The 120,387-nt window shown below is 39.6% G+C and overlaps 4 protein-coding genes and 1 long non-coding RNA gene across 10 annotated transcripts; 3 read left to right on the forward strand and 2 right to left on the reverse strand.

Moving 5' to 3' along the window:
* Positions 1-9,992: 9,992 nt before the first annotated feature.
* LOC122662064 lies at positions 9,993-10,660 on the reverse strand. Its single transcript, XR_006332965.1, has 2 exons — positions 10,315-10,660; positions 9,993-10,040 (listed from the first exon to the last, which is right to left on the reverse strand). It is a non-coding gene; the product is annotated as an uncharacterized LOC122662064 (long non-coding RNA).
* A 3,006-nt stretch (positions 10,661-13,666) lies between these two features.
* LOC122662063 lies at positions 13,667-68,107 on the reverse strand. Of its 4 annotated transcripts, none has more exons than XM_043857621.1 (16): positions 67,974-68,107; positions 67,677-67,891; positions 66,757-67,159; positions 66,476-66,653; positions 66,236-66,375; positions 55,443-56,325; positions 54,919-55,019; positions 54,679-54,823; positions 54,530-54,598; positions 54,357-54,402; positions 34,479-34,972; positions 32,299-32,378; positions 30,977-31,112; positions 27,468-27,660; positions 14,351-14,433; positions 13,667-14,234 (listed from the first exon to the last, which is right to left on the reverse strand). In XM_043857621.1, the coding sequence occupies exons 2-16, from the start codon at positions 67,774-67,776 to the stop codon at positions 14,112-14,114; spliced, it is 3,174 nt and encodes a 1,057-aa protein (XP_043713556.1). In that variant the 5' UTR covers positions 67,777-67,891; positions 67,974-68,107; the 3' UTR covers positions 13,667-14,111. The 4 variants fall into 4 exon arrangements, with proteins under 4 accessions (XP_043713556.1, XP_043713557.1, XP_043713558.1 ...); XM_043857622.1 differs by having other exon boundaries at positions 67,677-67,846; positions 67,972-68,102; XM_043857623.1 differs by having other exon boundaries at positions 67,677-67,888; positions 67,974-68,090.
* Positions 68,108-74,317: 6,210 nt separating this feature from the next.
* Positions 74,318-76,939, forward strand: LOC122662344 (pollen-specific leucine-rich repeat extensin-like protein 3). 3 transcript variants are annotated; one of them, XM_043857952.1, is made up of 2 exons: positions 74,318-76,540; positions 76,718-76,939. In XM_043857952.1, the coding sequence occupies exons 1-2, from the start codon at positions 74,369-74,371 to the stop codon at positions 76,832-76,834; spliced, it is 2,289 nt and encodes a 762-aa protein (XP_043713887.1). In that variant the 5' UTR covers positions 74,318-74,368; the 3' UTR covers positions 76,835-76,939. The 3 variants fall into 3 exon arrangements, with proteins under 3 accessions (XP_043713887.1, XP_043713888.1, XP_043713889.1); XM_043857953.1 differs by having other exon boundaries at positions 74,318-75,692; positions 75,867-76,939; XM_043857954.1 differs by having other exon boundaries at positions 74,318-75,621; positions 75,823-76,939.
* A 19,780-nt stretch (positions 76,940-96,719) lies between these two features.
* On the forward strand, positions 96,720-99,130 carry LOC122662772 (pollen-specific leucine-rich repeat extensin-like protein 3). Its single transcript, XM_043858489.1, has one exon. It carries the CDS (start codon positions 96,720-96,722, stop codon positions 99,033-99,035), a length of 2,316 nt encoding a protein of 771 aa, XP_043714424.1. The 3' UTR covers positions 99,036-99,130.
* Positions 99,131-114,077: 14,947 nt separating this feature from the next.
* LOC122662773 (pollen-specific leucine-rich repeat extensin-like protein 3) lies at positions 114,078-116,433 on the forward strand. Its single transcript, XM_043858490.1, has one exon. The coding sequence runs from the start codon at positions 114,078-114,080 to the stop codon at positions 116,340-116,342; it is 2,265 nt and encodes a 754-aa protein (XP_043714425.1). The 3' UTR covers positions 116,343-116,433.
* Positions 116,434-120,387: the final 3,954 nt, after the last annotated feature.

Genomic DNA, 120,387 nt, shown 5'->3' on the forward strand with positions numbered 1-120,387 from the left:
GGAAGAGTGGCCAATGCCAACACTTTCATGTGTCTCTCTCTCTTCCTTAAAACAAGGAGGCAGATGTGTCTTTTCACATGAAGAGGAGAGAGAGACTCATGGGAGTGCTAGCAGAAGCCACACTCCCGGACATAGAACTTTTTCCCTTTATATTTTTACGATTTATCAATTTCAATCCTGAATTTCTGACCTATTTTAAGAGAAAAAAGTAAGTCTTGATTTATACATAGAAGATATCCTTTTTTATTGACGTCCATTAACGTATTAAATAATTTATAATTTTACTCTACCAATCCAAATGAGGGGTGGATGATCGAGTTGTAGAAGATGTTTAACAAGGAGAGAGAGAGTGTGTGTTTGGGGTCCATGGGTGGGATGTGACAGGGTGTGCGTAGGAATCTCCATACTAGGATCGTGGGCTTTTTTTTGTTAATTTTATTTGCATTGGGGGCGTAGGGTGCACCCAGACACTTGGGAATTGGCAAAATGACCATCCTACCCCCTGAATGACCCAAACCTTGCCCATGTCCCATCCCATGTGTTGGGGCGCAGCCTACGGCCAGTTGTTCTTCAAGATAGAGAATGTGTGCCCATAATATTCCGTTGTGCTTACCTTGGTGCAATGGTAATGTTACTTCATTGTGATCAAATGGTCATGAGTTCGGGTTAGGAAACAACTTATCTGTGAATCGGGGTTAAAGTTACGTATATTATGACCTTCCCCAGACCCTACAATGGCGGGAACCTCGTGCGTTGGGTACATCTTTTTAGACTTAAAAAACTCTTGAAAATAAGATAGCATAATCAAAATAAAATAACATGTTTTAAATACACCTATGGAGGTTTTTTTTTTCTAGGAGAAACCATGCAAGCAAAAAGTTTTCAGGCAATTTATTCTATGATATATTTTTTTATCTGACAATTTTCTTGTATTTTAAGTTTTTTAATTAGAAACAAATGGAATTTATAAAAAATAAATTATAAATTAAAAAAATCATCATTATTTAATAGAGCATCAATTGAAATTAATCTTGATCCATTTTAAGTGTGGAACAAGTTTGATTGCACGATTAGTTAAATAAGAATAGGGAGTACACGTTTTTAGTGTGTACTTCGCTCACACATTCTCTCTTCTTATTAATTATACGGACAATGATCAATTCCTTGCAATTCCAAAATTAAAGATTTATTATTATTTTTTTTTATAAAAAAAAATGCGAACAACTTTCTCTCTCCTTATTAAATATTAGTCAAATGTTCTCTGTGCCGGGGGCTTAGGCCACCTTACCCCTTGAATGACAGGCCTTGTCTGGGTGCATGCTGTATTGCGGCACAGAGAACATTAATATTTAAATATTATTTCACTATACACTATTGACTTGACGTATAAGATATTTATATAAAAAATATATATATAAATCCTTCTCCTTTATTTAAAACTTGATTTCTATTTTCCTTAGTTATCTTGACATTTTTCTTTATTATCATTCATCCTTATCCTCTTTTTAATTCATAAAATATAGTTTAAAATAATGGAATAGAAACAAAATTTAAATGAGACACAGAATCTTATCCTGATTTGGAAATTCAACTCATCTCTGTTTCTTGGCTGAAAATTTTCAACTCTGAAGCTTCAAAACCCACAAAACGTTGGTCTTATTGAATTCTGTAAAGTTGCTGTTCTTTGTTTTCTACTTTTAATTGCCCAATTGGTATCTGTCAGTTTTTTTGTTTTTGTTTTTATCACTCCAGAAAACAAGAAATATCTCTTTCTTTTTAGCTTCTGTTTCTTTGGATTCATACCTCGTAACACAAACCAGAGTCTTCTAGGGATAATGGGTCATCTTAATTTTGATTTTATTTTGTTAAATACTACTGCCATTGCTGCAAAGTAGTAAAATAATCTTGTTATATATATGTGATTACAGTATAAAAAAGTAATATTTTTCATCTAAATCTTTTGTCATTTTATAAGAGCCCAAACTTGTCTTTGTCTGGATCTCGTGATGCATGGAAGTTTTCTTTTCTTGTCATTTATATTTTTAATTTTTAATTTGATATATAATTCATTCATTGGGTGAGTTGAGTTTGATTGAACACGTGACCTCAACATTAGATTCATTTTTCTTATTTTTTATGTGTTTAATCTTTTGATAGAGTTTACCTTCACCTGTACTGAAGAGAGAATCTCTTCATTTATCATTATTATTGTTTTTTTGGTAAAGAGAACATTACTTGAGCGTGTCCCAGGGAAATTCTGCCTTTTCATAGGGATATGGCGGTCATTTCGCGTGCTTTTGTGTCCGGACACAAAGCAGTGCACCAAACGTGCCCAGGTAGCATTCTTTCTCCCTTATTTTTTGAGATTGAATGGGATTTCTGATGAATTTAAGGAGTTGGCTACTGCAGACCATCATGGTCCCCCTCTATCATCCCCCACTCCTCACTTCTCCAAGGAGTGGAAATGCCCTCCCCTTGGCTTCTTCAAGCTCAACTCTGACTGTGTTGGCAATGGCCCTAAAGGGGGACTGGGTACTATCATCAAGAACGACAGAGGTGCCCCTTTGGTAGCTGTCTCTGCCCCTGCAGTTATCTCCTCTACTCTGCAAGGTGAGGCGAAGGCCTTAAAGATGGGGTTACTCTAGGGGATTTCGGAAGGGATTGACAACCTTGAAGCTGAAATTGACTCCCAACAGCTAATCCACCTCATAAAGGATACCAGAAAAGGGCCCCTCCCCATCGAAGTTCCAACTCTTGTACAGGACATCGGGGACTTAGCATCCTACTTTAGAAGTTGCACCTTCACCTTTTCATCGAGGGATACCAACAGCACTGCTGACTCCCTCTCTAGGAAGGCCTTGTCTTGTGTGGCCGAGACAAACTGGCCACTTTCCACTCCCTGGCTGTCTGACCTTTGTAATTTAGATGCCTTGTGCGAGGCCCATTTCAATAAATAGGTCTTTTTCCTACCAAAAAAAAAAAAAGAATGGGATTTCTGAAATAATGCCAAGAGTATTTTAGCTTTCTATATAATTAAAAAAAAGTTTTTTTTTTTTTTTTTTGAGGGGGGGGGGGTGGGTGGGTGTCAGGTGATGTCTATTTATTAATGCATCAATGCTTAGTATTTGAGTTACATAAATCAGACAATTGAGAAGTGGAAATGAGTCATCTTGTCCTACATGTCAAAGACAAAGCCCTCCAAGTTAGGGAGTTAATCACATTATTATAAAAAAGATGTACCCACTGCACAAGACTCCCACCACTACAAGGTCTGCGATGTACATAGCCTTACCCTTGCTTTCGCAGAGAGACTTTTTCTAGACTCGAACCCGTGGCCACTTGGTCATATTGGAACAACCTTTACTGTTGCACCAAGGCCCGCCCTCTTGATCACATTATTAATCTCTCCGAAAATGTGGTGGATAGAGCAAGACCTAAAGTAAGTGACTAAATGCTTGATATCTTGAGCAATGTTAAGCACCTCAAGTTGGAAAGGAAGCTGCTTGAGAAAAAGAAATGATATTAGCTCTTTAGTGTCCAATTCAATCACTAAATTGTCATTTCCCTCTGATAAACTCTGCAACAATGTAGTTTCACAAGAAGGACAATAATGTAATTGCAGATAGTTGCATAATATTAAAACCTAAAGAGAGAGGATTCTCTAAGCAGGAGGCTTGGAAAGGAATCTTCTGAAATCTAAATAGCTGCCACATGACAGTTTAGGTGGAGTTCAAAATTTGTAGACACAGAGACTCTAAGGTCCCCTATTCACATGTAAAGTTTCAACACAATCGGAATCACAACTAACCAAATATAGGTTTTGAAAAACCCAAATATGAGGGATGTGTTGGAGTAACAATAGGCTTCCATGAAAAAATATGAGATATATGCTAATACATGGGAGAGCATTTGAGTGAATTAGGTTCTAAAATTTGAAACTACATCAATCAATGTCATGCTCATTACATCCAATGGGCAACATTATCATTTCACATGCCAATTTGAAAAATGTGCCAAACAATAACAACTCTTGATAGTGACATATCGATAAAAATTCCTTTTTAACTTTGATTTAAAAACTATTAGAAATAAGACAAGACAAAATTAAAAAAAAAAAAAGTTACAACTTTTAAGTTCACCACTTTGATAACAACAAAAAACACCCTATTTTGAAACAAGGAAAAGATTGGGCACAACGTTGTCATACCGCATATCTGCAAGTTAGCACTCGTTGTGTCTATCTCTATTTTCTCCTTTGAAATGACTCCCTGCTCCTCTTGTATGATGCCCTATCTCTCAACCCCATTGATGCCACTCATGACTTGATGCACGCTAACAATGTGCCTATCCCTCTCCCTTTAAAACATTAAAGTTATTTACCACATTTTACTTTTTGTTGTTTTTTAGTTCCCATTACATGAATATATAATAAAGAAAGAAAAATGCAACCTGTAAAAAAGTTATATATATATATATATTTATTTTAATGCCTAAGGACAAGAATTAGTGGGCCTAATTACATATTCTTAAATCCCTTATTTTTATTGGGAAAAAAAAAATCAATAATCAAAGTTTTATTTTATTTTTCACTTCGGCCCATTTTAATTCAAAACTAAGATTAACATATTTTTAAGGAAAGGCATCGGTGTTGATTACAAATTGCACCACTTGCAATAAAGGCTCAAAATAGTTGATGATACAATTAAAACATCTGAAAATACATTTTTAAGGAATATGTTGAGTGCAACTTTAATTATTAAGCCATAAATATTAGAAAGAAACTGTTACAAGAGGTTTACCAAAAAAAAAAAAAAAAAAAGTGTTATAAGAGGGATTCAAATGGAATATACCCTTTTTTCATATCCCTGTCACTATTCCTAGTGAAGTACAATGCTTCGCCATTTGCTACATGAGAGTATATGGTGTTGATCCCAGGTTGACACTGAGAGGGGGGGTGAATCAGTGTTCTTAAAAAATAATCCCTAAATTCCAACCCTGTGTTGACGTTGATGCAGAAGACTTCAAGCAAACCTGATTGGTCGGGGCAATCCCGTAATTATCAATTCCACAACACACATGCACGTCCACCTCGTAACCACTATGTGGCCAGGTCTACCAAACAGTGCACCCCACTCTGCAAATCAAACACACTCCAATATATGCAATGGAAAGTAAAGTAGACAAGACACCAAATTTACGTGGTTCGACCAAACTGCCTACGTCCACGGAGCAATACCCTACCCAGGGTTTCGTATATTGCTCACTACGTTACTCAAATTTTTGACTGCAACAGCAACCCAGGAACTACAATCCCTGCCTCGGTTTGTGCAACAACACAAACGAGGGCAACTACCCCAATCTCTGTATAAGCCCCCACTTGACAAAGTTACAATAATTAATTGCAAATAACATAATCAAATCTCCCAATACAATGGCCAATATTGGCTTATAATCAAACTAGGTTTTTTTTAACTAAACATGCAACCTAGAAACTCACAATGGGGATTTACAATTGGAGATTACCTCTTGTAGAGTAATCCAACAATCATGAAGCCTCTGACATATAGAAATCGTGTCTATGTCACTCCACTGCTCAAACCATCTTCAATACGGAGTCATCGAGCATAAAATAGTAATATCATCAACTTTTTGTGCTCAAACGATGCTGCAACTCCTTTCAATAGATTCCTCTCGAAAAAATACCCAATTTCAAAAAAAAATTCATCCCATTTGGACATCGGATGGCCAAGATACGGCCTTTCAAAGTTGAATGCTCCAAAAATTGGTAACCAGTGGTAAATCTGTAAATAAAGAGATTCTTCATGACAAACTGTGCACAAAAGGAAAAATGCATCAGAGATTTTCACACTCTCTTCCTTCATAAGAAATGGGGGTGATGTCATGCCAACATCACACTTCACTACACATTAGTTATTTCCTTTATTTCTTCATTTATTTCTTTTTCTTTCTTTTTCTTTTATTGAATCAAATCTGATGCAAAATATCGATCCGACGCTCGAGGAGATTCTGGAGTTTTAACAAAACAATGGAGAACGTCTGTCTACAGTATAACACTTAAAGATAAGCCAAAAGTTTTGGCTAAGTATATAAACTTTTGCCTATTTTAGATTTGCTTTGTTTTCGCGCATTGACACAAAAATAACTGTAACTTTCTCTTTCAATACTCAAATGATGCGAGACTAGTTGCGTTGGAACCGTGACTCGACAAAATTCATTTCTTGTGAAGATCACTTCAACCAAAATTGCCATTAAACCTTCCAAAAATGACCTTAAAGTCACTGTCATTGCATGAACCTGTGAAATCACAACTTTAACAGTATGAAACCTTCACCTGCTGCTTCGTCCCTTTGCCAAACATTATATAAGGACTTAATATGCTGTTAAATGGTGTTCTTCAAGTGCGGGTACCCTTGTAACCCTGCCAAATGATCAAAATACCCTTATAGCTATGTAGGTGACTGTTTGACCATTTCAGCTCTTCCAAACCACCAATAGCTACTGTCACGACACCACTATGACCAAATACGTTGCCAACAATGATAACAACATTCCACACACTCCAATGGATTAACACATGGGTTAGTCCATGTGCTAGAGGACTAGGCAAGGATCTTATTGGTACAATTTTAACTTAAAATTAATAGAGAAAGTAGCTCAAATTACAAAAGATGTTATTTTGTATTTTATATTCATGTCCATTTGATGGTATTTCAGTAATTTTATTAAAACCTTGAATTAGAGTTTGAACAACTATCTTTGCTTACTTTGGACTAAAATTTGGCCGTTAAGATGTATGTATGGTCCTCTATCACATGGACTAACCCATGTACTACATGCCAAATGACAAATAGTGAAGCGTTATACTTCACTAGGCATAAGGACCCTATTTTATATTTAAGTTTAGGGGAAAAAGTCTTTGAGCTCGCAACATAAGCTACACCAACAATCACTCTCTGTTTATATGTTTTCTCTCCTTCTCGTCCTATCGACGAATGCGATCAACACCCCTTGAAAATTGATGCACTCCCCTATGGATTTGGATCCTTTGTGACCTAGGGTTGTGTGGCCATCATGCTGCGTGCAACTCCCAGGTCCCCACCTCAGCACAGATGCCCATCCAATGGTTGAGCATCAAGCTCCTCAAAAATACTGCTCAAAATTCAAATTTGAATTGGACTCGACGCTCAACCATTGGATGGGCATCTATGCTGAGGTGGCGACCTAGACTTGCACGCAATATGATGGCTGCACAACCCTAGGCCCCAAAAGATCCAAATCCCTCCCCTGCCCCATCAGATTAGAGAACATGAGCCCTTTAATTTATTCAATTGTGTAAAGCCTAACTTTTTTTCTTGCCTCCTTCCTTTCTTGTTTTCTTTATGGAGTTTTTCTATTGGAAGTTATAGGTCTACACATTTGTTGTGGAATATTTGCAAACACCCCCACTAAGTATAGGGTTGCATTATTTTTCCTACCAGCCAGATTTGGAAAATAAAAAGATAGGAAGGACGAGGAGTAGTTATTGATTGAGAGAGATTAGATTTAGGGTTGGATTGTTGCGTAATGTAGTTGACATAATCCTGACCCACCAGCTCTCCTGTTTTCGTCACCTTTATGAGTCTTTATGTAGAAATTGAAATATATCTACCTTGTAAGAAATGACACGCAAGCGATATACATGGTTAGTAATGTTAGAAACAAAAGCAGAGCGATACAGAGATTTATTGTGGTTCACACACCAGTATGGTCATATGGTGTGCTACATTCATAGACGAAGGCGAAGATGTTTCACTATGTAAATCGAAGAAAGTTATAATGAAGATCTCTCAAGAACACCTAAAACGGTGTTGCTTCACTCTCCTAGAAACCCTAAATTGAAAACTCCAAAATCTCACTCACTTTACAACAAAGCGGGTAAAGAATATAAATACCACTCCATTAGATCATATCATCGGAACATGTAACTCATTATTTTGATGAATCATTTCTTCAAACAGAAGAAGATAATGAAAACACTTAACTCAAAATCTCACTTATCAAATTCCATTGTGGAAGATACCATTTTTTTACTGAGAAATTAGTCATGAAATATCTGATCCATGCATAATATCATTAAAAATAGATAAAACAAAGAGATACAACAAAATCCTCCATTCGAAAGTGAAGAATAGCAACCCATTATGAGTTTGAATGCTGTCTAAAGATCCAGCTTTGGTTGCTTTTCTTTCTAAAAGTTTTTTCTTCTGTTGGGTGTCAATTCCAGTTCTCTGTCTTGACTTCAAAAGCTTTTTAATGTCTGTGAGAGGTGAGTGGGACAGCAAGAGTCCCAGACCACTCTTTTTTAAAGTCTGCATTCCTCACTTACACCACAACTAGGCACACGAGATAGGGCATGGCTTCATGGGCGGGTTTATTTTCTTCAATCTCTTTTTTTTTTTTGTTTGGACAAAGGGTAGTGATCCTGATGTTGTTAGGGCTAAGGAGTAGTTCCATCTTCAATGATGAGTAACTTAGAACCTTTATGGTAATGGCTATCTAGTATGGTATCCTAGTATGAATTGAATTGAGCAGACTTTAGTCTTTAGTGACAGGAAGAAAGAAAGAGGAGTTTGTTGTTTTTTTGCATGGAAGAGTGTAGTCTAGAAAATGAGAATAGGGTTATAGCCGCTCCTTTTCACACCTTCTTCAGATCAATTATAGAGAAAGAATTCTTGCAACAAATATATAGTGAAACACTATATAGGTAATTTACCGAAATACCTATATAGCCTAAAAAAAAAAACTTTTTTGGGGGCTGGCGGCCCAAACCCTCAGCATGGATCCACTAGTTTGTCAGAACCTCAGTAATGAAGATTAACACACAAGGTGAATGGCCCTTTGGATTTAGCATATAGATTAGCTCTATTTCACTACAAATGGTATCTCCTCCACAAGCTATCCCCTAAAAGGCTTTAGTTTGGATAGTGCATACCACAACACATTCATTTGGAGATTGGAGACTACCCACCAAGTTTCTAGGCATCGATATCGTATCGGTTGGTATCAGTATCATGGAGACTGATACCAATATAGATACCTATATTGATCGGTTGTATTGGCCAAAACATGGGTTTTTTTTTTTTTTTTAAATTGATATTGATATCGGCAATGACTGATACGGTACCCGATAACGTATTTTATAACCTTGCTACCACACAATGGATCATCTCTGTTCCATAATCTCGAATCCCATTGAGATTGATCTGTCGTTAGATTGGTAACAGTTCTCCCGTTTGGACTAATTTAAAATAAAGCCCATTATTTGTATGGTTAAGGTTTGCAATGGGCCTATCCCAGTTGTATAAGGCCCAATCCTTGACCATCATAGTTGGTAGTTTATGGTTCAAACCCGGACAAATAAGTGGACATTCTACCAAAAAATGATAGGGTTGAGTAATCGAGTTTCCCTTCACCCACGGTGGAGAGAGAATCTCTTAATCCATGGGATTTGACCTCAAATTAGACTGAAAAAATATTTCAAAATGATGACATTCACAATTCTAAGAGTTCAATCATAACGTGAAATCACCTTAGACGAAGAGAACCCTTTTTCACCTTGGGTGGCAACAAACTTTTTAAAAATGATTCCAAGTGGAGCCGATTTGTAAGCCATTACTATATGGGAGTGGGGGCTATTGGCCAATTTTTGGTTCTTACGCTTACCATCTTTCCCATATCCATCCACAAAAGAGTCCAAGGCGTTTCACACGTACCCAACAGCTTCTTGTGTTCTTCGTCATAAATTTGGACATCGCAACAGCGACCATGTATGCACAATGGGGCCCGCTATGCATACATGGCCATTGCTGCACTGCACGATGCGCATAGCAGCGCTCCAGTTACAACAGCAGATAAAAATTCCATAAATTTCTGGCTTTAACCCTTCTCCAACCCAAGTTTCCTTATCGTCCAACGGTCTCGATTTGCCCTTTTTGTATGCATGGAGTTCTGAGTAGCTAATAGGAGCTACATTCTGTAATCTAATACCAGAAAGCAACTCAATATAACAACTGCAACAGTAGTAACTCAGAACAAATGCAATCCATACCAAATATTTCAGTATTAAGCAAAGAGAACCCACAAATTTTAGTAGGAAGCAAAGAGTGCCCACAAACAAACTTACATTAACTTCAACAAACAGAGTATCAGAATTATGGAAAGGTCATATGCAGAGAGAGAGAGAGAGAGAGAGAGAGAGAGAGAGAGAGGAAGGAGGAAACCGACATTTACAGAAACAGAGGAAGAAAAGAGTACCTGGAAGAACGTCTTTGGGGTTCAGAAGGGAGCAGTAGAGAAGGGTGAGGCATTTTTCTTTCGGGAGTGTTTCTGGAAGTGCGCTTGGGAGAGGGAACGCCGAACTTGAGTTTGAGAGAGAGGTCGTGGATCCCAAGCTTCTGCATTCTCTTTAATCCTTTTATCTCTAAACTGCTCGTACCCTGAACTCTCTTGTTCTTGGGTACCACTGGCTTGGGTTTTGTCATTCTGGGCTTCTTTCGAATTTGCATATGCTTCCGGGGTTCGAGTTCTCTTCTTCAGTATCACCATTGCTTCTCTATTCGTCTGAAATCTATTGCTGCGTCTGTCTTCTCCAATGGTAACGTAAGAACCCAACAACCACGAGACACGAGGGAAAAATAAAATAAACTACTTTGCCCGAGCGCCTTGCCCGTAAGGCGGACATTGCACATTTCACCATGTCTTGGCAGCACGGTACTATCGACCAGTTCGTCAATAGAGGATCCAAATTGAAAATCATACTGTCATCGATTCACCGCCCACTAATCCTCCTCGGTGCACAAGCCATGGAAATGCCATTTTAACAGTAGAGAACAAGAAGGCAAGAAGACGGCGGTACTCGATAGTGCCTTTTTTTTTTTTCTTTTAATATAAATAGGTGTGAGCGGGAATCACCACGGACTCACATTTATTCATGTCATGTATGATGATGTCGCAATTTCTACCATTTGATGCTTCCACGTATGCTCATCCTATTTTTGTCAGAGTGTGTGTGAGAGAGAGAGACACAGAGAAAGAGAGTGAGTGTATCCTCTAATGCATTTTAACAGTAGAGAACAAAAAGGCAAGAAGACGGCGATACATAGCGCCTTTTTTTTTTTTTTTTTTCTTTTAATATAAATAGGTGTGAGCGGGAATCACCACGGACTCACGTTTATTCATGTCATGTATGATGATGTGGCAATTTCTACCATTTGATGCTTCCACGTATGCTCCTCCTATTTTTGTCAGTGTGTGTGTGTGAGAGAGAGACATAGAGAAAGAGAGTGAGTGTATCCTCTAGTGCTTGGTCAGAGAACTTTTTTCCTTACGGGCAAGAGATCGACACCTGGTCACGTAAACCTTGCACCAGTGTAGGGGCCAATGAGAACGCACGCAAGGGCATACATGGATTGGATTTTATTTCCACAAGAGACGAAGTGATAATTTCACACGTTCATGTATCTGGTCGTAAGGACTATTCAACCAGGTAGCATTCTTTTTCCCTTCCTTTAATTATATTCTGTTTCATTTATATTTGTATGCACTCTCTCAGTGGTCCAAACATTGGTATGCATTCTTTTGTTGGTCATGAATTTTTAGCACTTAATGTTAGTAGGAACCCCAAGGTCTATTCCATAACAATTTAATATCAATAAAAACTCCTACTTTATAGTGGGCATTGTTTCCTTCAATCCTCAACAGACATCATAGGTTTGAATTGGCCAAATCAAATGGATCCCCCATTTATGCAAAAGCTAGAACTTGTAATGTTTTTTTAAAGCTTTATCTTGCCAAATAGGTAATGCATTCGAACTAAAAATTTACGAAATGGATAGCCAGGCTAGGTGGTGAGGGAGACAACTGACAACATCCCCACATGGTTTGATTTTTTGCTAAATTAAGAGAAACTTGGGCCTGTCCAAATCTGAACCCTAATAGGCCCAGTCCACTATTTAGATGGGTTGGGTTGGGTTGGAAAAACCCAAATAAGGTTAAGCAGGGCTAAAGTTTAGGCCTTGGGGATTGACGAATTGATTCAGAAAACACAAATTAACAGAAGAAGGAATAATCAAACAACCATACCGCAAGGATAGATATACGTCGTTTGAGAATGTGCCTATGTCCATAGATAAAAATGACTTCACTAGCAATATAGAATAGGGTTACAAGCTCTCTTCTTCTTTCCTCTCTATTTATAAAGAGTTCCCTTTGAATCCTAATGATCCCTTCTCAATCCCACAATCCTTAAGTATATATATATTCTGGCATGATTATATGGATACCATTCACTGCGGGGCGGGTATTTTAGAAATATACTAAAACCTTATAGAGTTTGTTATCCTTACGATGGTGGTGAACCATCTTCTATGGTGGAGAAAAACTCTCTCCTCTATCATATGAACAATTTAGCCAATGAGCTTTATGCATCCACGTCCTCCTGAAATAAAACTCAGGCTTAGACGGCCCAAACCCACACTGATTTTGATAAAATCTGTTCCTTTGGCTTAGGCTAGCACTCTCTATTCTCTAAGACGGATGAACTAGGATTGTATTAAGATTTCTCATCCCAAAGTTGACCTGAGCTTAGATAGGATTCAAAATATGGGAATAGGTCTTCCAGGCGTCTCTCTCTTTTCGTGTCATCTTGTTCTACGGAGGGCCTATAGGCCAAATAATTGTTGGGAAGGGGGGAGGGGATGTAGGAACGACCGCAACACAAAGATATGTTGTTCAGCAGGATTGCCTACATCTATGGTAAGATGAGAACTGCATAATTAGCAATGGAGAATAGGATTACAACCTCACATTGGCACACCGCACACCTCCTCTCGCTGAAAATATAGCTTCGAATATCCAGGATTTTAATGCACAACAGTGGTCGAAGTAACCATAAGCAGGTTTTGAATACATCAGGATGCATGCCAATACACAAGGGTGGAGCTATTTGATTACATTAAGTTCTCAAATTTGACATGTAACCATTCCACACTAATTCCTCATATATCTGATGGTCAAAATTGTCATTCTTTTTCACAGGGAAAAAAAAAAAGGCACAGGTAAAAAAATTCCTTTATATATATCCAGCAGAGTTTGCCTTCTGGCATTTCTCAATAAATACGAGTCTGCTGGTAACTAGATACTTACAAGGTGGTACAAATAGCCTTGACGCCGTGCCCTTTATATTCTTAGTTTTGGTAGTAGAACACAACGCCTCAACAAGTGATGCTAAAGACCTGTAAAGGTTTGAACCATCCAAACAGAGATCTGACTCAGAATGGTAAGAATTATAAAGCCACCAGACTGATGTGGCTCTTTTCTATATGTTTCCCTTTGCCTTCTGGGTTCCATTTAGCCCCTGCCCTGCTACACCTTCTACTAGTGAAGCAACAGAGTAACAATTAACAAGCAACTAGTTCTTTACATACATGAATGCATATACTTGTAAAACCATTCAATTAAAAAATCTTCTCAACATATTTCACAAACAGATAATAATATAATGTCCACAAATATTAAGTTAGTATCTAAAAATCACAAATCATGGGATCAAAATTAGAGAGAACCAGAGTCTACCATTGGTTAGTAAAAGAAATTTGCTGACAGGGACATGAAAATTAGCTAAAATCTTATACAAGAATTACAGATGGAAAACCCAAGAAATTGAGCACTTCCCAAGATACAAATCTTTACTGATTAATGTCACTGATGTTTGTGGGAAAGCCCTCACCATTGGTTTTCTATACACTCGAAATGTACAATCTGTACAGCTAGGATGGGATAGAGATATATGGCTCTCCGACACCCCAAAAAGAATTTCACATGTCAAATAAGAAAACTGTGTTCCTCTCTGTGTCCTTTCCTGGTTATTTAAAAGGCAATTACAAGAATCTTATAGACAAATTGGCCAAACATGATAGCACCTTGCAAACAAAGAATGGGATAGAGGCAAACTAGAACAGACATTGTCACTCTGAAGCCTTCCAACCATTAGGTAGAGAGGAAATATCTATTCTCTGAAGGGGAGTGGGGTTGGAAATGGATGACCAAGATTCCTATGCTGGTTGAACTTGCATTTTCTCGTGTACATCCACAATAAGATCATGCAACTCAGGGAAGACTGTTACTAGTATCAGTTCCAACATTCCATACGTAAGTTGCTTGATACAGATAGTTGACTGCAGCTTGCAAACATCCACATTGTGAAAATAGGAGCAGACGAATGAACAGAAATAAGTGAAAGAAGGAACTTAATTTGGGACGGTGCAAGGTGCAAAAAGAAAATGAAACTTACCTGAAGGAAATAATAAATGTCTCTTGCACAACGGTTGTACTGTTTATGCCCAATCAAGCTAACTAAGGCAGTAGGAGCTCCCCCTGAAAGAAACATATTCCTTATTAATTGCATCTGTCTAGTAAGTACAACCATCCTGTCCCCCTTGTTAGGCAAGAAAGTGGTGAGAAACCTACCTTTTGAACCAAGGTCTGTGGAATTAACATCCAGACTTTATTTTTTTAAAGAAAAGAAATAAAAAAGTTTAAGAAGAAGAATGATCAAACAGGAAGAGATATCCAACCTTCAACACAACAGAGCTGCAAGAGGGAAAAAGTAAAAAGGGTGGAAAAGAAAACTAGGTTCACATATTTGTCAGTTTTTGATCCATGCTCTCTGTACACAATGTAAAATTGAACTTAATGCCCCTCTTCATTGACCTATAAACATTTCTTTTCAACCAGACATTTTTTGTTTTACATGCAATATTAGATAACATTTGTAACAATATATTCAACCTTTGCATGGTTTGCCAAGCAGAGAGAGAAACTAGCGAACTAGAAGCGATCCGTTCTTAGAAAGTTAAGGTAAAAAATCATTACATAATTGGATTTCCTTATTGACACCACTCATGGTGTAAAATAATTTGTAACCTACTTTTTTGCCCTTTTAGTATAATATACAAAATTTTTCAACGACGGTAAATATTGTCATTTCATATCTATACTCGAAAAATGTGCATGACAATGACACCTTTTGATAATGACATAATGACACGTCACTTTCAAATTATTTTTGAAAACCTTTTTATACCCTTACAGAACTTTTGGAAATAAGACAAGTGGCAATTAAAAGAAGGTGTCAAGTTCTAAATTCACCTATAGAGGTGTCATTCCGACAATCCCTTACATAATTACATTTCGGATAGTTATGCAAACCATGTATGGAACGTTAAAGCCAATAACATCTTCCAAGCTTCTATCCATCACTAGAGAAGGTAAAAAATTCTCTCCTGTTGGCTGGGGGTGTCTCCTCCACATTTAGCCATGAACCTTATGTTTGGATCCAGGATATCGAAGGGTTCAGTTTTATATTTTTGCATTAATCATTTTACTATGCCAACTCTGTATTGGATATTTTGTAAGGGCCCCACCCCATAAGGTGTACTTTTTTATTTGGTGTGTCAATAAAATCTGCAGTAGTAACATCCACTTCCACCTCCCAGTGTCCCAACACCCCCCCCCCCACCCCAACCCAACCCAACCCAAAAAAAAGAGGAAGCAATTATAGACCAAGTAATCAAGCAATGAAACTCGCTGTGCTATTTAAAATGAAGGCCTCATTGAATCCACAACTAGATGCGCTTGAATTCAGAGAGCCGTACAGCCAGCCAGTCAGACAGATGATTGACAATAGCCCCATTTCCTGAAGAACTTGAAAACAAAGGAGGGATGCTGAAAATTTTGATGTTTCTGGGATTTTACAGGCAGATATTAATGAGCCATCATCTTAACCACTGTGGGGTGTCTTGGAAGATGCATAATTTCTTCTAGACCTCGTTCTCCTGGATGCTTCCTAATGACATCTAGAATCTAAGCCTAGGATGAAGCACTTTACCTTCTAGTAGTACCAACTGCTTTCCCAACTCTTGGAGGATTTGGGAGTTGTTAGATGCTTTTTCTTCTTTTCTTTTTCTCTGTTAAGAAAACAATGGAAACTGATTGGCTCTCTTTGATGGACAGTGATGAGGGTCCAGTAGGTTTCAGCTTCTAAGAACTTAAAACATGATAATTGGGTATCTAGAAGGACAGGTGTAGTGGAAAGATCCACTGAAGAAAGGAAGCATGCAAAAAATTTAAGCCAGATTAAAGAATCTATAATGCAGGGGGGGGGGGGGGGAGGACCTTAAAAGGACTAGGCCTTATAACACTGATAGATATTAACTTATTAACCAACTACTGTACACACCTGCATTATCCATATACTTCAAGAAATAATGCCCAAAATAAATTCCGGTACATAGTCAAACTTTAATCTCATCACCATTTCAGTTAAAAAATAAAAATCTGCACAAAATATCGACTGCCTAGCTGAAACCAGTTCTATAATTACTAAAAACTATACGATCAAAACCCTAACCTTTGAGAGGGGGAAAGAGGAAAAATAAGGATATATGACCTAGAAGAAGCATTTTAAACCCTAGAACTCGATTCAACTAAAACGTATATTGGGTGGACTTGATGATCCATGAGTTGATTCAACAAGTCATTAAAAAATAACACAAATTATTAAAATATAAATATTATATGTACAGAAGATTGTTTTAACTGTGTTATATCACCAGTCATCCACATAACATAAGAAGCTACTTCATCCACAAGGCTCTTCCATTTCTTTAGGGAAACAGCTCAGGTCTGGAATCCCAAAGATCATTCTATGGGTCTGGGATCCTTATAACTTGCCACACATGGCACAATAAGAAGGTTGTCACCATTGTTGTGTGGGTCCTATCTATTTTTCGAGAAGAATAATAACATTGTAATACCAAACCCAACCCCCCCCCCCCCCCCCAAAAAAAAAAGGGCAACCTTTGCGAAGATGCTATACAATCAACTGAGTTCTTAGTAAGAGACCCCCTTTCAATTGCAATCAACCTATCACTCCTGCACAAGCAGCTTCCCAATTAGCCCCTAACTAGTGTTCTGTCCCTAAATTCCACGAAAATAGACAACAGAAAAGAAACTAAAGCTTGGTCTTTTCTTACCCACTCTATATTCTTGCCCTCAAAATTTCTAGCACTCCAACAACAAACAAAACAGCAAAAGGAATCAGCAGCTGAATCAGAACCCAGCTGCTTTTGCCCTTGCCTCCACTGCGCCCCCCCTCCCCCCCCCCAAAAAAAAAAAATCCCATTCTTCCATCACAGACAGAAATGAGAATGGAAAAACCAATGTAACACAGCCGCTGATAGAAACTTTCCACACCCACAGTGCGGACCATGTTTTTTTCTCTCTATCTAAGATGCTAATTGTAAAAAAAAAGGGGGGGGGGGGGAAAGAGATTCAAATGGGTGATTCCCAACCGTGTTTACATTTCATCTATTTTAACCATCAAGAGGGACCTACCAAAATAAGATGTTAGATTGGATGGTTAACAGTCATCATAGCGTCTTATTCAACGATGTGTAGAACCTTTACCGTGGGACTATGATGTATAGGTCCTTATCCTTTGAACATGTGAGACATAGGAATGTTATTGGGGCCAGACTTGTTTATGGGTCCTGTAGACCCTGACCTGGGATGTTCCCTTGCTCAATGGTTTACAGCACAGGATATAAACTGAATGAGTCAAGTTGGACCAAGTCGGAGATTACAACCTACCCAAAACTAGCAACCTGAGTAATTTCACCAAATTCGCTTGAAATCAGATTAGGTTGAGGCAACTCATTGAGTTTTAGAATGGTGCCTAAGAAGTGCATTAATTTTGGAGCAAGCTGGTGCAGGGCACCATTGGTTCCAATTGACCCTTGGCATTTATAGGGCAAGGAGACCATGTTCAGTGCCATCAGAAGAGTGCGCATTGGATTTATATTTTTCCAGAGAGTCAAAATCTCCTTTTCCTAGGCTTCAAGGTGGTTCTGTGAAATCCCCCCCCCCCCCTTCTTTTTTTTTTGGGGGGGGGGGGGGGGAGTGTGTTGGATCTTTGTTTGGTTAGTTCTATTTGTAATGATTGGACTTTTTGGCAACTTTACCACTCTGAAACTTTCTTTGTTTAAAATTTAGAATGCTAAGTAATGAGGTTGGCAAACCCTACCAACATGTGTTAGGCTGCAACTCAATAGACAGGATCACAATAGCTGCTCAAAACCACGGGTCTGATTCCCTCAAGTTCTGGTCAAAGGAAAGCCTAATGGGGTGAAATGAATCCCAAAAAATGATAACAATCTGATGGTTAGATTAGGCTATGAAAAATAGGTTTCAGAAATAGCAAGTCGATCACCAGAAAATTAGGAACTTTAAAAACTCTTAATCCAGTGGTTAGATCAGAACCAAACTTAGACTGGTGGTTCCCAATAGAAGTGAGCGACAAACCCTCCAAATATCAGTCCAATCCAAGGGCAAAATGCCCCTAGGTGAGGATTCCTATTTGCAGCAGGAATACCCCCAAAACAGGGGTGCATAGTTATCAAGGCGTCGCCTAGGCGTCCAGGCTCCTTGTTTGCCTTGGGCGCCTATGTGAGCACCTTGCCGCCTTGATTTTAGACCCTCTCCAACGCCATGGTCGCCTTGCCACCTTGATAACTATGTAGGGGTGCCACCAGTTTTAGGAACAGCAACCAATTGACTTCCAGAAGAAAAAAGAGAGAGAGAGAGAGAGAATCTCTCAATACTCAAGATAATGATTCCCTTAATAACCCACAGAAATCGACAACAGATTATTAACTTAAGGAGCTAATGATGGAAGAGTTCCAGGTCAATGGGACTCTAATAAAAAAATCTCAGACTCAAGATTTAAAACCATAGGATGGTTTGCACTAACCTACGGTTGATGGATCTTAAAGCAGAATTGAAAACTCAGGTGTAACCATTAAAGAACTGAAGAGTTTTAATAAATTGAAAGACTAACTAGAATAAGACTGTATTTACTTGGTTATTGATAGAGAAGAAAGAATGAAGAAGAAGAAGGTCTGACTAAGCATCTCACCTACCCTCAACTGGAATCCCCACAGCCATTACTGGTATAGTGGTATCCCACCACATAGCACTGTATCTCACAGCCATCTGAGTCTAACAGATTGAAAAGTAGCAAAGCCACCTATGGAATTCCGCAAATACTGGCTTGATCAAAGTGATCACAGCCCAGCTTTATTTATAATACTGAAATCATATGAAGAGAATACATCTAAGCAATGTGGGACCCAAAACCCATATTACAACACTCCCCCTCAAGTTGGTGTATACATATCAAACATGCCCAACTTGCTAATTATAGGAAAAAATAACTTAGGACAGATTCCTTTCGTGAGGATATCAGCCAACTGATCACTAGACTGAATAAATGGGATACATATTATCCCTTGTTCCAACTTTTCTTTGATAAAATGCCGGTCAATCTCAACATGTTTGGGATGATCATGTTGAACCGGATTGTGTGCAATGCTGATTGCGGACTTGCTATCACAGTAGAGTCGCATAGGAAGATCAGTAACCATCCCCAAATCTTGAAGCAACCCCTTGAGCCAAAGAAGTTCACAAATACCCTGGGCCATAGCTCGGAACTCAGCTTCAGCACTAGATCGAGCCACAACAACTTGTTTTTTGCTTCTCCAAGTAGTTAGGTTTCCTCCAACAAATCCAGATGTGGATTTCCTATCATCAGGACTACCAGCCCAATCTGCATCAGTGTATGCTTCTATCCGGAGGTGGCTATGAGGAGAGAACAAGATTCCTTTTCCAAGAGATGACTTAAGGTAACGGAGAATTCTATAGGCTGCTTCCAAGTGAGAAGAGTGAGGATCATGCATGTATTGACTGATAAGGCTTACAGCAAATGTGATATCCGGCCGAGTATGTGAGAGGTAGATCAATTGGCCAACTAACCTCTGATAACTGCCCTTGTCCACCGGGTCGCCGTCCTTACTCTTCAAATGTGTGTTGGGCTCAAGGGGGATATCTGCTGGTTTACACCCAAGCATCCCTGTCTCTTGTAACAAATCTAAGGTATATTTCCTTTGAGAGAGAGATATGCCCTTAGCTGAATAGGCAACCTCAATCCTACCCAATTCCTGGACTTCAAACTCGGTGCCCAAATAAGCCTTCAACTTCTGTATTTCTTGTGCATCACTGCCTGTGATCACTATATCATCAACATAGACAATCAACATTGTCACTTGCTGTCCTACCTTCTTCACAAACAACGTATGATCAGCATTGCTCTGCTTGTATCCATAAGCAATCATAGCCTTATGGAACCGGCCAAACCAAGCCCTAGATGATTGTTTCAGACCATATATGGCCTTCTTCAGTTTACATACCTTTCCCTGAGTTTTTGAAGAAGTAAAAACAGGAGCTATCTCCATGTAGACATCTTCTTCCAGATCTCTATGTAAGAAGGCATTCTTCACATCAAGTTGCTGGAGTTCCCATCCGCGATTCACAGCACAAGAGATAATAACCCGTACAGTATTCATCTTAGCTACAGGAGCAAAGGTCTCTTGGTAGTCAATACCTTTGGTTTGAGTAAACCCTTTGGCAACAAGCCTCGCCGTGTATCTCTCCACTGAGCCATCAGCCTTGTGCTTCACTACAAAGACCCATTTGCAACCAACAGGTCTTTTTCCAAGTGGAGGACTCACCAAATCCCAGGTCTGATTTTTTTCAAGGGCATGCATCTCTTCATTCATCGCATCCTTCCATTTCTATTCGGTTATAGCCTCCTGCCAGTTGTTAGGGACGGAAACAGAGGATAAAGAAGCTATGAATGCATGGAAAGCAGGAGTTAGTGAGTTATATGACACAAAGTTGGAAATAGGGTGCAATGTACAACTTCGCTTTGATTTCAGAACAGCAATGGGTAAATCAAGACTGGGATCAATAGAGGGCTTACCAGAAATCTGACTAGGAGCAAGACTTGGAGCAGGAGCAGATGCCGATTGAGTAGGATCAGTGGTGGTGGTCTCTTTGTATAGAGGGCCATCCAGAGGAAAATCAGTTCCCCAAGTGTACACAATTTTTTCTTGTTGTAGTCGTCCCACTTCCTGTTCTTGACTAGTAACCCCTTCTTCGAATTCAACAGAGGTATCCTCTATAATAGGTATTTCAATGTCTAGAGGAGCAATCAACGGGACCTCTTCACCACTTATAATCTCCCCATGCAAAGGTTTCGGCTGTTTAAAGTAAGCTTCAGACTCCCGGAACACTACATCCATAGTGACAAATACTTTCCTGGTAGGAGGATGATAGCATTTATATCCTTTTTGGGTAGCAGAATAACCAAGAAATATGCATCGCAATCCCTTGAGATCAAATTTACCGTGTACATGATGATTCCTGGCAAACACGACACAGCCAAAGACTTTGGGAGACACAACAAAGGTTGATTTTCCACAGAGCACATTCAAGGGGCAGCGACCATCCAAAACACGGGAGGGAAGCCGATTGATAAGATATGTAGCTGTAAGAACAGCATCACCCCAAAAGCGAGGAGGAACAGCCATAGTGAACATAAGAGAACGAACAATCTTTAGAAGATGGCGGTTCTTGCGTTCAGCTACCCCATTTTGAGCGGGAGTGTCAACACAAGAGGTTTGGTGAATGATCCTATGGCTGTCCAAATAAGACCGAAAGGCACCGTCCATGTATTCCTTTCCATTATCGGACCTAAGAATCTTGACCTTGGCATCGAACTGTGTCTCGACCATCTTATGAAATAAAGTGAAACAGGTAAAGACGTCACTCTTACTATGCATCAAATATACCCAAGTCGTCCGACTAAAACAGTCAATGAAATTGACAAACCTCCGAATCCAGAGCTAGACACACAACGGGCAGGGCCCCATACATCAGAATGTATCAAACCAAAAGGATGCAAGCTTCTATTGTCAGAAATGGGAAAAATGCTTCGAGTTTGCTTTGCCAAAGTGCAAGCATCACAAGAAAAATTATGTTTATTACATCTCTTCACCAAACTAGGAAATAAAGTGGACAAAACACCAAACGGTGGATGGCCCAAACGACGATGCCAGTTATTCAATTCAAAGAATGCAGAATCAAAATCAGAAGATGCAGGCTGAGATGTCAAAGCTGCCCGGGAACCGTCAAGCACGTACAGTCGTACAGACCACCAACCACCTTACCACATGCAATCGTACTGTCCGTTTCCAAGTCCTGAAATAAACAATGGGTTGGAAAAAATGTTACTTTGCAGTTTAAATCCTTAGTTATACTACTAATGGAAAGCAAATTAATAGTAAACCTCGGAACATGTAACACAGAGGAAAGGGTAAGAGATGAAGAACACTGTACGGATCCCTTTCCCAAGATAGGAGAAAGAGACCCATCAGCAACTCGAACCTTACTATGACCAGATAAAGGAAAATAAGTGGAATAAAAAGAGGAAGAACCGGTCATATGGTCGGTTGCCCCTGAGTCAATTACCCAAGAATTGGGCATGACCGAGGTGCAATTCCCACCAAATGAAATACCTATGGAAGAAGGTGTATTGGGATTAGTAGGCAGAGATAGAGCCGAGGCAGCCATGGAAGGAGATACAGATGTCGAAGAAGATGAGTCCAAACGAGTCACCATATCACGCAAATTTTGCAAATCCTCCATAACCTGTGACAGAGAATGATCAGGCTGATCCTCAGTAGTTGCCTGATGAGCACGGGAATTATTGGACCGATTGGAACCACCCCTACCACGGCCGCGAGTGTCTGCAGGGCGACCATGAAGTTTCCAATAGCGGTCCTTCGTATGCCATTCCTTCCCACAGTAATCGCATTTAATGGGAGGTCGATCACCAGAGGACCGATCAGTGCTAGCAAAACGGGAAGAGCCCCCATGGGTAGAATGTGACCCAGAAATAAGAGCCGATCTCTCCTGAGTAACTGGGTGAACCATGGCTGTTCGTCGACTGTCTTCAGCCGAAAGGATCGCATAGGCCTGTTCAAGAGTGGGGAGAGGTTCCCGATTCAAAATATTTGACCGGATATGATCAAACTCAATATTCATTCCTACCAAGAAATCAAAGACGCGTAAACCATCTTCCCACTTGCGATAGGCCGTGGCATCAACATCAGTGGTGGCAGTGAAGGTGCCCAGAAAATCCAACTGTTGCCACATCGTACACATGGTATTGTAATACTGAGAAAGTGTCAACTCCATCTGTTTGGTAGAATGAATTTCTTGACGGAGTTCATAGCATTGGGCAACGTTCCCAACCTGAGAATAAGTATCTTTGGCTGTCTTCCATATTTTCGCAGCCGAGTCAAGAAGAAGGTACCGCCCAGCAATGTCTTAGTCCATGGAATTAACCAAATATGACATGACCAAGAAATTAAAATTCATCCAGCGATCCTGTGCAGAACCAGCCTCTGTAGGTCTGACCGTGGCGCCCGTGATGTAGCCAGACAAGCCATGGGAACCAATCGCAAATAAACAGGAGCGAGACCACATAAGATAATTGCTTCCGTTCAACTTGATGGTGTTCACAGGAAACGGAATAAAATCACGTTGCGGCGAACCATCAGATCCAGAAGAAGCAGAGGTGATCTCCAAAGCGTCAGGCATAGTGGCTGAAAAAAATTGCAGAAAACAAGGCCTCCAAAAATAATTAAATCATACAGAGGGAAAAAAAGGACCCTTGGCGGGAGTCAACTCACCACCAAGGGTGGAAAAAAAAATAATGGCAAGGTGAGGGAGACCCTCTCGCGAAAAAGAAAGGAAGGCGAGAGGTGGGGGGCTGGCGGTGGAGGCGGAAGAACGGGGGGCCTGGGAGGGCTGGCAGTGGTGGCGGAAGGGGTGGGAGGGCCTGGCGGAAAAAAGAAGGGCCGGCGGAGGGAGGCTGCCGGTGGTGGCGGAGGAGGCTGGTGGTGGTGGTTGGCCTTAGGGCAGAAACACAAAGGAGAAGAGAGAAAAAAAAAGAAAAAAATTTTAATTCTCATATTCCCGGAATATTGTTGGCTCTGATACCATGTGGAATTCCGTGAATACTGGCTTGATCAAAGTGATCACAGGCCAGCTTTATTTATAATACTGAAATCATATGAAGAGAATACATCTAAGCAATGCGGGACTAAAAACCCATATTACAACACCACCTTTATTCATAAAACCGTTGGGAGCTTTATGGCTCAAACAACAACTAAAAAGAGTTGAGTTAATAAGATTCGTACTCTAAGAAGGAAAGTAAAACATAATAGGAAACTGTAATAGAGTTGTAGAACTCTACTAACTCCTCCTATCGTGGACTACTTAAGGTGTTTTAAATAACAAACAATATATTAGTATGAGCCTGATCTTAATGGGCCTAGCCCACTGATTACAATAACACATAGAAGACTAACGGCCATCAAGGACTGAGTTAACTCAGTTACAGCACTGAGTCAAGAGTACTTCTTCCTCTGGTACTTTAAAGAGTACCTATCCTACTACTGATCTGCATCGAATCTCCCCGGCTTGAAAACATTTGTCTCTGAAGAATGTATAAGGGACATGTAGTGCTCATATAGGTCTGGGTTGAAACACTTGAGGTCATCTGCATGTATCTAGGTGCAGTCAGTTCTTGACTTCTTGGACGGCCTTTCCACTTGATAAAAAATGAAGGGCAACCACCTCCCTTCCGAGTGGCAGTAATATATCGTCCACAATATCTTCTATCTAATCCTCAACGAGTGGAGTAAACTGGGGTAACCATAAAGTACACTCTATATCCCTTGTCCGAGTGGTGACCCAAATAGATCATAAGATCAGCCACACTGAAGATGTTGCTATGGCCATATTAGCAGGCAATTCCAGCACATAACCATTTGGTCCTACCTGTTTAAGACCTTATAGGGACCCATTTTCCGTAGGTGGAGTTTTATGCTGGTGCCAGGAGGAAACCCTTCAGGAGCAATACGAATCATCACCTTGTCTCCTGAATAAAACTCCACAAATTGTCGATGACAATGAGTGGACGCATTATAAGAATCATTGCTAATGACAATACAACGAGAAATGTCGGCATGGACCTCAGTGATTGTAAGAGTTTATGTAATAGGGGTACTTTAGGAACTAGTTTGTTGACTAGTGGCCTTATATTGTAATTTCTCTTTTTTACTTTTTACCTCCCTAGGGAGGTGTATGTAATTCCTTTAGGTGTTGGAGACAATACTCCAATACACAACATTGACCATTTTCTCTTCTTCACTTCTTCTTCGCCAACCTCCTACTTCCGTATTTTCCCTTGTTCCCTTGCACTCTTTAACTTCCAACTGTAATATGACATATAAACTCACCCACTTCAATACTAATGCACGTGTGAGGCAGAAGAGGAACAAGATCGACAGGGAACCTTGGTTGAACTCCGAGATCTGTCTCAAATGGAGTACGATCCGTAGTCCTATTCACCAAATTATTATACATAAATTCAGCAACATCAAGGATGGACTGCCAAGTCTTTTCATAGTCACAAACTAGGCAACAAAGCAAGTTACCCAAACTTCAGTTAACAACTTCCATTTGACTGTCTGTGGATGAAAGGCTGTAGAAAATTGAAACTTTGTGTTGGTCTTCATCCATAGTGTCTTCCAAAAGTAGCTCATAAACTTGACATCTCTATAAAATACAATCGACTCTGGCAACCCATGTAGCAGTACAACTTCCTTGAAGAAGATGGTAGCTATGTGACTAACATCAAAAGTCTAACAGCATGGAATGAAATGTGCCGTCTTGGAGAATCGATCAACTAGCGCAAGTATGGAATCGTATTGTTTCCCGTGTGAGGGACAAGCCTAGCATAAAGTCCATGCTAATATGTAACCATGGTGCATTTGGAACTGGTAGTGGGGAATACCAACTCATATTCTGCTTAATTTCCATGGCTAATTGACAATTTCAGCATCGTTTAATAACATGTTCTACATCCTTCTGCAAGTGTGGCTAATAATATTTGTCGGCAACCTGTAGAAGAGTCTTGCCACAACCGAAGTGTCCAGTTGTCCACTAAGTCCTATGCTGTCCAATTCCCGTATAAGGTGCTGCCATAGTGACGAGGCGATGATGCATAGTCGTGTGCCCAAGATGAGGTACCCATCGTGGAGTGAGTATTTAGGATCCCTCCCACCTTGTTTTAGTATCTAGTAGATGGTCGAGAAATCCTTATCTGATGCATACCTCTTGGATATGGGCAATACTCATAGCATGGGCTGAGAAAGTGTGTATTGTCTACACTAATCTACTCAAGGCATTAACAACAATGTTATCTTTCTCAGCCTTATACTTGAGTGCAAACACGAACTCCTATAGAAATGCAAACCATTTAGCATGTCGATTGCTATTTGACTTTTGTGAATGGAGATGCTTCAAAGTTTCGTGATCTGTGAATAAGATGATCTCTTTATTGACGAGATAGTGTCTCAAACACTTCAATACTTGAACGACGGCATAGAGTTCCTATTCATAGGTAGAATAACACTGCTTAGCATCATTGAGTTTCTCAATGTAGAAGAAAATGGAGCGACCTCCTTGCATAAGTACACCAATACGAATATGCGATGCGTCATTTACTACCTCGAACACCCGATCAAATCTGGTAGCCGTAAAAAGGGAGCTTCGGTCATCTTTCGTTTAAAAAGCTTGAAGGCTTAGATAGCTTCAGCCATCTGAGTCCAATAGATTGAAAAGTAGCAAAGCCACCTTTATTCATAAAACTGTTGGGAGCTTTATGGCTCAAAAAACAACTAAATAGAGTTGAGTTAATAAGACTCGTACTCTAAGACGGAAAGTAAAACATAATAGGAAACTGAAATAGAGTTGTAGAACTACACTAAATCCTCCTATCGTGGGCTACTTAAGGTGCTTTAAATAACAAATAATATATTAGTACAGGAGCTACTTTTAATTTGTTATGAGCCCATATATTAGTATGGGTCTAGTCCACTACTTACAATAAAACAGAAATGAAAGACTCACTAAAGCCCATCAAGGACTAAGTTATCTCAGTTACAGCACTGAGTCAAGAGCGCTTCTTCTTCCTCTGGTACTTTAGAAAGTACCTATCCTGCTACTAATCTGATCAGTAAAACAGATTCATAATTTTTATCTTAGTCTTATTCTTCTTCAATCAGTCCAAATCCGTTACACTCATTGGTCATTAGTCTCTTCTACATCACATTACCTGAAAATTATGTTACTGCTACAACTATTGTAGTTACAAGACTTCCACCATAAAGCAGGCATCAATTTTTATTCTGGGTAGAAAAAGAAACTATTCCAATGAATAACGGGCCAAGCAACCAGCCATCAAATAGCTTAATCAAGAAAACAGATTCATTCTAGGTCTTCTTAAAAAGAGGGGAGGGGGGGGGGGGGGAGGTGGCAAGTGGCAACAATAACCTAAACTGCATCAATAATTATAAGAAGACATAAATTCTCACCAAGGATCATTTTTTTGACATCACTGGCTCTACGAGCTGCTTCTAGCTGTGACTCGAAGGACCCTGGTCTAGAGATCCTATTGCCAGTTAAGCTGTTTTCAGTTTGTGCTGGTTTCTGGCTGAAATGAGAGTCACCTACATCACCTTGAATATCACCCAATTTCAAAAAGAATGTACCATTAGGCCAGAGAACCTGTGAAAAGAGAGACTCAAAATTTAGAACTAAAATTGATCTCAGCTTTAGGTTCAATTTTTATCAACCAGGTGGGTTCTATGTTAACTATGATATTATACAAAACTTCCTCCATAGCAACCCATAATTTCTGAAATCTGACAAACCTCTCATTTCCAATCAGCATTTTAACTTTAAAATCAAATATTCTAAATTTCTAATTCTCAAAATACTTAAATCACAAGCTCAAGTAAGACGGGATTTATTGCAAATAAGATAATGAAAGGAAACTCAGACATATGAAGTTGAATAAAGAATTCACCACTTAATGAATCTCAAAACTTTTTCCAGGATTATCTATTTCTGGATTTTCAGACAGCTTCAAGTGTAGCTTTAATTGAAATATCTGTTCTACTAAAAGGTGTGAATGATCTTGATTACACAAGGGAAATCATTAACTTCTTCTGAACCGCGACACAGTCCCCAAAAATTCCTTGTGATGAATAAACAAACTTTGATTGCAAGAAAACGCAAGCATCTGGAATGAGTTCTTCAACTAGAAAGGTCCCACTCTGACTAGTTATTCACTCCAGAAGGGTGTAGTTTCAGAAATAAGAAAAGGCTGGCACCAAATGTCAGTTTCTAGTAGGGTGGAGAGGAGGTCATTACACGGTGCGAATAAACAAGCTTGTCTCCATGGTCAGACTCTGTTTTGAAAAGTGGCATTGGCAATTCTGACCATTGGACAGAGATGGGATGGTATTGACAAGATCACGAGTGAAATTTCAAACTCACATTCAACCATATACCCTCCACCATGTATGTCCATGCCCCCTTAGTATCCCATGTGATGCAGGTCTGAAGACTTATGTTCGAAAGAAGAAGAAGAAGAAGTCAAAGCTGTCCAAGTAGTGTTTAGTAGTTATTTTACTTAGTTTTTATTTTGATGTACCAAGTAATGTGACTATTTAAAGGTCACATGACCCTTTTTATTTGAATTAGTTTTTAGAAGTCATGAGACTTTTAAGTCGTCATGTGACAACTTATTTGTCACCCTTAGAGAATAGGCTAGGCTAGTTTTAAGTTTGGTTAGTACTCATGAGACCACTTTAATTAGTCACATGACCTTTTGTTCTGTTGGCTTTGTAATAGGAATCATCTAGAGGGCTTTTTAGTGTCCTAGGCTGAATAGGAGTATGGCCTTTGGCCTTACAAATAAAAGCTAATTTCGTAGGGCTCTTCACCTCACAAATTTGAAAAAACTCTCTGAAGCTGCTGTTCTGCAACTTCTCTTCATTGCTGAAGATTTGTCTTGTGTTTGATCAACGCTGATGGAATCAGTGTTTGATCCGACTGACACCTTGCGGTAGGAAGCCCGGGTGGTTCGAATTTAGTTACTTCATCTTCTCCATTGCTGATATATTCAAGATTTGGTTCAAGTTCTAATTTCAAGCATTATTCGACATCAACAAAAGTTCTGTTCAAGTTGTTCTTCATCACACAAGTCTGATCCAATCCCAAACCCTAACCATTCTCTTCTCCTCCTCTAGACCACCCATAACCTACCCAGCATAACTGAACCATCAGATCACCTCTAAACTGTGACCGAGTGCTCTTCTAATCCATTGGAAGACTCAATCCACACCTTTCCCTATTCTTCCCTATTAAAACCCTAGAGTCCCCACTCATCTCTCTTTCAAAAACCTAACCCTAACCCAACCAACCTTGCTGCCGATTCTGTTTAGTTGCCCTACACTGACTATTTGTTAACGAGACCTTCACTAGAAGACACCCCTACATCAACTTACCTTAACCCTACCATCAAACCCTAGTCCTCACTAACCCCCAACCCTAACCGAATCTCCCTTTGAAGAACAGACCCTGGTTTTGGCTTCTAGCTGAATTATAATCAATCTTGGACTACATTACCATGTACCCCTCTGCATAGTCCTGAATTTTTCAATGCTTCATTTTTCCACTAGGCAAATTCTGTTTGGGCCAAAACTTGACATGTGAGCAGGGGATTTAGGGTCTCCAGCCCACAAAATTGGGGCTCCACCCGATAATCCCACGTGGCAGAAAATGGGTGGGCCATGTAGAGAAGGCTCTCTCCACAGCGACCAAGGAAACTTATGCCCTTAGAAAATTTTATGGTCTATTGTGAAATATATCCTGCATTTTGAAAGAGAAATTGAGAGGGAAGGCCAGGTAAAGATGGGAATTTGAAGCGTTTTCTCTTCTTTTTTTTTTTTTTTGTAGAAGAGAGTCATTGCAATGGGGACCGCAATTTGTTTCAAGATGGAAAAGAATCGTGGGAGGTGTCTTCTCTAGTTTGTAGCACAAATCTTTTTAACAGGTGGCCACATGCTGATTTCAACACCAGCACCAAAATTTTCAGTCTTTTTGACCAAAACAAAATTGTTTTAGTGCATAAGAGGTCACATGCTCCAAGTAAAACACACTTGTCTAGAAAAAAAGCATTTCAAATGCAATGACTCAGAGTAAGACTTGCAACTAGAAATATGTCTCAGTTTAGAATGGCCTCTGTAGCAATCATATCTTTAAAATACTATTGAACCAAAGATGTGGAGCAAAACACACTTGTCCAGAGGAAAAGCATTTCAAATGCAATGACTCAGAGCAAGACTTGCCACTAGAAAAGTCTCAGTTTAGAATTGCCTCAGTAGTCATCATACCTTCAAAATTACTACTAGACCAAAGATCTTCACATTCTTGGCCCTAGATTTCCCCCCCCCCCCCCCCACCAAAAAAAAAAAAAGTTGTGCAGAAAAGGAGTCACAGTCAGAATGGACTTCACTGTTCATCATTTCTCCAAACTTGTACTCTACCAAAGATGGCCATACTCTTGGCCTAGATGAAAATACAAAAGCTGACTCAGCATCGTTAATAAAGGTCCTACTGTTTCTTTCGATCCAAATACTTCCAAGTGATGGCAGCTGAACTAAACTTCAAATTACTGGCTTAAATGCCACATGAAGTTACATGTAGACCATCATCATCCAGAACACTTACTCCCATAAGCTATTGGAACTTAGACAGGACAGAATTCAAGAACTGCCGAAGACTGTATCTTGATATGACCAGACAAACATCCTGAAAAATGATATTTAATGAACTTACTACATATAATTTGTACAGGAAATATACTACCCATACATTTCACTGCTGATTCATAGAGAAAATTCTTTTACTGGTTTCCATTATTTTTTTTTTATGAAGTGTTCATATCTGTTGTATACTGTATTTCAAGTTTCAGATGCCAATATGGAGTCCAGAAATTTAAGATGGGATAGTGGTGATAGAAGCTTCGGCTTACATCTTGAACCCAACGGATCCCTTGAGCAATAATGTCATCTCTCCGAAGCCACTGGATTTGCATCAAGAGCCAGTCATCAATAGCATCTTCCATTACCAGCTGTAAAATTTGCTTCGAAATCCAGAAAACTTGCCTTCTGCAAAAGGAAAAAAAAAAGGACATAGATCTCAGGTTGATCACTAGTGGCATGTGAAAAAATTATAGCATTTTCAATAGCAAACATTTTCAACAAAGTTCAGGGCAACAGGTTAACAGAATGGCAATCTTAATTTAGATGACTCTGGAATACTGCAGATATTGCTTATATGAAGGGAAGGTACTTCTTTACCCCCCCCCCCCCAAAAAAAAAAAAGAAAGAAAAGTAGTTAGTGTCCAGTAAACATTTAAAGACAAACTTGATATCAAGTTTTAAGGTGTGAAAGGTAAAAGATTAGAGTTTAGGATGGATGGATGGTTAAAAAAACCAAGGCTGCCAAGTCAACCTTAAAATTGCCTCTCAAGGTGATGCCAGCATAAGCCAATGTGTTGATTTGGACATTAGAGATTGTTCATGCCTGCTTTTAGGAAGATGTTGCTTGATCAGGAGTGTGAGAATTCCTCTACCTCCTTTTCAGGCAAAACGAAACTAATATTCATCCCATGACTGATGACTCAAGGAAACGGAGTTAAGCACAACTGAAACTCTCTTGGCAACAAATTCTTCACAAGAGCTCAATTAAAGAGATAGCTGTTTCCATGACATTCAAATGGTGACTAGATGAAGTGTAAAGGCGCAGACGAAGATGTGTTTACTGTTTCTTTGCCCTGGCCAGAGACTATGACATTGAAAATAGGTGGAATAGTAGTAGAGAATAAGTTGAGAAGGATCCAACCTCGTTTTCTCCCCCTCCCCCTCTCCCTTTTGGATGAGAAACCATGAAGACTATTTTAATATTAACAGGGAAGTACCTATCTATATATAGACCAGGCTGTGGCTAGTGAACAGGTTTAACACATCATGAAGAAGCAACTATTTGTTTGCTTTTTGGTAAAGAAAAATGCTTTGTATTTCTATGCTTAGCCCATAGCTCTAATCAATGTTAACTTGGAGTAGATCATAAAAGAAAAGCTTCTCACAAACAAAAACCTTAGCAGAGAAACTCACAACCACTAAGAATTGCCTGCATAAAATATTATAAGGTGTGTACCATTGGTTCCTAGAAATTATAAACAATATGTAAATGTATATAATGGACCCAATTATTTATTGTAATTACCTAAATACTGACACTGAACAGAAACCATGAAGTAATGCAAATTAATGACGTTACAAATATGCTCACCTTAGCCAACCTCTTCTGTTAAGTTGAAATAGCTTATCAACTAAATTCAAAAGAGGAACACTAACATTGGATGGTGTCCACTGCAAGGAAATCAAAGGCAACCAAGTCATACAACAACAACAACAATTGAAACCAAGTTAAGAGTAAGAGTAAGAAATGCAAGCTCAAAATAAAGTTCTGTGGCTGCTGCCAAAGAAAACAAAGAACAAACACTTGAAACACATAAGGCATTAAATATTGAAGCACTTACATTAACCTTCTCAACTTTCTATAGAATTCAAATCTCTTATGTGCAGCTAAAAATGTTAAGCTCAAGTGGAAATGAATGACAGTTACACAAATGCTAATAGCTTGCTAGCATCATGCATGCTTGTTACTACGTATGAGACACGAGTATGAGCTCTGTGGAACACATCCTTATTAACTATTACATTGTACCACAATGGTTTGGAATTCCCATGCATTCCTCTCGCATGTTGATGGTGGGCATGTTCATGGTTGAAAATGAACAACGACCATTATATTTTTTGAAACACACAATTTCTGAAGATTTAATCAGCAAAGATGATGTTTATTTCTATTTCTAAATTTTTTTAAAATTCAATTTTCTGCTAAACTTTCTTTGGTTCAGTGGCCTGATTCTGTGGTCAAAGACATGGGATTCCACGAAGTTTCTGATCTCTGTAGCCTTTACCTGCCTAGTTAATTATTACAGCCTTCACAAAGTTTGTTTACTCGAGCCTTAGACATCTACTTCTTTCTGCAATTGGTGTATTTATGCTTCTTGTCCTTCATCCATGTTTCGAGGTATGAGAGAAGTCCCATGGCATGTGGTCACATTGGCATTTATGGTGTGTATTTGGAAGGGAAAAAAATAGAAGGATCATAAATGGGAAACCCAAATAACCCACCTTCTACGTCCATCTGTATCCTGTAAAGCTCACCTTCTACACCTGACTTTTAGCCTTGAGGAATTCAAGGATGTATATTGAGGAGAACTAGCTTCCAAATGATCATTTTTGTATATGTATGACTTCTTGTCTGTAGGGATTTTTTTCTCATATGCATGTATATGGAAATACAATAAAAACAAAAAGGGGAAGGGATTCGAGCATGGGAGATTCTCTTCCACCAACGATTCGTAAAATAAGGGGGATTGGGTATTTCGATGGGGCTTTTGTCCCCATCCAATGGTTTTGTGCGTGACCATGCACCATGCACAAAACCTTTTGCCAAACAATAAAAATAAACTAATGAGGACTTATCCTTTCATTGTTTATAAAGGCTTTTAGCAGACATCCTTTTTTCCTTCTATAAATCCAATTCTATGTAACTTACTAAAAAATCAACCTATCAATTAAAAATTATAGCCACCTATATGAAATTATAACATTCCAAAAAAAAGGCAATCAGAAAAGAATTACAGAATAGTCGAAACAATTAAGGTATTAACTAAATTAAGAAAAATACACAAAAACTGATTTTCAACATGCCATAAATGTCTTATAATTGTCATGTTTAAAAACTAAATTTAACACAAACTTAAAATTCTGTTGGAAATTTTACTGTTTGACTAATGAAAATCTGAAATTTTAATGGCATTCCTATCAAGTTATCTTACCAATTCCTAGTTTCTATTTCCTTGATAGTCAGTGGATTGCTAGATGCTTTGGGGAGGACAACAGATTGGATGCTTTACTGTTTCAAGGTAGTTCTTCGCTGATGAGTGATATCATACTTCTTAATGATACTAGTAGACAACCCATTCATCTTCCAAGAACTCTCTAAAGTCCACATTTGGAGAAACACCCAGAGTACATATAAAGGACATTGTTGGAGACTACATTACTACCGCCAAAGTCTAGCAATTTTAGTTAGGAATCTAGAAACTGAGATACACATCTCCCAAGTTTTAGGATGAATGAAAGACTAAGAGACATGCTTGATCTGGCATGAGTTGTTCATAAAACATGAATGAGAAAAAGACTAAGTGTTACCAAATCAATAACCCAAACCCCAAACAATCTGAATCAACTTCCAACTTACAATTCAGCGATTTAAATAAGGAAAATGCTGTATTTCACATAAGAGTATTGTACTCCACCTAAATAACCTCCATATCAAACAAATAGTAAGGAGTGAAAAGAAAAAATCTAAATGGATTGATAAACTCAGGATACCTCAGGAGGCGCTCCAATAGAGTCATCCACAATATCAGAAGTTTTAGGGACACTGGCAACAGGATATCCATCTGGTCCAATCTTTTCAGGTTTTAACACAATATTATGTCTTCTATCAGAATCTAAGCTTCTAGACTCTTCACCACATTTGAAGAACCGAGGTGGAAAATCTTTTGAGTTCAATTCATTGTCTGAATGCCATCCATTAGCTTTTGCACCAGAACCTATTTCCTCATGGCCACTGTCTCCATCTTTGATACCTTCCTCATGATCAGATAAGTAATTTGATGTGTCCATGTTATCATAGCTTGTATCAGTTCTACTTGAAAAATGTTTGTTCAAGTCCTCTGCATTCCAGGAAAAATTCTTGCCTGACGTGGAAGGAAATGTTTCTATTAGTGATGATGACAATGGACCAGAGACCTTGCGTATTAAACCATCTGAAACCCCTTTGAACTGGCGCACAATATCATCCATGGCATCATCCACATTAACTGTTAAACAAGGGATGAAGAAAGGAAAAGGGCATTAAGAATTGTTGAGCAAGAATTTGAACTACTGTTAAGTAAATAAAAGGGTACAGCCAACCAAGAAACAATAGATATTTAAAGCTCAAATACAGAAAGTAGAGTATCATGAACAGTTATTCTACATTAATTCTGTGAGTGATATTTACTTTAAAATTTCTTCTTTTACTATCTGTAATGATTTTCCAGCTGCAGCTTCTCAAGTTTTTGGCTTAACAAGCATTAAAACATTTCCAAGAAAAGAAAAGAAAACGAACAAGTTGACAAAACATAGCCGTAAGTCACCATAATATGGAGTTGAAGCTTAAAATTTAAAGGTTAAACAGCACCAGAGGCATGAATCACCTCGATGGAGCTGTACATGGGCCAGGATAGTCAGAGCTCAAGCTAGCTTGAATTTCATGCGCTCAATTTAATTAAAATATTTTTTTAGAGCATAAGGTTAGAAGTGTGCATTATTTAATAATGGAAAAAGTTTCCTGTATGGGGGTGTGGCTTCTGCGCCTGCACCCTTGAGTCTGTCTCTCTCATCCTTCCTTTAAAATGACCTCCCTACCCCCTTTAGATTGAACCAAAAGGGAGGCGCTGATTGGGTCTCGCACAGGCGTAGGGGCCACGCTCCCAGACAGAAAACACTTCCCCCTTAATAATATAGACTACAGGGTAACTTACACCATAAAATTAACCTCCATATAAATAAACAATGTAATTTCTGGCCAAAGCGAGGATGATCTAGCACAATGTGCAGCCTTAACTTATAAAGAGTGCATGTCGACACAAATTTCATGTCTAGAAATAACGGAAAACTGTGAGGGCAGATGTACAAAGAATTGGTTAAATTTTCTTATGTGGAGTATAACTTTGAGGTTTTTACACTTGACAAAAGAGGGTACTTCTATGATTAAAGATGTGATGAGAGAGAGAACTGAAAAGGGGTGATTCTCAATCTCCACAAGGATTGATGTATATGTGAAGATTAAGGCCATGTATGCCATGATTCTTGATCTTCCGTAGATATACAGCATATTCCAATTTTGGCTTTGTATGCTATCGGTGATGAAGAAACCTTCTTTGTCACGAAAATGCTTAGCAAGCAATGACACAGTTTCGTGAATAAGTGTTACGGGCTTGAGAGAAGATCTGTATGGTGTGTAAATGCATGCTTTAAGAGCTTGAAGAGCATTCCTCACTCTGACTCTATTGGATGGGGGGAAAGCACTTGCCTCTTTAACCATAGAAGACAATGGAACCCACCCTAATCTCTTAGTAGCTAAGTAAACACTAGTTGAGCACGATTACAGCTCAAAAGCTGCTTACTCTCTTCTGCTTTCTCATAGCTTTGGATGACCTACTATAGCCATGGAGCCTGCTTGTGTGCAAAATTTTATTTATTTATTTGTTGTAAAGAGCCCCTGTGAAGGTGTAAGACCCATGAGGTTGGGCCCATTTAATTGGGTGTAAATCCATTTTGAGGGGCATGGAACCCGGTGTGTGATCCAATTTTTTGCAATTTTTTTTATCTCTGACTAGTTTGTAGATTTTATAAAATAGAGTGGTAAAGAGAGAAGGAAGAAGTCTCATTGTTGATGCAAGCTGAAGCACTACATCAGCAAGACGAAGAACAAGAAGCTGCTGCTCAAGTAGTAGCAGTAGTACTACTAGCTCCGTACTTAGTTTTTTTTAAGCAGTTTTATGTTTTTAAATTGAACCGGCCCAACTTGGTTGAACCAGTGGTTCAATTTAAGTGACTTAAGTCACCTCTTTTATTATTTATGTTTTCTTTTTATTTTTATTTTTGGGTCCACACCTCTCCACGAGTTTTAGAGAGGGAGTGTTTTGTATTTAGACTCTACCTGGGATTTGCTATTGATAGGCTGCATAGGAAATTAGGCCTTTGGCCAATATAAATAAAGGACAACCGTGGGGCTCCTCTTTACCCCACTGTTTTATGAAAATCTGCACTTGTAGGCTTCTGGAACTTTTCTTCTCTTGAAGACTGCTTTGTGTGCGATCAAAGCTGGTGGGATTGGTGTGTGATCCAATCGACATCTTGCGGTGTGAAGCCCGGGTGGTTCATATTCAGGTTCTACTTCAAGTTTTTGTCCAAGATCCAATTTTTACTCAAGCTACTGCCATTACAAGTTGCTGCTGATTACTCCCTGCTACTGCAAGTAAGTTTGGAAGCATCCCCAACCCCATACATCTTCTCCTAACCCTCCACAGCCCCAACCCTAACTTTCCTCTTTTGTTTTTAACTTCTCTCTACACTCTCAGTTGTGTCCAGACTTATTCCTCCATCAGAAATTCACCAAATTTAAACCACAATACCCCCTGCCTAGCTCCTAAGCTCGATGCACACTTATGCCCTCATTCATCCAACCAAACCCTAGATTCTCCATCTCCATACTAAAACCCAAAAGCCTAATTTTCCCATAGACCAATCAGCCAACAATTCTGCCCCAATTTTGGATCGAATATCCCTCTGTCCTAGAGGAAAACTTGACCCAAAGAATTTCCCCATACATCCACTCCAAACCCTAGATTCCCTCATATTACACTCTCCAAAAACCCCAAACCCGTAATTCTAACCTGCTGCTATTCTAGTTGACACACTTCCACTCATCAAAATATCTCAGGACCTTCACTGATAGACTCCCCTACACCTGCCTAGCATAACCAACACCACAAACCCTAACCCTAATTTTCACCTAAAACCCTATTTTGACCTAATCAGATCACCAGTTCATACCAGATCCTGGTTTACTGGCTCCTAGTTGGTCTCCTACCAATCTAGGACTACATTAACTGGTGAAGTATACATGGTGTTGTAGGCCAAAGAAGTTAGAGCCTTAGAGGTATGGCTTCAAATCAGTGCCAAGTGATAGGGCTTGGCATGGGAAATTTCTGCAGAGGTATTTACTTCAGAATCTACAGTACCTTGGAAGTGAAGTAAGGATTGGAGGGTGGTGGAAGGAAATTTTGAAAAGGCGCACTTGGACATGGTGTATGGCATAATACCATAAAAGCAACATGAGTCCTTTGGGCTGGGTAATAGAATAAGGTTTTTAATATAGTCCTAGATAGACAAAGGTCTACTAGGAGCCAAGTGAAACAGGACCTTCCTAAACAACTGGCCGATTGAGCAGAATTGGGGAATTAGGTCAATTCTAGGGTTAGAGTTAGGGTAATGACTAAGTGTGATAGATGGTAAAGCTAGACAGGTCTAGGTGAAGCTAATGATATAGGTTTGATGTTGTTTGAGTGAGAAACTAAAAAACAGAGAATTAGGGTTTCGGGTTTCGGGGAAGATGAGAGTGATGGGATCTAAGGTTTAGACTAGGAATTAAGGCAAGGGGCTAAGGTCGAGTTCTGTACTGATAGGGAACACCACTCGGCCAAGGTATGAGGCTGTGTTACTGGCTGGAAGTGATGGATCTGAAAGTTCTAGGGTTTGGGGCTTAATGGAGATTGGGGGATTTTAGGGTTTGAGATAGGAATGGGGGCAGAACTTAGGATCGAGTAGAGGGGGATGTTTAATGGAGCTGAGGCTGTAATATGGGATGATTCTAATGGAGGGATGGTGCTGGACAGTCTTTAGACAACCTAGGGTTTAATGGGGATCGATTGGGAATAAGTATGGCTTAGGTTGGAAGGTAAGAAGGAGGGGATTGTTAAAACAGTAAAATAACTTACTGGTTGAGCAGATCTTCAATGGCAGAAGCTTGAAGACACTTAGAAGAAGGACCTCCCGATCTACAAGATGCAAGGAGTCGATCGGAGTCCACCAATCCCTTCACCTTGATATGGCTCACAAGGCGACCTTGATATTACTCACAAGGCACACTCACGTGGAGCTAAACAACAGCAGCAATAGCAGCAAGCAAGAGTTTTTTTTTTTTATTAATCAAATTCGTCTTCAATGTTTGCCCTCCTTACAACCTTATATAAAAGACTCAAAAATAAATTCCTACACTAAAAAGGAAAGGCCTAACCGAATCCTTAACCTATTAGGTAACTTAAACTGACTAGGAAACTGAAATATTAAAGTAAATAGACTCAAAATATGGCTGGACTCATAGAGTCCTAATCCAGCCCAACTTAAATAACAATTAAATAGTCACATGACGACTTAACCAAGTCACATGATCACTTATGTGATCACATGACCACTAACCAAGGAAATCTACTAACTAATCTCGTATGTAACCTTACTCCCCATAGTTTAAGCCCATAAAAGTGGTCTATTACATTTAAAACCCATGGGATCAAAGGCCCAACATGTATATAACCCAACCCTAGACTTATTCCTAATAAAAGAAGCCCAATTTGGTGATAAATCTGCATCAGTTTTGGAAGTTAAAAGGATGAAAGGAGGTTTTAAGGAGACTATGGAAGGAAAAAAAATTTAACATAGGGATGAGAAGGTGGTTTGGATCCTACAATTCAGGAGAGAATAGCTTGACAGGGAATTTGAGGAGGCTTTCACCTCGCTGGCTGATGCAGATCAGAGGTAAGTATCGTCATCAAGTACCATCACAGAAACCAGGCCTGTGGTTCCCCCTTGAACCAGTTCTTAGTTCAACTGAACCATTTTTTTGGTTCAGCCAAGTCTTGCAGCTTGGGAATTATCTGGTTCTCTCAAAACAAGATCATGGGGGCTTTTTAGAGTCCTAGTCTCTTAGTTCTTTCCTTATTTAATGTAAGGAGTCAGGCTCGATTAGGACCCCTGTTTTCTCATTGTTTTTAGTATTTTATTTGAGTTAAGATCATGGTTCAAAATCTCGCGATATATCGCCGATATTTCGATATATTTCGGATAGCTCGACACTGCTGAGACGAGATGACCATACGAAATGAAAAAAGTCCAAATTTCGGTATATTTTGTAAAATTTCGGTATATTTCATGATATTTCGTCGAAATTTCGGCATATTACTTAAACAATGTGTATTTAACAATTTGTACATCAGGGTCTGACCGTATACTATCAATCAAGGGTGCAAACCCAAAACACCACTTTGAGTTCATTTTTTTGCAATATGAAGGTTTAAATGTGTTTATTTAGCTTAAATAAGGGTGTACATGAAGTATCAGGCCTTGATATGGCCAAAAACCCACCGAGATGGAGTGCCGAAATATGGCAGAAAAAATACCATATTTCGACGAAATTTCGGAATATTTCGGATATTTCGACCAGCCCGAGATACCGAGATATCACGAGATTTCAAACTATGGTTAAGATACTTCAATATAACTTGCGGCTAAGAGGAGTTAATTTCAGTTTTAAACTCTGTTTTTACTTTCCTTTTTTAAATCTGAGACCATAATGCTCAGATCTATATAATGATGTAAGGGGCTAAGCCCTTCCCCACGATTTTACTGTTGAATAAGATTGGATTTTTACCTTCAAATTTCTGTGAGATTCAGAATTATTTGCCATGAGATGCAGACATGCAGTAAACCCTTGGCGGGATGCCAAGGTAGGCTGGTGGGATTCCAGTCAAGAATCAAGTGGGAAGCTTGGTTCATATCCTCTTATGAACTTGTTCTTTCTTCATCCATTGAGTTAATCAGGTCAGACCTTACCTTTTCCATTCCTGCACAAGCATTCTTTCTATTTCTGCTTTTAAATGATTATCATTCTAATGGTTGTGCTTCTTGATGCAGATACATCACCCAAAGAGGCTTATTTTAATGGGAATAAGTCTAGGGTTGGGTTATATACATGTTGGGCTTTTAATTCCATGGGTTTTTAATGTAATAAGCCACTTTTATGGGCCTAAAGTATGGATAATAAGGTTGCATACGGGATCAGCTACTTTATTTCTTTATTTAGTTTATTTTTAAGTTGTTTTGGGTTAGTTCAATTGCACTGGTTCTATGTGGTTCAGTTTAAATTGTGGTCCAGTCTAGTGTCTAGTTGAAGTTAGTTACTTTCTATTTTCATTGTTAGTAGTTACTTTCTATTTTCATTGTTAGAAATTATCAACAAATAGTTCACATCAGTTTAGAAACTGATTCTGCCTTGTACTCCAAGCAAAGGGGGGACCAAATTGGAGACTTCCTAATTTGGGAACCTTCTAATTTTGGACCCCTGCCGCTCTCTTCTAATATTCTATAAAGCAACCCTAGAGGGCACAAGAGAGACCATGATTTTTGCTTCAACAATATTGCTGCTGTTTGCATGCTTGCTTGCTCCCCATGGAGTTTCTTTAGTGCTTGGTCTGAGGAAGAAGGGGCTGGTGTTTGATCCAGTCGACTCCTTGCTGTGGGAAGCTCGGGAGGCTGATATCTATTGTGTTCTTCATTCCTGTACTGTTTTACGACCATTAGAAGGCTGTCTTCAACATTCGAACCTCTCTGCTGCAAGTTTCAGACCAATACTTTGGTATGTTTCTATTTCTGTCCCCTACTTTTTAATTCCACCACCTCAACCCCCAACCCAATCTAACCATCCACTCTTTCCCATCTTTTGCTCGAACCTTGTACCCCCTAAGAACAGCACTCGATCCAAGTTTCAGCCTCTGTTGACCACCTGATCTACAGTTATTGATTTTCTCCCTTATCTGCCCCTGTGTTAAGTTTTCTGCAATTTCAGCCTTGTTTGTGAAATTGGTAGGAAGCATTTAGCCTGCTGATTATACAGAGGTCTTTGGCATTAACCCTTACATTGTTTCAGACCTATACCTCTACATCCCTTGCCTATTCCCAGTCCCTAAACTGCTACCTCACAGCCTGACCTTCTTCTATTCTGTTTCATACCTTTTCCCGTCAGCTTTACTACAGCCTGAGTATATCTTAAGTGATGTAGATCCGAATCAGCCCAGCCTTTTTTTTGGGTGAATAAGAATTGCAATACCAAAAGAAGAAGAGAAGAAATTACAAAAGGCCCTAAAGAGGAAGAGCCCAACCAGCCAGCCTAAGCATTAGCCGGAGCAACCAAGGAGACATTTGAGAGACCCCAGGACTGAACAATGGTCCTGTTCCTATGGGTGTCTTTACAAGTAGAGGGGGGAAGTAAAGATAGCTTTGCTTTAATTTCAAAGGAAATGGAATCCCAAATCTTTTGGAAAGGCCGAGAGATGGAAGTCCATTTTCTCAAATTACGCTCCATCCAAATATGGTTGAGAGTAGCACAGAAAGCCATCTTCCCGACCGTGTCACAAGTAGAGGAGCCAGCGAAAATCATATCAATCCAAATCCATTCTCTAGCGAAGGGAAGAATACGTCTTCGGACAGGCCAGCATTTAAGGAGCACACCCTTCCAGATTGCAGCTGCAGTAGGACAATCAAAGAAGAGATGGTTCAGGTCTTCATCATTGTTCCAGCAGAGGCAGCAAGCACGAGGAACTGAGATCTGGCGGCTGCGAAGAAAGGCTTGAGTAGGGAGACAATTGTTGAAAACTCTCCAGGCTGTAAAGCAATGCCTAGGAATGTGATGCTTGAACCAAAGGAGCCTGTGCCAAGGGACCAAGGGGCCTTTCAGGCGAATAAAATTCCAAGCAGCCTTGGAAGAGAAGGAGCAAGAGCTGTTGGAGTTCCAATTGACACAATCACCTCTTGAGGCAACCCTTCTAGTGACCAGATGGAGGTCATTCCAGATAGGAGTGAGGATAGGACCAGAGATGGGGGGAGCCCAGCCATTATGGTCTAAAATATCAGCAACCAATGAAAGCCTATGTAAGCCTGAGGAGTAGATGGATCTGGGCTAGGACTATTGATGTGGATCAAAATCAACATCATAGGCCCAAGTATTATTGGTCCTAATAGGCTTGATCTAGACGCAAGACTAAGGCCCAACCCATATGTGGAAAACTGATGCAAGTTGGGTTTGGTCAATCTTTGTTAAGATTAGAGCATGGGTTATGTGTGGGTGGTAGGTAAAGAGTTGGTGGAAGCATTGTCAATAAAGGAGACCCTATTGTCAAAGGGGAGGCTCCATTATCAAAGGAAAGCCCCTTGTCAAAGTTAGATAAACGTTTGTTGACTTTGTCAGTAGTTTGTCTTGATGGGTTAGTTTATAAATAGATGTATTCTTTTCAAGAAGAAAAAACAACAACATGAATGAAGAGTTTATTTGCTTTTGTGCAATGTTATTATCCTGGTGAGAGGATGAAGAGCTGAGAGAGCCGAAACCCCTATGCCCCTTTCTATTCCTATCTTCTATCTTCTCTTCTATCTGTCCTATCTTATTTTTCAACCCCTACTCGATCCCCTGCTGTTCCTGCTATTGTGACTGCAAATAACTGTTGCTGCTACTCTTGTAAAGTCCTAAAATCCATCTAAATCATCCACCAAACCTGTTGTTGCTGCACAGAGGCATTGAAGGACATCTGCCACTTGCGGCTGCTCATTCCCCTAATTTCAGTTGCTGAATCAAAAGTCTCTGATTCAACAACTTTTCAGTTATATTGGGCTTTGGCTTTCTAAGGATATCAACCTCGTTCGAGCCCTATAGTTTCTAATTCTGGTTTGGTTTATTTATGACCATATAACCCCTGTTTGGGCCTATGGCATCCTTGTTAGTTGTTGGTCATTGATTCTTTGCTGAAACTATTACTGGCTAGATTGATCTTTTCCAATATACATTCCCAGTGTTGGTTGCCTAATATTTATAACCTTTTATTCTGGTGTTGATCCTAGCTGCAATCGATCTCCCGCTGGTCTCATCGGTTCGAGGTTGAGTAAGCATTATTTAGTATCAGAGTCCAATACAGTTGAAAGGTTGCTGAATCAGAGACTTCGATTCAGCAATAGAAATTAGGGGAATGATGCAGCCGCATGTGGTAGATGTCTTTAAATGCTTCTGTGTAGCAACCATAGTTGTCAAGGCGGCAAAGCGATCCAAGGCATTGGAGGGGTGTCGAAGTGCTTAGGTGACAAGGCGCCCGCCTAGGCATTGCCTAGGCGACCAAGGAGCCCTTAAGAGTTATTTTTTTATTTCCCAATTATTTAGTATGCTACAATATTTTAGTATGCTACAATATATACCTTATATCATCAAAAATCAACATTAAGCCTCCTCAAGTCATTAAAAATCAACATTAAGCCACCTTAAGTCACATCAAGTCATCAAAAATCAATATTAAGCCACATCAAGTCATCAAAAATCAACATAGAACTAGAAGACAACAGAACTGAAGAAGCAAGCTATTGGAAGTTTGAAACAATCAAACATACATTAGGTTTATACTAGTCTCACATTTGGTTTATATTGTTCTCATAGTTGTCAAGGCGTCATGGCACTGGAGAAGTGTGCATATCGACCACCGATATGGTTGAGGTACAAATATCGACCGATGTGGCCTCCATGGCGTCGCCATGGCGCCGCCATACCACGATATATGGCCATATCAGTCGATATTTGTGTTTTAGTATATAAAACTTAGGTTTTTAAAAAATTATTTATTTTAAAACCATTTAAGAGCTTAAATGCTTTTTCCTTGATGTGTATTGGAGGTGTAACTTGAATACACAATAACATACAACAACAACAACAACAAAAAAAAAAACTAATGACTATACCCTAAATCCCTAATAGAATTATAGAAATCGAAAAGACTTAGACTCCAGTCACCCAACAGAGAAGAGAGAAGGAGAGAGTCGTTACAGAGAAAGGGACGACTTCTTCAGTACAGACCTCTTCGAGAGTTCGAACAATCGAATCCCTCCAGCAGTCCAGTGAGGCTCCGGCAAGTTCTCCCAGCAGAGGTAAGTAATTTTTTTTTTCTTCTTCCGGCAAGCAACTCTGTCCTTCGGTCCTTTCGGTTCTTCTTCTTATCGCGCCTACGGTTCCCTGCCCGGTACAGTTCCTACAATTCTCTAACAAGGGGGGGCGAAATGATCATTCCACCCCCTGCCCGAACAGTCTGGTCGGGTGGGGTCCACCCCCTCTTGTTAGAGGACTGTAGGTACCGTACCGAGCAGGGAAACTTAGACGATAAAATTTCGAGAGAGTCCGTCTTCTTCACTTCCGGCGACAACTCTTCTCTTCTTTTTTTTTTTTTAATACGTAACACAGCCACAGGCCAAGGCTACTCTCAGTCTCTCACAGTCGACAGACTCGACACACACACGCAGAGAGAGACAGAGAGGGAGAGAGTTGTGAGATAGAGAGAGCCGACAGAGAGGGGTTTTTTTTTCTTTTTTCTTCTACTTGCCTTGCAGAGTTGATGGCTTGCACACACAGTCACAGAGGTTTTTTTTTATTTTCCTTCTTCTTGCCTTGCAGCCGTTGCATGCTTACACACACAGAGGGTTTTTTTTTTCCTTCTTTCTTCTTCCCTTGCACACAGCCACACACACACAGACAAAGGGAGAGAGTCGAGAGACAAAGATGGGGGGCAGGGATTTATTAAAGGCAGTAGTTCACCACTCACACACACACACACACAGACAGAGAAGGAGAGAGCAAATTCATATACACTAATAAATATTATACTTTCATGAATCAAACCATAGTAGATTAGTAGTACTAATGTAGTCCTAGGTAGGACAAGTCCCACTAGGAACCAGGGGAATAGGGTTATGTAATAGGGTTGGTCGAATGGGACAGATTTGGCTAATTAGGGCAAAATTTAGGGTTAGGGTTGAGTAATGATAATGGGGTTTATAGGGTTTTAATATGCAGGTTTAGGAGGTCTTAATGATATAAAGATGTTAGGGTTTGGAGGGGTTTTAAAATTCTGCAGTTGGGCAGAATCGGGTTGCAGGTTTTAGGGTTTAATGGAGTGAGCGGATGGAGGGGTTAGAGTGGATACTATAGGCTAGGGTTAAGGTCGAGTGTGGGGAGTGATGTGGGGAATGTGGGCTGGAAGTAGGGTTTGAAGGTGAGGGCTAAATCTGGAATTATAAGGGAGTCCTAGTTGAGGTAGGAGTTGCAGGTTTAATGGAGTTTAGGGTTTGATGGATGGAAGGGGATGTGGGTTAGGTCTAAGGGAAGGGTAATGGCTAGGTGGCAGAAGACTTTAAAATAACTTGCAGGTTTGAACTTACTGTAATGCAGGAATAATGGCAGCAGCTTGAAGACTTGATAAAACCTCCCGATCTTCACAATGCAAGGAGTCGCAGGAGTCCACCTACCCTTCACCACCTTGAGATCCACAAGGATGTAAAACTCACAGAGGGGCAGAGGCAGCAGCTTGATGGCAGCAAGCACAGCTTGAAACAGGAGATTTTTTAATGCAGAAAATAGTGGGGGAGCCTGCCCACGATCCAAGTGCTGTCTTGGCGTGGGCGACCTTCCATTTGACAAGGAAAGAGTGGTAACCGGCGCCTTGACGAGTTGTCTTGTGCATATCGTCCAAAACCTCTTCAATCACATCTTCCGTAGGTGGCCTCAGTTGGGGCAGCCGCAACATGTGCTCTGAATCACCATCATCTGAATGATGCCCCGTGTACAAGTATAGATCAGCCACGTTAAAAATATTGCTAATGCCCCTACCAGCAGGCAACTCTAGAACACAAGCATTGGGCCCAATACGTTTCAGCACCTTGTATGGACCCATCTTCTTTGGATGGAGTTTACTGTTGACACCCGGTTGGTCTCTCTCTGGATTCACCCGTACCATGACCATGTCTCCAGGCTTGAACTCTACGAACCAGCGATGCTTATCAGCAGTGGACTTGTAGTGATCAGTACTGAGTGCTATCTTGCGTCGAACATCCACGTGCACTTCGGTGATATAGCGGAGGAATTCATTTGCTTCAACACTTACCCGAGCTTGAGGGGGTAAGGGGATGAGATCAATCGGTGTATCCCAAGGAGAATCTCGAAAGGAGTATGACCGGTGGTCCTGTTCACGCAACTGTTGTATGCGAACTCAGCAATGTCAAGGATAGAGGGCCATGTCTTCTTATAATCTCGGACCAAACACCGTAGCAAGTTACCAAGGCTCCTGTTGACTACTTCTGTTTGCCCGTCAGTCTGGGGGTGGAATGCGGTAGAGAACAAAAGCTTGGTGTTTGTCTTCAGCCATAGAGTCTTCCAGAAGTAACTCATAAATTCGATCGGATACGATGGTACTGGGTAACCCATGGATGCGAACAATCTCCTTGAAGAACAGTTTGGCAATGTGGGAAGCATCAAGTGTTCTGCGACAAGGAATGAAGTGAGCCATCTTGGTGAATCCGTCAACTACCACCATGATGGAGTCAAATCTTTCTTTGGTAAGGGGTAGCCCAAGTACAAAATCCATACTAAGATCAACCCAGGGCTGGTGAGGGATCGGCAGTGGTGAATAGAGACCCGTATTTTGCTTGGTACCTTTAGCTAGCTGGCAAACTCGACATCTCCGGATTACATACTCTACATCTTTGGCCAAGTGAGGCCAATAGTACCGACCAGTCACCTGCAAGATGGTCTTATCTTTCCCGAAGTGTCCTCCTAAGCCTCCTCCATGTAACTCCCTGATAATATGGAGCCGTAAGGACAAGTCGGGAATGCAAAGCCGGGTTCCTAAGAACAGGTAACCATCATGTAATGAATACTCAGGGTGTTGTCCACCCTGCTTCAAATCAGCATATAGGACTTGAAAGTCCTTGTCACTAGCATACTCTTCTCTGATCTGCTGATGCTAAGTGCATGGGCTGAAAAAGTGTTCAAAGTCGAGGACTTTTCTACTCGGTGCATCGCCCATCGTATTCTCCTTTCCGACTTGTATTTGAGGGTAAAATTGAAATCCTGTAAATATGCAACCCATTTAGCATGTCTGGTGCTAATGGACTTCTGTGAATGGAGGTGCTTGAGTGCCTCATGATCAGTGTACAGGACGAATTCTTTGCCAATAAGATAGTGTCTCCAATGTCGCAAGACCTGAACAACAGCATAAAGCTCTATATCATAGGTAGACTGGTAGAGTATCGAGTCTTGGCATCATTAAGTTTTTCACTGTAGAAGGCAATGGGATGCCCATTCTGCATAAGAACTCCGCCTAGACCAACATGGGAAGCATCAGTAGCAACTTCGAAAATATGGTCAAAATTGGGCAGGTGTAGCACTGGAGCTTCAGTCATCTTCTTCTTAATCACCTGGAAGGCTTTGTGAGCTGATGTTGTCCATTCGAACTGACCCTTGTTCTGCTTGGTGCATTCGGTTATGGGTGCCATGATGGCACTGAAATTGCGAATGAATTGCCTGTAAAAGGAAGCCAAACCGTGGAAGCTTCGTACTTCAGTGAATGTTTTCGAAGTAGGCCATTCAACAATGCTTCGGACCTTTTCCGGATCAGCTTCAACACCCTTTGAAGAGATTATAAAACCAAGGAAAACAACCTTGGGCAGCATGAAGGAACGCTTCTTTAAGTTGATAAACAGCTTCTCTTGCCGGAGTACTCTTAGAACTTGTTTGAGGTGGTCTATATGTTCATCTGGATGCTTGTTGTACACCAAAATATCATCAAAATAAACAACGAGAAATTTACCGATGAAAGGACGAAGTACCTGTGTCATGACTCTCATGAATGTGCTAGGTGCATTCGTCAGGCCAAAGGGCATGACCTTCCACTCGAACAATCCATCTTTGGTCTTGAAGGTTGTCTTCCATTCGTCTCCAGGCCGGATGCGAATCTGATGGTATCCACTTCGAAGATCGATCTTGGAAAAGATCTTAGAACCGGACAGCATGTCTAGCATGTCATCAAGCCTAGGAAATGGGAACCTATACTTGATGGTAATCTTGTTGATAGCTCTGTTGTCCACACACATGCGCCACGAACCATCCTTCTTTGGTGTCAACAAGGCTGGAACAGCACAAGGGCTTATACTTTCTTCAATAAACCCCTTCTTGAGAAGCTCTCCAACTTGTTTATTAAGTTCTTCATGCTCAGAGGGACTCATCCTGTAGGCGGGCAGACTTGGTAACATAGCACCAGGTACCAAATCGATGGCATGTTGAATGTCTCTCAGTGGGGGTAACTCGTTGGGCAGTTCTTCTGGCACTACATCCGAAAAATCCTGCTATAACTCCTTGATGGGCTGTGTAAACTTCACTTCGAATTGGGCAGCAACCTCTTGAGTCACCACAGCAAGAACCAAGCCTGTATCATGGCTAGCTTGTTCAAACTCTCTCTGTGGGACAGCTAACAAATTACTTCCAGATTCTGTCCCCTTCTGATTGGTGCGCATGACATGGCGGTTACGTGCTTCTTTAGGCAAATTAAGGGGGTACCACTTGATCTGCTCTCCTTTATGTTGAAACACACACAGGTTTTTTCTTCCTAGGAGGGCAACATCGTTGTCGTATAGCCATAGTCTCCCTAATAGCACATCAGTCATTCTCATCGGGATGATATCACACCAAATTTCCTCTGAATATTTGTGGGCCTGTAAGGGAACATAGCATCTCTTGTTCACATCAAGCTTATTCCCATTCAATAAGGAGACTTTGTATGGCATCGGATGCTTTTCAAATTTCAGATTTGCCTTCTTCACAAGGTCTTCAGAAACAACATTAACACAGCTGCCACTATCAACAATTATCTTGGCAATGCGCTCGCCTGCTCGCAACCAAGTATAGAAGATGCAACTACGACGCCAATCTTTACCCTTAGTTTCAGCACTCAATATACGTGCTCCTACATGTACACCTCGGGTATCTTCAAAGTCATCACCCAGGTCATCAAAGTAAGCAGCCCCATCATCATCATCATCAGGGGGTAATGCATAAATACCCTGTTCATCAAAATCATCAGGGTTCTCTTCTTCTTTTTCAGCTACATGAATCGGTCTCTCTTTTTGTGGGCAGTCCTTAGCATAATGTCCCTTTTCATTGCAGCGATAACATGTGTTTAATTCACTGGTGGTCATTGGGGCTTTGCCCTTGTCCACACGAGAAGAGCTGCCAGTGTAGGGGGTTGTCCGTGTAGAACCAGCAGTGATGTTGTTACCTCTATTGTAACCATTAGTTGGTTTGGATGCTGGAAAAGGTTTCCTAATGTCGACAGCAGTGGAGCCAAACCTTCTAGTGGTGTTCAATAGGTCTTCAGCTTTCAGGGCTTTCTCAAAGCAGTCCTTGATGTCTAGAACATCCGCAACTCCAATAGCCCTAATAATATCAAATCTCAATCCCAGTTGAAATCGAGATAACATCTGAGTAGCACTCTCTCTGGTATCAGTACGAGAAGAAAGAGCATCAAACTTCTGCATATACTCGGATACAGTCATCGTCCCTTGCCGAAGGGAGTTGAGTTGATCTTGCATCTGAGCTCTGTAATGTCTAGGGAAGTATTTCTCTTGCAAGTCATACTTCATGTCCTCCCAGTTAGTAGGTGCATCACCTACGCGCTCCAAGTCTCTCTCTGTCCTTCGCCACCATTCTCGAGCAGGGCCAATCAGTTTGGTATGTGCCAATCTCATCTTTCGATCTTCGGGCAAGTCATACCAGTCAAAATAATCATCTAGGGCAGCAAGCCAGTCATAGAACACCTGTGGATCACCATGCCCATTATACTCTTTTAGCTCTAGCTTGACCTTCTGTGTATCGTACCTCCTGTTAGTAGCTTCATCTCCAGTGAAGTAGGATTTCATGTATTCCTCAAAGTTAGGTCTTCGAGGTGCTTCAGTAGTTATGTCCCTATCTTCTCTGCAGTCATCTCTGTCAGATCTACGTCGGCCCCTGTAATCCCTGTCGTGTCTGGACTGATCTCTGTGGTCCCTGTGAAGTCTGGGATGATCTCTACGATATTCATCCCTTCCCAGAGTTCCGTGTACTTCAGAATGCACTTGGAATCTATCCTCCTTTACATATAGAGGGTTGTTGACAAGAGGCACAACTTGCCTTTGTTCTACAATCTGTAACCGATCACTGATCTTATGGAGCAAATCCATGATTGCAGCCATGGGATCAGGTGGGGGTGGTAGTGTTGGATCAACAACAGGGTTGTCATGTTCTTCCATGGCTCTGATACCAATTTAACGTAGTCTTAGGTAGGACAAGTCCCACTAGGAACCAGGGGAATAGGGTTATGTAATAGGGTTGGCCGAATGGGACAGGTTTGGCTAATTAGGGCAAAATTTAGGGTTAGGGTTTATAGGGTTTTAATATGCAGGTTTAGGAGGTCTTAATGATATAAAGATGTTAGGGTTTGGAGGGGTTTTAAAATTCTGCAGTTGGGCAGAATCCGGTTGCAGGTTTTAGAGTTTAATGGAGTGAGGGGATGGAGGGGTTAGAGTGGATACTATAGGCTAGGGTTAAAGTCGAGTGTGGGGAGTGATGTGGGGAATGTGGGCTGGAAGTAGGGTTTGATGGTGAGGGCTAAATCTGGAATTATAAGGGAGTCCTAGTTGAGGTAGGAGTTGCAGATTTAATGGAGTTTAGGGTTTGATGGATGGAAGGGGATGTGGGTTAGGTCTAAGGGTAGGGTAATGGCTAGGTGGAAGAAGACTTTAAAATAACTTGCAGGTTTGAACTTACTGTGATGCAGGAATAATGGCAGCAGCTTGAAGACTTGATAAAACCTTCCGATCTTCACAATGCAAGGAGTCGCAGGAGTCCACCTACCCTTCACTACCTTGAGATCCACAAGGATGTAAAACTCACAGAGGAGCAGAGGCAGCAGCTCGATGGCAGCAAGCACAGCTTGAAACAAGAGATTTTTTAATGCAGAAAATAGTGGGGGAGCCTGCCCACGATAGGTGTATTTATAGTAATAAAAGGGGCCAAAAGGCCTTACAGATATTCAGATCTGGATTAGGAATCCCAGATCTGAGTCCTAGTTATAGTCCTAGTCACAATATAACTCAACCCTCTTAAAATCGTGGAGGGGAGACTAAAAACAAGGTTTTAAAAAGAAATACAAAAGATGCTCTAAGAGCCAATAGAAATAAAACAAAAACAACCAATAAGAAAGAGTCACTTAAATTGGACCAGTGGTTGGACCGGTTCAATTTAAGAGCTCAAAAAAAACTAAGTATAGAAAAAAAGAAAGGCTCCAATGAAACAGCCAAGTCAAGGCTTCTTCTTCTTTCTCATGCTTGGACCTGCATCAAGTACACTTTCCTGTTGATTTTTTATGTTATAGGGTATATATTACAGCATACTAAATGACATTAAAAATAGAGAAAATAAAAAATAAAACATGGTCGGCCTGACCACCATGGCGTTGGCGACATGTCGATATATCGATTAGACACCCCTTCCACCGACTTGGATCGCCGTGACGACATGACAACTATTATTATTCTTAGAAAATATGATCTTATCTACAAGTAATTAAATTGTTCTCGACTTAGAGAAATGTTCTTGTTCTCATAGTTGTTACGGTGCCTAGGCGAATCAAGACGGCCGAGGAGGTTAAAAAACAAGGCGACACCAACAAGGCGGCAAGGCGACACCAGATTTCAAGGTGAGAGCAAGGCGCATGGACGCCAAGGCGACACCTTGCCAACTATGCTTGTTCTCTAAGAAGTTTGACTAGTCAGATGGTTTTATTTTTACATGAGATTTTAGAATTGGGTAGAGCACAAAACCAGCTTTCCAACAAATCCAAAATTGCTTAAATCTGATTTATATTGAAGAAGTTATGTTCCGGTCAAATCTTATTTGGTATGCGCGAATGCTGTCAAAATCACTCTAAATGAAAATATTTGTTTAGATATCAAAACAAATGAATATTTTACCGCACTTCTGGTTTTTAGCAATGTTCTACCATATTAAGATTTATAGAATTTATAGATTTGAGAAAAACCCCAGCATTAGAAAATTGAAAATTTTACCTACCGTCGAAAATCCAGTTTTTGTTCTTAAACTGGGGGGTTGACTTATTATCCTTTTGGAATTTTATTTTTTAACTATTTTTATTGGATTCAAATAGGGGGGTATTTGCCTATTTATGAATAATATCTTAAGTAATTTACTTGGCATAAATAAGGGCCAACTACCGGGTTCGATACCAATAAAAACAGTGCAACGTGCCTTACAATAAGGCGGAGGTCACCTAGGCCCCAACAAAACCGCCTGGATGCCTAGGCGACGCCTTGACAATTATGGTAGCAGTAGCAGGTTTTGTGGATGATTTAAATGGATTCTAGGACTTTACAAGAGTAGCAGCAACAGTTGTTTGCAGTCACAGTAGCTGGAACAGCAGGGGATCGAGTAGGGTTGAAGAATAAGATAGGAGAGATAGAAGATAGGAATAGATAGGGGAATAGGGGTTTCGGCTCTCTCAGCCCTTCGTTCCCTGGTTTAAGATCGTGTTCTGGGACTATTTGAAGCTTTCAAATCTGTCCTACATTACTTCTGATTCTTAAACTTCAGACCTCAACTCAGTAAATCATTGCTATGATCTGTTTTCAGATTCAGTTTCAAAAATCAATTTTTATATGATTTCCAGGAATCCGTCTCATTAGGATTTTCTGAAATTTTCAATCTCGAATCTGATTTCAAGTTCTGATTTCTGCTTGCAGTTGTAGTTTCAGATCACTATTTATCTATCAATTCAGATCATTATTATTGCTACTTAAAGTTCTCTACATTTGCTGGTATCAACTACTATTCAGAGCCCTGTTTTCTAGAATCTTATCACCAGTAGGATTGTCCCATAACTTCAGATCTGAGTCAAACTTTAAGGAGTTATTCTCCTCTAATACTCTAACCTTCGACCAGTATTTGAGCTCATTCTGATTCTTTGATTTTCTGAAATTAAATTACTCCAAAATATGGTTTCTTTACTTGACACAATTTTATGATTTTATCGTTATATGTGGGATGAGGTGCAGATGTCCAAGGATTACGAAGCATATGCTCATGCATTAGCTGAGGAGTCGTTTTTGGAACAAATGTTTCGTTTTGTGGAGTTTGACACCGTCTGCGATTTTATCAGGGTTGTGGAAGAAAAGAAAAAGAAGGCTTTTGAAAGCTACACAAAATCATCCCCTAGAGTGCGTGCTCATATTGGCTTTACTTAATTTATAGGGCTTTGGAAACCAAACAATTTAAAGATGCCCCAGAGAGTCTTTTGCTTCCAATCATTTCCCATTAGTGAATGTTGTGATTTTTGTGAGGGGGATTTATATTTTCTCCTTTTGTATTGATACTTTTTTGGTTCTTAATTGTAATGATGAATACATGTGATTTTGAATGTCATAAATGAACCGAATTTCATTGTTCCTGGTGGGGGGAAAATGGTAATAGTATGGCAGGCAAAGAAAGTAACCAGAGCGAAGTGCTTTTCTTTTGGTAAAGTAGTTTGATTTCAATTATTAATTCGTCTGTAGAGAGTAGTGACCAAAAAAATGGCATATCAGATGGAACATCCAAGTATCCGATCCCTTACCACAAACATGGAAGAAATAAGTTTTAAACCAATGGACAGAAATTATTAACTTCCAGAATCAAGTAAGAAGCAAGAAACTCACCCGCTAGTGCTTTCATTACTGAAGGCGATTTTCCAAACGAGTAATTCTTCAAACATGAAAAAGCAAATGATTAGACTTTGTCAATTATCATTTTGCTTCAAAAGACATAATAAATCAGAATAAGCCATCTTAAATAGCACAACTGCACATTCAGGAGATGCCGAGATGCACACCTTCGACGAAACACTCAAGAAATCCCACACCTCATGCTGTTCAGCAACATTCGCAATGGACAAAAGATCCTGAGGAATGGAAGCATTAGAAAAATAACAGGGAAAGGGGATATACACATTACAATACCGACATAGGGATCAAATCATACTTGCAAATATTTGTCAAGCTGAATGCAGCGTTGATGAACGAAAGAATCATCAGTACTTGAGGAAAGAAACCTTTTGGGAGGCAAATGTAAATTGTAATTGGGTATATCCTTCAGGTATCGGTGGAGCCGCTCAAAGTTACTATATCTGCATGGCAGATACCCCAAATATCAAACAAGTGAAATGCTAGATACAAGTCAATTAAGGAACTGAATAGTTGATTAAAGCAACACGAACAAGACCTTCTTTTGACAAACCAAGTTCTTTTCTCTGCATCTGTCACAGCAATTGAATAAACTGCAAAAGATTTTGACCCAATCTTTTCGAAGAATGCTCCCACAACCTGCAGAACATCATTACCACAAGGAAGTGGAAGAGGAAACAGAATAATAAATCCAAGCAGAGATAAGGTAACCATCAGTAATAATAATACATAGGGAAAAGGAAGCACATGCTGTCGATATGTGCTTCCCTCTCACAATCTTTCTCCTCTCTCCCTCTCTCTCTCTCCTCATTAAATATGTGGGCCCCCATCTCTCATTAAATATACAGTTTCGCTACCTGCTATTGGCTTGGAGTGTAAGATGCCAATATAAGCGGGCAGCATGTAGATCCCTCTCCCTAATAGATAATAAAGATTATAAATAAGATGAACGCAAAGCAGCTTTGACTTCAGCCCCACATTTTTTACTGAGTTTCCAGTTCATTCTTATAGAATTTTATACTCCTCAAACATTTTATTCAGAATAAAAAGAAAAAATCTTACCCGACACCTCAGCTTGGGGGCATGCAGACGTCCTTCTTTCCAGATCATTATATCAGAAGTACTGAGAACGTTATGTTCTTCTTTATGCAATCCTAAATTTGGGCTGTAGAATTCCTCAGAAATGATCAACCCACCTGCAATTGTTTTCTCACAATCAGGTTGAGCTTGCAAATCAGAAGTACTACTTGATCTCTTGAGCTGAGTTTTACTGCCATTGAAATGAGTTATAGTTCTATCTTTCGACCCAAACAACAGTCCCTTGTTCGGATCTGCTGGCAATCGCGTTTCATTGTCTATCCTATCACTTGACGGAGTATCAACATTTGCTCCATCAGTTAACCTAACCACAGATTTATCACCCATTCCAGTAGAACCTACAGGTCCTTTGGGTAATATTTCCTTGGAATTTTTCACAGACATGGTTCCACTGGATCGTGAACTACTCGTTACGGTTGTCGGACGAATTCCTGCTTTAGCATACTTTTCAGCTTTTTTTTTATGGTTTCTTCCTTTAGTCCACATGTCCTCAAGATTTTCTGGAGCAAGAACTTCCGTTCTTCTTTGTGTTGCAGCCTCTATCATCCTTGCCCAATCAGCAGCCTGTTGCTGTGCAGTACCTTCATCATATGTGAGATTCTGGCTGTGCCCAGATGTACCCAACGGCGCCATTCCCTGATTGCTGGATTTTGCCAATACCAAGTCACTTTTTTTATTAGAAGTGGTAGCATTTTTTCCTGATGTAGTAGGTTCACCACTTTGTATACCTCCTACTGCACCAGAATTATCATGGTGATGACCAGTTGCAACAGTTGACCGATCATCGCCTTTACTGGCATCCCCTTTGGCAACGAGGAAGAGGTACTCGATTAACACATTTATGTACCTGGAAAAGCAGAATTAAATTGGAACAATTCAGGTCTTTTGACAAACATAGTTACGTGTACAACCTACCAGAGGTAGGAGTTCGAAGTCATAATATTTAACATTAATATACAGAGCCACTGAAAGTTTTCAGGTAACCTTTTTCACTATAGTTGCACCTATAAACTAACCTTGCATAGTCATTTGACACTAAAGATGACAGAACCAATTGTTTCAAACATCAGAAAAATCACGTCAATTAAAAAATAAAAATAAAAAAGAGGCGGCATTTAAATGGAAGAATTTATAAGTAAAAAAAATTATGCATTCCAAAGAAAAAGTAATTACATCTGTAGCTCAATTTGTTGCTTTGGTTGATTGAACTTGTCCCACCCATTCCCTCAAAAAGAAAGGGGTAATAATTGCACATTCAGCTTAAAAATATAAAACAGGGATCCAGATAATATAGATACAGTGCACACAACAAAAAGGTTTTGAATGTAGAAATAAAAAAGAATACCCTTCAATACAAAACTATTTTCTTTCTGTTATTAGCAAAAATGTAAATTTACTTTAATATCTATGCAATTGCAATATGGGATAAAAGGAGGGAAAAGCATTCCCATATAAAGAATCTCATATATACAAGACGCAGCAATGTGGGAGTATCCCCAAGAAGAGTTTCTATAGTTCCATTGTTCTTTATAGACCATTGGATTATAGAAAATAGAATTATTTCCATCACTTTCCTTCAGTGTCAATCAGTCACAGGAATACTATATTAGAAAGTCTAATTAGATTAGGAGTCTTATTTTGAGTTTATTTCTTAAATTAGAATTTTTTTTATTTCTCTAGGAATGGGGTTAAGCACCCATTGGAGTTGTTAAGATTGGACAAATTAGGAATTCTAGTAAGGGTTAAGAAGTAAAAGTAAAACCTTGTAATCAGTATAGTTTGAGTGCAATATTTTAGTTTTTGGTTATGGTTAAGGGAATGGTTCACTTCCAATTGGTTTAATAGTCAAGCACTCAAGCCCTAGCTTTGTCCATGGTGAGCAAACCCCAATCTCTCTCTTTCTTTATATCCTGTTCTATTTGGGCCCATTATCTGTAGGTTTTATAAATTTACAAGCATCAAGCACAAAGGCAAATACCCCAAAAATATGTACATCTACACATGTTGCAACAACAACTCAGCCTTATCCCAACTAAATGGGGTCGGCTACATGAATCCTTGCCCTCCAATCAGAACCATTCGAGGTCATACTTGATAAAAGGCCTAAGCTATGCATGTCTTTCCTCACCACTTCTACAGGCCTGCCACTGACTCTTTTAGTTCCTTCAATCTAAATCAAATCACTCTTCCATATTGGGGCATCCAAAGGCCTCCATTGAACATGGCCATGCCACCTCAAATGACTTTCTTGTAGCTAATCATGTATCGGAGCTACTCCCAAATCAGCTCTAATATGATCATTCCTTACTTTTTTCCTTCCTAGTTTTGCCACTCATCCATCTCAACATCCTCATCTCCGCTACACTGAGTTTATCTATATGATGCTTCTTAACTCCCCAACATTCCGCACCATACATGATACATCATAACTGGTCGTATGATTATCTTATAAAATTTCCTTTTAAGTTTTAAAGTTTCTTTTACTTCAGACACCCTAATTTTTCGTAAATATCTACGACATGTGGTGTTTTGATGGGTAATGCAGTCTTCCGGTACACTATTACTCAAAGTGTCTTCATTTAGTAGGCTGCACAAATAACATATGACAGAGTGCAGTTAGTTATCTCATAAACAGTCTATCAATATATGGGAACTCTTATAATGGGCAGACCAGTCCATGAGAAGCCAACAACTATATGCACAAAATTTGTGAGGGCACAAACATTTACAAATCCTTTGATTTCACTCGGCCATTTATGAAGTCATTAGCCACATCTTCTTCTTCATACAAAAGGCAGCAACTTGCCAGCCAAAAGCCGGGTGTTTAAATGATCCAACATTGTCTATTCAGAACTCATCTAAAGGCTTATATTTGAGATGGGATAGCTCTCCCACGAAAGTTTCTTAGGGTGCACATTCAAGCTACTCTCTCCATAGGACCACAAGACTATTATAAAAGGATCACATCAAGAATGCCTTCGAACTAATTTTCGATCTTCCTTCTGTATCTAGGGAAGCTATGCTAGTCACATTACTTAAGAGTTGAGGCATTCTCCAAATACCCTGTCGACCAGTATTCTTGAGAAAGTGGGGAACTGAGAGCATGCCCATGGCATAAGTATCTAGCTTCCAACCACACATCCTTCCAGAAGCAAATCCTAATCACCTTTCCCCACTTTGTAGGAAGTCCATACCATAAAATCATCAAAACTTCTAAGTTCTAATGACAAGGTTCGAAAACTCGGGTCTCGGAGCCATCTTGGCCCAACAAAAAACCAAGTTGGGCCGAGATCTCGGATCTCGGCGAGTTTGTGCATTTTTTTTTTTCCGATTCCGAAGCCCATCCCGGTGGGTTTTTGACCTCTTTTAGGTCTGAAACCCACCGGTATACAGCCTATTTTAGGCCATTTAAACACAATAGCATTATTAGATTTTGCAAAAACAAAGTCCAAATAGCAGGACAGACACTAACTTATTCTAGAAACCAGGACAGACACAAGACAAACAGTCTCATTTATGCCTAATATCATTTAAGTAAATGAAATATTTCATTTACTTAAGATAATTATTCATAAATAAGCAAATACCCCCCTATTTGAATCCAATAAAAATAGTTAAAAAATCAAATTCCAAAAGGAAAAAAAGTCAACCCCCCAGTTCAAGAACAAAAACTAGATTTTCGGCGGTAGGTGCAATTTTCAACTTTCTAATGCTAGGGTTTTTCTCAAATCTAAAAATTCCATAAATCTTAATATTGTAAAACATTGCTAAAAACCAAAAGTGCGGTAAAATATTCATTTGTTTTGATGTCCAAAAATATTTTTTCATTCAGAGCGATTTTGACAGCATTCGCGCACACCGAATTAAGTTTGACCGGCAAATAACTCATTCAATATAAATCAGATTTTAGCAATCTTGGACTTGTTGGAAAGCTATGTTTACCGGTCAAACTCTTTGAAAGCTTTCCAACAAGTCCAAGATTGCTAAAATCTGATTTATATTGAAGGAGTTATGTATCAGTCAAACTAAATTTGGTGTGCGCAAATATTGTCAAAGTCAAAATGGCTCTGAATGAAAATAATTTTTTGGACATCAAAACAAATAAATATTTTACCGCACTTTTGGTTTTTAGCAATGTTTTACCATAATAAGATTTATGAAATTTTTAGATTTGAGAAAAACCCCAGCATTAGAAAGTTGAAAATTACACCTATCGCCGAAAATCTAGTTTTTGTTCTTGAACTAGGGGGTTGACTTTTTTCCCTTTTGAATTTGATTTTTTAACTATTTTTATTGGATTCAAATGGGGGGGTATTTGCTTATTTATGAATAATATCTTAAGTAAGCATTTATTTAAATGATATTAGGCATAAATAAGTGTCTGTCTTCTCTGTCTTGGTTCCTGGCATAGATAGGTGTCTGTATACCAAGAATTTCCAACAAGATCTCGAGATCTGACACTCATATAAAGGAGCTAGATGGGCATTTTCCTATGTCAAACCGAGATGGCCTACGAAACTTAAAATGTCAATATCTCACCGAGATCTCGCCTTCTAAATGACTAGGTCAATTTCCTCCTCTTCTTTACCTTCCCAAAGAAAATCTCTTTGGATAATTTTCTTTATCACTGAGACCAGAACCTTAAGAGGGAGGTGTAAGTGTATAAGGAGACTTTCCAAGCTGCTCTCTGTGACTAGTTGATGCATTCAATTTAAAAGGCCTAAGGAATGCCTAGAGAAGGTTCCAGCCAAATTTTCTACCTCACACTCTCACAGGTAGGGGTGACAAAGGATCATGTCATGTTGAGACATAAATATAACACAAAATGATTTGACAAATGCACCCGAATATTAAATGGGTCAACATAAAGTCATAAACACAGTTCGACACGACATGATCAATGAATGTGTCATGTCCGTCAACACGAAATGACACAAAGTGACCAAAAATAACACAAAATGACATTGAATGATATTAAAAATGATAAAACAAGGAGAATATTTTCTAATAACGGTTGTCAGGGTTATGGGTTGGCAGGTTTGCAACAAAACATGACCTTATTTTTTTTCATTTTCATGTTGACCTGAAATTGACCTGAACCCTAGATCATCCAACCTGAACAAAGTTTTATGGATGGTGTTTGTGTCAGGTATTGCCACCCATACTACTCGCAGGAGAACTAAAGCAACTACAGAATATTGGAAGGCAGTTCAGTAAAGAAGGCTGAAGATGAGAAAACGTAAAAGTGGTGCAATTAACTACAAGTCTCTTTCTTTTATTACATCATTAGCTACAAAGGTTTGGCTAAAGGGTTATTAAAATAGGTTTTAATGCTGGGCCAATAGGCTGGGTTTAAGAGCTGTCATCATAGTTATCAAGGCGGCAAGGCGACCATGGTGTTTTAGAGGGTCCAAAATCAAGGCAACACCATCAAGGTGGCAAGGCACCCAAGGCGACGCCTTGATAACAACAGTGTCATGTGAATTTTAAATAAGTCAAGTGACTTCTTAAATCCAGTCACCTCATGACCCTCAGTAGTTGAGCATTGTTAATGACATGTAGGATGGAGTTATAACTAGCATTAGAACCATGGTTCAAAGTTTCGATTTCAGTGGCCATTTTGACCAAGCCCAAAACCGAAATGTTTCAGATAAATGGTTGAAGTCCTACAAAAGTTTGGTCCATTTTGGTAGCCAAAACCAGGAATTTTCCTTGAAACTTCAGGGATTGCCTATTTAGTCATGTCTACACATGTTTGAATCATTAGATTGAAAACCAACAAACAAACATTTAAAAAAAAACCAACCCAAAGTGGTAGTTTGGTTTCGGATCCTAGGTTTGCTACTTTACACCATAGCCTAATGTATCATATCCCTTGTATAGCCTATTCTACATATAATTTAAACCTAGAACACAAAACATTATATAAAAACAATTTGAAATATGCATTAAGATACAAAAATTATCAATTTGAAATATGCATTAGTATACAAAAATTATAGAACGACACATTAATAATTACTTTCAGTTGAAAACTCAGCAACAATGATTTCACAAATTTTCATGATATTTCAAACCAAAACAGAATATTCTCCCTAATTTTCTTAATTTTTAGGTTTTAAATATTTTTTCAAAAAATTAAACAAATTAAATTTTCAGGCAGAAAATTCAAGCCGACTCTGTGAAGCTGTAGATCGGCCAACAGTGTCTAATATAATATAAAACTAAGCCTCAATCAATATATAGTGACTTTGTTTTTCAAAAATTAGTTTTAAGAAAACTAATTTTTCAAACCAGAAAACTTCAAAAAAATTTAAAAACAATTAAATCCAACTCCGTGAAATTGTAGATGACCTACGGTGTCTTTAATATATAAAAAATTGTACACCAACCAATATATATTTACCCCATTTTTTGCAAAAAATAGTTTGAAGGGAAAAGGGGTTTAACTTCAAATTCGAAATGTGCCCAAATATGGTTCAAATCCATCAAAAGATTGAAGTAGATGTTCCAAAGTAGTCCACAAAAGTTTTGATCCAGCAAAAGATTGAAGCAAATTGGCCAAAAATCTGAAATTTTGGGAGTTTCCAAAGCTTTCGGTCGAAACAGGAGTCTACTTGAGATTTCGTTCGACGAAATTAGTCTTAATACAAGGCTTTGTAATGTTTTGACCGAAATGTTTTAGTATTTCGGCTATTTCGCTGAAATGTTTCACTGATACTGATTTGATAGGGTTAAATTTGCTAAACAGCAAGTTTTATACCCATCCCACAGGTAGGACTAAAGAACAGCAATCAGAAATTCCAGCAACAAGAGTGAATAGGTAAAGGACCAGGTCTCAGATGAAGTCCAAAGTCTGGTCAAAAGGGTAGCTAGGGTAGGGGAATGATATCCTAATATTTGGTGATGATTGTACCAATGGCACTAACAGGTAGAACAGAAATTGAAAGTATGAATAGATTTAGTAGCAACCCAGAACTAACAATCAATTGGACAGATCAAAACCAAAGTTGGATCAATCATAGGACTTGGTCAATGGAGGTGGACCTCCAAATATCACAGCAAGCTAATGGTCAGATCAGGAAATATGATAGTAGGACTGAAATTAGCAACTTACTGCTTGTAGCAGATCAAGCCATTGGATGTGACAGAAACTGAGGTAGAGGGTAGAGTACTAACAGCAGTAGAATACTTCAAAATTCCCTGGGTAGCTGATATTCTGATAACCAGATGTGGAGATAACACCACAAACCTGAAATTAGAAACTAAAAAAATTTGGCTACTTATAGATTGAAGTAGAAATAACCGTTAAAGGAGGCTGATATTCAGGTCAATGGAAGGTCTCAACAGGAGGACTACACCCTGAAAACAATAGTTGATTCTTGATTCTGATAGCCAGAATAGAGGTTGTAGAACGATGAAGGTCTGCTGCAATAAAACACCACAGAAGGCTGCCGCAGGACAGGGAAGATGGAGAAGTATCTTAACTTGCTGTGATCCTACTGATAACAACACCTCAACTCCAAGTATCAACAGGCAACACCTCAGCTTCAAACAGGTTTTGGACAGAACTTGAAGTGGCAGGATTGCAGTAAAATAAATTAGGAACTAGGGGAGAAGAAGAAGAGAGAATCGGGAAAAATAGAGGGATATGCCCAAGGCCTCACACCTATAACCTACTGCCTAGGTCAGTTTCTCACTAAACCCTATGGCATATATAACCATGCTTAGCAAGGAATCTAACCGTGCTCACTGTCTCTCACAGCAACAAAGGCACAAAGCCAATCTTCATGAATCATTAAAGTGGCTCAAAGCAGGGGTGGTCACGATTAGAGACTTTGATACTTTAGAGTACCCATGTCCAAGGATGTTAGTATCAGTATCCGGTTACGTATTGGAAGGGTGATTTTAAGAGACGTATTGTATTGGAGAGACGCAAGATACGCTAACAATACACATGGAAATGGTCAAGAAATCCATGGATGTGCTTATGATACATATAAAATACAGTTTACCTTATTATGCAATATGTAAATATATATCAGCTTGATGCAAGGATTTGAGTGATTTTTACCTAATCTAGTAATAACAATAAAAAATAAAAATAAAAAAGAGATACACAACTTTACCTCTTTTTTCGCTACAATCTGTTTCAATCCGTGACTTCATTGTAAATCTCCAAAACTCGTTGAAATGGTGAAGATTAGGGTCATTTTTTATGTTCAATGATTTTTCCCAACTCAGATCAAAGAGAAACAAGTTTCCGAAGCCTTCATTTGTTCTCGGTTTCACAAAAAGAAACTCCAGATATTTTGATATCTTTCTCTTTGAATGAGATCTCAATTCCAGCTACGGTTTCATTAGCTATCTTACAACTAGAATCCCTCTTTTTCCGATCCGGTTCTTCCACCACCGTGAACCCCGGTTAGATTATCTCACTCACGGTTTCGGTTTTGCAGGTTTAAAGCAGGTGTATCGAGTGTATCTTACCTGTATCGATCCGTATGGACTTGTGTCGGTCGATACAAATTGTTTTTTAAAAAATAAGTCGTATCAGTACGTATCATGTCGCCGATACTTAAAACCCTAGCCATATCCAATAGCTTGGTTCAATCATAAATGGAGGAGGAATTTAAGATATTATTATTCATAGAATTAGAATGCAGATAAATGATAGTGAAGAAGAGCTTCTAGAGGTTTCTTTGACTGACAATGGATACAAGACCAGACATCTTTATGAAGCTTAATATTGAAACAAAGAAACAAAAAATGCATTTATAAAGTGTAACTGAATAGAGGATTTTGAAGTGGTTATGTTACAAGGCTTGGAAGGATAAAATTTGAAAAGAATACATTCAAGGAAACCAAGAATTAGAATCAATAGGTGATATTGAGAGAAAGTCCTTTGAGATTGTTCTTACATATGCAAAAAATTATCGAATGCACCAGTAGAAAGGAGTCATCTAATGAAAATTAGAGAGGGTACAAGGTCAAGATGAGGTCCAAGACAACCTGGATTGGAAGTGGTGAGCGAAGACAAGTACTTGTGAGTTAACAGTAGCTATGGCAGAAAAGGTTTCGTGTTGGCATCAGCCAACCCCAACTAGTCTGGGATTAGAAAGTTTCTGAATAGAGTTTACCATAAAAGTGAAGTTATTACTTTAAAAAAATAAAGCAAAAGAGTTAGATAAAGTTGTGGGCTTTAAATTGCTAGGAAAGTTTCATTGAATCAGTGAAATTAACTAAAATTCAACAATATTGGGATTTTAAAAAAGAGGAAGTAATAAGATTTTTGTTCCAACAAAATTTTGGATCTCTAAATTTCCAAATAACCCTTACAAATGGGAAAATTTCGGGGAAATTTGGAATCGCGGTCACTGCCATACACAAATATTGCTTTCTTTGCCCCAGGTCACAGACCCCAGTTGGCAAAATGTACCATGCACAGCCTGTTAGTAACTTACTACCAGGAGTTTAGGTGCAAAGCATCCTAACCCCAGTCAGGATCATAAATACATCCAAAATTAGACTCTGGTTTGGATCTTATCTTAGAATATGTAGGGTGCTAACAGTAGGTAAAATAGGTATTTCAACCCTTAGAACCTCCCACAGTAATCAACCAATAACCCAACCCAAGTAGATCAATAGGCAGCACCCTATACACCTTCTCCGCAGGTCTAGACTTAGGGTTTTAAACCAGAAAATAAGTTGAATCAAGAAACAAAAAAGCACATGAGGGACTGAGGATATTTTACCATCGAGTAGAGGGGTCGGTGGTAGGAATCAGGCCTCAAAATATCAGCCTGAATCGATGGCTGAAACTGAAGTTATTTCAGTTCTTGAATTAAGTCTGAAATTGAGAGATTTTCATTATCTCGCAACCCTGAACTCAGAACACCACAAAATCCTGGTTGAGTGGGCCTCTTGATGTGCTGATTTGACCCTTCAAATATCACTCCAAATAGCTGGATGGTTGCTGAGATCTGAGGGCTTGAAGTTGCACCAGAAAAACAAGGAGAAAACCCGAACTGCAGGATCTGGAAATTTCTTCTCTGATCAGCAGCAAAGGCAGCAGTAGATTGGCCTTCTAAGTGGATCTTCAGTGACCAATACCAGCAGCTCTAATGGTGTTCGATTGGTCTCATTTGTAACCAGAAATAAAACTCAGAAGAAGCGTAGAAAGAGGTATCGATTAGGAGGGGAAAAGGAAGAAGACGAAGGGGGATAGAATGGTAGAGCCTCTCACCATCTCATAGGTCTCTCACCTCAAAGCATCTCATAGCCAAAGTTTGCAACAAACTTGTTTATCTAATCTCAAAATCGTGGCCTTCAGCCCCTTCTCTTTTTTTATATTGATGCATGGATTACATAGATAGAAAGTATCTAGAAAGTCTCTTACATGGAAATAATTGAGACTTGATCCCTAAGTAATAAAATCCTAACTTAGTCTAGACCAACTAAAAGGAAGCAACGGACCGAAATAAAAATTGAAACTTCTAATTCAGACAAGATTACAAAAATAGTAACTTGAGAAAATAGAAACTTCTAAGAAGGCATCATTTTCATATTGTCATGTCTTTGGATAATTAATCACTTCTCAACTTCCTTATACTTTTTATGTGTCATTAAACTATAGAAAGGTTATTCAACAAATTATAATGTTCCCTATCTGCATATGTTTCTCATCCTACGCATGTAAATGAATGTGTAGAGAGAAAGACAAACATAAATACAAATATATATGGAAGATAGCTTACCCTGGGCTTGCAAAACTCATGATGGGTTGCATAACCAAGCAAGTTAAAAGCTCTCTAGCAATACAGCGGACAAGCGGACACTGAGCATCTCGAGGTCTTAATACCGCAGCCAAGACACCTCCCATAAGACGCTGAAGAACCTGAAAACAAAGTTAAAGATATGAGTATGAGAGGACAAAAGTAAAGCAGAACATCAATAGACAATAGCCGAAGGAAATCATCAGAACTCTCCACTCACACCTTGTACTCACACTCGGGAGATACCAGCGCTGGGTGGAGCTCCTTAGTAGCCATAAGATGATGTTTCAGCCTTTCATCTCTTTCTTCAGAAGATAGTGTTACCATGACATCCACACCAATAGCAGACTGGTTTCTTCTGTAAAGGTCTATGTGGTCCCCTATCAAGTCAACCATTTCCCTGAAACATTGGAGAGTCATTTGGTTCTGACAGTACACAAACTAAGATATCCATCAAACTTAAGAAAGCTTATTGATGACTTACAAAAGTAACACAAAAGCACCTTGTTAGCAAGTCGACAAGGTTAATCTCTTTCAGCCTCCTTGATATTTCACCAATAACATCAATAATTAAAAGGCGTATCTGCTCAGGGACCTCTCTGTCAGGAGTGATGGCAGAATACCACAAGTCTGCAACAAATTCCTGCAAAATCTTGCGGATGAAGTTGTCAATGGCAGCTTCCACTACTGGAGAATCAATTTTTCTCTTCCATTTTGATGGGGCTAGCAAATTAGAAAGGCGAGGATCATCCACAGACAATTGCTTGTTTGCCAAGTGAGATAGATATGTCTGCCGACGAACTGGTGGAACCCGCCAGCGGATCTCCACCTCACGAGTAATAATCCGTAATGCACAAACCAACAGAATAGATATGGGAACATTCATCAACATCGATTTACTAGTATCTGCGATGAAAATGAAAAGACCAGAAACATGGACGTGAGAAAATAGATTCGATGAAAGAATGTACCACACAGGAACGGAAATTGTAATAAGTGATAAAAATTCCTGCATTATTCATTTCAAAATGGAGTAGCTACTAGAACTACACAATAAGTGTATTGAATATTACTGCTGGAATTAATCAATTAGATAAGTGTCACTAAAACTAAACTGAAGCTGATAAAATTAAATGATTAAAAGCGTAGAAGCTAACTCTAAATACTTTAAACAAAAAAAAAAACTTTATTTCTACCTTCCTGCCACGAGAAGAGCTGAAATAATTAAAGGGGGCCAAAAGGCCACTGTCAATACAATTTGCAGGATAGAAAGTAGAAACCCATAGTGTGGTATAAAGAAAATACATTCGAAAGGGCTCCAAAAGTTAATTACTGGTAATTATACGATAGACCAAATCATTAACTCTATTGGTCTTTACCTAAATTAATGAAATTCTGGAGCTAAAATCGAATTACTACTTACGGGACAAGAAGTAGGAAACGGCAAAAACGACGACTGTCCACCATACAGTTCGAAGCTTAACTTCCTCGATCAGATCCTGCAAGGTCTCCATCGCCTTCATGGTGAGGAAACCCTAGAATAATTTCTTGCTTCAATTTATCTTCGATAAAACATCCACCACCAACACGATCTCCAACAGAGATAACCTGCGAACAAATTCGAGATTGGTCCAACTTCTATTGTGAGTTCTGAAGTTAATAAATAATTACTAGGTATGAAGAGGAATTAATTTGCCACAAATTCAGGATGGAAATAAACCTTGTGGCCAGCTCTTCTTGCAGAAAACCAGGTACTTGCAGCATCCAAAAGCCCTTTGCCTTTCGCCTCAGTTTTGGGGAAAGCTGTTCAACTCGAGCTTTGGAATGTTGGAAAGAAAGGGCAGGAGAAGTGTTTGACGAAACACCTCCACGGTTCCGCCCTTTCACGTTTTGTAATCTCTGTGTAGAACTGTAAATTACAGCATTAACTTGTCATGTAGCGCACGTTATCGGATAATTTCCCATCCTCCATTCAACTGCAACTTAACTATAAACTGTATCGAATCGAATATATTTTTTTCCAACGTAAAGCGCCCGTCGAGCATCGAGTGATTGTGAGAGAATATGCTCGAGAATCGATAAGTTATTGGGCCCTTAAAGGTGGACTTATTAAAGCCCATTTTTTAAATGGGCTCGATAGACGAGTGGACTAATTGGTTTGGTTTTATTCGGTTTCTATTCGATTTGATTTGGTTTGTATATGGTCTTGGTAATTTGTTCAAATTTCTTCGGTTTTGTTTGGTTCACTTCTTTAATTTATACGACGCTTAGGATGTTTTGTACTAACCTTGAAGAGGCAAGGCACGAAAGAGGAAACAAGTAGAAATTTAGAGTTGTAGAAGAGAAGTTAGGAGAGTCGATAGTTGAAGTGAAAACTGAAATATCTTAAAACTTGTATTTTTTGCCTTTTAGGGTTTACTGTAGTTTAGATTCAGCTCGGTTCAATTTATGTGGCTTACACTTTTTAATTTGATTTGGTTCAACTGGATGGATTTTAGTGTAAAACTAAAATCACAAAAACTTTAATGAAATTTCAATTTCCAAAATCGAATCGATTTTTTCAGTTCGGTTCAACTTGGTTTTAAACGGTCAATTTCACTCTTGCAAGTCTACAATTTACAATTGTTCTCCATTTTGTGGCGTAGGCAAGGTTGGGAAGGGAGGGGCATAGGAATTATCACACTCAAATGGGGAGGAGATGAAAGATTTGATGAAACTAACTCAGATCTAGGGGTTTCACTCCCCTTGAGGAATTGTAATGTTTGGGGATATTTCTTCTTTTCTTTTGTGGTATTTTCTTTCTTTTATGTCTGAGTTTTGTGTGTAAAGTTATGGTAAATTTGGTTATTACATGTGTTTTGATAGATCTATGCTAATGTTGTATGAATTTTATTTTTTTTAATCAAAGAAGAATAGCGATGTGCCACCCAAACCTATATTAAGAAAAGTTTAGACGAGAGAACCTATAAGAGAATGTAGTAGATTCAAGACAGGGAAGTAGATTAACCCACCAGACATTAGACAAAGGCACACACATCAGAAGAATTTTTATTCGTTGTTGTGCCATTGTGAGGCGCAGCGCGATGGCACAGCAGTGGACATGCCCACTGTGCACACATGGCCGTTGTTGCGCCACACGATGTGCACAGCAACGCCTTCAGTACTGGAGCGGATAAAGCACCTTTGGCCAACAAATGAGCCCCCACTGTGCACACATGACCGCTGCTGCGCCGCACGATGCGCACAGCAACGCCTCCAGTACTGGAGCGGATAAAGCACCTGTGGCTAACAAATGAGCCTCCTTATTTAGGGACTGGGGGACAAACAAAAATCAAACTTGCACATAATAAGACAAGTAGTCCAATTCAAAGAAGAAAAAGATGAGTTGAGAAAAGAAATCAAGGACAAAGAATCTAAAAATACAACTAAACAGTCCGATTTAAACTAAGTCCCAACAACAAAGCATCTCTGAATCAATTTCCAAAGATAATTTATGATTATGATTTGTTAAAGAAAGTTTCTCTTTACCCATGACGGGAAAATAAAGCATGATAGTCGATAGTCATAATATCTCCCTTTACCCTTTTATATGAAGTGCTTATCCAACTTTCAATCTCAATAAAGGTGTTGGATGAAGAGATTCTTGGTTCACTATGGATGAAGAACCTATTTGTTTATCTATTTTGTACTATTTTTTATATTTTTCTTATTTTATAATTAAAATTTATTTTCATACTAACTCAATAGTTAATTGGGTAGGTCGTAGATCTACTCAAATTGGTCGGCCATGGAATTGGTCAATTCATAATTTTAAAACACTACCTAAAAGTAAATGTTAGCAGAAAAATACTAGTGCTCAACCAAAAAACTTTCCTTGGGAGAGAAAAGACTAGGTCGAAAATATGTCTATGGTGTAATGTCACTAGGGTTTTGAAGGCCTCAAGATTAGAGTGTTTGCCCCAAGCATGAGAAGACAGAAACAATGTGTTAGCATATACTTCCATTATTTTGCCGGCTCAGTTGAAAAGGACCAACAACTCACAATTAGGAGGCATCATGAATTCAAACACTCCAATTTAATGTGTTTTAAACCTTACTTGAAATAGATCAGCCAAATTAAATAATTTATGAAAATCGGCTTGATCTACCGGATCAGTGGCCCTGTGACCGGTGATCCAAATATAGATAGATGGGTCAAAATGCTTTATTAGATACCAATTTTTAAAACTTTCGGCAGACTTCTCATCCTGAGTTGTTGCTTTGCTAACAAAACAAAAGGTTTTAACTGTAAAGAGCAACGTGTGATCCACTGGTTGCTCCATTGTAATGTGTCTTCTCATGGCCAGCGTAGTCTCTGAGTCCACTCATTGGTGGCTCATTTCTTCTCCGATTTTATATGGGAGAGGGTTTCCTACACCAACTGTGCGGGAAACCACCATCTCCACACAAAAGGCTAGGGATGTCAACCGGTCGGGTTCGATTGGGCCTAGTGGCCTCACGGTGCTTAAAACTTGCACCGTGATCATCTGTTTATACAATCGGGCCGGGCCTGGACGGGCTCGATCAGGTCAGCTTTAATCAGGTAATATAAATGGGCCTTAAACGGTGCAAAATCAGGCTATGTGCCTATTTAAATTTAAACGGTGCAACCTTTTTGTGTTTTTGGGAACTAGAGGTGTCCGGCCTTTGGCCGACTAATTCCCCAAGGGCTCGTGCATGGTCCCGCAACACATACAAACTAGGAGATACTGGGGCCCCCATGTTCACCAGGGGGTTTCCTCTCAAACGAGTGGCCCCAAGGGGGGAGGCGGAGGCGAACTCAGGACCTTTAGCTTCCTTAGGCCTCCTCCCTTGCCAACTGTGCTCCCCCTTGGGGTTTAAACGGTGCAACCTTGATAACAATTAGCGGAAAAAAACCCCTAAGATACAAGAATATAAATGAATGAAAAAAATGCATTGAGAGAAGTGTCATAGAAGATGAATCTATGTTTGAATGACTACCAACAAATTTGGCGAATATAAGAACCAAAAGGTGGATGTTCCATGAGTTTTTTATGTTTGGCTGATATTGATTCATGAATGGTTGGTAAATGGATTAAAACAATAGACGGGTTTTCTTCAATGGTGTGATGAAAATCAGAAATAGGATCCCATGGGATGAATCATGTTAGAACAAACAATGTTTACCTTTCAAAACTTGATGGTTGGGTTCACTAACCTTTGAGAATGAGTGAAAAAAAAAAGAGCCTAAAGTGACAGGTTAGGTCAGGATAGGCTCGATCGGGCCAGTCGGGCATCCAACGGACTAAGGCCCTCACCGAGACCGCCCGATTACTAAACGTGTCAGGCTTAAGCCCGAAACATTTAGTAAACAGGTCGGGCCTAGAATTAACAGCCCTGCTTTTTTGCAGCATTAAAGTGTTGGCAATGGGATTTATATACTGTTAGGGTATATTGACTTCTTACACGCTAAATCAATGGAGAAAAGCGAAAAAGTGTATTTCCGTTTGTATACAAGCCTACAATGAGATCCACATGTTTAGGAGAGAGATTGACACTAAGGATGTCAATGGATATTTGAAAATCTGTATGCGATCTGCTTGCGTTCATATCCGTTTAGGAGAATTCGAATCCGTCTGAAAACTTATCAGATACGAATATGATAATCCCCCTATCCGACCGATTATTATCTTATTCGTATAGCAATCCGACGCTAATAAAATGTCTAAAATATATCTTTGTGTTCGCCTATCTTATTAAGTTACCTTATTGGATTTTGTGTTCTTATTTTTATAGTTTTATAAGTTAAGATAATCTTTTTTTTTTTAGATTTTCTATTAGTTTATGTATATTGTTTTATGCATTGTGATACATGGAATCACATATTTATTATTTATTTTTGTCTGGTAATTATATCTATTAAAATAAATACAATATAAAGTCAAAGTAACAAACGTAATAAAATCAAAGACTAAGAAAAGTAGAAGAAATGATAGTTGTTGAACTCTCAAATCTCAACCCTAACCCTCATCAACAAAATGGTAAACATGTCAACAGATAATCGAAAATTCGTATTTGATCCGCGTTCATATATACTTAGGAGAATCAATATTCAAAAAAACACTATCCTAAAACTATCTGAATCCGTCCAAATGTAATCGGATAAGAATATGATAATGTCACATCCGACCGAATTCGATCCGTTTACATCCTTAATTGTCAATCTTTGAGAAAGGATGCATACCAGGAATAGAATAACCCTCATTTATACATGTCTATCTCAATACCTAATTATAGATTTAATTTGAAAGTAATATGCGTATCAATATAATGTTTTGAGATTATTTGAAAAAAAAAAAATTGTTTCAAGAACAAGGACTATTTAAAAAAAAACACACACACAAGGGTACATGGTGTTCAGGTGGCTCATCCGAGGTGGGTACCCCACCTCGGGTACCCCCCCCCCCCAATACTTTGAGACGTTTAATAAACAACTTGATTTTGATTTTAACCATTTAAAAAATTTTAAAGCTGTCTAAGTTTTGATTTATATATGAAATAAATAACATCCTTTTAAATCTTCGACATTCACATTGTCTCATCTCACACAATGATTTTTATTTATGTATTTCTCTAAACTTAATCATTCAAAATTCAAAAAAATAAATTGGTTTATATTAAATAATTATTTATGTTTTTTTATACGAGAGTATGTTTATATTAAATAATTGTTTATTAGTTTTTTTATAAGGGTAGGTTTTCTGGTATGTCATTTTCTATGAAACCATTTAGGAACCGTATAACCGTTTAATAATGGTTTGATTTTGGTTTTCATTATATGAAATCTTTTAATAAACGGTTTGATTTTGGTTTTTTAATTCTCACATTGTAAACCAAACTGAAACGCTTCAAGCTGGAAATTGGTAACCCTAACATGGGTTGTGCATTAAGGACAGCTTCCATAAGATTACTTAAAAAAAATCTCTCTATTTTTGAGCTAATTTTATATAATCCCCATTCAGTTAGATTTCAGAATCCCCTTCCATCCCTATATTTAATTCCAATTTAGTCCCCAAATCTATTTTCTCATCACTTAGGTGTGCCAATTGGTCGGCCCTATCCAGTTTCTATTGGGCTTAACCAGTTTTGATTTGGTATTAGGCCAAACATAAACTTAACTTACTCTAAAAGTTCGATTTCGGTTCGATTCAATTTCATCTTTTATCGAATTTTCTTAACGATTTCTTATTGGTCCATTATTAATTTGTTACAGCTCTATTGGGGCAATGATCTTAGATATTGCTTGCACTTGAACCCCCAATTGCAGAAAAATCCGAATATGTGCCCAATGTTCCTAATATTCTGTAATTTTTTAGGGAAATTTTTTAATAAGAGCTTTAGGTTTTAAGAGATAGAAAATGATAGAACCTTGTACAATTTTCCTAGGTTTAGATCTTGCACTCACTCGAACAGTGCAGGATCGACTTGTGTTTGGACAATAAAAAATACCACATTCATGCGATTCGTACAAAGCATGAATTAGGGGGCGCTGCTGTGCGCATCATGTGGTGCACACATGGGTCACTATGCACACATGGGAGCTGCTGCACCACATGATGCGCACAGCACCGTCTCCAGTATGATAATTTTCCGTCTATGCAATCTTGTAGAATTGTCCCCCTTTGGTTGTGCCATGTGTCGCACAGGCAAATGGGGAAATGACAAGGAATAATTGATTGGGAATGGAGAGGGGAAAAATTCCTACCCCTGCGTACGCGGTAACTAAAAAGTGTTATTTTTGGTACTTGGACAAAAAATACGGTGCAAACAACGAATGCAGGGAAACTCGGTCATCTTTACTTCCTATTCTATCGAGAGCAAGCAAATCGCAGAGCTTTCGAGAAATTGTTGAGGCTTCTATGGACATGGATGGTCGACTCTCCGTCATCGGAGGAGGATCAGTGAGAGAGAAGAAGGAAGACCTGAAACATCGGGAAAACCTGACTAAAAAAGAGAGAATTTGTTGCAGAGCCCACAATATAACATGCCCATCTCCCTCTTTCTTCTTCATTGTGCCCTATAAGCAGCCTTTGGCCTTTATCTCCAATAAAGAAGATGGTGTTGCGTAGCTTCCCATCCAAAATGCAGGCCTCAGGCTGCTTTTTACTTTTCCTCGCCTTTTCTTCTTCTTTATTCGTTTCCTCTTCCTTAGCTTTGACCAATGCACAAGCTTCCTGGATTGCCCGTCGCCAGCTCTTAACCCTCCGTGAGGGCGGTCATCTACCTGATAATTATGAGTTTGAGGTCGATCTCAAGATTAAATTCGCCAACGATAGGCTTCGTAGGGCCTACATTGCCCTCCAAGCCTGGAAGAAGGCCATATTTTCCGACCCCCAAAATCTCACTGGCAATTGGGTTGGTGCTAATGTCTGCGACTACAATGGCGTTTTCTGCGCCCCAGCCCTTGATGACCCATCGATTAATGTCGTGGCCGGTGTCGACCTCAACAAAGCTGACATCGCCGGGTACCTGCCCCCCGAGCTTGGTCTCCTAACCGATCTGGCTCTCTTCCACATTAACTCAAACAGGTTTTGTGGGATCGTTCCACCAAGCTTCGGTAAGCTGCCATCTCTCTACGAGCTGGACATTAGCAATAACCGCTTTGTTGGGGGTTTCCCTAAAGAGACACTCTCCATCCCTGGTCTCAAGTATTTAGATATCCGTTTCAATGACTTCGAAGGAGAACTCCCATCGGAGCTCTTTGAGAAGGATTTGGACGCAATTTTCGTGAACAATAACAGATTCAGTGGTAAAATCCCTGATTCTCTGGGTAATACCCATGCTTCTGTTGTGGTGTTCGCCAACAACAAGTTCAGCGGTTGCATTCCAGGAAGCATAACAAAGATGGGCTCATTGGAAGAGATTATCTTCATGAATAACAATCTGTCTGGTTGCGTTCCTCCAGAATTTGGGCTTTTAGGGAACGCTACCGTTCTCGATTTGGCAGGGAATAACTTGGTTGGTTCTTTGCCAACCAGTTTCTCTGGGTTGAAGAATGTGGAGTTGTTGGATATTTCTGGTAACAAATTGACTGGATTTGTGCCTCAGAACTTGTGCCAATTACCTAAATTGCAGAATTTCACATTCTCTTACAATTACTTCAAGGGTGAGGCACCTGAGTGTTTAGCAACAAAGGAATCAGAGTTGGTGTTGGACGATACGAACAATTGCTTGGCTGGTAGGCCGGAACAGAAGACAGCAAGCGAATGTTTGCCTGTGCTGAGCAGACCAGTGGATTGCACCAAGTTGAAGTGTGGAAATCCAGCAACACCATCTCCAAAGCCAACACCACCCACCCCAAAACCACAACCACCACCTGCACCAGTCTCAACTCCACCACCAGTTGTGACACCTACACCTCCTGCACCAGTCTCGACTCCACCACCGGTTGTGACACCTACACCTCCTTCACCAATCTCAATTCCACCAGTTGTGGCTCCTACACCAGAACCTGAAACACCAACCCCTTCAATGGTGGGCCCAAGAGAACCAGAACGTCCGGTTGTACCACCACCAAAAATCTCTCCTGTGCTGGAACCAACTCCAGTGTCCTCACCTCCACCACCAGCATCAGTCCAATCCCCCCCACCACCGGTGAACTCTCCCCCACCACCAGTCGTCCACTCCCCACCACCACCAGTGAACTCTCCCCCACCACCACCAGTTGTCCGCTCCCCACCACCACCAGTGAACTCTCCCCCACCACCACCAGTTGTCCGCTCCCCACCACCACCAGTGGTGCACTCTCCTCCACCACCAGTCGTCCACTCCCCACCACCACCAGTGAACTCTCCCCCACCACCAGCAGTGGTGCACTCTCCTCCACCGCCAGTCGTCCACTCCCCACCACCACCAGTGAACTCTCCCCCACCACCACCAGTGGTGCACTCTCCTCCACCACCAGTCGTCCACTCTCCCCCACCACAAGTCGTCCACTCCCCACCACCACCAGTCGTCCACTCCCCTCCACCACCAGTGGTGCACCCTCCACCACCACCAGTCGTCCACTCCCCACCACCACCAATGGTCCAGTCCCCACCACCACCAGTCGTTCACTCCCCACTACCACCAGTCGTCTACTCTCCCCCACCACCAGTCGTCTACTCCCCACCACCACCAGTCGTCCCTTCTCCACCACCACCAGTCGTCCACTCTCCACCACCACCAGTGAACTCTCCCCCACCACCAGTCGTCCACTCCCCACCACCCACACCAGTCAAGTCTCCACCACCACCAGTGCAATCCCCTCCACCACCCGCACTAGTCTCCTCTCCACCACCCCCAGTGGTGTTACTCCCACCACCCACATCAGTCTCCTCTCCACCACCACCCACACCAGTCTCCTCTCCACCACCACCACCCACACCAGTCTCCTCTCCACCACCACCAGCTCCAGTCTCTTCTCCACCACCGGCTCCAGTCTCTTCTCCACCACCAGCTCCAGCTGACGATTTCATTTTGCCACCAAATCTTGGGTTCCAGTACTCATCACCACCTCCACCAATCTTCCCAGGGTACTGATTGAGTAGTAGCGCCTCTGCAATATTTATATTCTTTTTCATTCATTTAAAACCCATGTTTCTGGACAATGTAACCAATTAATTTTCTTCATTATTTCATTCAAGAGAAGCATTTGTTACTCTCTTTTTTATATAATATAAAAGGGCACATTTGGCGGGAATATCCATGTAATTCTGAGAAATACATTTTTCATAAACCAAAAATAAAATAAAAATCCATTTCCAATCCTCATTATTGTTTCCATTTTTCAATTTACATAGGTACGTGCATGCGTGCATGAATAGTGAATGAATCCAAACTACGTGTGAGATAGAGTGAATCCAAACTCTCAAAAGTGAATGAAATTGCCGGACAATCAGGGAAATGGAATCTTAAAGGGTATTTTAGAAAATACAAAAACTTAGGAGGTATTTATGAACCCAAAGAAGAAGTGAATTATTCCATTTTCTTAGCTGCTAGCCCTCTAGCAGGAACATTATTGCTACAAGTGTAGCAGCAAAAAAAAAAATTTCCAAAATTGTGACTAATTTTTATTGATTAAATCTTTAACTAAAAAAATTAAATAACAGGATCCAATTAAATAAATTTAACCTTTTCACATAGTATTCTTTTGAATTATTGGAAGGCTACCAAATTAAATGTCACAAATTTCTGGTGATAATTTTTAGAAGGGAATGCCAACAGGGCGAAGTTTTGCTGCTACCCAATTTACAGTGAAAGAAATGAAATCTAAAAGGGGATACTAAAACTTAGGAGGGTATTTGTGAACCCAAAGGGGAAGTGAATTATTCCATTTCTTTAGTCTGAGTAGCAACAAAAATTTTTCCAACTCAATACTTCTTGATAAGAAGTGTTTCAAATACAACTTTCCTCTATGGAAGATTGCTTGCCTGAAAACCTTATTTGGTATAAAAAGTTGAGGCAAAAGGTTTCATGTACGCAATGTATGATGCACGGTCCCTTTTTTATGTACCCTTATCTTGTATGATGCAATCTCAAAGATAAGGGTATATATTTTGTATTTTTAATTATATATATATTTAAAAAAAAAAAGGAAAAGGGTTTATTGGAGGAACTTTTGCCACAACCCTATGTTTCTGACCACATGTGGGCAGATGATTTGATATTTTTTTACCATTTAATAGTCAACGAACCTATTGCAAAGAAAATGCGGGTAATATTTCAACCATATATAACTCAATTTGGATCCTCTACTGTCGACTTGCCCGGCAAGACCGTGCTGCCCAGACACGGTACTGCGTGCAATGTCTGCCTTACCCTTGCCTAAACGCCTTGCCCGAGTGGGGGTAAGGCGGTCATTGCATGCAACACAGTGTCTGGGCAGCACGGTCTTGCCGGGCAGCTTGGCAGTAGAGGATCTGGATCCTATATAACTCATCATGTATGAGGTTTTTTTCCTTGTTATTTCAATAGTTCTTATCACCAAACAAACCCATATTTTCAAATAGACAAACAGATATAATTTGGATCCTCTACTGCCGAGCTGCCCGACAGGACCCCACTGCCAAGACACAGCAAGGTGGTAAATGACCGCCTTACCCCTACTCGGGCAAGGCGCTCAAGTAGGGATAAGGCGGTAATTTATCGCGTTATTGTGTCTAAGCAGTATGGTCCTACCGGGCAGCTCGGCAGTTTACAGATATCACTATAAGTGAGCGGAGTTACCAAGGTTGGCTTTCTCCACCGTTGCCCTCGCCTGAATCCAGTGATTCAAAGGCAAATCTCCATTTTTTCTACCACTACTTTAGTTCCAGCTCCAAGTTCTGCAGTTCCTAGAAGATATTCTTCAAACTGAAGGATGTACAGCAGGAGCTTTTCGTTTGGGTCAAATTAGTTGAGGAACACCCTGTTCTCAGTTCTGAGCATTTTCTATGATCTCTTTGTGAGTCTTCTTATCTCCTCTAGCCTTTTGAGCGATTATCATGATTGTTAGCTTGTGCTGCTTAGGTTTCTCTTTTTCTCTTGTCTATATATTAGATGTCTATAGCAAGATATTTCAGAGAGTCTTTTTATCATCCTATTGTTTTTTTTTCTTTCTTAACGGCTATGTTCTGTTTAGAATTCAAGAACTCTCTATTCTTATGGGGTCAGTAAAGTCTTCTTGTTCCAGCATACACCCTGCTTTTTTGTTTTCCTTTTATTTGGTTTCGGTGGTAGTTATGCAAAACCTTCAATAATCCCTGCAACTCTCCTAGTTTATGTGATGGTTCTTGTGATTAAGTCGTGTGAAGCAAATATCTTTTCCATCGACTTGCAGCCGAACTCTCCTTCTTCCTCTCTTCTTTCTTCGGGTGATAGTTCGGGCATCACGGCTATTGCTGAGTGCTTAGCTATTGACTTCTCTACCAGGATTGACTTGCTGAATATTAGTGTGCGTATTGAAGTTTAGGATCCTCTTCCATTGCAGCTGTTTTTTGGTGAAGATAGTGAATCTTCCCTGTATGCTATGGATGCGAAACCCACAACAATGATGATTATTTCTGAGGCTATGGTGACTGGCCGCAAAACGTCACAAGGTAGGAAATGAAAGTCCTAGCTCTCAACTGTCGAGGGATTGGTCACCCCTCGACAAAGTGGTAAATCCGCCAGTTAGTAAATAAACATAGACCTGAAGTTTGTTTCCTGTCAGAGACTAAAAAATCCAGCCCGAATTTACTCTACTTCTGTAGGTCTCTTAATTTCTCTATTTTCGAGTGCATCCCGGCAATAAATGGAGCAAGTGGCATGTTGCTTATGTGGTCTAACAACATCGATTGTAACATTTTGTGGAGGAGTAATTGGTGCTTACATGTAAACATGGTGTTTAATTATATCAATCAAAGCTGGACTCTGACTTTTGTTTACATGAGCTGCTTCGAACAGTTGAGAAGATCCCAACTGAATTCAATTCTTAATATATCATATTTCATCAATCAGCCGTGGCTTTTAGTTGGGGATTGGAATTCATATCTTTGCATGGAGGACAAGCAAGGGGGCAGACCTTTATCTCAAAGTCAATTGCAGCCTCTCAATAATTTTGTCAACGAAGCTTGCCTATCAAAAATTCATCAAACAGATCATCTTTTCACGTGGGATAACCAAGAAATTTGGGGATAGAAGAATTGAAGCAAGACTGGATCGATTTTTCTCAAATTCTGACTAGTTCAATCTGTTTCCTAATACCATGGTTACATCTGAAATAGTTGCTTCCTCCAACCACAAAGCCATAATTTTGCATACTGAAAGGAACAGATCCTGATTAGTAAGACCTTTTCATTTTGAGGCCTTCTGGTTACATGAACCGCGGTATTCTGAAGTGGTTTCTTCTAAGGGTGTCAAAATGAAACCGAAACCGAATATCAAAACCGGAATCGACCATTTACGATCGAATCGAACTGCAAAAAAAATGATCCGGTTTTGATTTTATAGGTTCTCTTCCTGGTCCGGTTTTGATTTGCACCTCAAAACCGCGGTTCTAAACCGAATACGAAACCGAATAGAAACCGGTAACTCTTACTCGAATACTAGCCCATGCATCAATTGGATTAATTAATAACATAATAATTAATTTAATAAACATAATTATTGTATCACTCTAGAAACATAAAATAAGTAAAATGTAAAGGGTTGACTATATATTATATTTGTTCAAGTATGAAATGGAAATGATGTATGATGTTAAAATGGATTAACTAATCCCTACTTTCTAATAAAATAAAAAGTTTGTTTATCATGTGAGTGTGGAGAAGAAAAAAATGGAAAAACAAAGAATAGGAAAGGAATAGAACGACGGTTAAAGATGGGAATTTTTATTTTTATCACATAGGCATGGGAAATATGATGAGTGAGGGAGACTGGGAGAGAATGGGGAAATACGGGAATATAAAGGCCTTGAAAACTAAGGATGTCTTCATTACTAGTTCTAAATATGACACTACACAAACCGCATGTAAACCGGTTATGAACCGGATATTGAAAATCGAATAGAAACTGATAAAATCGGACCATATGCAAAACGATTATGATTTTAGTTAATTCCTATCCGGTTCGATTTTGATTTCACCTTATCAAACTGTAAACCGCACCGCAACCGAACCGAATAACCAGAACCGCACCGATTGACACCCTTACTTTCTTCGACATGGTCTTCATTCAGCCCTCATGGTTCTCACTTTTTCAAAGTATGCAACAAGCTTAGATCTCTTCAACATACTCTTAAGGATTGAAATAGATATCAAGTTGGCAATATTTTCCAGAATATGGAGATGTCTAAAGCAATGTTAAAAACACTTTATAACATCAATCATTTTTTGAGAGATGATCAGTGGTTCTTAAATGAGAAGCACCAATTAGCCACTTTGAAGAAACTTGCACATCAAGAAGAGATTCTTTGGTAGCAGAAATCTAGAGCAAATTGGATTAAAGAGGGTGATCGCAATTCCAAATTCTTTCACCTTTCAACTTTAAAAAGAAGAGCCAGGAATGCAGTTAGATTTATTAATGTTGATGGTCTCACCCTTACAGATGAGCATCAAATGGGCAATGCATTCACAAATTTCTACAAGGATCTCTATTCTACTTCTAATCCCATTTTGGAGGATTCCTATTTTGAGAATGTTCGAGGGAGAGTTACCTTGGAAGATAACTCCAGGCTCAACAGACTAGTCACAGATGAGGAAGTTAGCTCTACTGTTAAGTCTATGCCTTCCAACAAAGCTCCAGGTCCAGATGGTTTTTCGGGGATGTTCTTTCAAAGCTCTTGGTCTATTATTGGAGGACAGGTTACATCATGCATCCAAAAGTTTTTTTCAACAGGAACCTTTTGTCTCTCCCTCAATCAGATGTATATTGCTCTTATATCTAAGGTAGACCATCCTTCCTCAATTTCAGAGTTTAGACCCATAAGCCTGTGCAATTTTATCTACAAGATCATTTCTCGGATCATCGTTAATTGCCTCCGTCCTATTCTCAATCATATCATATCTTTCAGTCAGAACGGATTAATTAAAGGACGACATATTCAGGATAATATTCTCATCTACCATGAATTGCTCCATAAAATTAAAAACACCAGAAGAGGAAATAATGGGTACTTTTCTCTTAAGGTTGATATGCAAGAAGCTTATGAGAGAGTTGAGTGGAAGTTCTTGAGGAGCACTCTTTCAAACATGGGCTTCGATTCTTCATGGATTCAGCGGGTGATGTTTTGTATTGAAAATTCTCAGCTGAGTTGTTATACCCGCACCCCTGATCATAATTAATTTTTATTTTTCCCCGTGACGTGTGGTTATCACTGCCACGTATACTGGTGAGCTGTTCTCACTAGTGGTCAAACCCAGCTACAAAATTATTGACCACAGTGCGGGTTTACCTGTGGAGGAAACTATTCGGGGTCATGGGGACAAACCATGACAAGGAAATAGTAAGTTCTAGCCCTTAAGTTTATTTATTTATCCTTTTCCTCGATGCCCTCGAAGTGCGGGTCAAGATTTGGACCGCCCGGGCTATTTTAGTTGAGTTGGGAATATTCTATTTGTGGGTCCCACTTGCCCTGGGGAAACGCGTGAAGAGCAATTATACCCATATCATGTGGGCTCATCTTTTAATTAGGTTCTTTCCTAATTATAACTAGTGGGCAGGCCCATTAGCTTAAGAGGCCCATTGGGCTTAAGTGGCAATTTAACCTGAGGGTCCATCTAACTCTATTTGACCCAAAGATGGGTTAACCCATTCCTTTACCCTAAATAAGACCATGGGTCAACCCATTAAGCCCTCTCGACCCATTTAACTTAAACTATCCATTTGGCCTAATGACCCATTTATCTTGGATCCACCCATTTAACTTAAAGGACCCAAGGTCCATTTTCTTTAAATAAGACAAAGGGGGGGGGGGGGGAGAAGCTTTCTTTCTCTTTATTCTCCCATCTAACCTAAATCGTGGAGGGGAGAAAGAGGAGAGAAAGGAGAAAGAAGGAAAGAAGAAAGAAGGAAGGAGAAAAGGAGAAGGAGGAATGGAAAAGCTTGGTTGAAGGCTTGGAACCTCACCTTGTGGAGCCCTCTACGTGGAGCTTTTCTACATTGGGGAAGGTAAGCCATTGAAACCCACATCTCTTCATCTATTTTGAGTTTTGAGGTTTAGGAAATGGGAGAAATTCGACCTAGGGTTCTCTTGGAACCCAAGGAATCGATGGAACCTCTAAACCTACACTATAGTGGAGTTATTTTACTCCATTACAACCTCTAAGCCTAAGCAATCTCTTTTCATTTGAGAAATTTAAGGTTTCTACCCTATTATGTCATAAATTAGATTATCTTTGTTTTTCCTCTTAAATCCATAGGATTACATGGACCTAATGAGGTCTTAGAACCCTAATGGACCTAGGAGGAAGCTTTCTTAAAGTCTCCCTACCTTTAAACCCCTTGGAAAATGAATCCCTAGCAAGAAACCCTTCAATTTTCGATTCTGCAGGTATGTGGTTTTACATGTGGTTTCAGACCTGAGAAACCACACCTGCAACCACCCTTGGCAAAGACCTTCCTAAGCCCCTGGTTAGCTAGGATTTACATGTGGTTTTAGACCTGCAAGAAACCACCCTGAAATTACCTTCCCGAGGAGGCCCCTGTGAAGCTCGGATTTACACTCGGTTTCAGTTTTCTGAAACCACATCTGCAACCGACCTTGACTAAAACTGTCCTGAACCCCTGGTTTCCTAGGATTTACACTCGGTTTCAGTTTTCTGAAACCACATCTGCAACCGACCTTGACTAAAACTGTCCTGAACCCCTGGTTTCCTAGGATTTACATGTGGTTGCAGAATTTGGGCATGAAACCACTCCTGCAACCACTTTGTTTCTGAAACCTTATACTTAAGTGATTATGGAAGACCTTTTTGGGGATCCTTTCCCTTCGCTCGTTTAACCTTATTTCACTCTTTGTTTAGGTTAATATATTCATCTTGTGGCTTATTGCTTGATCGAGGCGACAACTGATAATCTTGGTGCTTGGCGTATACGTTGTGAGTGGGTTTGGTTGTTTGGGCTTGATATTATTATTGCATTGTATATTATGTCATCATTATAAATTATTAAGCATGCTTGCGCATATTGCATACTTTTATATATGAATGTTATTATGTTAATTGGAGATGTTTTACTTTGATGGGTCTCGGTGCCGGTGGGTGCCGGTGTCGGAACCCCGGATACTATATATATTTATGAAAAAATTATGTTGAATGTCATGTTGAATCTGTATGTGCGCCGTGCCGCTGGTAACCGGGCACTAAAACGGATGAAAAGTTGATGCGCCCGGATTACCTCTCGGGACGATAGGACTTGCATGTAGCTGTGGCTAGGATTTTACACCCTTATGCTACGACCCTTACCAACAGGGGTTTAGGTGTTGGGTAATCAGTACACCGGATTTTGTGGAGGTGGGAGAGGCCAGTCATGGTAGTATTGGTTATGAGGGGTCTGCCACTGAGTGGTCTTGGAGGCTTCGATCGGCGTAGGTCCCAGGTGACAATTGAGGTTTCATTGTGGCGATAAGTTAAGTGACCCACATGTCTCCCGAGTTTTCACTGATAGCATATGCCTTTGACTTAGTTGTGATGTTAGGTGGAAAATTTACTTAACATATGCATGCATCATTGGACTATGTGAATTGTGTGTTTGTGCATCCCCATCCCCTCACTGGCTCAGTGGAGAGCTAACCCCCTCGTGTACACAATTTTTAGATTATGATGCAGGTACGGAGGAGCCGGAAGCTGTGTTAGAGGAACATGGCAACGGGTGTCCTTGTGACGATTGCGCCTACGGGCCATGAGAATTCTAGGGACTTGTTCCCCTTTTGTTTATTTTAGGGCGTAGGCCCATGTAAAAACATTTACTGTTATACCCTTGTTAATCATTATTAGATGGTAATGAAAAATGGATTAACTACAGTATTTATCATCTAGGCTTTGATCATCTTGTAACTATTGATTTTATACGCTTCCGCAAAACTACTGATCAGTTGGAATATAATATTTCCCTTTCCGCACTCTGATATTATATTGTTTTAATATTAGTTATGACTGTGCGTTGGGACACTGTGTCAGTGATCCTGGCAGCTTAGTAGGATGACAAGCGTTGTCCTAGTCACCCCTTATAATGTATTTTATCCCTTTTCTGGGATGGGGGCGTGACATGAGTATTTTGTTGAATGGCTCCCCACTCACTTTCTTTAAACCTACTAGAGACCTCAGACAGGGGGATCCTCTTTCTTCTTACCTCTTTGTACTTTGTGTGGAAGTCCTATAAACTAATCTTGCAATCGCTCTCCAAGAGAACATGATCAAGGGCCTTCAAATCTGCAGAGGTGGAGAACGGATTTCCCATATGGCGTTTGCGGATGATCTGATTCTATTTGGGGAAGCATCCATGAATGAAGCTAGAGCTCTCAACGAGGTGTTAGAAACATATTGCAAGTACTCAGGTCAGGCTCTCAATCTCAACAAGACTAGAGCTCAGTTCAGCCCCAATGTGAATTCGGTAATCAAAAGACAATTAAGAGAGTTCTTCCAGATCATCCCCACATCTTCTCTCGATTAATATTTGGGAATCCCTTTTATCAGTGGGAAAATATCAAACAATCATTGTGCCAACCTGTCCAGTAAGTAAGATTGTGCTAGTTCAATCAACATTATAGGCCATGCCACTTTACACAATGTCTTGCTTCAAGATCCCAGTCTCGATTAATAAATCTTTGGATTTTATAAGCAGAAGCTTCTTTTGGTCAAGTGGTAACAATTCTCTCGTTCCTACCATCTCATGGAGTACCATCTGTCTTCCTAGAAGACTAGGCGGTCTTAATGTGAAACTCTCAGCCCCAATGAATCTTGCCCTTTTACCTAAAAAGGCTGGGAATTGCTCGAGTCTCCTAGTTCTCTTTGGGATAGACTTATGAAAGATAAGTACTTTCCATCCTCAAATTTTTTTCATGTTAAGTGTCCTTCTACTGCCACTTGGGTTTGGAAATTAGTGTGTTCCACGAGGGATCTTCTCCATCAAGCCTCTTTCTTCCAAGTCGGGAATGGTCAATCCATTAATCCTTGGCTTGACTATTGGATCCCCAATTACCCCCTTCTGCTGCTCCTTTTCCCCTTCCTCTGGAAACACCCAATTTAGTCGAGCATTTTATTGATCCTCATTCTAACTCTTGGAGAAGAGAACTGATATTTCAATGGTGGCCTCCCGATATTGCCTTTTTAATTTTATACATCTCCATTCCCTTTTTCCCTTGTAACGATAGACTGATTTGACAAGGTACCTCATTGGGAAGATTCACCGTGGCTTCAGCCTACAGTCTAGCCATTAATGGAGGTTCTCACCCCTCTAGCTCTGTGTGGCTTAAAGTTTGGCACCTCCCTATTGTGCCTAAAATTCAGCATCTTATTTGGAAGACCCTACACCAAACTTCTTCTGCTTGGTCTATTGAATCTTAGAGGGTTCAATTTAAACCCCATCTACTTCATCTGTCAGAATCAAGCCCAATCGGCTTCCCATCTTTGTTTCGATTGCACAGTTATTAAAAGCATTTGGCACCAAGTTGGGCTAATTAATTTCTTCTCTAACCAAGATATCAAGTCTGGGATTTTACTTGCAACAAATACCCCCACTCAACTTAACAGGGACAATAGGCTTAAAGTTTCTCTCTTCTGCAACATTATTTGGCATATATGGAATGGATATTGGGATCTCATCTTCAGACATTCTCCGTTCAATCCAAGGGACATTACTCTAAGAGCAATTGCTAGTACTAAGGAGCAAGTTCATAATTTTCAGAATCCAATGAGAACTAATATTCGACTAGTTCGATGGATCCCTCCAATCAGCCCTTTTGTTGAGTTCGGTGTTGATGGTGCAAGTAGAGGTAATCCAGGCAACGCTGGCATCGGTGGCGTTTGCAAGTCATCAAGTGCTTCTTTCATCTGCGGGTTTTCAGTTGGTATTGGTTGGAACTATGCTCTGGTGGCTGAAGCTCTTGCTATTAGATATGCCATGACTATAGCTAGCCAAATGGGTCTCCCAAAGTTGGTCTTAGAGAGCGACAATCTGCTGGTGGTGAACAATCTTAAAGATCCTATGCTTTCTATCCTGTGGAAAATTGCACCTATAATAGCGGACTGCAGGATCTTGTAGTTATGTTTTGAGACTGTCGTTTTTGTTCATTCTCTTAGAGAAGCAAATTCTGTTGCCGATTGTTTGGCTTCGCTGGGAGCTTCTTCTCAAGCAATTTCTATCTGGTAGGGTTCTCCCCTTCCGTGTATTCTCCTTCCTTTGTACCCTGACTGTTCTGGAACATTGTTCTAGCGTTAATAAAGTATTATTACCACCAAAAAAAAAAAAAAAAACAGATGTCACTATAATTACAAATAAAGAACTTGATGGGCAAAAAACTGCTTTGTTTTATGGGTGTTCCATGTACGTCTGTTTTGCGTTAAAATGAGCATTCTATAGAAACTTCATTTAAAGCATAAAAAAGAAAGAGGATTCTTAAGTTCTTTTCCTCATGCTGAGGAAGCATTCATTAGTATTTGGAAATACCTCAATTTGTCTGTACGTACAAGAAATACGTCAATTTAGGGGTGAAACAGGGCCAGTTTTTTTTAAAACCTAGCCCAACCCTGAGTCCTCTTAGCTTAACCAAGCCCAACCCGTCTTGAGGTCGAGTTGAGATATCTCAACCCATGCCCAACCTTGTTGAGCTCAACCCGGCCTAGCCTAACCATAATCAGGTCGGGCTGGTCGGCCTTGATTGGTCCTGATTTTTGCCAAGGCTAGCCTGGCCCTGATTAACCTTAGCTAGCACTTTTTTTTTTTTAAAATCATTTGTGTCTTTATTACTAAAAAAGGAGGGAAAAAAATGAGACATCATCAACATTAATCATTCTTAAAGATATTCCTAAAGTCTTAAAGCCTTACATGTAATGTGTAATAATTATTTACCAAAAAAAAAAGTGTAATAATTAATATGGGAGAAAGAACGCTACATGGGCGTGTGCGGTGCCTTGCCCTGTGCCCAGACATAGGGGGGCGCAAAATGACCGTTGCAACCCCACAGAAAGGCGAAAAATCCCAGGGTGTAGGGTCATTTCGCGTGCCCCTGTGTTTGGGCACAGGGGTAGCGCACCGCACACGCCAAGGTAGTGTTCTCTTTCTCTATATATAGTTATATAAAATAAGGGTTGGGTTGGGCTGAGCCGCGGTCAGCCGAAGCTTCAATCCAGGCTCGACTCGGTCCAATCTCAGCCCTTAAAATCCCATCCCAAGCCCATCTTGTGGGCCGAAAAGCCCAGCTCAGGCCATGTCCAGGCTCAAGGTAAGCTCAGGTTCACATAGCCACACTTACACCTTAGGCCAATTCAACAACTTTTTGTTCAAGTTCTCGTGGAGACAAATTCTCATCGATACGCATTTTTTAACATCTCTTCATTTTGTGATCATTCCTTGTCAAAAAAAATTAAATTTGTTCAACCTTAATGAATGTTTAGCGTTATTTTTTCCTACAATTATTTATCCAATAAATAATACTGATGAACAACTAGTGCAACAATAGTTAGAGTTACCATGTAAAATAGAAAACATTACATTTAAGTCCCTCCACTTTAACAACATCCTATAACGGATTTTCGGATATAGAAAATACAATTATCGAAAACCCTATTCCGTAGAAACAACCATTATGAAGAATATCAACCATTGATTGTATAAAAACATTTTTGTCAAATAACTATGTAATAATAATAATAATAAGAGAAAATTACATGCACCCCCTTGTAGTTTGAAACAATATCAAAACACTCCCTAGTTTCACTATTTACGTGCACCCCTCTGGATTTGTGGACGGTTTACAAATAAGCCCCTACCGTCAAGTGTAAACCGTTAGTTATAGTTAAACTTTTCAAAAACCTTATTTTACCCTTATTCTTGGATCAAACCCTTCTGCTCCTATTACGTTTAAAAAAAAAATTAAGGATAATTTACACATACTACCGCTGAGGTTTGACGAAAGTGTAATTTTACCCCCCAATTTTGGATAATTCTGTGTACCCCCCTGAGGTTTACAAAAGTTAACAGATATACCCATTCCGTCAATTCATGACTAACAATGCCAACAATATGATATGAACTGACAGAATTGCCCTTGCAAGAAAAGAAAAAAAACCTGCAACTCATTTTCCCCAAATCGTTTGGGGAAGATGATGAGTTGCAGGTATCCTTGCAGGGAACACCATATATATATCATATCATACTATCATACTATTATATAAAAGCACGTTGTGGCAAATCTTTTAGTTACCTATTCTACCCTTCATTCTTATTTAAAATTCCATTCTTCAATTCTTTTTTTTTTTTGATGAAATAAAAGACAGTTGTATAACTTACGAAGGTGAAAGACAAGAATCTACAAAAGCACAAGAACCAGTTCTAAGAGTTAAGCTACTATAACATTTTAACCATTGACGAAGAGAAGAATCAGGACTGTTTGAAATAGACACCCCTTTGATATGATCCACTATTTGCAAAAAGAGGTTCAGAACTTCCAAAGGCCAAGGAGAACGGGATGGAGTTGGAAGAAGTCCAGGTAACACCGGATCGGAACACCAAACTTCTTTCAGCTTCACACCTCTCTTAATGGCAAGGTCCAAACCATAGAGGATTCCAATTAATTCCGGTTCCGGAGGATGTCTAGATTTAATCTACCCTGTAGCCAACAAAAAGGGTTTGCCATGTAGCAAAACGCAAAAAGCCCAGCCAGAGTAATCTATACCTCCTATGTCTCTGGGATCAAACCCTGCGCATAACAAAACAGGAGAATCTAAAGTAGGTAAACAAATATTAGGACAAGAAGAGATAATATTATGACTACATAGTACAGAATCCAAATTAAAATGAGGTGGGGCCAGATGTAACTCCATCAGCCATTGTTCAATCTTCCGCAATGCAGAGAGGGGATCAGGCTTAACAGCATTAAAAATAAAATTGTTTCTAACAGACCAAACAACATAACAAGTTATTACGAAAACAGAGAAAAACCAAATAAGAGAGTTCTTATCAAGCCGGCGGCTAAGAAAAGTTGAAATGCAGAAATGACCGATAGAGGGGGAAGAAATGAATTCCGTCCTCAGACCCAGTGGACCAGCTGCCTAGATATGTTTAACTTAATCACAGGAGAGGAAGATATGCCAGAGGGTCTCATTACAAGTGCCACAGAGAGCACAAGTGGGATCGGCCTGATTCCATTTCGACACAAAATCCTTAACTGGAAGCCCTCCATGTAATACACGCTAGAAGAAAATTTTAAACTTAGGATGAATATTAAGCTTCCAAAAAAATTTCCACCAAGTGGTACAAGAAAAATCAAGTAAAGGAGAGCAGGAAAGAAAATGTGCCACTTTTTTTGTGCCATTCTTCAATTCTTAATCGTTATGTAATTCTTTCTTATAATTTCATAATCTTAGGTACCCTTAGTATTAGTTATTATTGTTTTTAATTAGTGGCAAATCTTTCATTTACCTATTGTACCCTTCAGTCTTATCTAAAACTCCATTCTTCAAATTATAATCTTTATGTCATTCTTTCTTATAAATTCTTAATCTTAGGTACCCTTAGTATTAATTACTGTTTGTAATTAAAATTATTTAATATTAATAATATTAATTATTATTTAAAGCAAATCTTTCCAATTCTCTCCACAAAATTAGATTTACCAAAAGTAAATCAGTTAACAATTATGGAGAGAAAATCAATCCAATTCTCTCTCATAAAATTAAGGCAATAAAAAAAAGGGTTTTTTACAATTACCACCCCAAAATCTTTACTATCTACTATTACCCCCCCCCCCAAAACTTTCAAACAACTGTTACCCCCCTCTGATGAATACTAATCACTAACTGACCCCCACCGTTACATTTCGGTAACGGTGGGGGTTAGTCGTGACAGTGTGCCGTTGTCACGAATTTTCTAGGACCAAAATACCCTTTTGGGGTGGTAATTGAAGAAAAAAAAAAACCCATCACCGTCCTTCTCCTCCTTCTCCTCCTCCTTCTTCTCCTTCTTCTCCTTCTTCTCCTTCTTCTTCTTCCTCTGCAACCCCAAAATGTGCCTGCCATCAAACCAAAATAAAAAACCTTGGATGGAATGAAACCACGCCGCGAAGTCTCTCCACCTATAAAAGGATCATCAGTAAACATCTGATCCCGCAAGCTTCTCCTGAAAAAATTTCGAATCGTAAACCCTAAATTTGTTATGAACATAAAAATCCTAAATTACCACTGTTCTGACTGCTGCCTGAGAAGAAGAACATTTAAAATCCTCCCACCAATGAGCAAACCCTCCTTTTATTTATTTCCCCATGTATCCCTTTCTTTACTTTATGATTTCTTTGTGACACCATGGATGGATGTACACTTGTACAGTGTTAATATCGTAAAAGAAAAAGGAAAGGGTTTTCATATTTTGTTTGTTTATTATCAATTTTTTCCTTTTGATTTCAATTTTACTTTTTCATGAATCATTTCCCCATTTTTAGGAAGGATAATAATCTATTCAACTTAAATCAGATACCCCACCAATGTGTGCCATTTAATCTTTCACTTTTAAATTTGAAAGCTAGAAAAAATACGTAATTAGAAAGATAAGATTATTCGATGAAAGATTCTGGGATTCGGGGAGTGAAGGAAGGGTGAAGGAAGCTTTTGTCATTCAAAGTAAAAAATGGATGATCGATGGATTTGGACTTTTGGAGCAACAGATATTCCTGTAATGGCGATATGGTGTGAAATAATTAAGGGAGGAAGATGAGACATGAAAGGGAACTTATTCTAAAATGCTGTTGGGTAGTGGATAATGCTTTCAGGTCTCCATTAATGGGTGCATCCAAAGACATTGAAAGGGACAGAGATGAGCGAGCTAGCATATATTATGGGATTCTGCTCCTCTCTCTTTTCTCCTTTTCATGCTAATAATAGTTGGATCCATTAACGTGGTGGGTGCTTAAATTTTGCTGCTATTTCTTAATTTTGATGTCTCTCAGATTATTAATGAGTGTTTCAGGCGACATAATAACCAAGAAGGGAAAACTGGGATGAATTCCACCAGAGAATATACAAGGAATCACTGCAAAATCAGACTCTTAAGCTTGCTTTGGAAGAACCCAGCTGAAGGAAAGGAGATTTATTCTACTCATATCCCCCTCACCAGAGAGAGAGAGAGAAAGAAGAGACTTCGCGGCATGGTTTCATTCCATCCAAGGTTTTTGATTTTGGTTTGATGGCAGCCACATTTTGGGGTTGCAGAGGAGGAAGAAGAAGAAGGAGAAGAAGGAGAAGGATGGTGATGGTTTTTTTTTTCAATTACCACCCCAAAAGGGTATTTTGGTCCTAGAAAATTTGTGACAACGGCACACTGTCACGACTAACCCCCACCGTTACGGAAATGTAACGGTGGGGGTCAATTAGTGATTAGTATTCATCAGAGGGGGGTAACAGTTGTTTGAAAGTTTTGGGGGGGGGGGGGTAATAGTAGATAGTAAAAATTTTGGGGTGGTAATTTTAAAAAACCCTAAAAAAAACCCTTTTAAATAAGGTAGATATTCATTCTCTCTCTATCTCTTTTGCTTGCTTTTTTATTATTTTTTCAAAAAATACTTCTTTATTCTCAACGATATCTCCCCCCTCTCTCTCTATTTGAATCCACAAAATCTCAAAACGTTTCTTGCTGTTTTTTTTTTTTAAATATATTCTTTCTCTCTCTCTCTCTCTCTCTCTCTCTCTCTCTCTCTCTCTCTCTCTCTCTCCAATTCCTTAGCAAATATCGATTCCTGGCCGATCCTGTATCAGTGGGTTGGTACTGACAAGGATGAAAATGTAAAAAAAAAATCTAATTTTTGAACAAAAAAAAAGGTAAACCTAACCGATAGATCGATTTAGATCGGTATCGGCTGAGACCAATACCGATTCCTGGTTGATCTTGTATCGGTGGGTTAGTATAGACAAAGATAAAAATATATTTTAAAAAAATAACTAATTTTTTAAAAGAAAATTGGGTAACCTAACCGATGTAGTCCGATAAATACGGTCCCGATCAGTATCGATGGAGATGGAGATCGATACCGATTCCTGGCCGATCCCATATCGATGGATCGTTACGAACATCATACTATTATATAAAAGCACGTTGTGGCAAACCTTTCAGTTACCTATTCTACCCTTCATTCTTATCTAAAATTCCGTTCTTCAATTCTTAATCTTTATGTCATTCTTTCTTATAATTTCATAATTTTAGGTACCCTTAGTATTAATTATTATTGTTTTTAATTAGTGGCAAATCTTTCATTTACCTATTGTACCCTTCAGTCTTATCTAAAATTCCATTCTTCAAATCTTAATCTTTATGCCATTCTTTCTTATAAATTCTTAATCTTAGGTACCCTTAGTATTAATTACTGTCTGTAATTAAAAATTAATTAATATTAATAATATTTATTATTATTTAAAACAAATCTCTCCAATTCTCTCCACAAAATTAGATTTACCAAAAGTAAATCGGTTAACAATTATGGAGAGAAAATCTCTCCAATTCTCTCTCATAAAATTAAGGCAATAAAAAAAAACTCTTACTTAAGTAAGGTAGATATTCATTCTCTCTCTATCTCTTTTACTTGTTATTTTTTTTATTTTTTTTTTCAAAAAATACTTCTTTATTCTCAACGATATCTCCCCTCTCTCTCTCTCTCTCTATTTGAATCCACAAAATCTCAAAACGTTTCTTGCTGTTTTTTTTTTTAAATATATTCTTTTATTCTCAATGATCTCTCTCTCTCTCTCCAATTCCTTAGCAAATGCCGATATCGATTCCTGGCCGATCCTGTAGTAGTGGGTTGGTACTGACAAGGGAGAAAATGTAAAAAAAAATCTAATTTTTGAATAAAAAAAAAGGTAAACCTAACCGATAGATCGATTTAGATCGGTATCGGCTGAGACCAATACCGATTCCTGGTCGTTCTTGTATCGGTGGGTTAGTATAGACAAAGATAAAAATATATTTTAAAAAAAAAAAGTAAATTTTTAAAAGAAAATAAGGTAACCTAACCGATGCAGTCCGATAAATACGATCCCTGATCGGTATCGATGGAGATGGAGATCGATACCGATTCCTGGTCGACCCCTTATCGGTGGATTGATACAGACATCATACTATTATTTAAAAGCACGTTGTAGCTAATCTTTCAGTTACCTATTCTACTCTTCATTCTTATCTAAAATTCCATTCTTCAATTCTTAATCTTTATGTTATTCTTTCTTATAAGTTCATAATCTTAATTCTTAGGTACCCTTAGTATTGATTGTTATTGTTTTTAATTAGTGGCAAATCTTTCATTTACCTATTGTACCCTTCAGTCTTATCTAAAATTCTATTATTCAAATCTTAATCTTTATGTCATTCTTTCATATAAATTCTTAATCTTAGGTACCCTTAGTATTAATTACTGTTTGTAATTAAAATTAATAATATTTATTATTATTTAAATCAAATCTCTCCAATTCTCTCCACAAAATTAGATTTATCAAAAGTAAATCGGTTAACAATTATGGAGTGAAAATCTCTCCAATTCTCTCTCATAAAATTAAGGCAATAAAAAAAAACCCTTAATTAAATAAGGTAGATATTCATTCTTTCTCTATCTCTTTTGCTTGCTGTTTTTTTAATTTTTTTTCAAAAATTACTTCTTTATTCTCAACGATATCTCTCCTCTCTCTCTCTCTCTCTCTCTATTTGAATCCACAAAATCTCAAAATGTTTTTTGCTGTTGTTTTTTTTAAATATCTTTTTTTATTCTCAATGATCTCTCTCTCTCTCTCTCTCTCTCCAATTCCTTAGTAAATACCGATATCGATTCCTAGCCGATCCCGTATCCGTGGGTTGGTACTGACAAGGGTGAAAATGTAAAAAAAAAATCTAATTTTTGAACAAAAAGAAAGGTAAACCTAACCGATAAATCGATTTAGATCGGTATCGGCTGAGACCAATACCGATTCCTGGTCGATCTTGTATCGGTGGGTCAGTATAGACAAAGGTAAAAATATATTTTTTTTAAAAAAATCAACTTTTTAAAAGAAAATAAGGTAACCTAACCGATGCAGTCCAATAAATACGGTCCCCGATCGGTATCGGTGGAGATGGAGATAGATACCGATTCCTGGCTGATCCCGTATCGGTGGATCGATACGGACAATAAAAAAAAATGTAAAAAAAAAATCTAATATATTTTTTTAAAGAAAACAGGGGTAAACCTAACCGATCCCGACAAACACGGATCGGTCTGCATCGATTAGATTACCCTATTTTCTTCCCAAAAAATTATTATTTTTTAAATATTTTAACCCTTGTCCGTACTAATCCATCGATATGGGATTGGCCAGGAATCGGTATCGGTCTCAGTAGATACCGATCCGTGCCGGTCGGGATCGGTTAGGTTTACCCAGATTTTTTTTTAAAATTACATTTTTACCCTTGTTCATACCGATCTACCAATACAAGATCGACTAGGAATTGATTTCGATCTCCATCTCCACCGATACCGATCCGGAACGATATGTATTGGATTGCATCGGTTAGGTTACCCTATTTTCTTCAAAAAAAAAATACTTTTTTTTTAAATATATTTATGCCATTGTTTGTACTAACCCATAGATACGGAATCGGTCAAGATTTGGTATTGGTCTCAGTCGATACCAATCCAAATCGATCTGTCGGTTAGGTTTACACTTTTTTGTTCAAAAATTAGATTTTATTTGTACATTTTTACTAGAACGATTTAGATCGGTATCGGCTAAAACCAATATCGATTCTTGGTTGATCTTGTATCAATGGGTCAGTATAGACAAAGGTAAAAATATATTTAAAAAACAAACTAATTTTTTGGAAGAAAATAGGGTAACTTAACCGATGCAGTCCGATAAATACGGTCTCCGATTGGTATCGGTGGAGATGGAGATCGATACCAATTCTTGACCGATCCCGTATCAATACGGACAATGTAAAAAAAAAAAATCTATTTAAAAAAAAAAAGAAAACAGGGGTAAACCTAATCGATCCCGGCCAACACGGATCGGTCTGCATCGGTTATATTACCCTATTTTATTCTAAAAAAATTATTATTTTTTAAATATTTTTATCCAAAACGTTTTTAACTCAAAACGTTGGGTTACATGCCCTTTATAAAATAAAATTCCTAATCCTATTGTAAAACTCAAATCATAACTAGACTCTAACTCTATCAACGATTTAAAAAAAATTGGATTCTTACATTCCAACGATTCTAATAACATGAATAAAATAAGAAAAATTAGAAAGAATCCCTAGTTTATCATCTTCTAATTGCATGAGATAGTAATCTGGAATTTCGGCGCTGTCTAAGACAGATCTCTCGGATTCCATGGTGTTCCCTACAAGGATACCTGCAACTCATGTTTCCCAAACGAAATTAACTTGATGGGCTGCCATGGCCATCCAGCCAGCAAGGAGCAGCGTGTTCATCCGCTGCAGCTCTCTCCCATTTATTCCTGGATCAAACCCATCTCCCAAAACCAACGTTACATTGTCATCTTCCTCCGTTCATCTCTTTCTTCTCTGGCAATCTGTGAGGCAGCGGCTCATCTTCTCTCCTGCGATCAATTGTTCGTTGCAACCTCCCTTTCTAATTATTGGTGCTTATATGGACATGGATGGTCGACCTTCCGTCATGGGAGGAGGATCAGTGAGAGAGAGAGAAGGAAGACCTGAAACATCGGGAAAACCTGACTAAAAAAGAGGGCATTAGTTGCAGAGCCCACAATATAACATGCCCATCTCCGGACCTTCTTCATTGTGCCCTATAAGCAGCCTTTGGCCTTTATCTCCAATAAAGAAGATGGTGTTGCCTAGCTTCCCATCCAAAAAGCAGGCCTCAGGCTACTTATTACTTTTCCTCGCCTTTTCTTCTTCTTTCTTCATTCCCTCTTCCTTAGCTTTAACCAATGCACAGGCTTCCTGGATTGCCCGTCGCCAGCTCTTAACCCTCCGTGAGGGCGGTCATCTACCTGAAAATTATGAGTTTGAGGTTGATCTCAAGATTACCTTCGCCAACGATAGGCTTCGTAGGGCCTACATTGCTCTCCAAGCCTGGAAGAAGTCCATATTTTCCGACCCCCAAAATATCACTGGCAATTGGGTTGGTGCTGATGTCTGCGCCTACAATGGCGTTTTCTGCGCCCCAGCCCTTGATGACCCATCGATTAATGTCGTGGCCGGTGTCGACCTCAATAATGCTGACATCGCCGGGTACCTGCCCCCCGAGCTTGGTCTCTTAACCGATCTGGCTCTCCTCCACATTAACTCAAACAGGTTTTGTGGGATCGTTCCACCAAGCTTCGGTAAGCTGCCATCTCTCTACGAGCTGGACATTAGCAATAACCGCTTTGTTGGGGGTTTCCCTAAAGAGACGCTCTCCATCCCTGGTCTCAAGTATTTAGATATCCGTTTCAATGACTTCGAAGGAGAACTCCCATCGGAGCTGTTTGAGAAGGATTTGGACGCAATTTTCGTGAACAACAACAGATTCAGTGGTAAAATCCCTGATTCTCTGGGTAATACCCATGCTTCTGTTGTGGTGTTCGCCAACAACAAGTTCAGCGGTTGCATTCCAGGAAGCATAACAAAGATGGGTTCATTGGAAGAGATTATCTTCATGAATAACAATCTGTCTGGTTGCGTTCCTCCAGAATTTGGGCTTTTAGGAAACGTTACAGTTCTCGATTTGGCAGGGAATAACTTGGTTGGTTCTTTGCCAATCAGTTTCTCTGGGTTGAAGAATGTGCAGTTGTTGGATATTTCTGGTAACAAATTGACTGGATTTGTGCCTCAGAACTTGTGCCAATTACCTAAATTGCAGAATTTCACATTCTCTTACAATTACTTCAAGGGTGAGGCACCTGAGTGTTTAGCAACAAAGGAATCAGAGTTGGTGTTGGACGATACCAACAATTGCTTGGCTGATAGGCCGGAACAGAAGACAGCAAGCGAATGTTTGCCTGTGGTGAGCAGACCAGTGGATTGCACCAAGTTGAAGTGTGGAAATCCAGCAACACCATCTCCAAAGCCAACACCACCCACCCCAAAACCACAACCACCACCTACACCAGTCTCAACTCCACCACCAGTTGTGACACCTACACCTCCTACACCAGTCTCAATTCCACCAGTTGTGGCTCCTACACCAGAACCTGAAGCACCAACTCCAGTGTCCTCCCCTCCACCACCAGCACCAGTCCAATCCTCACCACCACCGGTGAACTCTCCTCCACCACTTGTCGTCCACTCCCCACCACCACCAGTCGTCCACTCCCCACCACCACCAGTGGTGCACTCTCCTCCACCACCGGTCATCCACTCCCCACCACCACCAGTTGTCCACTCTCCTCCACCACCAGTCGTCCACTCCCCTCCACCACCACCACCAGTGGTGCACTCTCCTCCACCACCAGTTGTCCACTCCCCTCCACCACCACCACCAGTGGTGCACTCTCCTCCACCACCAGTCGTCCACTCCCCACCGCCACCAGTCATCCACTCTCCTCCACCACCAGTGGTGCACTCTCCTCCACTACCAGTCGTCTACTCCCCACCACCACCAGTGGTTCAGTCCCCACCACCACCAGTCGTCTACTCCCCACCACCACCAGTCGTCCCTTCTCCACCACCACCAGTCATCCACTCTCCACCACCACCAGTGAACTCTCCCCCACCACCAGTCGTCCACTCCCCACTACCCACACCAGTCAAGTCTCCACCACCACCAGTGCAGTCCCCTCCACCACCTGCACCAGTCTCCTCTCCACCACCCCCAGTGGTGTTACCCCCACCACCCACACCAATCTCCTCTCCACCACCACCAGAGGTATCCCCACCATCACCCACACCAGTCTCCTCTCCACCACCACCAGAGGTATCCCCACCACCACCCACACCAGTCTCCTCTCCACCACCACCAGAGGTATCCCCACCACCACCGGCTCCAGTCTCTTCTCCACCACCAGCTCCAGCTGACGATTTCATTTTGCCACCAAATCTCGGGTTCCAATACTCATCACCACCTCCACCAATCTTCCCAGGGTACTGATCGACTAGTAGCACCTCTGTAATATTTATTCTTTTTCATTCGTTTAAAACCCATGCTCCGGACAATGTAACCAATTAATTTTCTTCATTGTTTCATTCAAGAGAAGCATTTGTTACTCTCTTTTTTATATAATATAAAAGGGCACATTTGGCGGGAATATCCATGTAATTCTGAGAAATACATTTTTCATAAACCAAAAATAAAATAAAAATCCATTTCCAATCCTCATTATTGTTTCCATTTTTCAATTTACATAGGTACGTGCATGCGTGCATGAATAGTGAATGAATCCATACTACGTGTGAGATAGAGTGAATCCAAACTCTTAGAAGTGAATGAAATTGCTGGACAATCAAGGAAATGGAATCTTAAAGGGTATTTTAGAAAAGACAAAAACTTAGGAGGTTGTAAGTACAGTGGTCCCTCGGGACGAGGGTTTCCTCAGCCCTTATGGCATATGGCGACATAGGGTTTTGGGAGATGTATGTGTGTGTGTATATGGATATGGATAATATTGTCAATGTATAATATTGATAAATAGGGGATTGGGATCATGCATTAAAATATGCTAATATAATGTGAAGTCACCACCTAGGGTTAGGGCCTAGGACCCATTAAGTGTAGCCCTACCCGTTGTGAGCGGAATCGGGCTACGTGACTCCATATGGTCCGACCAAAGGTTCGGGTAAGGGGTCAGGTTACGAGTGTGGGAAGGTGTTAGGCACCCACCTCGCTTGGTCGAAACTGGTCTCTCTGTGTTAGATGCTACATAAGGACGAATGTTCTCTCTCTTTTATTACGGGGATGGGGGATATTATGAACTACATTTAGTTGCTATGAATTGAACTAAAACATAATAAACTACATTACATATATGAAAAATACGGACTAAAACGATGAAATATGAAAGGACTACATTGAATCAACAAAAATACAGTAATTATACCTGTATGGTTGTATTCCCCTGGCTCAGGGGAGATAGACGAATGGACTGACGCTGATTCTTTCTCGGCAGAGTAACGACTCTTTCAAGTGATTTGGAGAGGAGTAAATAGACAGAATAATGTCTGTAATAAAGGAGTTTTGATGGTTATCCGTGCACAGATGGGATAACAATGCCAAAGAGCAAAAGCGCTTTATACTCAGAGGGACAATCGAAGGATCTGTCCGCCACAAGAAAACTTCAAGCACTCACACTCTCATGAGAGAAGGAGGAGAAATGAGGGTGAAAAGGGAGGAAAAGAGGCTAGGAATCACTTGGGGAGGGTCTCTCCACCCAATCTTCCTTGGCAAATGTGGGAGGGGACCCTCCTATTTATAGGGAGGGACCCCTTCTCTCTCCTGGCCGAATAAGTCCTCCACGGCGCCGTGGGGGACTTTTCCACGGCACCGTGGGTGATGTCAGCAGGCTGAGGTCACACCCCCTCATGGCGCCGTGGAAATCCGGTACACATCCCCATGGTGCCGTGGGAAGGCACCCACGATGCCGTGGGAAGGCGTCCACAGCGCCGTGGGAAGATTCCATGGCGCCGTTTGAGCTCAGTGCCATTTTTCCTTTTTTTGGGGCTTAAAATGGGTCATTTTGTGTTCAGCATGGTTCTTGGTCTTATGGGTCAGGTATCTTGGGTCTAAAAAGAAGGAGAGTGCGTCGTCCATCGTCCATGTCCCATTGTCATCATCGCCAATTAGGGGATGACAAAAAATCAATGTCTACAGAGGTATTTATGAACCCAAAGAAGAAGTGAATTATTCCATTTTCTTAGCTACTAGCCTTCTAGCAGGAACATTACTGCTACAAGTGTAGCAGCAAATTTTTTTTTTTCCAAAATTGTCACTAATTTTTATTGATAAAATATTTAACTAAGAAAATTAAATAACGGGATCCAATTAAATAAATTTAACCTTTTCACATAGTATTCTTTTGAAGTATTGGAAGGCTACCAAATTAAATGTCACAGATTTCTGGTGATAATTTTTAGAAGGGAATGCTAACAGGACGAAATTTTGTTGCTACCCAATTAACAGTGAAAGAAATGAAATCTAAAAGGGTATTTTGAAAAATACAAAAACTTAGGAGGGTATTTGTGAACCCAAAAGGGAAGTGAATTATTTCATTTCTTTAGTCTGAGTAGCAACAAAAATTTTTCCAACTCAATACTTTTTGATAAGAAGTGTTTCAAATACAACTTTCCTTTATGGAAGATTGCTTGCCTAAAAACCTTATTTGGTATAAAAAGTTGAGGCAAAAGGTTTCATGTACGCAATGTATGATGCATGGTCCCTTTTTTATGCACCCTTCTTTTTTATGCACCCTTATCTTGTATGATGCAATCTCAAAGATAAGGGTATATATTTTGTATATATATATATATATATATTTAAAAGGAAAAGGGTTTCTTGGAGGAACTGTTGCCACAGCCCTATGTTTCTAACCACATGTGGGCAGATGATTTGATATTTTTTTATCATTTAATAATCAACGAACCTATTGTAAAGAAAATGCAAGTAATATTTCAACCATATATAACTCAATTTGGATCCTCTACTGCCGAGTTGCCCAGCAGGACCGTGTTGCCCAGACACGGTATTACGTGCAATATCTGCCTTACCCTTGCCCAAACGCCTTGCCTGAGTGGGGGTAAGGCGGTCATTGTGCGCAACACCATGTCTGGGCAGCACGGTCCTGCCGAGCAGCTTGGCAGTAGAGGATCTGGATCTTATATAACTCATCATGTATGAGGTTTTTTTCCTTGTTATTTCAATAGTTCTTATCACCAAACAAGCCCACACTTTCAAATAGACAAACAGATACAATTTGGATCCTCTACTGCCAGGCAGGACCCTACTGCCAAGACACAGTAAGGCGGTAAATGATCGCCTTACCCCCACTCAGGCAAGGCGCTCGACAGGGATAAGGCGGTAATTTATCGCCTTGTTGTGTCTTGGTAGTATGGTCCTGCCGGGCAGCTCGGCAGTATACAGATATCACTATAAGTGAGCGGAGTTACCAAGGTTGGCTTTCTCCACCGCTGCCCTTGCCTAAATCTGGTGATTCGAAGGTAAATCTCTGTTTTTTCTACCACTACTTTCGTTCCAGCTCCAAGTTCTACAGTTCCTAGAAGATATTCTTCAAACTGAAGGATGTACAGCAGGAGCTTTTCGTTTGGGTCAAATTAGCCGAGGAACACCCTGTTTTCAGTTCTGAGCATTTTCTACGATCTCTTTGTGAGTCTTCTTATCTCCTCTGGCCTTTTGAGCGATTGTCATGATTGTTAGCTTGTGCTGCTTAGGTTTCTCTTGTTCTCCTTTCTGCATATTAGATGTCTATAACAAGATATTTCAGAGAGTCTTTTTATCATCCTATTGTTTTTTTTTTCTTAACGGCTATGTTCTGTCTAGATCGAATTCATGAACTCTCTATTCCTATGGGGTCAGTAAAGTCTTCTTGTTCCAGCTTACACCCTGCTTTTTCGTTTTCCTTTTGTTCGGTTTCGGTGGTAGTTATGCAAAACCTCCAATAATCCCTGCAACTCTCTTGGTTTATGTGATGGTTCTTGTGATTAAGTCGTGTGAAGCAAATATCTTTTCCATTGACTTGCAGCTGAACTCTCCTTCTTCCTCTCTTCTTTCTTCGGGTGATAGTTCGGGCATCACGGCTATTGCTGAGTGCTTAGCTATTGACTTCTCTACCAGGCTCGACTTGCCGAATATTAGTGTGCATATTGAAGTTCAGGATCCTCTTCCATTGCAGCTATTTTTTTGGTGGAGATAGTGAATCTTCCCTGTATGCTATGGATGCGAAACCCACAACATTGATGATTGTTTCTGAGGCAATGGTGACTAGCCGCAAAAAGTTACAGGGTAGGAAATGAAAGTCCTAGCTCTTAGTTGTCAAGGGATTGGTCGCCCCTTGACAAAGCGGGAAATCCGCCAGTTAATAAGTAAACATAGACCTGAAGTTTGTTTCCTTTCAGAGACTAAAAAATCCAACCCGAATTTGCTCTACTTCTGTAGGTCTTTTAATTTCTCTAATTTCGAGTGCATCCCGGAAATAAATGGAGCAGGTGGTATGTTGCTTATGTGGTCTAACTGCATCGATTGTAACATTTTGTGGAGGAGTAATTGGTGCTTACATGTAAACATGGTGTTTAATTATATCAATTATCAAAGCTGGACTCTGACTTTTGTTTACATTAGCTGCTTCGAACAGTTGAGAAGATCCCAATTGAATTCAATTCTTAATATATCATATTTCATCAATTAGCCATGGCTTTTAGTTGGGGATTGGAATTCATATCTTTGCATGGAGGACAAGCAAGGGGGCAGGCCTTTATCTCAAAGTCAATTGCAACCTCTCAATAATTTTGTCAACGAAGCTTGCCTATCAGAAATTCATCAAACAGATCATCTTTTCACATGGAATAACTGGCAGTTTGGGGATAGAAGAATTGAAGCATGGCTGGATCGGTTTTTCTCAAATTCTGACTAGTTCAATCTGTTTCCTAATGCCATGGTTACATCTGAAATAGTTGCTTCCTCCGACCACAAAGCCATAATTTTGCATACTGAAAGGAACAGATCCTGGTCAGTAAGACCTTTTCATTTTGAGGCCTTCTGGTCATATGAACCGGGGTATTCTGAAGTGGTTTCTTCTAAGGGTGTCAAAATGAAACCGAAACCGACTATCAGAACCGGAATCAACCGTTTACGATCGAATCGAACTGCACCACAGAAAAATGATCCAGTTTTGATTTTATAGGTTCTCTTCCTGGTTCGGTATTGATTTGCACCTCAAAACCGCGGTTCTAAACCGAATAAAAAACTGTAACTCTTACTCGAATACTAGCCCATGTATCAATTGGATTAATTAATAACACAATAATTAATTTAATAAACATAATTATTGTATCACTCTAGAAACATAAAATAAGTAAAATGTAAAGGGTTAACTATATATTATATTTGTTCAAGTATGAATTGGAAATGATGTATGATGTTAAAATGGATTAACTAAACCCTACTTTCTAATAAATAAAAAGTTTGTTTATCATGTGAGTGTGGAGAAGAAAAAAAAGGGAAAAACAAAGAATAGGAAAGGAATAGAACGATGGTTAAAGATGAGAATTTTTTTTCTTCATCACATAGGCATGGGAAATATGATGAGTGAGAGAAACCGGGAGAGAATGGAGAAATACGGGAATATAAAGGCCTTGAAAACTAAGGATGTCTTCATTACTAGTTCTCAAAACAACACTACACAAACCGCATGTAAACCGGATAATGAAAACCAAATAGAAACCGATAAAACTAGACCGTATGCAAAACGATTATGATTTTAGCTAATTCCTATTTGGTTCGATTTTGATTTCAACTTATCAAAATGTAAACCGCACCGCAACCGAATCGAATAACCAGAACCGCACCGATTGACACCCTTAGTTTCTTCGGCATGGTCTTCATTCAGCCCTCATGGTTCTCCCTCTTTCAAAGTATGCAACAAGCTTAGATCTCTTCAACATACTCTTAAGGATTGGAATCGATATCAAGTTGGCAATATTTTCCAGAATATGGAGATGTCTAAAGCAATGTTAACAACACTTTATAACATCAATCCTTTTTTGAGAGATGATCAGTGGTTCTTAAATGAGAAGCACCAATTAGTCACTTTGAAGAAACTTGCACATCAAGAAGAGATTCTTTGGAAGTAGAAATCTAGAGCAAATTGGATTAAAGCGGGTGATCGCAATTTCAAATTCTTTCACCTTTCAACTTTAAAAAAGAGAGGCAGGAATGCAGTTACATTTATTAATGTTGATGGTCTCACCCTTACAGATGAGCATCAAATGGGCAATGCATTCACAAATTTCTACAAGGATCTCTATTCTACTTCTAATCCCATTTTGGAGGATTCCTATTTTGAGAATGTTTGAGGGAGAGTTACCTTGGAAGATAACTCCAGGCTCAACAGACCAGTCACAGATGAGGAAGTTAGCTCTATTGTTAAGTCTATGCCTTCCAACAAAGCTCCAGATCCAGATGGTTTTTCGGGGATGTTCTTTCAAAGCTCTTGGTCTATTATTGGAGGACAGGTTACATCATGCATCCAAAAGTTTTTTTCAACAGGAACCTTTTGTCTCTCCCTCAATCAGACGCATATTGCTCTTATATCTAAGGTAGACCATCCTTCCTCAATTTCAGAGTTTAGACCCATAAGCCTATGCAGTTTTATCTACAAGATCATTTCTCGGATCATCGTTAATCGCCTCCGTCCTATTCTCAATCGGATCATATCTTTTAGACAGAACGGATTCATTAAAGGGGGACATATTCAGGATAATGTTCTCATCTGCCATGAATTGCTCCACAAAATTAAAAACACCAGAAGAGGAAATAAGGGGTAGTTTTCCCTTAAGACTGATATGCAAAAAGCTTATGAGAGAGTTGAGTTGAAGTTCTGGAGGAGCACTCTTTCCAACATGGGCTTTGATTCTTCATGGATTCAATGGGTGATGTTTTGTGTTGAAAATTCTCAGCTAAGTATTTTGCTGAATGGCTCCCCGCTCACTTTCTTTAAACCTACTAGAGGCCTTAGACAGGAGGATCCTCTTTCTTCTTTCCTCTTTGTACTTTGCACGAAAGTCCTATCAACTAATCTTGCAATCGCTCTCCAAGAGAACAGGTGGAGAACGGATTTCCCATATGGCGTTTGCGGATGATCTGATTCTATTTTGGGAAGCCTCCATGAATGAAGCTAGAGCTCTCAACGAGGTGTTGGAAACATATTGCAAGTACTCAGGTCAGGCTCTCAATCTCAACAAGACTAGAGCTCAGTTCAGCCCCAATGTGAATTTGGTAATCAAAAGACAATTACGAGAGTTCTTCCAGTTCATCCCCACATCTTCTCTCGATTCATATTTGGGAATCCCTTTTATCAGCGGGAAAATATCAAAGAATCATTGTGCCAACCTGTCCGGCAGGTAAGATTATGCTAGTTCAATCAACATTATCGGCCATGCCACTTTACACAATATCTTGCTTCGAGATCTCAGCCTCGATTAATTAAGTCTTTGGATTTTATAAGCAGAAGCTTCTTTTGGTCAAGTGATAACAATTCTCTCGTTCCTACCGTCTCGTGGAGTACCATCTGTCTTCCTAGAAGACTAGGCGGTCTTAATGTGAAACTCTCAGGCCCAATTGAATCTTGCATTTTTAGCTAAAAAAGGCTGGGAATTGCTCGAGTCTCTTAGTTCTCTTTGGGATAGACTTATGAAAGATAAGTACTTTCCATCCTCAAATTTTTTTCATGCTAAGTGTTCTTCTACTGCCTCTTGGGGTTGGAAATCAGTGTGTTCCACGAGGGATCTTCTCCGTCAAGCCTCTTTCTTTCAAGTCGGGAATGGTCAATCCATTAATCCTTGGCTTGACTATTAGATCCCCAATTACCCCCTTCTATTGCTCCTTTTCCCCTTCCTCTGGAAGCACCCAATTTAGTCGAGCATTTTATTGATCCTCATTCTAACTCTTAGAGAAGAGAACTGATATTTCAGTGGTGGCCTCCCGACATTGCCTTTTTAATTTTTTCCATCCCCATTCCCTTTTTCCCTTGTAACGATAGATTGATTTGGCAAGGTACCTCATCGGGAAGATTCTTCGTGTCTTCAGCCTATAGTCTAGCCATTAATGGAGGTTCTCACCCCTCTAGCTCTGTGTGGCTTAAAGTTTGGCACCTCTCTACTGCACCAAAAATTCAGCATCTTATTTGGAAGATCCTACACCAAAAAGTTCCTGTGCCTGGTCTATTGAATCTTAGTGGGTTCAATTTAAACCCCATCTGCTTCATCTGTCAGAATCAGGCCCAATCGGCTTCCCATCTTTTCTTCGATTGCACAGTTATTAAAAGCATTTGGCACCAAGTTGGGCTAATTAATTTCTTCTCTAACCAAGATATCAAGTCTGGGATTTTAGCTACAACAAATATCCCCACTCAATTTAACAGGGACAACAAGCTTAAAGTTTCTCTCTTCTGCAACATTATTTGGCATATATGGAATGGATATTGGGATCTCATGTTCAGGCATTCTCCATTCAATCCAAGGGACATTACTCTAAGAGTGATTGCTAGTGCTAAGGAGCAAGTTCATAATTTTTAGAATCCAATGAGAACTAATATTCATCTGGTCCGGTGGATCCCTCCAATCAGCCCTTTTGTTGAGTTCGACATTGATGGTGCAAGTAGAGATAATCCAGGCAACGCTGGCATCAGTGGCGTTTGTAGGTCATCAAGTGCTTCTTTCATCTGTGGGTTTTCAGTTGGTATTGGTTGGAACTATGCTCTGGTGGCTGAAGCTCTTGCTATTAGATATGCCATGACTATAGCTAGCCAAATGGGTCTCCCAAAGGTGGTCTTAGAGAGCGACAATCTGCTGTTGGTGAACAATCTTGAAGATCCTACGCTTTCTATCCCGTGGAAAATTGCACCTATAATAGCGGACTACAGGATCTTGTAGTTATGTTTTGAGGCTGTCGTTTTTGTTCATTCTCTTAGAGAAGCGAATTCTATTGCCGATTGTTTGGCTTCGCTGGGAGCTTCTTCTCAAGCAGTTTCTGTCTGGCAGGGTTCTCCCCCTTCGTGTAATCTACTTCCTTTGTACTCTGACTGTTCTGAAACATTGTTCTAGCGTTAATAAAGTATTATTACCACACACAAAAAAGAAAAAAAAAATAGATATCACTATAATTACAAATAAAGAACTTGGTGGACAAAAAACTGCTTTGTTTTATGGGTGTTCCATGTACGTCTGTTTTGCGTTAAAATGAGCATTCTATAGAAACTTCATTTAAAGCATAAAAAAGAAAGAGGATTCTTAAGTTCTTTTCCTCATGCTGAGGAAGCATTCATTAGTATTTGGAAATACCTCAATTCGTCCGTACGTCCAAGAAATACGTCAATTTAGGGGTGAAACAGGGCCAATTTTTTATAAAACCTAGCCCAACCTTGAGTCCTCTTAGCTTAACCAAGCCCAACCCGATCTTGAGGTCGGGTTGAGATATCTCAGCCCATGCCCAACCTTGTCGAGCTCAACCCGGCCTAGCCTAACCATAATCAGGTCGGACTGGTCGGCCTTGATTGGTCCTGATTTTTGCCAAGGCTAGCCTAGCCCTGATTAACCCTAGATGGCACTTTTTTTTTTTTAAATCATTTGGGTCTTTATTACTAAAAAGGGAGGGGAAAAAATGAGACATCATCAACATTAATCATTCGTAAAAATAATCCTAGAGTCTTAAAGCCTTACATGTAATGTGTAATAATTATTTGGGTAAAGTACACGTACCCCCTTATAATACACCCAATATTCCTCGTACCCTTCTAAGCGGCTCAATATTCCATGTACCACCCTTGCTTTACACCCCAAATCCCAGATAGGTCCAATCTGTTAAATACCACCATTAGATGCCAAAATTTTGACCATTTTATCCTTTGCTCTATTTTCTTAAATCTGAAAAGATTTAGTTACCCTCACTTCTTTGTTGCCCTAAACTAATTGAAATTGACCATTTTACGCTTTGTTTTATCTTTATAAATGAAAAGACCTAATTGCCCTCATTTATGTATTAACCTAACCTAATTTGAAAAGACTAATTTACCCCTAAATGTTTGTTCCTAAAAACCCCAAAATGCCCTCATCTTTCCCAAATCATCATCTTCTTTTACATACCCACCACCGCCACCGCCACCGCCACCACCATCTTCTTTAAAGAAAGTTGCAAACCGCATCAGGCAAAAAGGTTCAAATAATACAGCTCTAGGAAGTCAGAGGGTGAGGTGTGTGTGTGTCCATCGGTGGAGCAATTTGTTTGGGGATGAATGAAGGAACGAATGGAGAGGAATACTATCAAACAGTCACTGTTGATCTTCAGTCGCGTCATTCAACTTTATTCCCAGATCCAACTCCATGTCGGCGATCGGTGAATCGGCTGGAGGTTCCATAAAGAAATGGTGGGACAGGGGATGGGCTTGGATCCAATCAAAGAAACCCCCATTCGCCAGAGATCTAGAGATGAACGAGGTGGAATCCACCATGTTGGGTTGTCACAGCAAGGGCAGCTGGAGGCATGTGTTCTACAAGGTGAGATCCGAGTTCAGGAAGCTCATGGGTTCTAATAAGGTTGGTTTACCTCAGACCTTCTGGTACGATTCTTACAATTACTCTCAGAATTTCGATGACGGCAAGAAGGCTCAGGATTAATTAACCCACTGTGAAGCCTCAAGTCTCAAATCTGAGCTTTAATTTCTTTCTTCTACTGCTTAAGAGTACTAATCTTCTTCCTGGGGGCTCTGCACCTCTTCATGTTGAGAAACTAAGATCAAAATTAATATCAATTTCTTCCATGGGGCTCTGCCTCTTCTGTGTAACAAATATTGAAGTGATTAGGATCCCGCGGATTGTGTCGGAGACGGTGAGATTGGGAATGGAGGACGTGAAGTGGTTCGTGATGGGAAATGATGATACGGTTTTTATCACAGAGAATCTGGTTAGGGTTTTATCGAAATACGGCCATAATCAATTCTATTACATTGGGAGTTTGTCAGAGAGCCATCTGCAAACATCTACTTCTCATATGGCATGGCTTACGGCGGTGGAGGGTTTGCCATTAGTTACCCATTAGCGAAGGCTCAGAAGGGAATGCAAGACAGATGTATTCAAAGATACCCAGGATTGTACGGTTTCGATCATCGGATGCAAGCTTGCATGGCTGACCTCGGTGTTCCCCTGACAAGGAGCTCGGTTTCATCAGATGGTGGGTGGTGGTGGTGGTGGGTATGTAAAAGAAGATGATGATTTGGGAAAGATGAGGGCATTTTGGGGTTTTTAGGAACAAATATTTAGGGGTAAAATAGTCTTTTCAAATTAAGTTAGGGTAATACATAAATGAGGGCAATTAAGTCTTTTCATTTATAAAAATAAAACAAAGGGTAAAATGGTCATTTTTAATTAGTTTAGGACAACAAATAAATGAGGGTAATTAAGTCTTTTTAGATTTAAGAAAATGGAACAAAGGGTAAAATGGTCAAAATTTTGGCATCTAACGGTGGTATTTAACGGATTGGATCTATCTGGCATTTGGGGTGTAAAACAGGGGTGGTACATGGAATATTGAAGGGTGGTACGTGGAATATTGAGCCGCTTAGGGGGATACGAGGAATATTGGGTGCATTATAGAGGGGTACGTGTACTTTACCCTAATTATTTATCAAAAAAAAAAAAGTGTAATAATTAATATGGGAGAAAGAACGCTACATGGGCATGTGCGGTGCATTACCCTGTGCCTAGACATAGGGGCGCGCAAAATGACCGTTTCAACCCCATAGATAGGCGAAAATCCCAGGGTGTAGGGTCATTTTGCGTGCCCCTATGTTTGGGCACAGGGGTAGTGCACCGCATACGTCAAGGTAGTGTTTTCTTTCTCTATATATAGTTATATAAAATAAGGGTTGGGTTGGGCTGAGCCGCGGTCAGCCCGAAGCTTCAGTCCAGACCCGACTTGGTCCAATCTCTGCCCTTAAAATCCCACCCCAAGCCCATCTTGTGGGCCGAAATTCTCAGCTCAGGCCATGTCCGTGCTCAAGGTAAGCTCAGGTTCACATAGCCTCAATTACACCTTATGCCAATTCAACTACTTTTTGTTCAAGTTCTCGTGGAGACAAATTCTCATCGATAAGCATTTTTTTAGCATCTCTTTATTTTGTGATCATTCCTTGTGAAAAAAAATTAAGTTTGTTCAACCTTAATGAATGTGTAGCATTATTTTTTCCTAGAATTACTTATCCAATAAATAATACTGATTAACAACTAGTTCAACAATAGTTAGAATTAACATGTAAAATAGAAAACATTACATTTAAGTCCCTCCACTTTAACAACATTCTATAACGGATTTTCGGATATAGAAAATACAATTATCGAAAACCCTATTCCATAGAAACAACCATTACAAAGAATATCAACCATTGATTGTATAAAAACATTTTTGTCAAATAACTATGTAATAATAATAAGAGCAAAGTACATGCACCCCCCTGTAGTTTGAAACAATATCAAAACATCCCCTAATTTCACTACTTACGTGCACCCCTCTGGATTTGTGGACGGTTTACAAATAAGCCCCTACCGTCAAGTGTAAAGCGTTAGTTATAGTTAAACTTTTCAAAACCCCTATTTTACCCTTAAATTTTTCCCATGGACCATTTTACCCTTATTCTTGGATCAAACCCTTCTGCTTCTATTACATTTATAAAAAAATTAAGGGTAATTTACACATACTACCCCTGAGGTTTGATGAAAGTGTAATTTTATCTCCCAATTTTGGATAATTCTATGTATCCCCCTGAGGTTTACAAACGTTAACAGATACACCCATTCCGTCAATTCATGACTAAAAATGTTAAAAATTTGATGTGAACTGACAAAATTGCCCTTGCAAGAAAAGAAAAGAAAAAACCTACAACTCATTTTCCCTAAATCGTTTGGGGAAGATGATGAGTTGCAAGTATCCTTGTAGGGAACACCATATATATATATATATATATCATATCATACTATTATATAAAAGCACGTTGTGGCAAATCTTTCAGTTACCTATTCTACCCTTCATTCTTATTTAAAATTCCATTCTTCAATTCTTAATCTTTATGTAATTCTTTCTTATAATTTCATAATCTTAGTTATCCTTAGTATTAATTATTATTGTTTTTAATTAGTGGCAAATCTTTCATTTACCTATTGTACCCTTCAGTCTTGTCTAAAATTCCATTCTTCAAATTTTAATCTTTATGTCATTCTTTCTTATAAATTCTTATAAATTCTTAATCTTAGGTACCTTTAGTATTAATTACTGTTTGTAATTAATATTAATAATATTTATTATTATTTAAAGCAAATCTCTCCAATTCTCTCCACAAAATTAGATTTACCAAAAGTAAATCGATTAACAATTTTGGAGAGAAAATCTATCCAATTCTCTCTCATAAAATTAAGGCAATAAAAAAAAGCGCTTAATTAATTAAAAAAGGTAGATATTCATTCTCTCTCTATCTCTTTGGCTTACTATTTTTTTTTTCTTTCAAAAAATACTTCTTTATTCTTCAATTCTTAATCTTTATGTCATTTTTCTTATAATTTCATAATCATAGGTACCCTTAGTATTAATTATTATTGTTTTTAGGGTAATTTACACATACCACCCCTGAGGTTTGACGAAAGGATGATTTTACCTCCCAGTTTTGGAAAATTCTAACATTGTTAAAATCAAAAGGTAAAGTGACAAAAATGCCCCTTCAAAAAAAAAAAAAAAAAACCTGCAGCTCATCTTCCCAATTCATATCTAACTAAGTAAATGAATTTAAACACAAGTTCTTACAGGGGTTGGTACAATATTAAACCATAAACGAATATAGGAAACCAGTGCAATGATTGCTCTATAGTAATTATTACAGAAGCAAGTTTCCTGGCATTAAACCATGATCGCATATAGGATGAGAGAACATCCATAAAATTTATTTGATCTCAACAGGTCTAAACGCTTTTAAAACTGATATAGATAGGTACATAAATACATAAAATTTATTTGATCTCAGCATTTTATCGGGTTGGGTCGGTTCGATTTGGGTTCGGATCTAACGGTTTGGGTCACCGGTGCACTGTCGGGCTAGCTCGAACCGAACCGAAACCGACTGCTCTCTGGATCCAAAAACCGAACCCGAACCAATAAGAGAGCGGTCCGGTGTGGTCCGGGCTCATTTGGGGCGGTTTTATCGGTTCGGGTTGGGTATTGACACCCCTAGTCGATACCAATCCAAATCGATTTGTCGGTTAGGTTTACACTTTTTTGTTCAAAAATTAGATTTTATTTGTATATTTTTACTAGATCGATTTAGATCGGTATCGGCGGAGACCAATATCGATTCTTGGTTGATCTTGTATCACTGGGTCAGTATAGACAAAGGTAAAAATATATTTAAAAAACAAACTAATATTTTCGAAGAAAATAGGGTAACCTAACCGATGCAGTCCGATAAATACGGTCCCCGATCGGTATCGGTGGAGATGGAGATCGATACCAATTCTTGGCCGATCCTGTATCGATACGGACAATGAAAAAAATGTAAAAAAAAAAAATCTATTTAAAAAAAAAAAAGAAAACAGGGGTAAACCTAATCGATCCCGGCCGACACGGATCGATCTGCATCGATTATATTACCCTATTTTATTCTAAAAAAATTATTATTTTTTAAATATTTTTATCCAAAACGTTTTTAACTCGAAACGTTGGGTTACATGCCCTTTATAAAATAAAATTCCTAATCCTATTGTAAAACTCAAATCATAACTAGACTCTAACTCTATCAACGATTTAAAAAAAATTGGATTCTTACATTCCAACGATTCTAATAACATGAATAAAATAAGAAAAATTAGAAAGAATCCCTAGTTTATCATCTTCTAATTGCATGAGATAGTAATCTGGAATTTCGGCGCTGTCTAAGACAGATCTCTCGGATTCCATGGTGTTCCCTACAAGGATACCTGCAACTCATGTTTCCCAAACGAAATTAACTTGATGGGCTGCCATGGCCACCCAGCCAGCAAGGAGCAGCGTGTTCATCCGCTGCATCTCTCTCCCATTTATTCCTGGATCAAACCCATCTCCCAAAACCAACGTTACATTGTCATCTTCCTCCGTTCATCTCTTTCTTCTCTGGCAATCTGTGAGGCAGCGGCTCATCTTCTCTCCTGCGATCAATTGTTCGTTGCAACCTCCCTTTCTAATTATTGGTGCTTATATGGACATGGATGGTCGACCTTCCGTCATGGGAGGAGGATCAGTGAGAGAGAGAGAAGGAAGACCTGAAACATCGGGAAAACCTGACTAAAAAAGAGGGCATTAGTTGCAGAGCCCACAATATAACATGCCCATCTCCGGACGGGACGTTCTTCATTGTGCCGTATAAGCAGCCTTTGGCCTTTATCTCCAATAAAGAAGATGGTGTTGCCTAGCTTCCCATCCAAAAAGCAGGCCTCAGGCTACTTATTACTTTTCCTCGCCTTTTCTTCTTCTTTATTCATTCCCTCTTCCTTAGCTTTAACCAATGCACAGGCTTCCTGGATTGCCCGTCGCCAGCTCTTAACCCTCCGTGAGGGCGGTCATCTACCTGATAATTATGAGTTTGAGGTTGATCTCAAGATTACCTTCGCCAACGATAGGCTTCGTAGGGCCTACATTGCTCTCCAAGCCTGGAAGAAGTCCATATTTTCCGACCCCCAAAATATCACTGGCAATTGGGTTGGTGCTGATGTCTGCGCCTACAATGGCGTTTTCTGCGCCCCAGCCCTTGATGACCCATCGATTAATGTCGTGGCCGGTGTCGATCTCAATAATGCTGACATCGCCGGGTACCTGCCCCCCGAGCTTGGTCTCTTAACCGATCTGGCTCTCCTCCACATTAACTCAAACAGGTTTTGTGGGATCGTTCCACCAAGCTTCGGTAAGCTGCCATCTCTCTACGAGCTGGACATTAGCAATAACCGCTTTGTTGGGGGTTTCCCTAAAGAGACGCTCTCCATCCCTGTTCTCAAGTATTTAGATATCCGTTTCAATGACTTCGAAGGAGAACTCCCATCGGAGCTGTTTGAGAAGGATTTGGACGCAATTTTCGTGAACAACAACAGATTCAGTGGTAAAATCCCTGATTCTCTGGGTAATACCCATGCTTCTGTTGTGGTGTTCGCCAACAACAAGTTCAGCGGTTGCATTCCAGGAAGCATAACAAAGATGGGTTCATTGGAAGAGATTATCTTCATGAATAACAATCTGTCTGGTTGCGTTCCTCCAGAATTTGGGCTTTTAGGAAACGTTACAGTTCTCGATTTGGCAGGGAATAACTTGATTGGTTCTTTGCCAATCAGTTTCTCTGGGTTGAAGAATGTGCAGTTGTTGGATATTTCTAGTAACAAATTGACTGGATTTGTGCCTCAGAACTTGTGCCAATTACCTAAATTGCACAATTTCACATTCTCTTACAATTACTTCAAGGGTGAGGCACCTGAGTGTTTAGCAACAAAGGAATCAGAGTTGGTGTTGGACGATACCAACAATTGCTTGGCTGATAGGCCGGAACAGAAGACAGCAAGCGAATGTTTGCCTGTGGTGAGCAGACCAGTGGATTGCACCAAGTTGAAGTGTGGAAATCCAGCAACACCATCTCCAAAGCCAACACCACCCACCCCAAAACCACAACCACCACCTACACCAGTCTCAACTCCACCACCAGTTGTGACACCTACACCTCCTGCACCAGTCTCAATTCCACCAGTTGTGGCTCCTACACCAGAACCTGAAGCACCAACTCCAGTGTCCTCCCCTCCACCACCAGCACCAGTCCAATCCTCACCACCACCGGTGAACTCTCCTCCACCACCTGTCGTCCACTCCCCACCACCACCAGTGAATTCTCCCCCACCACCAGTCGTCCACTCCCCACCACCACCAGTGGTGCACTCTCCTCCACCACCAGTCATCCACTCCCCACCACCACCAGTGGTGCACTCTCCTCCACCACCAGTCATCCACTCCCCACCACCACCAGTTGTCCACTCTCCTCCACCACCAGTCGTCCACTCCCCTCCACCACCACCACCAGTGGTGCACTCTCCTCCACCACCAGTTGTCCACTCCCCACCGCCACCAGTCATCCACTCTCCTCCACCACCAATGGTGCACTCTCCTCCACCACCCGTCGTTCAGTCCCCACCACCACCAGTCGTCCACTCTCCCCCACCACCAGTCTACTCCCCACCACCACTAGTCGTCCCTTCTCCACCACCACCAGTCGTCCACTCTCCACCACCACCAGTGAACTCTCCCCCACCACCAGTTGTCCACTCCCCACCACCCACACCAGTGCAGTCCCCTCCACCACCCGCACCAGTCTCCTCTCCACCACCCCCAGTGGTGTTACCCCCACCACCCACACCAGTGAAGTCTCCACCACCACCAGTGCAGTCCCCTCCACCAACCGCACCAGTCTCCTCTCCACCACCCCCAGTGGTGTTATCCCCACCACCCACACCAGTCTCCTCTCCACCACCACCAGAGGTATCCCCACCACCACCCACACCAGTGAAGTCTCCACCACCACCGGCTCCAGTCTCTTCTCCACCACCAGCTCCAGCTGACGATTTCATTTTGCCACCAAATCTCGGGTTCCAATACTCATCACCACCTCCACCAATCTTCCCAGGGTACTGATCGACTAGTAGCGCCTCTGTAATATTTATATTCTTTTTCATTAGTTTAAAACCCATGCTTCTAGACAATGTAACCAATTAATTTTCTTCAATGTTTCATTTAAGAGAAGCATTTGTTACTCTCTTTTTGATATAATATAAAAGGGCACATCAGGCAGGAATATCCATGTACTTCAGAGAAATACATTTTTCATAAACCCAAAAAAAAAGAAAAAAATACCATTTCCAATCCTCATTATTGTATCCATTTTTCTTTTGTGTTTTTTTTTGGTTGAAATTGTTTCCATTTTTCAATTTAACTAGGTACGTGCATGCGTGCATGAGTAGTGAATGAATCCAAACTACGTGTCAGATAGAGTGAATCCAAACTCTCAAAAGTGAATAAAATTAACGGACAACTAAGGAAATGGAATCTTAAATGGTATTTTAGAAAATACAAAAACTTAGGAGGTATTTATGAACCCAAAGGAGAAGAATTATTCCATTTTCTTGGCTGCTACCCTTCTAGCAGGAATATTCCTGTTACAAGTGTAGCAGCAAATTTTTTTTCCTTCCAAAATTACCACTAATTTTTATTGATTAACTCCTTAACTAAAAAAATTAGATAACGGGATCCAATTAAATAAACTAAACCTTTTCATATAGTATTCTTTCGAATTATTGGAAGGCTACCAAATTAAATGTCACATATTTCCGGTGATAATTTTTAGAAGGGAATGCCAATAGGACAAAATTTTGCGGCTAATCAATTTACAACTTTCCTTTATGGAAGATTGCTTGCTTGGAAACCTTATTTGGTATAAAAAGCTAAGGCAAAAGGTTTCATGCATGCAGTGTATGATGCACGGTCCCTTTAGAATATCAAAACCCATCCCCTATTTACGAAGCTTACAATTTCTAAAAGCGAATACAACCTCAAAGATAAGGGTATATATTTTGTATTTTTTATTTTATCATGTAATTAAAAAAAAAAAAAAAAGGAAAAGGGTTTCTTGGAGGAACCTTTGCCATAGCCCTATGTTTTTGGCCACATGTGGGTAGATGATTTGATATTTTTTTACCATTTAATAGTCAAAGAACCTATTGCAAAGAATATGCGGGTAAATTTCAGCCATATATAACTCATCATGTATGAAGTTTTTCTCCTTGTTATTTCAATAGTTCTTATCACCAAACAAACCCACATTTTCAAACAGATATCATTATAATTACAAATACAGAACTTGGTGGACAAAAAACTGCTTTGTTTTATAGGTGTTCCATGTACGTCTGTTTTGCGTTAAAATGAGCATTCTAAAGAAACTTCATTTAAGGCATAAAAAAGAAAGAGGATTCTTAAGTTCTTATCCTCATGGTGAGGACGCATTCATAAGTATTTGGAAATACCTCAATTCGTAAGTGCAAGAAACAAGTCAATTTAGGGGTGAAACAAGGCCAATTTATTTTAAAATCTTGCCTCATCCTGAATCCTTTTAACTTAACCAAGCCCAACCCGGCCTTGAAGTCGGATTGAGATATCACAACCCATGCCCAACCTTGTCGAGCTCAACCCGGCCTAGCCTAACCATAATCAGGTCGAGCTGGTCGGCCCTGATTGATCCTGATTTTTGCCAAGGCTAGCTTAGCCCTGGTTAGCCCTAGGTGGCCCCTTTTTTTTTTTTTTTTTAATTTCATTTGTGTTCATATTACTAAAAAAGGAAGAAAAAAAGTGAGACATCATCAACAATAATCATTCTTAAAAATAATTGTAAAGTCTTAAAGCCTTACACGTAATGTGTAATAATTAATATGGGAGAAAAAACGCTACGTGGGTGTGTGCGGCGCGTTGCCCCTGTGCCTAGACACAAGAGCTTACAAAATGACCATTGTACCCCCCCACAAAAGGTGAAAAATCCCAGGGTATAGCAGTCATTTTGCGTACCCCTGTGTTGGGGCACAGGGGTAGCGCACCGCACGCACAAGGGTAGTATTCTCTTTCACTATGTATAGTTATATAAAATAAGGGTTAGGATGGGCTGAGCCGCGGTCAGCCCAAAGCTTCAGCCCAGGCCAAGCTTGGTCCGATCTCAGCCCTTAATATCCCATCCTATGCCCATCTTGTGGGCTGAAAAGCCCAGCTCAGGCCATGTCCGGGTTCAAGGTAAGCTCAGGCTCACACAGCCACACTTACACCCTAGGCCAATTCAATAACTTTTTATTCAAGTTCTCGTGGAGACAAATTCTCATCGATACACATTTTTTTAATATCTCTTCATTTTGTGATCACTCCTTGTGAAAAAAAATTAAATTTGGTCCACCTTAATGAATGTTTAGCGTTCTTTCTTCTAAGAATTATTTATCCAATAAATAATATAAATTAACAACTATTGCAACAATAGTTAAAATTAACATGTAAAATAGAAAATATTACATTTAAGTCCCTCCACTTTAACAACATTCTATAATGGATTTTCAGATATAGAAAATACAATTGTCGAAAACCCTATTTGGTAGAAACAACCATTACATAGAATCTCAACCATTGATTGTATAAAAAGCATTTTTTGTCAAATAACTATGTAATAATAATAATAATAATAACAATTAAATAGTTCAAAACGATAGAGACGTCTCAGATATGGAGACAAAAACAACTACCAGAGAGTCTTGTTGCCTAAACAATTGACAGTGATTCATAAAGGGTTCTCATATATATCATGTCTAATAGACATACAATATGAAAGCTCACATATATATATATATATATATATATATATATTCTTGAATCACATTCCGAGAAATATACATGATAACCCAAAACAATGTACGTAATACCATTCTTAATTGTAGATACTATAAAATATAACTTCAGAACAATACATCGCACATAAAAGGACAATATAACTTAGGGAGAGAGAATGCTAGCTAGTGTTGTGCCTCGACGTGTACCTATGCCCAGGTGCAGTCGCGCACGAAATGACCCCATAAAAGGTGGAATGGACCTGGGGTGAGTTGGTCATTTTGTTCATGACTGTGCCTGATGGCAGGTATATGCGGCACAACACCGGTTAGTGTTCCTTTTTCCTATAAATTAATATGTTTAATTAAGATATAATGGACACAAATATCAAACACTAAAAATACCTAAGCCTCCGAAGATCAAAAAAAGGAAAAGTATAGTAAAGATTTTTTTTCATTTCTTTAATAGGAGTCCTTTTGTAGCCAACCTGTGTCATCTCAATGTAATGCGTTTAATATCTTTGCATTACGTCAGTAATTCCTTACGGGGGTTGAAATTTATGAGTTTTTGTCAGCTCACTCAAGCTATTTAATGCCCTTCCACTCATGCTTATTGGCAATAATAGAGGGGAAGCTGATTATGGGACGGTTTTAGAATAGGTTTTCTAAAAGGTTTTAGAACTGAAACCAATTGGACCGTTTAAGATGCATGTTTAACTTAGCGCAAGAGATTGTTGTATGGTCGTGTAATACTTGCACCAGTACGAGGATCAATGAGAATGCACGTATGTAGAACTGTCTGAATGGGATATTTAATAAGGGTTATGTTATAATTATCAAAGGAAACAAAGGTTAATATTTGTTTATTTACACGCATAGGAATTTATATTCTTGGAAAATTATTTATATATTTTTATAAATTTTTAGATTTATTTGAGCATTTGAATATCTTAAAAGAACCACAGGAGCCTAAGAGGTCATTCCATTATTAAACGGGATCGGATCCTAGTTTTGAAACCATCTAATAAATGACACTGAGAGTAGCTCATTAGTCAGAAACCAATTAGAAAACATCTCGATTACCCATAATCGTCCTAATTAACACCCTTACTTAAGTATATATTAGATCTGAATTATAATGAAATATTACTAAATTTTTTATTTTGCTCCACTTTTCATCCAAACAAAGTGTACCTTGATGTAATGGAAAAGTCCAGCCAATGTTATCAACATAATACAAGATATTAAACATCTCTCCACCTATTTGCTCACATGCTTATTTCACCATTTTCCATCAGAGATTAACAACGTCGTTGATTTCTTGGCCT

The sequence above is a fragment of the Telopea speciosissima genome, chromosome 5, assembly GCF_018873765.1.
Source record: "Telopea speciosissima isolate NSW1024214 ecotype Mountain lineage chromosome 5, Tspe_v1, whole genome shotgun sequence".
NCBI lineage: Eukaryota > Viridiplantae > Streptophyta > Magnoliopsida > Proteales > Proteaceae > Telopea > Telopea speciosissima.

Excerpts from the sequence above, each read along its gene's own strand:
- LOC122662773 (XM_043858490.1), top strand. The coding sequence starts at position 114,078 with ATGGTGTTGCCTAGCTTCCCATCCAAAAAGCAGGCCTCAGGCTACTTA.
- LOC122662772 (XM_043858489.1), top strand. The coding sequence starts at position 96,720 with ATGCCCATCTCCGGACCTTCTTCATTGTGCCCTATAAGCAGCCTTTGG.
- LOC122662063 (XM_043857621.1), bottom strand. The coding sequence starts at position 67,776 with ATGAAGGCGATGGAGACCTTGCAGGATCTGATCGAGGAAGTTAAGCTT. Across the intron at positions 55,020-55,442 it reads CCCCCAAGCTGAGGTGTCGG|GTTGTGGGAGCATTCTTCGA; the intron begins GTAAGATTTTTT and ends GATGTTCTGCAG. Across the intron at positions 54,824-54,918 it reads ACTTGGTTTGTCAAAAGAAG|ATATAGTAACTTTGAGCGGC; the intron begins GTCTTGTTCGTG and ends TCTGCCATGCAG.
- LOC122662344 (XM_043857953.1), top strand. The coding sequence starts at position 74,369 with ATGGTGTTGCGTAGCTTCCCATCCAAAATGCAGGCCTCAGGCTGCTTT. Across the intron at positions 75,693-75,866 it reads TCCTGCACCAGTCTCGACTC|CACCTCCACCACCAGCATCA; the intron begins CACCACCGGTTG and ends CTCCAGTGTCCT.